Below are 144179 nucleotides of genomic sequence, written 5' to 3'. Positions count from 1 at the left end.
GGCACTAAAGTAAATGATACACATGACTAGTCAGTAAATCTATAAGGTGGGAAACTATACATGACAAATGACCTTGTTTGTTCAATAAATAGAAACAAAAAGGTGGAGAACCTATAAATTAAATGAGACAAGAGCTATATTGACCTCTGCCACATGTGTCTCGTTGCATCTTCATTTGAATAAGCAAGAAAATATATCATATAAATATTATAAGAAAACTGGAGAAATTTAAACCATGACCACATATTTAATGATATAGAAGAATAATTGTTATTTTTATTTTAGGCATTGTAATGGTTTTGTGCCTGCATTAAAATAAAAATTTCTCTTTAAAAGATACATTTTGAAGTCTCTATAGGTGAAATAAAAGGATGCTGAAGATTTGCTTTAAGATAATCCAGATTGGGGATGAAGGGTAAGAGTAGGTGGGATTATAAATGAAGGAAGTTACACAATGTGATGATAATTGTCGAAAATGAGTGATGCATTCAGGGGTTTATTATACTAGTCTCTCTACTTTGGTATATGGTTGAAATGATCCATAATAAAAAGGTGCCACTTAATTCCTAGTGTAGTTTTTGGATTCTTTGTTCTTTTTGAACTGTTACTGTTTCACGGTGGATGTCTGTAATTAAATTATGGGCTAGGGCTTCTTACAATTGAATCAAAACAAGATGCGGGAGTGGGTGGTAGGTAGGGAGCCACCGGCACATTAAACCTAGAAAGCTCCTGGTTTTTAGGTGATGATCTATTACTGTATAACTGCATGTGTCCTCACTTTCGTTTGACTTCCAGTGAAGTGGCATTTCTTCATTTTGCTGCCGCTGGGTAACAGTGTGGGATGAACGTCAAGCATAATTAAAACATAGCGGAGCACAAGGAAAGACACGGTCAGCAGCTGGTGAATACAGTGCTGTTTTTCATCTCGTCAAAAACGGGGCCACAGGCAGCTGAGCAGATGCCGCATTTAACTCTGAGGAGTTTGCAGAGAAGGGAGGCAGTTTCACAGTGCAATGTAGCCCTGTTCATCCCCTCTCCCAGCCCTTCATTACCTGCACCATTCATGGAGTCTCTTATTCACAGAGTCTCTTACCTGTTTTCCATGCCTCGAGGCTATTCCTCTCTAATTCTTAGTTTCCTAAAACTCGCCGGCTCAGATCCTGCTGGGGCTACTCAGGACCCCACAGTTGTTCCTGACCGTATTGCCTCTGATCCAGGCATTCAAAGCCTCCTGCCACTGGGCTCCAACCTGAGTTTCTGGCCCTGGATCCACTCAGTCACTCTGTCCTGCATCCCGTGCCCCAGATGAGGTGATTCCTTATTCATTTTTTGGATACTTGTTAGTGAGTTCACGCAAACCTCCAGCAGAACATTCCTGTTATTATTGCTGTTTCTCTCGTAACAGACAATTTTCCTTCAGGCTTCTTTCTTGACCTCGTGACCTTATACCTTCTTATCTGGAGGGTCCCTAGACATCGACACAAGTTCATTGTGCAGCTCAAACTGCATTACCTAGAGAGGTCTTTCCTCTTTTAAACACAACCAAATTCTTCATTTAAAATTGCTAGCTCATTACAGCTACCTTCCACCCTTTGCTGTTCTCCACCCTCCGTCCATCCATTCCCCACCTCACCGTCTTAGTTAATCTGACAGGTCATTAAAATTTTTAAAATATTCTTAAAAACCTCCCAATCTTTCGACTGTCATTCCCTATCTCAAGATCTGCCACTGGCCTTTCAAAGTTACGTACATTTGTTTTCAGCGGTCTTCTCCAGACTCCAAAGCCATCTGTCGGTTTCCTCCCACTGCCATCACTTTCCACTCCATGTCAGGAATCATTTTTTTCTTCCTTTCCTTCTTAAAAAATATTTCCTAAATCCAAAGTTCCCTTACCCCATTTCTTTTCTGCATATGCCTAAACTCCAACAGTCATAAAATATTCCAGTAGAGTATCTACTTGTCCTTATATATCCATATTAAGGCTCCAAAACAGGAAAATTGAAGAATAGATCAATGTTTGGGGAAAAGTTCAATCTAATCATAGAAAATGATGAATGTATAAGGTCAGTCTTGGTACACTGCAGCCCATGAACCAAATCCTGCCTACAGACTATCTTTGAAAATGATGTCTTATTGGAACCCAGCCACACTTATTCATTTAAGACTGTTTATGGCCAGGACAGAGTTGAATAGCTGGGATAGAGATTGTGTGGCCCACACAGCCTGAACTATTTACTATCTGCCCTTCACAGAAAAAAGTTTGAGGACATCTGGTATAAAAGATTTTTTTTTAAGGGAATAATATAAGGGAGGATAATAATAATAATAATATAAGGGGGGATTTGAGTTCTGGTTGATTGAGAGGAAAGACAATGACTTCCCCACAAGACAAAGGAATTGTGCTTACATGGCACTTTTCTTTGTCCTTCTAGAGGGTCTCCCAGATGCCAGATGTTCTATTCGGACCTCAATGTATAATAGTGAAACTTAGTATTTCTTAAGGGAATACTTGCTGCTGTAATGAATAAACTCCAAACCTCAATGGGTTAAGCCAACAAACATGTATTTCTGGTTTCTGTAAAGTCCATGATGCAGGAAAAGGGAGGGGGTTCTCTGCTCCACAGAGTGATTCGGAGACTAGAATGATGGAGGATCTGCTGTCTTCTGGCCATGGTTTCCAAAAGGTCCTAAGTTAGCAGATGAGGGGTCAGAGAGCATGGAGGATGAGCCAAGTCTGGAAGGGATACACCTGTCTTCCATGCACCTTCCATTGGTCAGAAGTCAGTGGTGTGGCCCTGTCTAGATGCAGGGTGCACTGAGCAATGATATCAATGGCTAGAAATCCCTTCTTTGCAATAATTCTATGCTGTTAAAGAGATGCATGAACTTTTACCAGCTGACCATGCTGCCTCCCTTTCCTATAAAGATGAGACACCATTAACAGTGACATGCATAAATATTTGAGTGGGAGCCCAGTTCTGAAAAAGCACCTTGCTAAGAGGGCAATAGAAGCTCACATCTTCTGCCAGAAAAGGGAAATTTTAGTAAGCTGTATCAGACCCTCTGGATGCAAGTTAGGGTGGTTTCACACCAAAAGTAGAAAAAAACAGATACATACAAAACAAAAATTAATGCAGAGGTTTTGTATTTTTCAGTGTAACTTTATCACTTTAATTAGATTATTCCACTGTTTTCTCAAAAGGTTTTCTTCTTGAATTTGCTACTGTAATCTCAGAGGATGCATCAATCAATCAGTCAATCTTTGTTGGAAATTTACTTGATGAGTATCAGTCATAGTACTTAATTATATGTTAACAGCAACCATAAAAATGCATTAATAACATTTGCAATCCTGAACTGATTATCATGAAATTGTGTGGCTCATGTCGTATTATGGTTTTTGCCAGAGAAAAAATTCAGAAGTTTTCGACTATCACAGAACTCTAGGTTTTAATTAGGCAATCAGATTCCACAAAGTGTGTATTAATGTATGATCACATGCCTGGGGGGCATTAAAAAGCTGAAATCTGTTATCTGAAAGTCAATTACAATTTGTAGTGTCACAGTATCACTGTAAAATGTCCTAAATTGTAACAGAAAGCACCTCCAGAGTTGGGAAGAGAAAGCTCCGATCCTTCTGTGGATCACTCAGTCTGAAAGGCATTTACTTCTAGGTCTGTGCATAACTCTACTGTGCAAGGGTTTTTACCTGACTAACATAAGGCTATGGTTTTTCCAGTGGTCATGTATGGATGTGAGAATTGGACTGTGAAGAAAGCTGAGCGCTGAAAAATTGATGCTTTTGAACTGTGGTGTTGGAGAAGACTCTTGAGAGTCCTGTGGACTGCAAGGAGATCCAACCAGTCCATCCTAAAGGAGATCAGTCCTGGGTGTTCATTGGAAGGACTGATGCTGAAGCTGAAACTCCAATACTTTGACCATCTCATGTGAAGAGTTGACTCATTGGAAAAGACCCTGATGCTGGGAGGGACTGGGGGCAGGAGGAGAAGGGGACGACAGAGGATGAGATGGCTGGATGGCATCACCGACTCGATGGACATGGGTTTGAGTAAACTCCGGGAGTTGGTGATGGACAGCGAGGCCTGGTGTGCTGCGATTCATGGGGATGCAAAGAGTCGGACACGCTTGAGCGATTGAACTGAACTGAACTGAACATACGGGTAAAATGGAGCAGGACCGTATGATCCTTGCCTGCCATGTTCTCAGCTTGCCCTTGTCTGTGGAAAAACTTTAGCCAAACAGTATGTTTAATTAGCGAAACAAAGGAGATTGGTCAAACTAGACCAAACAGTAATAGTTTTGTCATTAAACAAAATCAAGGATCTTTAGTTTCTTCTCAAGGGCTATCGATAATCCTCTGAGCTATATGCTGGGAGCTGTCTTCTAGATACAGAAACTTCCATCAGGTGGAAGAAGTTAACTACATGATGACCAGTCATGACACAAGCCACCACATTCCAAGAACTGGCCTCAAAAAAATGGAACAAACGGAGCCGGGAACTGGTGATTAACTATTCTTGAAACAATCAAGATAACGCTGATCAGACCTCTGCACGACCACGTTCAACACGACCATCAGAGCTGACTGTGCTCTTTCTGCATGGACCCCTTCCTCGCCTCCATCTAAAAAATCTCTTGCCCACTGAATGTCAGTGGGAAGGGGTGTCAGCCTTTGGACAGGAGTCCATCCTACCCATTCCACTCCCGCCCTCCAGTTGCCAGTCTCCAGAATAAAGCAGACTTGCCTTTCCACCAACCTCCCCTCTTTACTGACTTTTAGGGACTCACTTTTGTTAACAGATTTTGGCGCCAACGTGAGGCTGCACTCTCGCGATATCTGGCTTACGGAGTTTTCTGAGCGGAGCTGCCGCCATGGCATTGCGTCCAGATGGTTGCAATCGGCTGCTGCTTGTGGCTTGCTGGCCCTGGAGGGGGTTTGGGAGGGTGTTCCTAGAAGCTTCTAAAAACCATTCGTTTGGGGATCCTCCCTGTTTCTCGCCTGCTTGGCACTGGTGGCCAAGATACACTTTTCCTTGGTGGACGGAAAGATGCCTTTGGACGAGCTGGTGAGCGCCAAGATCCAGGAAGTCCACCAGTGTGCACCCAGCTACCTTCTCTTTTGATCTCGAAGTGCTATTTGGGCATTTTTGCCAGTTGGTTCTGACGTGTGTCTGAGGTTGAGGCCCATTTGTATTGGGAGGTGTTTGCTTGGGTCCTATATTATTCACCTTTTGGAGAGTTTGTAACAGTTCTGCCCTCTAGTACGTGAGTGTCCATTTGTGTGATTGGTATTCTTATTGCCTTTTGTAAAATGAAAAATTAAGGTTCAATTCATTAGAAAAATCTCAGCCTTCCAAATAATTAAAAAAGGGAAATTCTGTTGTTCATTTCTCCTAGGGAAAATTGTTATCTCCAAAATTCACATCAGAATTCAATAACTGATCACCAGTACATGTCCCCAAATATGGATTATTTCATATTTTTATTAATAACAGCTTTCCTTAAGATACAGTTGAATGTAATTCACATACTTTAACATTCAGTGTTTTAGCATATATAATTTAGTGCTTTTTAGTATATTCGCCTCTGGCTTCCATCTGGTGTTAATGGTAAAGAACTGGCCTGCCAATGCAGGTTAGATGTAAGACACACCGGTTCGATCCCTGGGTTGGGAAGATCCCCTGGAGAAGGGAATGGCAACCCACTCCAGTATTCTTGCCTGGAGAATCCCCAGGACAGAGGAGCCTGGTGGGTTACAGTCATAGGGTTGCACAGAGTCAGACACAACTGAAGCGACTTAACACATACACATACAGTATATTCACAGAGTTGTGCAACCATTGGTACTATCTAATTTTAGAACATTGTTACTGTCCTCCAATGGAATCATGTTCCCATTAGCAGTTATTCCCTTCTTCTGCCCTCTGCTCTTAGCTTCTGGTAATAACTAATCTACTTTCTGCCTCTATGGAGTGTCTATTTTCGACATTTCATATGAATGAGACTCCAACATATGGGGCCTCTTGTGACTGACCTCTTTAACATAATGTCTTTGGGTTCATCCATGTAGTAGCAGGTATCAGTACTTCCTTTCTTTTTGTGGATGAATAGTATTCTATTGTATAGATGTACCACACTTTATTCATTAAACAAAATGGATAATAGACATTTAGGCTGTTACCACTCTTCAGTTATCAAGAATGATGCTGCTGTGAACATCTGTGCACCAGTTTTTGTATAGACATATGTTTTCTATCTTGGATCATTCAATCTTAGAATTATTAATACATGTGGACATGTATTAAACAGTCTTGTCCCTTTTTAAAATCTTTATCCTAGTTTGAGATGGTGAAGCTACATGTCCGTAGTAATTCCCTGTAACTGGTATAATAAATTGCCACACTTTGGTTTAAAACAATACAAATTTATAGAAAGTTCTAGAGTTCAGAAGTTTAAAATGGATCCTGAGGCCAAACTTAAGGTGCTGGCAGGTTTCTTTTCTGACTTCTACAAGTTGTTTGCAGGTCTTCCCTGGTGGATCAGATGGTAAAGAATCTGCCTGCAATGCAGGAGACCTAGGTTCAATCCCTGGGTTGGGAAGATCCCCTGGAGGAGGGCATGGCAACCCACTCCAGTATTCTTGCCTGGAGAATCCCATGGACGGAGGAGCCTGGCAGGCTGCAGTCCACGGGGTCACAGAGGGTCAGACAGAACTGAGCAACTAAGCGCAGCACAGCACGAGGTGTTTGCATTCCTTGTCTCCTCTCGTTACATCTCAGTGATTCTTCTGCCTCTTTCCTCGTTTAAAGGACTCCTGTGGTTATGCTGGGCCCGCCTGGAGAGTTTTGGATGGTCTTCTTATTTTAAGGTTGGCTGATTAGCAACTTTAATTCCTCACCACGTAATACAGCATATTCATAGATATTTGCAGAGAAATCATTGTGTGTGTGGGGGGGGGGGCGTTATTCTGCCTGCCACAATACCTCTTCAGCTGGCTTAGTTTCTGCTCCTAATCCTTTGAAACAACTGTTTGAAAACACACACATACAAATGAAAAGCAATGAACTATAGATATAAGATGGTCTAAATTGATATCTAAGAAAATCTATCTTGTGGGAATGCAAAATATACAGCCACCTTGGAAGATAGTGTAACAATTTCTTCCAAAGCTAAGCATATGCTTACCATATGCTTCAGAAATCATGCTCCTTGATAGTTAATCAAATGAATTGAAAATTTGTGACCACACACAAACTTGCAACTTTATTCTGAACTGCCAAAACTTGGAAGCAACTGAGATATCTTTCAGTAGGTGAATACACCAACTGTGGAACATGCAGAAGATAGAATATGATTCAATGATACAAAATGGGCTGTGAAGAAAATGAAAGATATAGAGGAAATATAAATGGATATTTCCGAGTAAAAGAAGCCAATCTGAAAAAGCTGCATAGTGTATGATACCAACTATAAGACAGTGTGGAAAAGGCAAAAATATGGAGATGGTAAAAAGATCAGTGGTTCCTGAAAGGTTGAAGGGAAGGACTGAGGGATGAAGAGGACTCGGGATATTTAGGGCAGTGAAACTTCTATCTTTGACACTGTGACAATAGAAACATGTCATCATACATTTGTCAAAACCCTTACCATGTAAAATGGGAAGAGTGAACCTAATGTAAATTGTGAACTTCAATTAATAATCTACCAACGTTTGCTCATCATTTGTAACAAATGTGCACACTGAAGTGAGATGTTAATAATAGGGGAAACTGTGTACTGGGGGAGTGAGTGGGTATAAGGGAACTTTGTACCTCCTCTCAATTTTCTATGAACTTAAAACTGCCCTAAAAATAAATTTCATTAATTATTTAAAAATTTAAACTATAGAGATGTACTCTTTCCACTATAAAGGTCAGGTTTCACATTATTTCTCAGAACAGTGTAGGTTCTTGGATCTACCCTTCTCAAATATCTAGGTTTCAGAACGCTTTTTCTCACGTGTACAGTCAAAAGCCCACTGGTATGGATTACCCCAAACAAGAGGTCTGCTGGCTTCAAAAATAAATTGGACCCCTTAGCTCATAAAACACAAAACTTCTAAATATCTGGCTTGTTACAGTCCATACAGTCACAAACAGTTGGATACAACTGAGCGTCTAAATAATATTTAAAAAGAAAACAAACTCAGCTCATTAATGTTTCAGACCCTCATAGGGCCCACTCAGTCCCCATCATCTTGTTATACCTATAACATGATTCAGAAACCCAAGAGTGGTTTTCAGTGCTTAATAGCTATTTGTATTAGCTGCAATTCAGAGGAATTTCATCTCAGACAACAGCCGCTGTACATTTAATCTCAAAGTAAGCTATTTTTGCACCTTTTAAGTCATTGTCAGACCCTCTGGGATTTGCTTCGTTACAAAAGGAAAAAGTCTCTCCCAGTTGAGTCCTAAAATAGACATCTGAGCACTGCCACCATCTCCTGTTTTCTGTGAGGATTTCTAGCAGGTCAAGTTCACTCATCATTAACACTTCTCTTCAAAAATTATGAAAATGCAAGTCAGTCACTAAGAGAGTGAGTTCATTTAAATCTTAGGCAGGATTCTGGGCTAAGAATGGGGATACAATCTTTGAGGAGATTAAAAAAAATTACAATTAGTTTAATTCAAAACTGTTCAATTTAGTTGTTGTTTTGTATTAAGCACATCACAGTTAGAAATCTCTGTGATTTTTATTAAGCACTGTGAAGTGGGACTTCCCTGGAGGTCCAGTGGTTAGAACTTTGCTTTTCAATGCAGGTGTGCAGATTTGATTCCTGGACAGGGAGCTAAGATTCCACATGCCTTTGGGGCCAAAAAATCAAAGCATAAAAAAACAGACAATATTATAACAAATTCAGTAAGGACTTAAAAATTGTCCATATCAAAAAATATCTTTTAGAATGGATAAAGAAGCTGTGGTACAGATATACAATGGAATACTACTCAGCCATAAAAAGGAGTGCATTTGAGTCAGTTTGGCCACCTGATGTGAAGAAGTGACTCATTGGAAAAGACCCTGATGCTGGGAAAGATTGAGGGCAGGAGGAGAAGGGGACAGCAGAGGATGAGATGGTTGGATGGCATCACTGACTCAATGGACATGAGTTTGAGTAAACTCTGGGGGTTGGCAATGGACAGGAAGGCCTGGTGTGCTGCAGTCCATGGGGTCACAAAGAGTCGGACATGACTGAGCAACTGAACTGAACTGAATGAGGTGGACGAACCTAGATTATTATACAGAGTGAAGTAAGTCAGAAAGAGAAAGATAAACATTGTGTACTAATGCATATAAATGGAATCTAGAAAGGTGGTACTGATGAATTTATTTTCAGGGCAGCAATGGAGATACAGACATAGAGAACAGACTTATGGACCCAGGGGGAGGGGAGGAGAGAGAGGGTGAGATGTATGGAGGGAGTAACAAGGAAACTTACACTACCGTATGTAAAAAAGACAGTCAATGGGAATTTGCTCCATGACCCAGGGAACTCAAACAGGGGCTCTGTGTCAACCTAGAGGGATGGGGTGGGGCAGGAGATGGGAGGGAGGCTTAAGAGGGAGGGGACATGTGTATCCCTATGGGTGATTCTTGCTGATGTTTGACAGAAAACAACAAAATTCTGTAAAGCAATTATCCTTCGATTAAAAAATAAAGTTTTAAAATGTCTTTAAAATTAAAAGAAGCCGTGAGGTGTCTGGGATTTTATTCTGCTTATATGCTAAGGAAACCGTCACAAGTTGATGGGTACAGGTGGAAAGCTGGAGACTCCAGGATCAGAGGAAGAGGCTTTGTTACTCAGCTCAGCAAGCACAGGGCGTGAACATGTCTCCTTGTGAACATGTATGCGTCAGTCTCCTTGTGCCTGAGCCCCACAGGAAAACACAGGACGAAAGCACAGTGGAGGAGACCTGTCGCAGGAGATAGACCTTAATTCAGCTTAGGAACAGATCAGCACTGTCCTCTGAGGAAGACGAGCTTCAAGGCTGCAAGCACATCTCTTTCTCTGGAGGGAGGCATTGCTTCTGTCTTCCAAGGATTTTCACTGTAGACACTTCTTTAAAAGAATATTCTGGGCAAAGGGCTTGTAAGACATGCAGCAGCGTATGACCCAAGGAGAACCATCTCCCCACCTTTCCTTGAAGTTCCTGATCTATGTGTGCTCCCCTAATAAGGTAATCTTACTGACCTGGCAAATCCACACCCACCTGTTTATTTTTAATTTTTTTTTATTGCATATTGAAGTATAGTAGATTTACAGTGCTGTGTTAATTTCAGGTGCAATCCACTTGTAATTAAGTGTTTTGAGTGTTCCTTCCTATCAGAAGCAGTTATTTGCCCAGCAAGGTCTAAATTTTCACCTACTGCCCCTTGTGATTGAAGTCTGGTTCATGACGGTGTTGGTGGTCAGACATGAATCCAAGCTCATGGATGGATGGGCACTAAACCAACAGTTTGAATCTGAGCTAGAAAGCTTCTATTAGATTCAGCCAGACACAGGGAGCAATTGTGACCTGCCACCTAACCCTAAGCCTGCCATCTAACCCTAAACCTGCCACCTAACCCAAACCCAAACTCGAACCTGTATCCAGTCAATCACCAATCCCATTGACATGCTTGGATGTGTGTCCAGCCCCCTCCTGCAGGGGTTCATGTCCTCACCCGGCCTTGTTAGACCTGTCGTATTTTCTCCTCCCTGGCTCCTTTCTCTGCCAGCTGCTTCCTCTCTTCCCAGTCTTATCCAGCTCCCCTTCACCACTCACACGGCTGCCAGAATAAACTTCTAGAATGCAACCCTCAACATGACACTTCTGAAAAATCTTTAATACCTCACAGACTGCAGGGTAAATTTCAACTTCTTATCATAAAACATGGATCTTCCTTTAGTTTGGCTTCTGATTAAAACTTTACGTACAATGCTCATTTTATCCTGCCTTCTGCTTCTAGCACTTTTACCTGCAAAATAGATGATAATAGTATCTGTCACCTAGGTTGCTATGAGAATTATAGGTGTTAATACATGTTAATTGATTAGGACAATGCCTCATAATAATTGCTTGAGAAAAGTCAGGAGAAAAGTAATTCATTAGTCACATTAAACTGCTATGAATGTGTCCAATAAGCTAGATGACCCGTTACCAACACCCTGTGGACTTTTGGGATACTGTATCATTTTGGACACTACTTTTTCTCATTACAGAACCTCTAATAAAATATTGCCTTAAAAATGCCCCTAGTCTACTCTCCACATTGTAGAGTAAAATCCAGGAGACAGGTTTATATTCTACTGGTATTTGGATCCCTAAGGCCATTCCATTGTCTGACACATAAAAGGCACTTAATTTGTTGAACAGTGGTATGCTGTTTCTGTTTTTACGGATACAAATGGAATACTACCAGGAGATCTTTCCATGTACTTTTCAACTCTAGATTTTGTAACTGTAGCCTTTACTTACAGGTCTTCTGGGTGTCTTTGTTCTACTTTTTTTTAGTTTTAATAGTTTTTATTGAAGTATAGTTGACTTACAATGTTGTGTTAATGTGTGTTTAATGTACAGCAAAGTGATTCAGTTACATATGTGTGTGTGTGTATATATATATATATACACATTTTAAATATTCTTTTCCATTATGGTTTATCATAGGATATTAAATATAGTTCTCTGTGCTATACAGTAGGACCTTGTTTATCCATTCCACATATAGAAGTTTGTACCTGCTAACCCCATCCTCCTACTCCATCCTTCTCCCATCTCTCTCCCCCCTGGCAACCACAAGTCTCTTCTCTGTCTGCAATTCTGTTTCTGTTGCATTGATATGTTCATTTGTGTCATATTTTAGATTCCACATACAAGTGATATATGGTATTTGTCTTTCTTTTTCTGACATCATTTAGTGTGATCATCTCTAGTTGTATCCATGTTGCTGCAACGGCATTTTTTCATGTTTTAATGGCTGAGTAGTATTCCATTGTCACCCTGCATATTTAACTTCTATGCAGAGTACAACATGTGAAATGCCCTATAGATGAATCACAAGCTGGAATCAAGATTGCCAGGAGAAATATCAACAGCCTCAGATACGCAGATGATACCACTCTAATGGCAGAAAGTGAAGAGGAACTAAAGAGCCTCTTGATGAGGGTGAAAGAGGAAGAGTGAAAAAGCTGGCTTAAAACTCAACATTCAAAAAACTAAGATCATGGCATCCAATCTCATCACTTCATGGCAAATAGAAGTGGAAAAATTAGAAGCAGTGACAGATTTTATTTTCTTGGGCTCCAAAATCACTGCAGATGGTAACTGCAGCCATGAAATTAAAAGATGCTTGCTTCTTGGAAGAAAAGCTATGACTAACCTAGACAGCATATTAAAAAGCAGAGACTTTACTTTGCCCACGAAGGTCTGTCTCGTCAAGGCTGTGGTTTTTCCAGTAGTCATGTATGGATGTGAGGGTTGGACCGTAAAGAAGGCTGAATGCTAAAGAATTGATGCTTTTGAACTGTCGTGCTGGAGAAGACTCTTGAGAGACCCTTGGACTGCAAGAAGATCAAATCAGTCAGTACTAAAGGAAATCAATCCTGAATATTCACTGGAAGGACTGATGCTGAAGCTGAAGCTCCAGTACTTTGGCCACCTGATGAAAAGAGCCGACTCATTGGAAAAGACCTTGATGCTGAGAAAGATTGAAGGCAAAAGAGAGGGAGTGGCAGAGACTGAGATGGTTAGATACCATCACTGACTCAATGGATATGAATTTGAGCAAGCTCTGGGAGAGTGAAGGACAGAGGAACCTAGCATCCTGCAGTGCATGGGCTCACAGAGAGCTGGACATGACTTAGCGACTGAGCGGCAACAAGTATCCCATTGAATATGTGTACCACACCTTTTTAATCTATTCATGTGTAGAAGGACATTTAGGTTGTTTCTATTACTTGGCTACTATGAATAGTGCTGCTCTGAACACAGGGGTGTGTGTATTTTTGAATTGCAGTTTTGTCTGAATATACGCCTAGGAGTGGGATTGCTGGATCATAGAATAATTCAATTTTCAGTTCTCTTTAAATCTTTTTCTCAGAAACCTAATAGTTTCTGATTGTTACATCTTATCTGCAACCCCCCCTCCCCATACCTTCTCTGTGTCTAGAATTATTATTATATGTGAATAATTCAGGGGTCATATTCACATTCTTTCTTGTTGATAAATCTGTCAGGCAGGATTTTGGGTACTGATTTTTTTAGTTAGTCCAGAAACTCAATGTAGAAATATCTCACCTTATAAGATCCATTTACTTAGGATTTAAGTGAAAGGAAAGTGTTATTTCTTTGCTGCTATATTTTGTCTCACTACATCTTGTTAGTTTTCATTTTTGTATGTAGTTTTGTATGTAGGTGATAGAAAATAAAACAAGAAACATTTCAAGGAATCTCCTGTGTACTATGTATCTTTAAGAATATATGATTTTGATCACTTTGTTAAGACGGTATCCATCAGCTTTCTCATTGCAAAGCTGCAATTTATCCTTTTGTAATTAATCAGTATTCTTACGGAGATGCTTGGAGACTATATAAATATTCTGTTTCTCATCAGGCTTTTTAAAAAAACCTTTTTTATTTTGTGCTAGGCTATATAGCCAATTAACAAAAGGTTGTGATAGGTTCAGGTGAAAAGCAAAGGGATTCAGCCATACATATACATGTATCCATTCTTCCCCTAAGTTCCCTCCCATCCAAGTTGCCACATAACATTGAGCAGAGTTCCATGTGCTATACAATAGGTCCTTGTTGGTTATCCTTTTTGAATAAAGCAGTGTGTACAGGCAATCATAAATTCATCCTCTAAGTCTGTGAGTCTCTTTCTGTTTTGTAAACAAGTTCATTTGTATCATTTCTTTTTAGATTCCATATATAAGGGATGTCATACAATATTTTTCCTTCTCTGTCTGACTTATTTCACTCAGTATGACACTCTCTAGGTCCATCCACGTTGCTGCAAATGGCATTATTTCATTTTTTAAATGACTGAATAATATTCCATTGTATAAATGTTCCACATCTTCTTTATCCACTCCTCTGTCAATGGACATTTAGGTTGCTTACATATCTTGGCTATTGTAAATAGTGCTGCAGTGAACACTGGGATGTATGTATCCTTTTGAATCATGTTTAGCTCCAGATACATGACCAGAAGTGGGATTGCAGGGTCATATGGTAGCTATAGTTTTAGTTTTTTAGGGAACTTCCATACTGTTCTCCACAGTGGCTGTACCAATTTACATTTCCACCAACAGTGTAGGAGGGTTCCTTTCTCTCCACACCCTCTCCAACATTTATTGTTTGTGGATTTCTTTTGATGATAGCCATTCTAGCTGGTTTGAGGTGACATCTCATTGTAATTTTGATTTGCAGTTCTCTAATAATTAGTGATGTTGTACATCTTGTCATGTGCCTCTTGGCAATCTGCATGTCTTTGGAGAAATGTCTATGTAAGTCTTCTGCCCATTTGTTGCTTGAGTGGTTTGTTTTGATGTTGTTAAGCATCCTGAGCTGTTTGTAAATTTGGGGAACTAATCCCTTTTCAGCCATATCAATTGCAAATATTTTCTCCCAATCTCTGGGTTGTCTTTTCGTTTTGTTTATTGTTTCCTTTGCTTGAAAAAGCTTTTGAGTTTAAGTAGGTCCCATTTGTTTATTTTTGTCTTTATTTCCATTATTCTGGGAGATGGGTCAAAAAAGATGTTGTGATTTATGTCAGAGAGTGTTCTGCCTATGTTTTACTCTAGGATTTTTAGAGTGTCCAGCCTCACAGTTAGATCTATAATCAAGTTTGAGGTTATTTTTGTGTGTGGTGTTAAAGAAGGACCTAATTTCATTTTTTTTCCTGTAACTGTCCAGTTTTCCCAGCACCATTTTTTGAAGAAACTGTCTCTCTAACATTGTGTAGTCTTGCCTCCTTTGTTATAGATTAATTGACCATATTAGTTTCAGTTGATAATTGTTGCCTGGATCACTTATTACTATGAAGAGTTCCAAAAGTTCAGGTGTCCCTTCTGTAGTGCATTAATAATGACAATACATCACATAAGTGGTTGTTCCTACCCGAAATGTGTAACTTCAATCTGATTTGAAAAAATATCAGACAAGTCCAAATTGAGTATATTCTCCAAAAGAAATGGCATGTAATCTTAAAAATGTCCGTGTTGTGGAAGAAAAAGAAAGGCCAAAGAAATATTACAGATTAAAGGAGCACTAAGAAACAACATTTAAATGCAGTCCGTAATTTTGGATAAGGTACAAAACCAGAAAAATTCACTATAAAGGGCATTAGTTGGGACAACTGGTGAAACTGGGATGTTGACTGTGGATACAGTCATACTGTATCACTTTTAAATTTTACAAATATGATAACTTGCATTGTGGTCATGCGAGGAGGATATCATTATTTAATAAACATATACCTGGTACTAAGGAGCAATGCAGGATGATGTAGGCAACCTACTCTCATGGTTCAGAACAAACAGTTTACATATGTATCCAGTAATGAGAATGATAAGAGCGTAAGAGCAGTGTGGCGAAATGTTCAGAATGGGTGAGTCCAGATAAGAGGCTCGTGTACTGCTCTTGCAATTTTTCTTTTAAGTTTGAAATTATTTTTAAAACAATTCAACTCTCGTTCTGCATAAAAAAGAATATATGATTTTATGACCTTGGACATTTATTACTATTTTTGAATGTGACAAAGCTTTTAAAAATACTCAATAAGAAGTCTGTCCTTCCTTTGGTTTATACTTCTTAACTGCGAGAAACTTGTATATGTACTCCTCAGTTGCAGAGAAACCCCTATTTAACAAGACAAAATAGGTGACACTGTATAAAGTCAGTAGAGGATACTAGAAATATTGACACAATTAGGCCTTTGAAAGCCTGGAACATCAATCATTGTAATGAATGATTCAAAAGCATCTATGGAAAGCCAGCTCTCTTTACTTCCCCTTAGCAGCTGGTAGCCCCTGGTCTCTTACCTAAAGTATATGTTATTGCTATTCTCAGGAGTTGACTTTCTTTTTTTTTCATATCACTGATCTCTTCTACTGTATCTGTTTGTCCTTGTGTGTCTTGCCTTCAAAATTTTTCAGAGGGAGGTTTGGTTGGTCATTTAGTCACCCTCTAATGTTGAGCCTTGCCATTGGGCCGGGGTCTTTCTCTAGAGCATCTCAAAGGCTCAAAGGACTCCCCTTGTCACGCTCAGGATCCCAGTTCAATGTGCATCCGTATCAACCATATACAAATTCATATGTAAATTCATAGCAGAGAGAGTATTTTATGTTGTAGCATGAGTTCAGGTTGTGGTCAGTGGATCATAGAACACAAAGAAAAGAAGCATATGAGAATAGGACCGCTCATGTCACTTGCTTCAAAGGGGACATTCCCTGCCCTCTCACTCAGACCTGTCAGGGGAAATGAAGACTGGCTCGTGCCTATCTGAATAAATCTACTTGTCCCTCATGGAAAAACCAGATGTACTTTATCTGTGCTGTAGGGCAGGTGTAAGAAAGCATGGTCATTTGTGCCATGAATCACATAAGAGTTTGAAGTCAAAGAAACTGGCTCCAGGTCCCATCCCCATCACTTGTTGGCTACATGACTTTGGAGCATTAACTTGTCTAGATTTTGAATTCCTCATTGACAGAACAAAGATGACAACTATAGTCCCTTGGAGGACTAACTGGCCCTGTGAGAGGAGTGCTGTGGAGATTAAATATGGTGATATATACAATTGTGGAGATTAAATAAGATGACATATACAATGCATTTATATAGTGTTTGGCACATAATAGGAGGTCAGTAACTTATAATAGTTGTTATTATTACTATAAAAATCTGCTTTAGGGTTTGTGTGCAGCTAAGGGCGGTAGAGAAAGCTTTTTTCAGTATCTAAACCTGTGTTAATTAATCTACGATGAGGATCTGCCCTGTATTTTCCATTCCTTTTCTTTCTGATTCCTTTTTAAAAAAGATTTATTTATTAAATTTATTTAATTTTTATACATAATTAAATAATTGCTTTAATTATGATAATTGCTTTACAGAATTTTGCTGTTTGCTGTCAAACCTCAACATGAATCAGCCATAGGTATACATATATCCCCTCCCTTTTGAAGCTTCCTTACATCTTCCTCCCCATCCTACCCCTCTAGGTTGATGCAGAGTCCCTATTTGAGTTTCCTGAGCCATACAGCAAATTCCCTTTGGCTATCTATTTTACATATGGTAATGTAAGTTTCCATATTAATCTTTACATACATCTCTCCCTCTCCTCCCCTCTCCCCATGTCCATATGTATATTCCCTATCTCTGTTTCTCCATTGTTGTCTTGTAAACAAATTCTTCAGTACCATTTTTCTAGATTTTGTATATATGCATTACAATACAGTATCTTTCTCTTTCTGACTCACTTCACTCTGTATAAAAGATTCTAGGTCCATCCACCTCATTAGAACATACTCAAATGTGTTCCTTTTTTAGCTGAGTAATATTCCATTGTGTACACGTACCACAACTTCTTTATCTGTTCATCTGTTGATGAACATCTACGTTGCTTCCATGTTCTAGCTATTGTAAATAATGCTGCAGTGAACAATGGGATACATGTATCTCTTTCAATTTTGGTTTCCTCAGGGTATATGCCTAGGAGTGGGATTGATAGGTCATATGGTGATTTAATTCCTAGTTTTTCTCCATTCTGTCTTCCATAGTGGCTGTATCAATTTACATTCCCACCGACAGTGCAAGAGCATTCCCTTTTCTCCACACCCTCTCCAGCATTTATAGTTTGTAGACTTTTTAATGAGGGCCATTCTGACCAGTGTGAGGTGATATCTCATTGCAGTTTTGATTTGCATTTCTCTAATAATGAGCCATGTGGAGCATCTTTTCATGTGTTTGTTAGCCATCTGTATGTCTTCTTTAGAGAAATGTCTCTTTAGGTTTTTCCCACTTTTTGATTTGGGTTGTTTGTTTTTCTGGTATTGAGTTGTATGAGCTGCTTGTATATTTTGGAAATTAATCCCTTGTCAGTTTCATTTGCTATTATTTTCTCCCATTCTGAAGGTTGTCTTTTCACCTTGCTTACAGTTTCCCTTGCTGTGCAAAAAGTTTAACCAGGTCCCACTTGTTTATTTTTGTTTTTATTTCCATTGCTCTAGGAGGTGGGTCATAGAGGATCTTGCTTTGATTGATGTCATCAAGTGTTCTGCCTATGTTTTCCTCTAAGAGGTTTATAGTTTCTGGTCTTACATTTAGGTCTTTAATCTATTTTGAGTTTATCTTTGTGTATGGTGTTAGGAATGTTCTAATGTCATTCTTTTACATGTAGCTGTCCAGTTTTGCCAGCACTATTTATTGAAGAGGCTGTCTTTGCCCCATTGTATCTTCTTGTCTCCTTTGTCAAAAATAAGGTGCATGGGTTTATTTCTGGGCTTTCTATCTTATTCCATTGGTGTATATTTCTGGTTTTGTGCCAGTATCATACTGTCTTGATGACTGTAGCTTTGTAGTATAATCTGAAGTCAGGAAGGTGATTCCCCCAGCTCCATTCTTCTTTCTCAAGACTGCTTTGGCTATTCGGGTCTTTTGTGTTTCCATATGAATTGTGAAGTTTTTTGTTCTAGTTCTGTGAAAAAAGTCATTGGTAATTTGATAGGGATCACATTAAATCTGTATATTGAGTTTGATGGTATAGTTATTTTCACAATATTGATTCTTCCTACCCAGGAACATAGACTATCTCTCCATCTGTTTATGTTGTCTTTGATTTCTTTCAATAGTGTAATTTTCTGTGTACAGTTCTTTTGTCTCCTTAGGTAGGTTTATTCATAGATATTTAATTCTTTTTGCTACAATGATGAATGGGATTGATTCCTTAATTTTCCTTTGTGATTTTTCATTGTTAGTATATAGAAATGCAGGTTATTTCTGTGTGTTGATTTTGTATCCTGCAACTTTGTTAAATTCACTGATTAGCTCTAGTAATTTTCTGATACTATCTTTAGGGTTTTCTATGTACAGTATCATGTCATCTGCAAACAGTGAGAGCTTTACTTCTTTTCCGATCTGGATTCCTTTTATTTCTTTTTCTTCTCTGATTGCTGTAGCTAGGACTTCCAGAACTATATTGAATAATAGTGGTGAAAGTGGACACCCTAGTCTTGTTCCTGGTCTTAGGGGGAATGCTTTCAGTTTTTCACCATTGAGAATAATATTTCCTGTCAGCTTATCATATATGGCCTTTACTATGTTGAGGTAGGTTCCTTCTATGCCCATTTTTGAAGAATTTTAATCATAAATGGGTACTGAATTTTGCCAAAGACTTTTTCTGCATCTATTGAGATTATCATATGGTTTTTATCTTTCAGTTTGTTAATATGGTGTATTACATTGATTGGTTTACGTATAGTGAAGAATCCTTGCATCCCTGGAATAAACCAAACTTGATCCTGGTGTATGAACTTTTGGATGTGTTGCTGAATTCTGTTAGCTAAAATTTTGTTGAGGATTATGTTCATCAGTGATATTGGCCTGTAGTTTTCTTTTTTTGTGTTGTCTTTGTCTGATTTTGGTATCAGGGTGATTGTGACCTCAGAATAAGTTTGGAAGTGTTCCTTCCTCTGCAATTCTTTGAAAGAGTTTTAGAAGGATAGGCATTAGGTCTTCTCTAAATGTTTGATAGAATTCTTCTATGAAGCTATCTGGTCCTGGGCTTTTGTTTTTTGGGATATTTTAATTATAGCTTCAATTTCAGTGTCTGTAATTGGCTGTTCACAATTTCTATTTCTTCCTGGTTCAGTCTTGGAAGATTGAACTTTTCTAGGAATCTATTTCTTCCAGGTTATCTATTTTACTGCCATAAGGTTGTTCTTAGTAGTCTCCTATAATCCTTTGTATTTCTGCATTGTCTGTTATAACCTCTCCTTTTTCATTTCTAATTTTGTTGATTTGATTCTTTTCTTTTTTTCTTGATGACTCTGGCTAAAGGTTTGTCAATTTTGTTTATCTCCTCAAAGAACCAGCTTTCAGTTTTATTAATCTTTACTATTGTTTCTTTCATTTATTTCTGCGCAGATCTTCATGATTTCTTTCCTTCTACTAATTTTGGGGTTTTTTGTTCTTCTTTTTCCAGTTGTTTTAGGTGTAAAGTTAGGTTGTCTACTTGATGTTTTTCTTGTTTCTTGAAGTAGGATTGTATTGCTATAAACTTCCCTCTTAGAACTCCTTTTGCTGCATCCCGTAAGTTTTGAGTTGTCATGTTTTCATTGTCATTTGATTCTAGAAATTTTTTGATTTCTTCAGTAACCTGCTGGTTATTTAGAAATGTGTTGGTTAATCTCTATGTGTTTGTGTTTCTTACACGCTTTTTCTTGTATTTGATATCTAGTCTCATAGCACTGTGGTCAGAGAAGACACTTGATATGATTGCAATTTTCTTAAATTTACTGAGGTTTGATTTGTGACCCAAGATATGGTCTATCCTGGAGAATATTTCATATGCACTTGAGAAGAAGGTGTATTCTTCTGCATTTGGATGGAATGTCCTGAAGATATCAATGAGATCCATTTCAACTAATGTATCATTTAAGACTTGTGTTTCCTTATTAATTTTTTGTTTTGATGATCTGTTCATTGGTGTGAGTGGGGTGTTAAAGTCTCCTACTATTATTGTGCTATTGTCAATTTCTCCTTTTATGTCTGTTAGTGTTTTTCTTATGCATTGAGGTGCTCCTGTGTCGGGTACATAGATATTTACAATTTTTATTTCTTCCTCTTGGATTGATCCCTTGATCATTATGTAGTGTCCTTCTTTATCTCTTATAATCTTTATTTTAAGGTCTATTTTGTCTGATATGAGGAGTGCTACTCTAGCTTTCTTTCACTTCCCATTTGCGTGGAATATATTTTTCCATCCTCTCACTTTCAGTCTATATGTGTCTTTATGTCTGAAGTGGGTTTCTTGTAGACAGCATATATATGGGTCTTATTTTTTTATCCATTCAGCCAGTCTGTGCCTTTTGGTTAGAGCATTTAATCCTTTTACATTTAAAGTAAGTATTGATATATATGTTCTTACTGCCATTTTCTTAATTGTTTGGCATTGATTTTGTAGATCTTTTTTCTTCTCTTGTATTTCTTGACTATATAAGTCCCGTTAACATTTGTTGTAAAGCTGGTTTGGTGGTACTGAATTCTCTTAACTTTTGCTTGTCTGAAAAGCTTTTTATTTCTCCATCAATTTTGAATGAGATCCTTGCTGGGTACAGTTATCTTGATTGTAGATTTTCCTCTTTCAGTACTTTAAATATATCCTGCCATTCCCTTCTGGCCTGCAGAATTTCTGCTGAAAGATCAGCTGTTAAGCGTATGGGGTTTCCCTTGCATGTTACTTGTTGCTTCTCCCTTGCTGCTTTTAATATTCTTTATTTGTGTTTAGTCTTTATTTGTTTGATTAGTATGTGTCTTGGCATATTTCTCCTTGTGTTTATCCTGTATGAGACTCTTTGTGTCTCTTGTCTATTTCCTTTTCCATGTTGGGGAAATTTTCAACTATAATCTCTTAAAAATTTTTCTCATACCCTTTCTTATTCTGTTCTTCTTCTGGGACCCCTTTAATTCAAATGTTGGTGCTTTTGATATGGTCCCAGAGGCCTCTGAGACTGTCCTCAGCTCTTTCCATTCTTTCTTACTTTATTCTGCTCTTCAGAAGTTATTTCCACCATTTTGTCTTCCAGCTCACTGATTCATTCTTCTGCTTCAGATATTGTGCTATTGATTCCTTCTAGAGTATTTTCAATATCAGTAATTGTGTTGTTTGTTTCTATATGTTTATTCTTTAATTCTTCAAGGTTTTTGTTAATTGATTCTTGCATTTTCTCCATTTTGTTTTCAATGTTTTTGATCATCTTTACTATCATTATTCTGAATTCTTTTTCACATAGTTTGCTTATTTCTTCTTCATTTATTTGGACTTCTGTATTTCTAGTTTGTTCTGTCATTGGTGCAGTATTTCTCTGTCTTTTCATTATTATTTTTAAAGTTATTGTGTTTGAGGTCTCCTTTCCCAGGCTTCAAGGAAAGTTGAATTCTTTCCCTGAAGCAGGTTGAATTCATTCTTCCTTTGGTTTCTGCCCTCCTAAGGTTGGTCCAGTGGTTTGTGTGAGCTTCGTGTAGGGTGAGATCTGTGCTGAATTTTTGTTTGTTTGTTTTTCCTCTGATGGGCATGGCTGAGTGAGGTGGTGACCCTGTCTGCTGATGACTGGGTCTGTACTTTTGTTGTTGCTGTGTCTAGACGAGGCATCCTGCACAGGGTGCTCCTGGTGGTTGAGTGATGCTGGGTCTTGTATTCCAGTGGTTTCTTTTGTGTGAGTCCTCACTATTTGTTACACCCTAGGGTTAGTTCTCTGGTGGTCTAGGGTCTTTGAGTCAGTGCTGCTCAGGAACGAAGATTCCACAAGTGGTTTGTTATCACACTAAGTGAGATTAAAACAACTATCTAAAAATGAGAACCCAAATATGAACCCCAGACAAATGGGAATTACAAAGTCAGGCAAGTAATAATTAAAATAATAGAATATACACATATACCCATTAGCAAAATCAAAACAGTCCAACAGAAATAAAGTACAATAGACTGACGCAGTGAACAAAGGAAACCAAAAATTATATCTACCAGTTAAGAACAAAACTAATTAAAGCACAAATCTGGAAAACAAAACTAAAGCAAGGTACCAGTTGAGGAATAAGGCAATGAAAATAAAACTTAACAAATACATTGAGAGGAAAGAAAAAGAATAGATATGCTAAGTTAAATAGAGGTAGATAAAGAAGATTTGTATACATTAAAGATTAACTGCAAGGGGAAAAGGACTGTAGCAAAGGCAAACAAAGGAATAAATGTAGAAAAAATAATTATAGGTTTAAAAAATTAAAATTAAAAAAAGAGAAAAGAGAAAAAAAGAGGAAAGCTCCACAGAACTGCAAAAGCCCAATGTAGAGGCAGAGGTTTATGACAACAATAAAAAATGTGACTGAGGGGGAAAAAAAGCTCAAAAGCTTAATTGGATTTCTTAGTATCAGTAGAATAAATGTTTTTCTTAAGTCACCGCTGTCAGAGTCCTTTCCCTCGCTCACCTCCTTAGGATGCCCTCCAACTCTGTGCTGATCTCTGGACCTGCTGTGGGGACAGCTCAGATTCGAATCTGGTCCTTCACCTGTGTGTTCTTGCCTCCAATGCCCACAGCTATCAGAGCTAGTGTGTTTTCTTTTGTGGGAGCTCTCGATGGCCTTTTATATATTCCATAGGCACAGGGTCTGCTTAGTTGATTGTGTGGATTTAATCTGCAGTTTGTACAGCTGGTGGGAAGGTTTTGGGTCTTCTTCCTTAGCCACACTGCCCCTGGGTTTCAACTGTGGTTTTATTTCCACCTCTGCATGTGGGTCGTCCACTGGGGTTTGCTCCTGAGGCTGCCCTGGAGGACTCGGGTTTGCCCCTGTGAGGGCCAGGTGTGGAGGTGGGGCAGCTGCTTGGGTCGCAGGGGTTCTGGCAGCGCCAGGGACTCAGGGGGGTTGGCGGCTAGGGCGGCAGGAAATAGAGTGCTCTAGAAGGGTATGGCAACCAGTATTGGCCAATACCCTCCAGTATTCTTGCCTGGAGAACCCCCCTGACAGAGAAGCCTGGCAGGCCACAGTCTACAGGGTCGCAGAGTCGGGCACAAGTGAAGTGACCCTGCGTGCATAGACATGAGACTTTTTTTTGCCTGTGGCAGCTCTGCCCCCGTGAGAGTTGAGTGTGGAGGTGGCGTAGCTGCTTGGCTTGCAGGGACCCTGGCATCGCCAAGTGTGCAGGGACATGGACTGCCTCCGCTGCAGGAGTCATGGCCCTGGCTGTCTTTTTTTGAGCCTCTTGAAGCTGGCGATCAGAAGGCCTCCTTGGCCAGTCTTTCTCCATAGCCCTGCCTGTTCAGGCACTTAGAGGACTCCCTTGCCTGGGGTCCTTCTCTGTTGCCTGGCGTGTTGGCCACATAGAGGGCCCCCTGCTGGCTGGGGTCCTACTCTGTAGATTGGCACGTCAGGCACTTAAAGGGGCACCCTGGCTGGGGTCCTACTCTGTAGATTGGCACGCAGGCACTTAAAGGGGCACCCTGGCTGGGGTCCTACTGTGTAGACTGGCACAGCAGACACTTAAAGGGGCACCCTGGCTGGGGTCCTACTGTGTAGACTGGCACAGCAGACACTTAAAGGGGCACCCTGGCTGGGGTCCTACTGTGTAGACTGGCACAGCAGACACTTAAAGGGGCACCCTGGCTGGGGTCCTACTCTGTAGACTGGCACGTCAGGCACTTAAAGGGGCACCCTGGCTGGGGTCCTACTCTGTAGATGGCACGCCAGGCACTTAAAGGGGCACCCTGGCTGGGGTCCTACTCTGTAGATTGGCACGTCAGGCACTTAAAGGGGCACCCTGGCTGGGGTCCTACTCTGTAGATTGGCACGCCAGGCACTTAAAGGGGCACCCTGGCTGGGGTCCTACTCTGTAGACTGGTACGTCAGGCACTTAAAGGGGCACCCTGGCTGGGGTCCTACTCTGTAGTTCAGTGCGTCAGGCATTTGATGGCCCAGCCTCTCTACTGTTCAGCTGTCCGATGCTGCCCTGTGGGGAGAGAGGCTATGACTCCACCCGCTACATGTGACTCAGCAGTATTGCCTTGCTTCTGTGGCTGCCTGGCTTTCCTCCACCAGCATTTCCCACCACGATCTCCTTCCTCACACCCCCTTGATCCGTCTCTCCACACTCAACAGCAGCCCTCGCCGTGGGATTGCTCCACAATCCCTAAACTCCAGCTCCCAGCTGCTGCCCCTTCCAGGTGACCAGCATACCTGTCTGGGCTATGAATGGCTGCAGCAAGGACTGTCTGATTCTCATTCCATTTAGGCTGCCACAGATCAGCTGTTTCCCTCTCAGCCTTAAATGTTTCTTTTCTGACTCAGACAGTTGCCCTGCTGTGGGGATCGGACCCCTGCTTCAGTTCCCCCACCTGCTGAGGGCAGGTCCAGTCCTACTAACACTTCTGTTTCCCCCCCTAGTTCCTTCGTCCTACAGAGTTTTGCATGGTTCTATATATTCTTTTCCACTGGTCAGGTCCTCCTGTCCACTCTCCGCTGGTGTTCTGCATGCACTTCTGTGTCTGAAGGTGTGTTCCTGATGTATCCATGGAGAGAGATGTACTCCACGTCCACCTGCTCCTCCTCCATCTTGTTCTCCAACCTCTGATTCTTTTTGAAAAGAATATTGCTTTTTTCTTTTTGAAAGTCTTTGGACTCACAAGAATTTGCACAATTAGTTTCAAGGTATCCTTTAGGTTGCTTCACCCAAAGATAACATCTTATATCAACACTGTATTTCCTAAACCAGGAAGTTGACATTGGAACAATGAACTGAACTATAGAACTCATTTGAGTTCACTGGTTGATTTCTTTTCTTTCTTTCAGTTCTCTTCTACCCCAGTCCATTTCTTTCTCTTATTCCTGATGCATTTCTAGAGTACAGATGACACATTTCAAACTTAGAATTAACAAAAACGAAGCATCCTGCACAGTTTCACAGGGTGCTTGTGAGTCCTCCATCGTCATAGTCATCGTGCGCCCAGAAAGGTGAACTGTGACCTCTCTGTAAAACGCTGGTCTTTCTCTTTCTGAGCATGACCTGAAGACTAACAGAATGGCTCTACCAGTGGCTCTTCTTAATAAGAACCACACAGTGTCTGGTTGGAGGGGAGGAGAAGCCATCTAGTGGATTCAAGCCCCATATTTGACACCCCAGCCCTGGGGTGAACATTGTAACCCAAAGTTCACAGCACCATTAGCCATAGCACCATTAGCACCATGCACAATAGCCAAGATAAGAAAACAGCATAAATATCCATCAACAGATAAATGGATAAAGAAGATGTGGTACATATATAAAATGGAGTACCATTCTGCCATAAAATGGAACAAAATTCTGCTATTTGCAGCAACATGAATAGAGTTGGAGGGTATTATGCTTAGTAAAATAAGTCATACAGAGAAACACAGATACCTATGTTTTCACTTCTATGTGAAATATACAAAATAAAACAGAAACATATTCACAGATATAGAGAATAAACTAGTGGTTACCAGTAAGGAGAGGGGTCAGAGGGAGGGGCAAAACAGGTGAAGGGGATTAAGATGCAAACTGCTAGTATTTAATAAATATAGGACAGGGAATATAGGCAATATGTTATAATAACTTTGGAGTGTAATCTCTAAACATATCAAATATCATATACATTAAAATAATATTACAAGTCAACTACTCAGTAAAACTAAAGGAAGCTCCTACTTGTTGGGATTAGGGTAGTCCTGGACTTACATCTATTAACGAAATAGATGTATTCTATAGTTTTCTTAAATTTAAGAAAACTTAAGATTTTGATTTTATACCACTTTTACTTAATGACCTAAAGAAGTGGGGAAATTTTTACCTTTGAAGAGTAGATAAGTGCGTGTGTGGTCAGTCACTTCAGTCATGTTTAACTCTGCAACCCCATGGGCCGTAGCCCACCAGGTTTCTCTGTACATGGGGATTCTCCAGGCAAGAATGCTGGAGTGGGTTGCCACATCCTCCTCCAGGGGATCTTCCCAACCCAGGGATCAAACCCACACCTCTTACATCTAACTGCATTGGCAGATGGATTCTTTACCACTTTTCTCTAAAGTAAAGAGCTGTCTTTGGAAAAACATATTGGGAAGTGCTGGGGCAGAATGTGAATCCTCAAAAAATGAGTATAAGTTGATGCCAGGAGTCCTGAAGAAGGGAAAACTCCTCTTCCTAAAACAAGAGCAGGAGTTGGTTCTTTTCATTTCAAAGAGGAATCTCTTGAGAAGGTGGATGCTTGTGGTTCCTCTTAAGATAATTTATATTGCTGTAGTTTGAGCCCCTCTTTATATTAGCCCAAAACTCTTCAGTGAAAAAAAACATGTTCATTCATGGTTTTCATATGTTCATTCAACAGACTTTGACTGATCAACTTTTATGTCCTCAGTATATTCTGAACATTGAGTCCAGTGATCTCCCGGAGCTTATATGCTATTTGGGTGACAAACAGATGAATAAATATATGTCAACAACTCTCAGACATGGTGAAAAATATTAAAGCAGGGTATTGAGGTAGAGACTTGAGATGGGGGGTGTTATTTTAGGTAGGGCCTGGGGGAGGTGACATCCCAGCAGTGCCTTGCATGATGCGAGGGTGCAATCTGGAAGAACAGCATTCTGGACGGGGGACCAGCAGGTGTAAAGGTCTTTGAGGAAGAAGAAGTCAGATCAGTGTGTTTAGTAGAAAGTAGCCTCCTTTTTTAATCATAAATGGATGTTGAATTTTGTCAAAGGCTTTCTCTGCATCTATTGAGATAATCATATGGTTTTTATCTTTCAATTTGTTAATGTGGTGTATTACATTGATTGACTTGCGGATATTAAAGAATCCTTGCATTCCTGGGATAAAGCCCACTTGGTCATGATGTATGATTTTTTTAATATGTTGTTGGATTCTGTTTGCTAGAATTTTGTTAAGGATTTTTGCATCTATGTTCATCAGTGATATTGGCCTGTAGTTTTCTTTTTTTGTGGCATCTTTGTCTGGTTTTGGAATTAGGGTGATGGTGGCCTCATAGAATGAGTTTGGAAGTTTAAATTCTTCTGCCATTTTCTGGAAGAGTTTGAGTAAGATAGGTGTTAGCTCTTCTCTAAATTTTTGGTAGAATTCAGCTGTGAAGCCATCTGGTCCTGGGCTTTTGTTTGCTGGAAGATTTCTGATTACAGTTTCGATTTCCTTGCTTGTGATGGTTTTGTTAAGATCTTCTATTTCTTCCTGGTTCAGTTTTGGAAAGTTATACTTCTCTAAGAACTTGTCCATTTCTTCCAAGTTGTCCATTTTATTGGCATAGAGCTGCTGGTAGTAGTCTCTTATGATCCTTTGTATTTCAGTGTTGTCTGTTGTGATCTCTCCATTTTCATTTCTAATTTTGTTAATTTGGTTCTTCTCCCTTTGTTTCTTAATGAGTCTTGCTAATGGTTTGTCAATTTTGTTTATTTTTTCAAAAAACCAGCTTTTAGCTTTGTTAATTTTTGCTATGATCTCTTTAGTTTCTTTTGCATTTATTTCTGCCCTAATTTTTAAGATTTCTTTCCTTCTACTAACCCTGGGGTTCTTCATTTCTTCCTCCTCTAGTTGCTTTAGGTGTAGAGTTAGGTTATTTATTTGACTTTTTTCTTGTTTCTTGAGGTAGGCCTGTAATGCTGTGAATCTTCCCCTTAGCACTGCTTTTACAGTGTCCCATAGGTTTTGGGAAAGCCTTTGACAAAATTCAACATCCATTTATGATTAAAACTCTCCAGAAAGCAGGAATAGAAGGAACATACCTCAACATAATAAAAGCTATATGTGACAAACCCACAGCAAGCATCACCCTCAATGGTGAAAAATTGAAAGCATTTCCCTTGAAATCAGGAACAAGACAAGGGTGCCCACTCTCACCACTACTGTTCAACATAGTTTTGGAAGTTTTGGCCACAGCAATCAGGGCAGAAAAAGAAGTAAAAGGAATCCAGATAGGAAAAGAAGAAGTGAAACTCTCTCTGTTTGCAGATGACATGATCCTCTACATAGAAAACCCTAAAGACTCTACCAGAAAATTACTAGAGCTAATCAATGAATACAGTAAAGTTGCAGGATATAAAATTAACACACAGAAATCTCTTGCCTTCCTATACACTAACAATGAGAAAACAGAAAGAGAAATTAAGGAAACAATACCATTCACCACTGCAACAAAAAGAATAAAATACTTAGGAGTATATCTACCTAAAGAAACAAAAGACCTATACATAGAAAACTATAAAACACTGATGAAAGAAATCAAAGAGGACACAAACAGATGGAGAAATATACCGTGTTCATGGATTGGAAGAATCAATATTGTCAAAATGGCTATACTACCTAAAGCAATCTATAGATTCAATGCAATCCCTATCAAACTACCAACGGTATTTTTCACAGAACTAGAACAAATAATTTCACAATTTGTATGGAAATACAAAAAACCTCGAATAGCCAAAAGTAATCCTGAAAAAAGAAGAATGGAACTGGAGGAATCAATCTGCCTGACTTCAGACTCTACTACAAAGCCACAGTCATCAAGACAGTATGGTACTGGCACAAAGACAGAAATATAGATCAATGGAACAGAATAGAAAGCCCAGACATAAATCCACGAACCTATGGTCACCTTATCTTCGACAAAGGAGGCAAGGATATACAATGGAAAAAAGACAACCTCTTTAACAAGTGGTGCTGGGAAAACTGGTCAACCACCTGTAAAAGAATGAAACTAGAACACTTTCTAACACCATACACAAAAATAAACTCAAAATGGATTAAAGATCTAAATGTAAGACCAGAAACTATAAAACTCTTAGAAGAGAACATAGGCAAAACACTCTCCGACATAAATCACAGCAGGATCCTCTATGACCCACATCCCAGAATTTTAGAAATAAAAGCAAAAATAAACAAATGGGACCTAATGAAACTTAAAAGCTTTTGCACAACAAAGGAAACTATAAGCAAGGTGAAAAGACAGCCCTCAGATTGGGAGAAAATAATAGCAAACGAAGCAACAGACAAAGGATTAATCTCAAAAATATACAAGCAACTCCTCCAGCTCAACTCCAGAAAAATAAATGATCCAATCAAAAAATGGGCCAAAGAACTCAACAGACATTTCTCCAAGGAAGACATACAGATGGCTAACAAACACATGAAAAGATGCTCAACATCACTCATCATCAGAGAAATGCAAATCAAAACCACAATGAGTTACCATTACACGCCAGTCAGGATGGCTGCTATCCGAAAGTCTATGAGCAATAAATGCTGGAGAGGGTGTGGAGAAAAGGGAGCCCTCTTACACTGTTGGTGGGAATGCAAATTAGTACAGCCATTATGGAAAACAGTGTGGAGATTTCTTAAAAAGCTGGAAATAGATCTGCCATATGACCCAGCAATCCCACTTCTGGGCATACACACCAAGGAAACCAGATCTGAAAGAGACACGTGCACCCCAATGTTCATCGCAGCACTGTTTATAATAGCCAGGACATGGAAGCAACCCAGACGCCCATCAGCAGACGAATGGATGAGGAAGCTGTGGTACATATACACCATGGAATATTACTCAGCCATTAAAAAGAATTCATTTGAATCAGTTCTAATGAGATGGATGAAACTGGAGCCGATTATACAGAGCGAAGTAAGCCAGAAAGATAAAGACCATTACAGTATACTAACACATATATATATGGACTTTAGAAAGATGGTAACGATAACCCTATATGCAAAACAGAAAAAGAGACTCAGATGTATAGAACAGACTTGTGGACTCTGGGAGAAGGCGAGGGTGGGATGTTTCAAGAGAACAGCATGGAAACATGTATATTATCTAGGGTGAAACAGATCACCAGCCCAGGTTGGGTGCATGAGACAAGTGCTTGGGCCTGGTGCACTGGGAAGACCCAGAGGGATCGGGTGGAGAGGGAGGTGGGAGGGGGGACCGGGATGGGGAATACATGTAAATCCATGGCTAATTCATTTCAATGTATGACAAAAACTACTGTAATGATGTAAAGTAATTAGCCTCCAACTAATAAAAATAAATGGAAAAAAAAAAAGTAGCCTCGTGTGTCTTGAGAGCTGTGAAAAATGGGACGAGTTTTAGGACGTGATGTGCGTGATTGCCATGGACAATAGGAAACATCTGCGTTCTGTGCAGTGAAATGAGTGGGACAGAAGGAACTTCCAGGACTGAGGGGCCTGAAAGTTGTACCAGCTTTGAGAGTATAAGCCATCATCTTCTTACACCATCCCAGAAAACTGAGGGGCTAGTTGGGACTTCTGAAGAAAAAGAACTATTGAGCTCTGAAGCCACTGTGGTCTCATTATGCAGGGGCAAGGAGACACTAAAAAACATATGTTTTCCTCTGATGTAGCCCTTTAGAAACACTTGAACCTTATCAAAATTTTAATTTTAGGTCATCACAGTTTTCAGGAAGCTATTGTGTCACTACCATTTAATAAGACACATTAAATTCTGGTAATAAAATCATGCAACAGCATCTTCTATACTTCTCAGCTCCTACAGAAATACCTGGCACATATCAGGAGCTCAATATATTTGCTAAAGGAGTGAAAGTAGCAAAATGGTTATTCAAGTTTGAAGTCCAAACAGTATGCATACTCCTGTTTAAAACAGTAAATTTGTTTATTTATTTAAAGCTTTGCTATTATGAATAATTATGTGTTGGTGATTTTTCTCTAGCCCAAGGGTAAATTGCACACAGCCCATGACTTCATCTTGACTTCTAAGAAAAATATTTTTATGAAAAAATATAATTTGATCATAGAACATCTGTAATAAAGCTGCCAATATTTTCAAATAATAAATGCTCTTAATTTAGATAGCCAGTGTTCTCATCCAGATTTTATGACATATCAGTTTGAATAGTGTCAATCTAAATTGAAAATATGCCAGGTTTGTTAACACCATCATTAACAGACTTTTTAATTAAGTTGCTGATTCTGTCAATAATACTGTTTACTGTTGTTTCTGAAAAGAGTTGTATAAGCATTTTTAAAATGACTCTTGTTCATTAACTTTCATTTCATACAGGTGTGGAATGGGGTGAAGTTTCAACAAGAGTGCAAGAATGCAAACAAAATTTCATGTTTTTTTTAATTGTTGTAAAAATAAAGGTGTTTTAATTTGCTCCTCCAAACAGAAGTCTTGCTTATCAGAAATTTAAATGTACTAATGAATTAATTGGAGTTTGTTTCTTTACACTTACAGATTGCATCTATGGAATTCTGGTTCTTGGATCCATGGTTGATGGAATCATCAACGTTTGTTTATTTTATAGCTTTCAGTGAGCTAGAAGTGAAAAGCACATTTCTCATACATTTTCATCCTTATAAAGATTTCTACCTCTACTGTCTCATGCCGTAGTAAATGTTCTTTGTCTCTGTGTCAAACATATGGTACAAAAAAGATCAACATTCTTAAAACCTGGATAAGATATAATATTCAATTCATGTGTGTGTGCTTAGCCATTCAGTCGCATTTGACTCTCTATGACCCGGGACTGCAGCACACCAGGCTCCTCTGTCCATGGGGATTCTCCAGGCAAGAATACTAGAGTGGGTTGTCATGCCCTCCTCCAGGGGATTTTCCCAACCCAGGGATCGAACCGAGGTCTCCTGTATAGCAGGCGGATTCTTTACCAGCTAAGCTACCAGGGAAGCCTTGTATAATTCATATACCCTATCAAAAAAGCAGAAACTTCATTTTCTTCACTGGAAGGAACAGTATTTGAAAGATTCCTACTCTTTGAATGTTGGAGCCATGTAGTCCAAATGAAAATATTTTCCCTAGATATACTGCCATTAACAGTCATTAATTTTCCTGCCAATATTTTTGGACTTCCCTGGTGGTCTAGTGACTAAAGCTTTGTGCTCCCAATGAAGGGGGCCATGATTTGATCCCTAGTCAGGGAACTAGATCCCACATGTTGCAACTAAAGATCCTGTATGCTATAACTGACACCCAACACAGCTCAGTAAATAAATAAATAAAAATAAATACAAAAAATACTCCACCAAACCAAGTAGAGTATTAGAAAAGTTATCTTTCTGTGTGAACTAATTTGGTTCAGATATTTTAGTGTGAAGTTAGATTTGTTTCAGCTCGTGGAACCTTGGCAGTTTTTGTTATATTTCTTTCATCAATTATCATTCCATGTGTCAACTTGGTCTTTTGTGTGCAACTCTCATTTGAAGGTATGTGTCCAGGTTGGAAAAGAATTTCCACACAGAGAGCATTTCAGAAGCAAGTGCGTTTATTAAGAACAAAGAGCAGAGATAATGTGGGCCCTCCAAGCGGAGCAGGCTGACCTCCTAACAGGCCAGGCAGAGTTGACACATTTCGTGGGTTAGTAGCCAATTTTTACAGCCTCAAGACAAAGAAAATTCCTGCCGATTCATTAGGGCACCATCAGGTGCCTACCGGGTGGGGATTTCCCCCTAATTTGGGGTCAGGAAGCTTCCTGGTGATGATCAGGAGGCTTTTGAAAATGGTTGCAAAGGGACTCAGTCACCTTAGGGGGTGACTTGGTTCTAGGCTCCACTTCTGTGGCCCTGGGACAGGACTCCATAGTATGGATTCCTGTAAAGAGAAAAACACATGTGGCTTTTAAAGGGGATACTGTTTCTCCTAAGAAAGTACAGTTCAGTTCAATTGCTCATTCGTGTCCGACTCTTTGCGACCCCATGGACTGCAGCATGCCAGGCCTCCCTGTCTATCACCTACTGCTGGGGTTTACTCAAACTCATGTCCATATCATTTGTGCTGCCATCCAAGCATCTCATCCTCTGTCATCCCCTTCTCTTCACACCTTCAACCTTTCCCAGCATCAGGGCCTTTTCCAATGAGTCAGTTCTTTGCATTGGGTGTCCGTAGTATTGGAGTTTCAGCTTCAGCACCAGTCCTTCCAAGAAAATTTAGGACTGATCTCCTTTAAGATGGACTGGTTGGATCTCCTTGCTGTCCAAGGGACTCTCAAGAGTCTTCTCTAACACCACAGTCATTTCATCCATTTAAATTTCTAATCCAACCCTGCCAAGCCTCTGCCAAGGGGTCTATTTAGCTCTTGTGGTGGATTGATTGAAAAAATATCTCAAAATTCTCCACTTCTCGCTCTGTAGCTGCTCCTCTCTTCAAGAGGTGGATTCTGTTTCCCTTTGAGATCAGGTGAACCCAAGCAGAACACCAGAACCTGCCCGAGATTAGTGATCAAAACAAACGTTTTCCCTGATAGGCCTCTGAGGTTTGCTGGCTGCTTGTTTCACAACATTATTGCAGCAACAGATAACTAACACAGCTCTTAATATTGTTTCCGTCTGATTGGCTGCAAAGAATCTTGCAGGGTAGTGTTACTCAAGCCTCTAGTATTGATTTCTGTGTGCCTAATATGTAAAGTGGCTCAGACAGTTAAGCGTCTCTCTACAATGTGGGAGACCTGGGTTCGATCCCTGGGTTGGGAAGATTCCCTGGAGAAGGAAATGGCAACCTACTCCAGTACTCTTGCCTAGAAAATCACATGGAATGAGGAGCCTGGTGTTCATGGGGTCACAGAGAGTCGGACACAACTGAGTGACTTCACTCACTTCACAAAGCAACATAAACATGATTTCTAACCCATGGTAAGGGCTCATAAATAATTGTTTACTGAATTTACAAATGTCAATTAATATACTGAGCATACTCTTAACTGGCATTATGTGAGAGACGTTTCTTTGGCTTAAGAAGGTTATATTTCCACACATATTAGAAAGTAGGAGAAATTCTCCCTGCGAATGACCCTGGAAGGCATCCTGTCAGTTTCCAGAAAGGAGATGGAGTTATGCCCCCCTCTCCGTTTCCTCGGAGCCTGAGTGGGGTTGGCGTGGGTGCCGCTGGAACTGGGACTGCTCTGATCCATCCTGCTCCTTGTCTCTGTGGTTCCCAGGAGTATCAGGCCCCCCACCTCCTTCCTGGTTTCTGCTCACTGCCTCCTCTGCATCCTCACACCTCTCATTGGGCCTGAGCTGTTCCAGCCTTCCTGGGGTTTGGTAACGCAGGTCTATTTCCTGATGCCCCTCCCACCCCCGCCTCATGCTTGTATGCTCAGTGTCTCACGTTATCCTCAGAGCAACTCTCCAAGGAGATATTTTCTTACCTGGAAACACAGGTTCAGAGAGGTCCTGTCACTTGTCCTGCGTCACACAGGGAGTAAATAATGGAGAGTCACAGCTAGTCTGGGGCTTCCCTCATAGCTCAGCTGGTAAAGAATCAGCCTGCAATGCAGGAGACCCCGGTTCGATTCCTGGGTCAGGAAGATCTGATGGAGAAGGGATAGGCTCCCTACTCTAGTATTCTTGGGTTTTCCTTTTGGCTCAGGTGGTAAAGAATCTGCCTGCAATGCGGGAGACCTGGGTTTGATCCCTGGGGTGGGAAGATCCCCTGGAGAAGGGAAAGGCTACCCACTCCAGTATTCTGGCCTGGAGAATTCCATGGACTGTATAGTCCAAGGGGTCACAAAGAGTTGGACACGACTGAGGGAATTTCACTCCGCTTCACAGCTAGTCTGACCCCATAGCTTGTACCGAAGATCCCCACGCACTCAGCTACATGCTGCTACTCCCTTATTTGTGCCAACAGGCAGTGCTCACCAGTGGTGAGCAAGTTTAACTATCCTGGGTCTCCCTTTCTTCATGAAAAAAAAAATTATTTGGCTGCACTGGGTTTTGGTGTCTGCACACAGGATATTTTTTTTAGTTGTGGCATGTGGAATCTAGTTCCCTGACCAGGGATTGAACCTGGGGTCCCTGCACTGAGAGCTCAGAGTCTTAGCCACTGGAAGACAAGGGAGGTCCCCCTTTCCACACTTAATATGAAGGCATCGGTTTACAATGGTCTGTGATGATCCATCTCATTTCCATGATGATTCTTCTTTGCAGATATTAATGTATTTCCTTTTTAGATTCAAAAATGAACTTTCAATTTTTACCTCTTTTGCCTTGTGGTTAGAGAACGTGATGTGTGTCAGACTTGGTATCCAAAAAGGTTGAGATTTGCTTTTTTGAGCAGCCCGTGATAATCTTTTATGAACATTTTAATCCTCGGGTTTAGGAGTCTGTATATGCTTATTAGCTCAGTCAAGCACCAGTTGTAAGTACAGCCATTGTGTTGGATGGGGTATCTTTACTATAGCAGATTTAATAGGATCTGAGAAACATGATTATTGGTCATTGATCTGGGCCATCTTGTCTACCCCAATAAAGACAGGAGACCAGAAACAGTTATGCTCAGACAGCACACTCAAGTAGTGTCTAACAGACAGGTTTGCCTCTAGCTGGCAGCTGCTGGAGGGGGGGCTTCAGCTGCAGAGAGCTGCCCTGACTGACGTCACACCCTCTGGGGTCACTTGTACCCAGGGATTGAGCCAGGCAAGGCTGTATGGGCCCAGCATCCCACCTGACCCTGGGCAGTACAGTACAGTCCCTGCTTTCCAGGTTTGCCATCTCTCTGCCCAACCCTGCTGCTCCCCCTTCCTTTGGTACATGTTGATGGTGACTCTCATAAATACCTTGTACCCCACAATCTGCCTTAGCATCTGCTGTTCTAGAAAATCCCAACTGTGACCCCTTCCCCCCACAAATTCAGATGTGACGCAAGCCCATGAACTTTCAAAGGTTCAGCTGTGCAGACTCACTCTCACCACGTTATTAACATTCCTGTGATTCAGCCGTATGTTTGAGCCCATTGAATGTTTAGGGCTCTATTTATAGCATCGTGGTAGATTTTTTTGTTTTGTTGTGTTGTATTTTATTGTAGAGTATTAATCCATACTTAAATCTTCCTCTGAACTGTCATCAAAACAAGAGTTCTCCCTGTTCCTTCACCCTCTCCAGGGCAATGGCAGATAGGCCGGCTCTCTCTAAGGAGGGTCTGTTTCTCTGCTTCCTTCTCACCTGGCTCGTGGAGCATCAGCCCCCTCCAGGGCCGAGGCCCGGAAAGGGCTGTCCCAGGGCACACACTGCCTTTTGCTCCAGTAGTTGGAACAATGCAGGCACCTCCTGGATGCTCGCAGGGTATTGGATATTTACCATATCTGAGCACTCCAGCTGAATCTTTAATTTGGAATCCTGTGTGCTAGAGCTGTTTTCACTTTCTTCTGCTTAGTATTTGTGTGGTCTATCTTTTATATTCTTTCATTTTCAGTTTTTCTGCATGTTTATCCCCTAGAGATATCTCTTGTGAAAAGCATGTAGGTGGATATTTTTGCATTCAGTCTGTCAGTGTAGGTAGCAGAATTGGCCAGCTTTCCAGACAATTCTGTGGCTGGCATATGTGAGTAGTAGGGGCTCACTGCCTTTCCAGGAGCAGTCATGGGGCTTTCAGAGGTTGCTTGTGGCAGCCTTAGCCTCATCTGTCTCTGTTATCTTCAAAGATCTCAGCTTGTCCAGCTAATCAGCCCATGGCCTCAGCCTCTTTATTGCCTTTCCCCAAGCATCAAGGGATGATCTGATGGTTCATCTACAGGCAGACACCAAACAAATGTTCACTTTCTCACAGGAAAACTGCATTCTAGTGGACAAGATAACTCCTGTTTGATTTAAAGCTAGAGGAGAAAACACTTAAATATTGACTGGAGAAAGTTTTGTAGAGGTCTCACAGAGGCCAGAAGAGAGATATTATCCCAAGTATCTGACTAGGCAAGAAAAGCTAACCTTTGATATGTTTCCCTATGAAGGACTTCTACACGGGATAGACAGAGTTTTGATGTACACCAAACACAAAGATGTAACATGAGTAAAATGTTAAAGTGGAAGGAATGAAATTGTGATGTTTTATTCTTTATGTTGGGAAAACAAGACTAATATATGAATTAGAAAGTTTGTAGCTGCAAGTAAAAGATTCCCCAGCTAACAGTGACTTAAGTACTATGATAGTTATTTCACATAGCAAGGAATCTAGAGGTTCCAGTTTTAGGGCAGCAGTTCAAATAATATCTTTACAGCTCCAAATTCTTTTCCATCCTTCTGTTTTTATTATTCTCAGAATTATTACTATTGGGTCTTGGTTCTTGTGCCTCATGGTCACAAGATAGCTGCTATGGCTCCAGTCATCACGGCTACATTTAAAGGAAAGAAATAATAAGTAAGGTGGCCAGAGAACCAAAACAAACAAAAAACTCATTACAGGGTTTATTTCTCCTTTTATTAGAGAAGAGAAAATATTTTAAGAACCTCCTTAGCAGACTTGCCCTTAGATCTTATTATAGAAAACAGAATTAACTTTTTAAAGCAATAAAATTCTGTTTTTATAAATAACTTTTTATAGGGAGTCATTAATGCTCACAGTTAGGATGTACATGGCACTTGAGGTTCACTGCCTCCAGAAACTTGCCTCTGAGCAGAGCATGTGGGCAGACCCTGCCTAGGACATGGGTACAAATTATAGGACCAAAAGCTGGGTCAGAATCAGCTGCTAGGTTTAGGAGGCCACTCGGGGATCTATAATATAAAAATTTTGCCAGCTTTTAAGGACAGTTTGAAACTCAGTAAAGTTAGTTACTTTTCCTCTTCAAAGTTCATTCTTTCCTTGTAAATCATCCCGAGACATTATCAGTTTATGGTGAAGCAACCACAGAATTCTGACATAGTCTTGATATTACTCCCCGAACATTTGTTGTTGTTGAGCTGCTCAATCGTGTACAACTCTTTGAGACCCCATGGACTGTAGCACGCCAGGCTTCTCTGTTCTTTGCTATCTCCCAGAGTTTGTTCAAACTCAGATCCATTGAGTTGGTGATGCCATTCAACCATCTCATTATCTGTCACCCCCTCTTCTCCTGTCCTCAATTTTTCCCAGCATCATGGTCTTTTCCAATGAGTTGGCTCTTTGCATTGAATGGCCAAAGTATTGGCACTTCAGTTTCGGCATCAGTCTTTCCAGTGAATATTCAGAGTTGAGTTCCTTTAGGATTGACTGGTTTGATCTCCTTGCAGTCCAAGGGACTCTCAAGAGCCTTCTCCAACATCACAATTTGGAAGCATCAGTTCTTTCTCAGCCTTCTTTATGGTCCAGCTCTCATATCCATACATGAATACTTAGAACAAGGATATTGTTCAAAGTCTGACTAAGATCACCTCTCTGCTTGATTACCTGGATGCTGCCTTGGAATGTTTCTAAACATGGTGATTTAGGCAGCAATTTCCAAGAGATAAGAGTTGGTCCTCAGGATAAAATGACACCCGACTTTTTGTCCTAATGGTAGCTTTATAGCTTTAAACAGGGATAACTGTGATAAACAATGCACACCTATTGAAAGCAAACCCATCTCTTACCAAGTTCCAGGTACTTTATTAAGGCCCAGGTATATTCTGTAAACTAATCATAGAAGAAAGGAACGAAGATGAAAATTAAATCTTCAGCTCCACACCACTCCCATATTCAGTAAGCATCAAATAACAAGTCCTAGATGTGAAGTTTGATTTGCTAGTCTCTTGGCTCAGCTTAGGAAGGTAATGCTGGGCTGCCATTTTTCAGTGAAGCCCTTTTATAAAGAACCTGGAGACAAACAAGGCATCCTGGAGCATTCAAGTGTCTCCTCTGTCCCTTTTAAAACAGAGCAAACCAAACACAACGCGACACACCAGGAGTTCAGCCTGCAGAAGAACATGGGCACCCAGGAGCCTCCCCAAATGACAAGCCCAGGTTCTTGGGGGGGAACCAGCTGTGTCTAACGGTGAAGCGGTTGGGATGTCAGTTTCCCATCCGTGGTTGAGGCGATAGCAGAGGTGTGGGGACAGTGTGCTCTGAAGAAGTGGGTCTGCTTTTTCCACTCTGTCCGAGCTCCTGCAGTTTGACAGTCCCAGGAAAACGCTCGCAGACCTGACCCCTCGGCAGCGGCTCTGTAACCGTGGGGCTCACGCAGGCAGATTGGCATCTGCAGGCACATCTTTAGCGAGTTGGCAGCCTTCGTGCCCTTCGCAGGTTGCAATCAAACCTGCCTTCTACAGCGGCCTCTTTCTGGTTGATTAACTTTAATGTAATTTTAATTAAAAACCACAGTGTCAAAGGGTTTAGCTACTCGAGAAATGAGCACAGACTGTGGCCCAGTGGCAGCAGTCACTTGGAAAATGGAAATGTGTCTTGACAACGTTGTGCGGGGGCCAGATAAACAGGGTCGCTGCGGTGCTTTGCAGGCAAGGCAGCATCAAAACTAGAGGCGGCGTGGACATCAAGGGCTCTAACTATGAATTTCAGGGGCCGTCGACAGATTTCAGAGCACGTCCAGTCCTGGCACAACATGCACTGCACAGTGGCTGGCTGAGTCCATTCTGTTCTCCTCTAAAACCAACACATGAATCTGAGTTGAATATGAACCAAATTTCAGACTAGAAAAAACAGCCAAGCAGCACTATAGTCTTCAAGTACAGAGCCTCTCTCCTTTTTATTATATATCTTTTCTAGGAGATCGGGGCTTTTAAATATTAAAGATAGACTTTCCTTTCAAGGAAATGGTTCCTTTGGGTTATGATTCCCTGCCTTCTTTACAAACAGTGCCAAGGAACGGAATCAGAATGGTGTCTTCCACAAAGGCTTGCGGCGCTGCTTGAATTGGACAAATGGGAGGGGATAACCTTGCAAATATGTCTGCTCACACCATGTTTAGGAAAACAGATTTTATGCACTGGATCTTCTTATGCATTAAAATATAAACCCTGTGCCCTTTCTAGTTAGCCTGAAGATCTTTTTCTGTTCCTATTTTTCTGGCAGTGCTTCTAATGGTGAAAGGCGTGCTGAGTGGCAGAAGCATTTTCTCCATGCCAGCGTGGTGAGCCCCTGTATTCCACGCTGCAGTGCCCTTTATTCTTCCTCAATGTAGCTACATTTTCAGGACACAACTCTCAGGAGAACACCTAGTGACGTCAATTCTTCGGAGGAGAATTTCCTCCACCAGGTTCACGAGATGCTGGGGCTGCTCTGCTGACAGATGGGGCTGGTACAGGTGGGCCCCGAGCCAGCCCAACAGAAGGGGCCCCGGCTCCTGACAGAGAGGATAGACAGAGCGGTGGGGGAGAGTTTAGGGCAGTGGGCAGGGAGGGGCGAGAGGAGGCCTGGAGGATTTCACCCCCACGTCCAGCAGAGAGGAAGAAAAGCAAAAACAAGCAGATGGGTGGACAGGGAGAGGTGATTTGAATTGTATAACTTGCTTAAGAGACTAATAAAAAAAAACCATCTCAGGGGATAGAACTTCACTGCAGGCAATCTTGGAAAATTAGAAATTTATCTGAGATTGCCAAAGCAGAGACAAACGCCAGGAAAATCAACATGGAACAAAGGTAGCACGATGGATTGTGTGTCAGCTTGTGGGGTGAGTCCTTCACAGGCCCCAGGCGGTCACTCTGTGGCTCTTTGGAGGGTAAAGAGCCACTGTTGCCTCTCATCTGGGTTGCTTTCTCTATTAAAGGACAAAACAGAATTTTGGTTGTCAGTTCAGCACATGATGTAATTGATCAGAATGGACTTAGGAAAATGCTATACCTTTACAAAGTTCCTATGATGACAATCAACAAAACCAAACAGCTACCTGAGTAGGATCTGAATTAGTTAAATCAGAGCATTCCAAAGATATCTTCCCTGGAATATTGTTTTTTTCAGTATACTTATACATATTTTGGAGAAATGGTCCTATGGTGAATGAATGAGGGAAGACCTGAGTTAAACGCCAAATAGATTTTTTATTTTAACTGCAGGACTTCTCAGGACCATTGTGTGCTCACTAGTGTATGAAGCTTTTTGTTCTTTCTTTTTTTTTTTCAGGGGGTCTCTCTTTTTTTAATGTATTTCTTGGGGGTACTTTGCAAAGTACATACATCAGGAAACAGAGTGAGACTCTTAGATCAGGCAGCAGAGTCTGGGGCTTTGTCCCTGACAAGGAGGTTTTCTGTGTGGGTGCATCTAAAGTGGACATGGGTCTGCATCTAGGCTGCGGCTTGTGGTCAGCAACGGCTGACACTGACTAATCAGTTTACGTCTAATAATCAAAATCAAAATACTAAAAAACTCTCTTTTCAGGTGACTACAGGAGTGGTATTGTTTTTTTTTTTAGCTCCTTTCCAGTAAATATTAATATTTTGAATTAAAGAGTCTGTATTTGAGGACTTACCTATTGGTCCAGTGATCCTTGTAATGCAGTGGACGTGAGTTTGATCCCTGGTCGGGGAACTAAGATCCCACATGCTGAGGGGCAACCAAGCCCGAGCAATGCAATTACTGGACCTGAGCACCGCAACAGAAATCCCTCATGATGCACCTGAGAACTGATGCAGCCAAATAAATGAGTACATAAATACTAAAAAAGAGAAAGTGTCTGCATTTGGTTAGAAGTGATAATAAAAACTCATTTCTAAAAGTTTTGGCTGAAAAACTGACCAGAATGGATTCTGGCTATATACACTGTTGGACCTGAGCGTGCCCACAGGATGCCAAAACCTGTGTTTTTTTTGGTGTTCATTTATAATTTACAATGTCCTCGTTTACGATTAATAGCAACCAGCCCTTAAGCACTATGAGAACAGAACATGGGTATCTTTGCTTACTCTCGTGTCTCCAACACTGATGCCATCTCAACTCAAAAATGTGATCAGAACCAATGAATTATCCTTCTGGATAATGTTGGCTAGTAGTCAGGAAAGACTGGAAAGCACAGGAAGCTTTGGTTTTTAACCAAACAATGTTGGAAATAAACAGCTAAAATGAAGTTTTCTTTCTCTTTGTTAAGAGTAATATTGAGTATAAGTTCAGTGTAAGTCACTTGGCGATGTACCCTGGGAGATGAAAAGGTGAAGGCCACAGGAGAGGGGCTCTTTAGGGGGCAGATAATTTGGTGGGGTGAAACTTTAACATGGGAAGGATTACACCCAATTTTGGGGGGAGGCTGGAGGGGCTTGGGGCTGGGGAGTGTGGGGTGAATGTGGGACTAGCCATGCCCAAGCTTCCCAGTGGGGAAAATGCACGACATGTAGCCTCCATTCATCTAATAATCAATGTTGGGTTACCTCGGTTGTGAGAACAACCAGGGCTCTTGGCCTCTTTAATCAATAGAAATTGATCAGAGGCCAGACAAGGAATTCAGGCAAAGCTTTACTGGGGCCCCTGCTGCGGCAGGGGGAGTGAGAACAAACGACAGGTTCCCTGGCTTGGCCATGTACTGAGAGGCTGTGAGCCGGATCCTTATATGGGGCGAGGTTAGGGGTTTGTCCAGGATCAGGCTAGAGGGGGGGCTTAGGTGGTCTGCCCACCCCTTAGATGGTGCTGAGTGCACGTGGCATGTGCAGTACCCTGGTTTTGCTTCAGAAATGGCAGTAGGAGGTTTTATTTTATTTTTTTCAGGGGCTGGTCATTTTGTATCTTGTGGTCCCTTAATTTGCCCCAACTTGCTCATGCACGCAGTTATTTTTAGTCCCTTTTAGTTTCTTTGTATTTTGTTGCTTGGAGGAGGCATTTGTCCAGATTCAAGCTCTGTAGCAGAGGTCCCCTATCCCAGCCTGTCTCAGCTGGGAAGAGCAGGACAAGCCAGAGGTCAGAAGGGACAGCACCTTTGATGAGGCCACACCTTTCCTCCCCATGAGCAGGCAGAGTCCAGGTCTTAGGAGATGGCCCAGGGGGTGTGAAATGGTCTCAGCATTTCTCCTTCCAGAAGACAACAATAATCCTCATATTTGCATAACATATGTTTCACTACTTTAAAATCCATTATTGCACTTAATCCTGAGGACAGCTCTGAGTGGAAAGTAATTTTTATTCTAATTTTACAGATAAAAGGAAACAGGCTCTGACCAGTGGAAGTCTTAAAGGTGTTACAACCAGTAAGCTTACTGTTGACGGGAGTAGCATTTAAATCCCATTGGCTTGTGTCTAAGTCCTTCATCCTGAGGACTGCACTTTCATCAGCACAACCACCTTAAAGGCAGGCAGTTTTATCTTTGCCCTGAGGCCCCCCCACTGAATGCAGATCTAGAGGAATCTTGCTTCTCTTGAGCCTGGGGCCATGTTTGGTGGTATTCCACCTGGCCTGAGCACCCAGCTGGGCTGACACTGGGTTCCTCCACACTTGCTTTGTGCATTATTTGCCTGGCTATCCACTGAGGACAGATCTCCTGGAGAGACAGTGTGTGTTACTCACCTGTGAATCTTAAAACCTTTTGAGACCTCAATGAAAGTAAAAGTCATACTCTAACTTTCAAATGCTTATAGCTTACAAGCATTATTTAGGACTGGAAAGACAGTACCATGCAAACATAATTTGATCTCTATCCTTAAGAAAAATTTCAGTTTTGTAATTCCAGAATAAACTGATCCCCAGTCACTGTTGTAATATAAGCTTCATAAGCTAGAGCAAGATTTGTCTTTTCTATTCCTTGTCTCGAGCATCTTTCCTGCCCTGGAACACAGTGCTGTTTGTTGTTTCGTTGCTGAATGGTGTCCAACTCTTTGCAACCCATGGACTGTAGCCCGCCAGGCTTCTCTGTCCATAGGACTTCCCAGGCAAGAATACTGGAGTGGGTTGCCTTTCTCTTCTCCAGGGTATCTTCCCAACCCAGGGATTGAACCTGCAACTCTTAATGTCTCCTGCATTGGCAGGCAAGTTTTTTACTACTGAGTCAGCTGGGAAGCCCTGGAACACAGTATTGATACTCAAAAATTGTTCACTACATGATTAACATTGTATTTTTTCCTTTCAGGGGAGATAAGATTTTGATAGGTGCTGGAGATAGAATACGGTAGTGACTGCTCATGGTAAGGCTGTTTTCCCTGGTACATTTGGCTGCCAACCTGATATGTGCAAACGCTGAACAAAATCCATCCTGGAACTTCCTTGGTAGCCAATGAGTCTGGAAAGCAGAAATGAGGCATTAGATTATAATTGATATTCATTATCAGCCAGTAAAGCAGATTTGGGAAGAAAGTGGTTATTGCTGTGAAGCTTGGGATTCCACATTCTGATGTCTTATTACATATTCCTTTAACCTTCTGTGTCCTGAGGAGGTTTAGATAAGGGGAACTAAGGAGAAACTACTGCTGCTTGAGCCACGGAGTCTATGCTGGATACTTTCAGTTTCCATGATCTTATTTAATTGGTGTGACTCATAAGGGAAGATCCCCTGGAGGAGGAAATGGCAACTCACTCCAGTGTTCTTGCCTGGAGAATCCCATGGACAGAGAATCCTGGCCTGCTACAGTCACAGGGTCACTTAGGACAAGTATAACTCATCAGAATGGGTGTCATTAGTTCCAACCTAGAAATGGGGAAGTTAAGGCTCAGAGAGACAACTGACTAAAATAAGTCATAAGTACCACCTAGTCAGTGGGAAAATACACTCAGCAATGCCCTCACTGACAGAGTTAGCTTTCTTTTCTCTCTGCAATTCTGTGCCATGTGTGAATAATGATTCTAACATGCCATATGTTCCACCTTATTTGAGTCATTTGTGTACATGCTTACAGACCATTACTGTTTCCTGAGGACTCAAGTCAGGCTCAGGGTGCGTTCCTGAGCTTCTATCACGATTCCTCTTCATGGAGTAAATCAGTGACTCTCAGACTTGAGCAGTCATTAGAATCAGTGGCAGGGCATATTAAAATTCAGATCACCAGCCCAGGTTGGATGCGTGAGACAAGTGCTCGGGCCTGGTGCACTGGGAAGACCCAGAGGGATTGGGTGGAGAGGGAGGTGGGAGGGGGGACCGGGATGGGGAATACATGTAAATCCATGGCTAATTCATTTCAATGTATGACAAAAACCACTGCAATGTTGTAAAGTAATTAGCCTCCAACTAATAAAAATAAATGGAAAAAAAAATTTCAGAATCAGTAATGAAAATTTGGGCTTCATTAGGTCTGGGATGAAGCCCATGATTCTGAATTTCTAACCATTTCCAGGTACTGTTTCTGCTATGGTCTAGGGATGGCACTTTGGTTGAAAGCACTTGATAAATACTTATTTGTTTAAATGTATGCTGACTGGGGAAAAGGTAAGCCTCAAACATTTACCAGTTCCTTCTAGGTGTTAACAATCTCCTTGGTTATGATAGCTTATCAACCATAGCTAGTGAAAATGGCATTTATGAAATTGAAAGACCTCAAAGTAAAAGTGAAACTATTAGTTGCTCAGTTGTGTCTGACTCTTTGCGACCACATGGACTGTATCCCGCTAGGCTCCTCTGTCCATGGAATTCTCCAGGCAAGAATACTGGAGTGGGTTGCCATTCCCTTCTCCAGGGGATCTTCCTGACGCAGGGATTGAACCCCACGTCTCCTGCATTGCCACCAGATTCTTTACCGTCTGAGCCAAAACATTACATTGCCTTTTGCCTCTTCCCATTCTCAAGGCCTCCAAGGAGATGCATCCCAAACAGAGTCTTTATTTTGCTGCCTGCGACCTTGGATGTGTCGCGAAAGGGTGAGGCTACGAAAGCTGCACCCACTTACATCAGATGAGGACAGTGATTGGAGTGGTGGGTGGGGGAAGCAGAGATGGTGAGGGCCAGGGAGGCTGCGGGGAGACAGTAAGAGGAGGAAGAAGAAAGGGAAGCACCACAGCTGGCAATGGGGAAGGAGGATTGTCAAGAACAGGAAAGATTTTCAAGAGGCTTTTAAGAAAGATGTGTCGTGTTATATGTGATACAGCTCCTTCCTCTTTCTTTCCACCAAACTAGGTAAAAATGCCCACTGTCATTCCACTTCTGGAACTGCAGTGTGGGGACCTCTGCGGGCTCCTTCCTCAGAGAAACAAATGTGGCAAGCGTGTTTTTAAAAGGAGCAACAATTTGCTGCTGAACTTGTACTGAGGTCACTCAGCAAATGAGGCAACATTTACTCAAGGAAATCCACTAAGTCAGGAAGGCACACGTCCGTGGCGCTTGAGCAAAGGGTGGTGAGGAGATTGGTTTTGATAATGAACGTGACAGAGCCTGGCCTTCTGCTTATGCCCTCAATCCGGTCATTTTCATGCATAACTCTTCCCAGTGGAAGAATGATTTTTTTATTTTTTTGAAAATTAGACTGGGAAAAGGACAGTGAATGGAAGCATAGTCGTCTCAGTAGTGATGTATTTGTATTCTGTTTTAGATGTGAAAGGGGAAAATAAATGAATATTCCCTCTCATATCTGAGATATAGATAGATGATAGATTGGTAGATAGGTATAAATAGATGATATATCTATACCTATATAGATATATTTGATATATATACAGGGCTTCTCTGCTGGCTCAGACAGTAAAGAATCTGACTGCAGTGCAAGAGACCCAGGTTTAAGCAGATCCCCTAGACAAGGGAATGGCTACCCACTCCAGTATTCCTGCCATGGACAGAGGAGCCATATAGAGAGAGATGATAAATGATAGAAAAGAGATGGAGATATAGCTATATATGATAAATATATACACAGGGAAAGAGATGCTATATATTAATATATACATAGGGCTTCCTTGGTGACTCAGCAGTAAAGAATCTGCCTGCAATGCAGAAGTCACAGGAGATGCAGTTTCGATTCCTGGGTCAGGAAGATCCCCTGGAGGAGGGCATGGTAACCCACTCCAGTATTCTTGCCAGAGAATCCCATGGACAGAGGAGCCTGGTGGGCTACAGTCCATAGTGTCACAAAGAGTTGGACGCGACTGATGTCTTAGCATACTGCTACTGCTGCTGCTAAGTCACTTCAGTCATGTCCGACTCTGTGTGACCCCACAGGCGGCAGCCCACCAGGCTCTGCTGTCCCTGGGATTCTCCAGGCAAGAACACTGGAGTGGGTTGCCATTTCCTTCTCCAATGCATGAAAGTGAAAAGTGAAAGTGAAGTCGCTCAGTCGTGTCCAACTCTTAGCGACCCCATGGACTGCAGCCTACCAGGCTCCTCTATCCATGGGATTTCCCAGGCAAGAGTACTGGAGTGGGGTGCCATTGCCTTCTCTGGCGACTTAGCATAAATGCACACATAGATAAATAAATGGATAGATACTCTATATGAGTGATAACAGAAGAAATCTGGGCCCAAGCAAGAGTGATCAGATGTCCCACAGTCCAGACAGGCAAAAGAAGTGATGAAGTTAAGCATCCCACCTGGCCTGATTCCAGGTTTGCTTCTCACTGTGCTAAGATGGGTCAGACCCCTGGTGCAAGCTCCTCTACGTTGATTGAAGTCTGCTGACCCTAAGGACATCACAGCAGTGATAGCAGCCAGCCAGCTCCAACCATTCCAGAGCTGGAGCCCTTGGGGCCCAAGCCTGGAGGGGAATTCCTCTATGGAATACCAGCAGGCATCTTACTGCTGTATGCGAAGTTGCTTCAGTCGTGTCCGAATATTTGCGACCCTATGGGCTGTAGCCCACCAGGCTCCTCTGTCCATGGGATTCTCCGGCAAGAATACTGGAGTGGGTTGCCGTTTTCTTCTCTAGGAGATCTTCCAGACCAAGAGATCAAACTCACATCTTTTACGTCTCCTGCATACCAGGCGGGTTCTTTACCACTACTGCCACTTGAGAAGCCTCTCTTATTGCTAGATAAGAACTCGAAGGTCAATCTTGACCCTTCAGCCTCACCTTGAGTCTTTTGACTAGGTCTTGTTCAATATTGTTTCACCTCGATGAGTTTTTACTTGTCAAGGAATACTGTGCAATAGTTCTGTAGGCAGAAGTGATGCAGACAAATAAGTCGCTTAACAAGGATTTACTGAGCATCAGTGATCAAAACAAACATGGTGTCCTCTTAACCTTCGAATCACCAGATCTCTTGATCATTCCTTCCTGCTTGCCCCTCCTTTGCCTTCTCTTTTAACCAAACTCTGGTTGATTTACAATGTTATGTTAGTTCCACATGTATAGCATAGTGATTCAGTATTTTTGAGGATTTTATTCTAAGTTATTACAAGAGAATGGCTACAATTCTTTGTGCTAAAAAGCAAATCCTGGTGGCTTATCTATTTTGCATACAGAGGTTTATATCTGTTAATACCACATCCCTAATTTGTCTTTCCCTGCTTCCTCTTTCCTTTGGTAACCATAAGTTTATTTTCTCTATGTCTGTGAGTCTGTTTCTGTTTTGCTTATACATTGACTTGTATTATTTTTAGATTTCACATATAAGTGGCAGCATACAGTGCTTGACTTTATCTGACTTATTTCACTAAACATAAAATTCTCTAGGTCCCTCTGTGTTGGTGCATACGGCAGTATTTCCTTCTTTTTTACGGCTGAGTAATATTTCATCAAGTGCACCACATCTTTCTCCGTTCATCCATGGATGGACACTTACGTTGCTTCCATGTCTTGGCTCTTGTAAATAGGGCTGCGGTGAACCTTCGTTGCCTCCTCACCTTTGACACTTTAGCGGACTATTCATGGCAAGCTTTCTCATTCCCCTTCACCATTATTTAGCAAGCATAAGGGATTGAATCTGTCCCCAGTAGGGCATGACTAGCGTAAGTTAGAACTATGGCTGGAGCCCAGGTCTGTATGAAATCAAAGATCAAGAGGCAAGCACATCTTGGTGATTTTATTCATGGGGAGGCGGCCCAGATGGCCCAGCACACAATACAAGCTTCTAAATCAGAGAACATTTCCCCCAAGGACATTGTTAGGATACTGTCCAGCTAGAAGATATTCAGAGAAAATTCACTCCTTTACCTGCCCTAGGGAAATGGGAAAATTCAATGCCTGAACAATTTACCCTAGAGAATAATCCATGCTGGAAATTTTGCTTAAAGTATTCTTTTAAAAGGCCCTTCTGTCTTTATTATGACTATACGGCTGCTGAGTCTGCCTGAGCATATGAGATTGCAAAGAGTATTTCTTTTGATTCAGACCTTGCATTCTCTATAAAATGAAAAGATTCTTGGCACATAGTTGGCAATTACTATCTAGGTTTTCTGCATAACATAGGTTTTTTTTCACTGAGCTTTTAACTCAATAGACATCAGGCTCCAGTGAAAATACATGTGGACTAACACGAGCAGAAATAAACACGATTCTAATCAATTTAGTTGTTGACAAAAGCATGTGGTTTCATTGCTTGGGGCCAACGTCTTATGAGTGGACTCTGATTTCTTGCAGGCACACCCCTTATTTATGTGTGCAAATAGGGTAATTAAGTGTCCAATTACCAGAGTTGCATTGGCAAATGGGCGCTTTGTGTGAGCAAAATTCTCCGTGGTTTGGGACCAGCTGAAACTTAGGTCTTTTATTTTTGAATCCATCCCCCACAGTCACGCAGGCACGATGAAGTTCCCATCTTGTCTCCATCTGAAGCCATGATTCAGGACTTCCCTATATAGTGTGGTGATTCGGTGAAGCCAACAGCCAACGTCGGGAACTGGAGATTTTTCTTTCATGCTCTCTATGCTGAAAAATAACAAGGTATTTCAAGTGCTTTCAGATTTTCCTTTTATTCCTGCCGGCTTTGTAGAATTGATGACCAAAGGTGAAAAACCTATAAATATTCTTCGTGAAGATTTAAGTGTAGGTAACTGCAAGATTGAAAGACCACTGATTAAAAAAAAAAAAAAAGAGCTTTCTTTTCTTCCTTAACCTTTGGGTGAAATCTAATAAGTCCTAGGACTTTTTTTCAAACTTCAGGTAAGACATTTTCAGGACGCTTTTCAGTCATTAAGCTGGTCTCTTCATGGTGATTAAAACATTCTTCCTTAATCTCTTTCCAGTCCAGAGAGAGTCCATACACTCCATCCTGTCTCAGTGAATGCAGTGGGACATCCTGGATGTTAAGCTCCCTGAGGAGCCTAAACAGTAAACAGTGGCCGGCAGATAGGGGAGGAAGCCAGGATGCAAGCATCGCTGAGCCCGAGCTGGCTGCAGCCGTGGTTCCCACCAGCCAGCTCCTGCTTGAGACCCAGAGGCGGCAGGAAACCCAGAACCATGCACCGGGGCTTACAGAAAGAGCTCCAGGAAAAGCTCTTCAATTTTGGTCTGCAGAAGGAGAAAGGGGGCCCTGGTGTCTGAGAGGGAGGAAAGCCCTGCCTCTGTTTTTATTCTTCTTTTCTGTTCCTTCTGCCCCAGCTCCCAGGAAGTCCTCTGGCAGTGGTGGCTCATCAGGGACCCCGAGCTCCAAAGAAGAGACCTTCTCTTACCTGACAAGGTGAGAGAAGAATTCACATGCTTCCCCTTCTCCATCTTCTCGCTGCTTGACCTTGGAAGTAAAAGAACTGGCCCTTTATTCTTTGTCTCATAGCCTTTAGTTTGCAGACAGCCTGTATGCCTCTGGAATATTCCTTTGTTACACTGATCTCCAAATGTGTGCCTGTATTCCATGTCCACAATAAAGCTCCCTCAACTGAAAGAGTTTCCTTTTCAGAGGAAGCTTCACCTAGCCCTGTCATAAGACGTTGTTACGATGCTCTTATAGTTGTGTGTGGCTCACAGGGTGCCATCTTTCTCTGTGGCTTCATCCCCACCTTCCAGTGCTGGGTGTAGTGCTTTCGATAAGTGTTTAAATAAATCATCACATTGGTTGCACTCTGAATGAAATATCCCCAGAAATATGAAAAGATATGCATTAGGATATCAATTAAACATTGAAAGTCCTTAAACAGAAATTAATGTGTATGAATATTTTATTATAGATAAGACTGCGATACAATTTGTTGCCCAAACTGGGAAATCTTTGAGATTGAAAGGGGGAAGAGGCACAGAAATAAAGGACAGTATTTCATCTACAACAGGTGAAAACTGGAACGTACTAGAACTCTCGTCATAGACTGTGTAGCAAATGCCACTCCATCTCTTGTTAGAATTTTTCTCCATCCACAGTTCTGGACACGTATATATACAGGTTAAAACCTCCACAGAGGGGACTTCCCTGGTGGTCCAGTGGTTAAGACTTCACCTTCCACTGCAGGGGCTGTGGGTTCGATCCCTGGTCCCGAAGCTAGAATCCCACATGTCTTGAGGCCAAAAAACCAGACCATAAACAGCAGAAGCAATACTGTAACAAATCCAATAAAGACATTAAAATGGTCCACATCAAGAAAAAATATTTTTTAAAAAACCATAGAAATGTAAATTCTAACCTCATAGATTAGACTAAGCCAGCTAAGGAAGAAAAAGATGTGGAAACTTTGATACTGCTTGTAAAGTAACCATGCAGCTTCTATCTTTCTTTCTATCTTTTTCTCTTACTTTTTCCAAAACATGATTTTTCCCAACCAGAAGAAGACAGATCCCTGACATCTAGCTCTGTTGTGGTGTTTGTGGTCAAGCATCCTGACTTTTAGGATCATTCTCATGGGTGAATATCTATGTTTTGCTATGTACCATCTATGTAGCCTCAGTTTGCTCATCTGTAAAGTGAATATAATTCTGGTAGACTCTCTTGAGGGATGCTATGCAGATTTAAAGAAATAATTTGCATTGAAGTTCTGAGCAGAGTGCTTAGCTGATGTCAGTGGTCAATTAGGGTCACCTTTTGTTCAAGTGACCATATAATTCATAAAATTTGTTTGCAACCTGACACTGCACACATGATTCTGTTGGGATAGAAGGCGTATCCTGGGGGCACAGGCTTGAAAGAGGTTGTCCCAGTTAAATCGGAACAAGTGTTTGCCTCACCCTGCTTTGTAAATGACCTTCTAGGGAAGCCTCTGATCACCAGTTTAATAGAATGCCATGGAAGGGGAGTTGTTGTATGCTCTACACAAGCCCAGCATCCTAACAGAGGTTTAAACTTAAGAGATTTTCTTAGAGATATTTCATATATTCTAAAACAAGATCCAAGTCTCAGGCTGAAATGTGCAAATCCAGTTTGCCCAGTATTGAACTGGGAGATGCACCTTTCTACTTCATTCAGTTCAGTTCAGTCGCTTAGTTGTGTTTGACTCTTTGTGACCCCACTGGCTGCAGCACGCCAGGCTTCCCTGTCCATCACCAATTCCCAGAGCTTGCTCAAACTCATGACCTTAGAATCAGTGATGCCACCCAACCATCTCATCCTCTGTCGTCCCTTTCTCCTCCTGCCTTCAATCTTTCTCAGCATCAGGGTCTTTTCCAGTGAGTCAGTTCTTTGCATCACGTGGCCAAAGTATTGGAGCTTCAGCTTCAGCATCAGCCCTTCCAATGAATAGTCAGGACTGATATCCTTTAGGATGGACTGGTTTGATCTCCTTGCAGTCCAAGGGACTCTCAAGAGTCTTCTCCAATGCCACAGTTCAAAAGCATCAATTCCTCGGTGCTCAGCTTTCTTTATAGTCTAACTCTCACATCCATACATGACTACTGGATAAACCATAGTTTTGACTAGATGGACCTTTGTTGACAAAGTAATGTCTCTGCTTTTTAATATGCTGTCTAGGTTGGTCATAGCTTTTCTTTCAAGGAGCAAGCTGCTTTTAATTTCATGGCTGCACTCACCATCTGCAGTGATTTTAGAGCCCAAGAAAATAGTCTCTGTTTCCATTGTTTCCCCATCTACTTGCCATGAAGTGATGGGACCAGATGCCATGATCTCAGTTTTTTGAATGCTGAGTTTTAAGTCAATTTTTTCACTCTCCTCTTTCACTTTCATCAAGAGGCTCTTTAGTTCTTCTTCCCTTTCTGCCATAAGAGTGGTGTCATCTGCATATCTGAGGTTATTGATATTTCTCCCCACAATCTTGATTCCAGCTTGTGCTTCATCCAGCCTGGCATTTAGCATGATGTACTCTGCATAGAAGTTAAATAAGCAGGGTGACAGTATATAGCCTCAACATACTTCTTTCCCAATTTGGAACCAGTCTGTTGTTCCATGTCCTTTTCTACCTGTTGCATCTTGATCTGCATACAGATTTCTCAGGAGGCAGGTCAGGTGGTCTGGTATTCCCATCTCTTGAAGAATTTTTCAGTTTGTTGTGATCCATACAGTCAAAGGCTTTGGAGTAGTCAATAAAGCAGAAGTAGATGTTTTTCTGGAACTCTCTTGCTTTTTCGATAATCCAATGGATGTTGGCAATTTATCTCTGGTTCCTCTGCCTTTTCTAAATCCAGTTTAAACATCTGGAAGTTTACAGTTCACGTACTGTTGAAACCTGGCTTGGAGAATTTTGAGCATTACTTTGCTAGTGTGTGAGATGAGTGCAATTGTGTGGTACTGTGAGCATTCTTTGGCATTGCCTTTCTTTGGGATTAGCAGTATCATTTAAACAGCTATTGCATTGGAGGAAGGATCTTTTTAAGATGGAGGAGGAGGAAGGAGCTGGCAAAGAACTTAATAACCAAATCTTAAGCCAAACCCCAAAGAAAGTCAACATCACCGTCATGACCACAGCAGCAAAACAGCAACCAGATTGCTGAATTCCTGAGTGAAACAAAATTTCTTTTTCAAATTCAGAATATTTCCCCAGAGTACACTCTAATAGTCATTGCTCGCCAAGCCTAAACCTATGTGTTCTAAAATTATCAAACCAGATCAAAGTTAGAGGACTATCTGCCTTAGACCAAGCTAGTATTTAAATGTACTTGATTGGCTACAGAAGTGTATTTTTTTTAAGTTAAATTTTTTTTAAATTGGAAGATGAGTGCTTTACAAAGTTGTGTCACTTTCTGGCATACAATAACAGGAAACGGCCATGTATGTCCGTATATCTCCTCCCTCTTGAGCCTCCCTCCCCACCCCATCCCACAGCGAGGTTGGCACAGAGCCCCAGGCTGGGCTGTCTGTGAGCAGCTTCCCACTAGTTATCTAGTTTACAGACTGTACATATGTCAGCGCAGCTCTCTCAACTCATCCCTTTCGCTCCTTCTCCCACTGTGTCCCCAAGACCATCATCTATGTCTGTGTCTATGTTCCTGCCGTGCAAGTAGGTTCATCAGTATCATTTTTCTTGATTCCATATATATGTGTTAATGTATGTACTTGTTTTTCCTCTGACTCACTCCATTCTGTATAACAGGCTCTGGATTGATCCTGCCTCATTTCAGCTGATTCACATTTATTCCTTTTTATTGCGCATATGTACCACAACTTCTTTGCCTGTTCACCTGTAGATGAACATGTAGGTTCCTCCCATGTCCAGTCTGCTCTAAATAGTGCTGCAATGAACATTGGGGTACCTGTTTCTTTTTGAATTATGGTTTTCTCAGGGCATATGCCAATAGCAGAATTGCTGGGTCATATAGTAGTTTATTCCTGTTTTTTTGAGAAATTTTAAGAAACATATTTTTATGTGAGTACATTCTTATTTGGAAACAGGTGCTGAAGGCAAGTGGTTTAGAACTTGTTAAGGGACCTACCACAGCATCCCAGGCTGGGCTGAGTTTCCTCTGGGGCTAATTGCTATAGCTTCTGTTTATCTGAGGGAAGGATGCCTGAAATGACCAGGGAAGCTGATGCTCTTTGCCTATTCACTGAGGACTCAGCAATCACAATCCTGAAATGCTCTTACATTACTTCATAGATCAAAAGGCTAAGAGCCTTTTTAGTAAAATGCTATGGATATTATTTTGGTTATCTGTGTTTCCATTGTCTCCTGACTGGCTTTACCATTTTCTGAATTCCTCCAGAAATTAGAGAGGATTCTGGTTTTAGTTCAGCTGCTCAAAGCATCACATGTTCTTTCTTTAATGAAAAAAAAATATCATCTTAGACATAACAAGTATTAAAAAGTGATTGTGGGTAACCTGATTTATTTGAGGAATATCACACTCTGGTTGATTACATATTCTATTAACTTGCAGGTTAACAGAGCATCTTTCTGCTGCTTCCTCTTAATAACACTGCCTTTAAAATTTCTGGCCAGGACTTCACTTTTCTATCTGAAAATATTACCTAAGTATGTGTGTATCACTTTTGTGCACTTGTTTTTATTCCATTTTTTCCCCCAAAACTCTTTTGCCTTTGTAAGTAAGCTTATCCCATTTTACTCTTAAATAGTAAATTTCTTACAGTCTTGTAATGTAGGGGTTGGAAAATACAGCCCCTGGGCCAAATCCACCTATTTTTACAAACAAAGTTTTAATAGAACACAAGTACAACCATTTGCTTACTCATGGTGTATGACTATTTCTTACACTGTAACATAAGGGTTAAACAGTTCCTGCGGAGACTTCATAGCATGTGAAGCCCAAAGTATTTATTATCTGGTCCTTTACAGAGAACATCTGCTGACCCCTTCTCTAGTATGATCATTCTAAACACTGATGGTCACTGGACAGATTTATAGAAGTAAAGTGCGCTGTATTCTGCTGAGATGTTCTAAACCTAGAACATACCTTAGGATCGAGAGAATTTATTCCTAACATCAACTTTTATTTTTCCTTGCTTGCTGAGTTCCCATTAATCAAGATTTCTTCCTTCCTTCCTTTCTTTAACTGACATATACTTGGTTACAATGTTGTATTATTTTTAGGTTTACAACATAGTGATTCAATATTGTTATAGATTATACTCCATTTAAAATTATTACAAAATATAGGATATATTCCCTATGTTATACAATATATTTTTGTTGTTCATTTATTTTATAAACAGTTGTTTGTACCTTGTAATCTTCTGTTTTTATCTTTTCTCTCTCTCCATTAGTAACTACTAGTTCTGTCTGTGAGCTTTTTTCTGTTTTGTTATATACATTTGTTTTATTTGTTAGATTCCATATATAATGTAGAATATTTGTCTTTGTTTGATTTATATCACTAAGCATAATACCCTCTGGGTTTATCCATATTGTTGCAAATGGCAGAATTTTATCCTTATCATGACTGAGTAATACTCCATTGTATCTGTGTCTATATCTGTCTCACCTTCTTTCTCAGTTCACTTATGTTTGGATTTGGACACTTAATGTTGCTTCCATATCTTAACTATTGTAAGTAGTGCTGCTATGAACATTGGGGTGCATGTATCTTTTAAAATTAGTGTTTTTGTTTTCTTTGACTATTTACCCAGGTGTAGAGTTTCTGGATCATGTGGTAGGTCTATTTTTAGAGTTTTGGAGAGCCTGCATCCTGCTTTCCACAGTACCTGGAACAGTTTACTTTCCCACCAATGGTGTGCAGGACTCCCTTCTCTCCACATTCTCCCCAGCATTCATTATTTGTAGACTCTTTGTTGATGGCCATTCTGACTAGTGTGAGGTGATAACTGATTGTGGTTTTGATTTCTAGTTCCTTGATTATTAGCAATGTTGAGCATCATTTCATGTACCTGTTGGTCATTTGCATGTCTTTTTTGGAAAAATATCTATTCAGATCTTCTCCCTTTTTTAAAATTGGGTTGTTTTTTGATGTTGTTGATATTGAGTTGTATGAGCTGTTTATGTATTTTGGATATTGACCCTTCATAGTCATATCATTTGCAAATATTTTCTCCCATTCTCTCATTTTGTTGATGATTTTCTTTGCTGTGCGAAAGCTTTTGAGTCTAGTTAGATCCCATTTATTTATTCTTGCTGTTTATTCTTTGTCTTAGGAGACAGATCTAAAAAAAATATTCTGATGATTTATGTGAAAGTCTTCTGTATATGTTCTCTTCTAGGAGTTTTATGGTTTTGGGTCTTATATTTAGATCTCTAATCCATTTTGAGTTTATTTTTGTATTTTATTTTTGTATTTTGTATTTTATTTTTTATTTTAGAAAACATTTTAACTTCATTGTTTTACACGTAGCTGTCCAGGTTTCCCAGCACCATTTATTGAAGAGACTGTCTTTTCTCCATTGTATGTTCTTTCCTCCTTTGTCAAAGATTAATTGACCATAGGTGTGAGGATGAGTTTATTACTGGGCTTTCTATTTGGTTCCATTGATCTATGTTCCTGTTTTTGCGCCAGAATCATATTGTTTTGACTACTGTACCTTTGTAGTCAAAGTCTGATACCCTCAGCTTTGTTCTTTTTTTCCTCAAGATTATTTTGTCCCATTAATCAAGATCTCTCATATAAGATACATCAAATTCCCAGCAAAGCATAGTTCATGATTACACAGATTCAGTTGTTCCTCATGGAAAGTCTTATCTCTAAGTTACATAAAAACTTGAGGCTATTCAATGAAATTTACCTGTACTGAATATACCCTCTGTGTTCTTTAATATGCTACATATTTGGATGGGAAGGGGAATAGAAAGCTTTAAATATGTTCTGTTTATAGTCTTAATGTGGAAACATAATCTTAATAATGCCATCAATAATTGAAATGTACAAAGGAAAAAATGTACACAGAGAAACCAGAACTTGACCTCTCTTTTATTATCAATAATTTATACACATTTGTGCCACACCTACTCCAGCCTAAGCCCTTTGGTTGGTTGGCCTGAGGTCTAATACAAAATAGAATAAGTTTGGCTCCTGATCTCAGGAAGCACATAGCTAGAGAGAGAATTCTTTACCAGAACAGAATAAAGTTAGTCTTTAAGAGAGTTATAAGCCAGGTCTTCCAACGGCTGCTTTAAAGTGTTTGTCTTATGCATCAATGTCTTATTTTCCAATTAGTCAAAGAACTGAATCTGAGGGGAAAAGAGAGGTCATATTTTTATATTTCATTTTAGATCTATGGTTCCTAAAAATAGCTGCTAACTGAAATCTTCAAGTGACACCAGTGTGCAGCTAGAATTGTGATTCTTTGGTTTAGAGCAGTTCTTCTCAAACTTTAATGTGCCTATAAATGACCTGGAGTTCTTGTTAAAATATAGCACAGGGAACTGCATTCAATATCCTACAGGAAACCATAATGGAAAAGAATTTTAAAAAAGAATGTATATAAATGTATAAATGAATCACTCTGTAATTTCTGTACAGCGGAAATTAACAAAAAATTATAAATCAACTAAAGGAATGAAATTGGATCATTTGCAGAGATGTGAATAGATCTAGAGACTGTCATACTGAGTGAAACAGGTCAGAGAGAGAAAAAGAAATATCATATATTAATGCATATATGTGGAACCTGAAGAAATTGATATAGGTGATCTTATTTACAAAGCAGAAATAGAGACAGAAGTAGAGAACAAACGTGTGGATGTCAAGGAGGAAAGGGAGGGGCATGGGGTGAATTGGAAGATTGGGATTGATATATATACACTATTGATACTGTGCATAACGTAGATAACTAATGAGAACCTACTGTAGCATAGGGGACTGCTCAATGCTCTGTGGTGGCCTAAATGGGAAGGGAATTAAAAAATACACACACACATACACACACACACACATGGCTGATCCACTTTACTATATAGTAGAAACTCACACAACAGTGTAAAGCAACTATGCCCCAATAAAATTTTTTTACAAAGCTAAATTCAATTTTAAAAGGGGAGGGGCGTGGTGCAGACTCTTAAACAGTAGGTATGGAACTGGGGCCAGACAATGCTGCTGTTTCTGGTCCATGGAACTCATTTTGAGTAGGAAGAGATGTGGTCTGGAGTGGGTGTGTTCATGTGTTAGTCGTTCCGACTCTTTGTGACCCCATGGACTGTAGCCTGTCAGGCTCCTCTGTCCATGGAGTTCTCCAGGCAAGAATTCTGGAGTGGATTGCCATTCCTTCCTCCAGGGGATCTTCCTAACCCAGGCATCGAGCTTGGGTCTCCTACAGTGCAGGAAGGTTCTTTACCATCTAAGCCACCAGGGAAGCCCTGTTCGTGTACCTGAGTGCATTTGTGTATGTGCATATTCCTAACAGAGATGTTACCGTTCCCTCTGAAAACCAGACTTGTCCTCTTCTTGGGTTTCGACACGGCATGGCTGGGGGAGATTTTCCTCTTGTTTGTGGAGGATTCCTGATGAACCACCTACACGAGGATGCTGCCCCCCGTCTCATGCACTCCTCGGGCCATCAGGACGTTTCTTTTTGCAGCTAGCTCAGGCTTCTGCTCAGATGTGCTGGTGCTGCTTGCTCTGGAGGGGCTCTGCTGATAATGGATGAGGGCATTCAATTAGCACGTCCAGGTCTCTCTGCTTGTAGGTACCTCCTAATTTCTTCACTAATGCAGTTGGATCTTTTCTTTTTCCAAATCATTAGGCATCTCTTCCATTTTACTTTTCACTTTTCAGCCTGTAGTGGATAAAGATTCTATTTTAATACCATTTCAACACATTTGCGTGTTAGGGTAATTTGGGAAGAAGCCAGGTGCTAACATTTTTTTTAAAAGAAAGTTTTCTGTTTCTGAATCCCACTGGGACATTGATCCGGCTTCCTGTCTTCATTGAAAGCCAAGTAGGAAGCCTTGGCCTTGATCGTCAGAGCAGGAAGTTTGCGTCTGTAGATGAGACTGAATCTGGGGAGACAGGTGGTGGGAGAGCACAGACTCCTCAGGGTCAGGTCTACAGAGTGGGAGGTAAGGACCGCCCCCCTCTTTGGGGAAAGGACAGAGGTGGTACATTCCTCAGTTTGTCCTGAATTTTAGCATCTTAGGAAGGAGGCTCTCGAGTGGGGCCAAGGTGAGACCTGGGGGTGCTCCCTCCAATGTGAATCATGTGGGAGGCACCATGTTTTAGGGTTTCTCATGCTTTAATATGCACAGAGATCTTCTGCAGATGGTATTACAGACATAGGTGCTTCTTGGTTGGGGCAGGGTGGGGCCTGAGTGTGAGTTTCTGACAAGAAACTGATGCTGACGCTAAAGACCACGCTTCCAGAGGCAAAGGCTCGGGGGCAAAATCTTCAGCCTTGGCTTCTCAGAATCATCTGGAAAGCTTTAAAAAACCCCAAAGCCAGGCCTTACCCTAGTTGTTCAATCATTCAGTCGTGTCTGACTCTTTGTGACCCCATGGACTGTAGCACACCAGGCTTCCCTGTCCTTCACCATCTCCCGGAGTTTGCTGAAATTCATGTCCATTAAATCGATGATGCCATCCAACCATCTCACCCTCTGTCATCCCCTTCTCCTCCTGCCCTCAATCTTTCCCAACATCAGGGTCTTTTCCAATGAGTCAGCTCTTTGCATCAAGCGGCCAAGGTATTGGAGACTCAGCATCAGTCCTTCCAAGGAATATTCAGGGTTGATTTCCTTTAAGATTGCCTGATTTGATCTCCTTGCCATCCAAGGGACTCTCAAGAATCTTCTCCAGCTCCACATTTCTAGACATATTTGTAAATCAGAAGCCATAGTGGTGAGCCCAGGAGTCAGGAGTTTTGGAAACTGCTTGTATGATCCAAGCGTGCAGTGGCCTGGGCTGGGGAGGAATGAAAGTGAAGAGGGAGTCAGTTCTCCCAGTGCGGTCCCAGAACCAGCCTCACCCAGGAAGTTGTTAGAGACGCACGTTCTTGGACTCTACCCTGGAACAGCTGAATGGGATACTAGTTCGGCACAGCAATCTATGTGGCAGAGAGCCATCCACATGGTCACCCTGTGCGCCAATACGTGTGAGCCTCTGCTTTCTATACTTAGCATCTCAGAGCGGTACGGTGGTGAGTGTAGATACTCTGCAGATAGTAACATGTTTCCCAGCAGAACCCACCTACCAGTTATTGAGTGCTTACTGTTTCCTAGGTAAAAATGTCAAACAATCAACTCACAAAATTTCACTTATTGGCATAACATCCTTGACGGGTAAATATTAACGTTTCCATAGTGCAAATGAGGAAATGGAAGATTTCAGAGATTAGGCAATTTTCAAAAAGTCACAGAGCTGGTAAATCAAGATTCCATCTTTCTGATCCACGTGTCATCTCCTAATCTAGGCTAGGCTTCACAGGGAATAAACAGACGTGCCATCCACTCGTTCCACAGCCATTGTGAGCATGTAAGGTAGGCTCGGTGTCCAGCTACCACCATCCAGAAGTGGTGTTTGTTGGGAGAGTAGCCCTGAGGCACACACACCACCATGTGTAAAGCAGAGAGCTCGTGGGAAGCTGCCATGCAGCCAGGGGCTCAGCTCAGAGCCCTGTGATGGCCTCGACGGGTGGGACCAGGGGCGGGAGGGAGGCTCAAGAGGGAGCGGACGTGTGTATACATACAGCTGATTCACGCTGTTGTATAGCAGAAAATAACACAGCATTGTAAAGCAGTTTTACTCCAGTTAAATAAAAAAAGAAGTCAACAAGTCCTTGTCTTCATGAGCTAGTGGGATTGAGAGAAGAAGCTGGCATCTATTACACAGATGGATGCCTTCTGTGGTAGGATGCCTCCTTTGAGCTGTGAGCTTGAATACCTTCTTGGGAGCTGGCATGTGGGGTACCAGAACGGGAAAAACAATCCCTGGAAGAAAGTACACATAAACTGACCCCTGAAAGATGACTCTGAAGAGTAGGATGCTGGGGGGTGGGGTGGGCTGGCAGAATGTTTCAGAGAGAGAGGGGGGCTTGTGTATTCAAGAGCCCAGAGACAAAATGGAATGTGACCCCGAGGTGGCTAGAATGTTACTTTGATTTATAACCAACAGAATCACTTTTAAATTCCTTTTGCAACTGCTTCAGTTTAATCAAACGTATTAATTGGATTTTTGTTTAAAAGCTATTCCTGTTCTTCCAAAATAATGAATTCCCTGTGATATTAACACCCCACCAGATGACTCCCTGTTTGCACGCGTGGCTTTCACTGAACGAGCGTGATCACTGAAATGGCATCTGTATGTTTGTTTGTTTTTCAGTCAGGGGGTGGAAGGTAGAAGGTCATGAAGTCCATGGAATAATTTTTAGGAAGATTACAAGTCTCCAAAATGTCAGGATTTAACTGTTAATGTCATTTAGAATTTGATCAACCCCTGCTAAGATCCAGTGGCTTTGCTTGAAGCAGCAGCAAGTAAGTGATGTTCCATCATACTTCAGTTGGGAAAACAAATGCTTTTCTTTGGAATGACTGCAGAACAAATGTCCTAATTATTCAGCATCTGGGCAGGATCAGTGGAAGGAGAAATTTAATATCTGTGCTCTCATCAGTCTTTGAAGTAAACCTAACCACTCCTTCCCTAGAAGTTGATGAAAACTTAGCTTACAAACTTGCCGGTTCATTCTTGCTATGTGCGACATATACAGTGAAGCTGGTAGCTTGATGGCAGTCCCTGGTCCTTATCTCCTCCTCCTTCCTCCTTCATGTGCCCCCCTCCCCATTCACCTTGGAGGATGCTTTCCAGACACAGTACTACTCGGTGATCAACGGCTGGTCTTGAACATTTGTGTTAGTGCGTTGTGGTCAGAACCTCAACTTTGGGACCAAATAGAAAGTGAGAGTGTTATCCACTCAGTTGTGTCTGACTCTTTACAACTCCGTGGCCTGTAGACCACGAGGAGCACATAGACCGGGATTCAACTCACAGATTCAGCAGCTACCAACAGACGGGAGCCATTCAACCACTGTTCCATGGGCTCCTTGTCAATCAAATGAGGACAGCAAGTGTCTACATGGCCGGGTTTGTGAATGCAGCAGAGACAGTGATTGTCTCCCCTTTCAATCATGCTCTTTTGTGATCTTTTGGTTTTCAAGGTTGTTTTGGGAGACTGATCTCATCAGAGGGAGGGTAAGTCCTGCCTGGATCTGACAACTTACTGTTCACCTTCTAATCTCAAAGCTAACTTCCTTCCCCCCTTCTGTCTTTCCTTCCTCAATCCCTCCCTCCTTCCCTTCTTACTTCTTTCCCATTTATATATAAAACTCACATATAGTAATTTTTAATGTGTATACAGTTCTATGAAAAAATTTAAGTAGATTTTATTTTTTTAAAGCAGTTTTAGGTTCACAGGAAAATTAAAGGGAAAATATAGGAATTTACCATATACCCCTGTCCTCACACAAGCACAGCCTCCCCTACTATTAACATTCTCTACCAGTGTGATACCTTGCTATAGTTGAGGAACATATATTGACACATCATTATCATTCAAAGTTCATAGCTTACATGAGAGGTCACTGTTAGCATTAAATCCTATGGGGTTTGACATTATATGTTATATAATGACATGTATGCATCTCACCAGATTGGACTGGCCATTGTTGTCATAAGAACGTGTAGTAGCTGGATTAGTAATAGGGGGAGCAGAAAAAAATCACAAGTCTTAGTTCTATTGTCGTTCTTTCAAAAATACTGAGTTTTTTAGTTAGATGGAGACAAGATTGGGTCCAGAGCAGTGACTGATTGAAGGCATGAGGCAACTTGATTCTGAGTCCTAGAGCTGGATTTGATTCACTTGTGTTGAATAGATTGTGTTAGAACTCACTTACATTGGAAAGATGATATTCAAATTAACTCAGAGACCATTTATTTGCCTCTTAATTCTCCCACTGGTTTTAAATTCAGCATCATGAGAGGCATCAAAAAACAGTAAAGACCACAATATGCAGCTGAAAGATTTCTCCAGTTTCTTGCCTTCTGCTTCCCACTAAAGGCAGATTAAAAAGGCATCATTTTCTTTGACACATGCAGCGTGCAGTCATTTTGCCTGTTAGACTGAGGGAAGGGTGAGCTTCAGGGGGAATTTGCATATGCATTTCCATCAGGATTCAAGACACTGAAATCCGCTTCACCCTTGATGGCAGAATCGTGAATGCACCACTACGGAGCCAGGCTGAGCCCGTGTCACTGCCGCCTTTGGCAGGTTCAAGTCTTGCTCTGGTTGTAATATTTTGTGACTCATTTTTCCTCAAGCATAGAGTAATAGGCTTTAACTTCGCTAAGCTTTTTTGCCAGCCCTTCGCCCCCTGCTGTTCCATTATATTGAACTTGTAAGCGGGATGCTCGCCGGCCTCACCCAGATTACTGCAGCAAGGCGCCCCCCGCCGAGGGGCTGGTGTCAGGATAAGTGATGGGGAGGGAGGTCTCCATCTTGGCATGCTGTTCTCAGCTTATTAAATTCAGATTTGTGGAAGCGGGGAGTCTGCCTCTCAGTCACACTGGCTCCAGCCTGATCCAACTGCTACTGTCAGACAATATGAAAAGAGGAACCACCACACCTCATGACAGGTGCTGCTTCACGGCTGAAAAAATTAAAAAAGGGAAGAAGAAGAAGGAGTCCAGGGTTAGGGGTAAGGTGATTGCCATTAGGATTTCATGAGCCTGTGTGAGTATGCTTTGTTTTCCTCCTCCAGACGCTTCACTGGATTGAAGGCCTGATTCAGAGAGCCTCAGGTTTTTGAGAAATGCACAGGTTTCTGAGCTCTGGGGCATGGAGACAGATATGTGGGATTGGAAGGCTGCTTTTATCTCCATTCTTTGCTGTAGGTTCCAAGGAAGCTTCCATTTAGATGAAAAACAACAACAGACAAACACTCTTTACATCCCCAGGTGTCACGAAGGACTAAAATCCTTCCCCGTGAAATCCTTTAAGTATCTTAGTATAACAAGATGACGGAGGCTCTGCTCAGAGACATCCACTGAACAAAACAGAGAACCCAGCCCTGAAAAGAAGTCTCTGGGTGAGTCCTCATCTTCACCCCCATGTCTGCCACACCCTGTGTTCTGGTTACACGTAAACCACTCCAGCGTTTAGTGGCTTACACTGACAGGCATCTTCTTATTCTTTGTGCTCTAGGAGCTGGCACCCCGAAGACGGGGCCCTTAAATGACCGGAGCCATCTGTGGCCTGTCCAGCCCTGACCTGACACGTGGGGCTGTTTCTCGTGTTAAAGGGGCCTTGTGAGATGCCCTTCTGCTGGCCTCACTGGGCTCTGCTTGACGCTGCACCCGGCCTGGATGGGGCAGGGCGTCCAGGGTCTTTCCCTCCAGGTCAAAGCTGGGCTCAGCGGTCAGGGGCTGAGGGGAGGGCTCACTTTCCCTCGGCCTTTGCACGGGGTGTGTGCAGAGCAGCCTCTGACTCAGGCTGCCGTGCCTTGGTGCTGTCCTGCGTTACTCCCCGCATCCCACCAGCTGAAGGGGGTCACGGGCCCAGCCCAGTCCAGCCTCTAAGCAGACTACGCAGCAGCAGGGAGACTGGTGCGTGGGGCTCACTGGGAATGGGCTTGGACAGGAGAGCAAGTGTGTTCTGGACTTTGGTCTTCAGCCTCCAGCCGGAATCTAGTGATGCCACTGGGCCTGTAGGACAGACCTTCCTGCGCTGTTTATTTACTTTAATTTTTATTTTCTATTGCAGTGTATGGGTTGGGAAGATCCCCTGGAGAAGGGAATGGGTACCCCCTCCAGGATTCTTAGGGCTTCCCTGTGGCTCAGACAGATGAGAATCTGCCTGCAGTGCAGGAGACCCAGGTTCGCAGGAAGATCCTCTGGAGGAGGGAATGGCAACCCACTCCAGTAGTTTTGTCTAGAGAGTTCCACAGACCATGGGGTCTTAAAGAGTTGGACACGTCTGAGCAACTAACACTTTTTTCACTTTCATAGTTGATTTATCATGTTGTGTTAGTTTCAGGTGTATAGAAAAGTGATTCAGTTATACATGTATGAATTATATATCCATTCTTTTTCAGATTCTTTTCCATATTGGTTATTATAGAATATTGAGTAAGTACTTGTTGATTATCTATTTTATATACAGTAGTATATATATGTTAATCCCAAACTCCTAATTTAATCCTCCTCATTACCTTTCCCCTTGGTTAACCATAAATTTCTCTTTGAAGTCTGTGAGTCTCTTTTATGAATAAGTTCTTTTGTATCGTCTTTTTAGATTTCCCATATAAGTTATATGCTATTTGTCTTTCTCTGACTTACTTCACTCAGTATGGTGATCTCTAGGTCTGTCATGTTGCTGCAAATGGCATTACTTCATTCTTCTTTATGGTTGAGCGGTATTCCATTCTATGTATGTACCACATTTTCTTTATCTAATCATCTGTTGATGGACATTTTGGTTGCTTACGTGTCATGGCTATCGTAAGTAGTTCTTCTATGAACATTGGGATGCATATATCTTTTCTTCTTTTTTTTTTTTTTTCCTGTGTGTTTCCATGTGAAGGTGCAGAATGAACCATCACCAGGGTTTTTTTTTTTTTTTTTTTGGGGGGGGGGAGCCTCATTTTCATTTTTCTTTTTTTTTTTCTCCATTTACTTTTATTAGTTGGAGGCTAATTACTTTACATCATTGCAGTGGTTTTTGTCATACATTGAAATGAATTAGCCATGGATTTACATGTATTCCCCATCAAATTCTAATTTTCTCCATATATATGCCCAAGAATAGTATTGCTGGATCATATGGTAACTCTATTTTTAGTTGTTTTTTTAAATTTTTTATTTATTTGGCTCCATCGGGTCTTAGTTTTGTCATGCAGGATCTTTCATTTAGGCATAGTCAGTTCAGTTCAGTTATTCAGTCATGTCCAACTCTTTGTGACCCCATGAACCGCAGCACGCCAGGCCTCCCTGTCCATCACCAACTCCCGGAGTTCACCCAAACCCTTGTCCATTGAGTTGGTGATGCCATCCAACCATCTCACCCTCTGTCATCCCCTTCTCCTCCTGCCCTCAATCTTTCCCAGCATCAGGGTCTTTTCAAATGAATCGGCTCTTCACATCAGGTGGCCAAAGTATTGGAGTTTCAGCTTCAACATCAGTCCTTCCAATGAATACCCAGGACTGATCTCCTTTAGGATGGACTGGTTAGATCTCCTTGCAGTCCAAGGGACTCTCAAGAGTCTTCTCCAATACCACAGTTCAAAAGCATCAATTCTTCAGCATTCAGCTTTCTTCACCGTCCAACTCTCACATCCATACATACACTGGAAAAACCATAGCCTTGACTAGACGGGACCTTTGTTGGCAGAGTAGTGTCTCTGCTTTTTAATATGCTATCTAGGTTGGTCATAACTTTCCTTCCAAGGAGTAAGCATCTTTTAATTTCATGGCTGCAATCACCATCTGCAGTGATTTTGGAGCCCAGAAAAATAAAGTCTGACACTGTTTCCACTGTCTCCCCATCTATTGGCCATGAAGTGATGGGACCAGATGCCATGATCTTAGTTTTCTGAATGTTGAGCTTTAAGCCAACTTTTTCACTCTCCTCTTTCACTTTCATCAAGAGGCTCTTTAGTTCTTCTTCACTTTCTGCCATAAGGGTTGTGTCATCTGCATATCTGAGGTTATTGATATTTCTCCTGGCAATCTTGATTCCAGCTTGTGCTTCTTCCAGCCCAGCGTTTCTCATGATGTACTCTGCATATAAGTTAAATAAGCAGGGTGACAACATACAGCCTTGACGTACTCCTTTTCCTATTTGGAACCAGTCTGTTGTTCCATGTCCAGTTCTGACTGTTGCTTCCTGACCTGTATACAGGTCTAAGGACTCTTTTATTGTGGTCAGGGATTGTGGGACCCTAGTTCCCTGACCAGAGATTGAACCTTGTCCCCTGCATTGCATGGCAGTTTCTTAACCACCGGACCACCAGGGAAGTCCTTACTTTCAGTTTTTTAAGGAACCTCCATGCTGTTTTCCATAGTGGCTATACCAGTTTACATTTACACCAACAGTATAAGAAGATTCCCTTTTCTCCACACCCTCTCCAGCACTTATTGTTTGTTCAATTTTGATGAAGGCCATTCTGACTGGTTTGAGGCGATAAGCTTATTGTAATTTGGACTTGCATTTCTCTAGTAATTCGCAATATTGAAATCTTTTCATGCTACATGGATAATTTAGTCAATTATTCTATAACTATTTCGACTGAATGCAAGTTTAAGCCTCTGCTTAGCTGTCTATAAAATGGAACACTCATTGTGATATGAAGTTCCTTTTGAAGTAATTGAGACTCCATATAATCAAAGAGTGTGGATAGACAGAGAATGAGACTGGAGGAGGGGGGATGCAGAAGGCAGGTTGCTGAGTTCTTGAGTTGGGATGAAGCCACAGGTACACAGTCCCTCAGCATCCAGGGCTGAGGTTGGTTGATTCCAGGACCCCTGTGGACACCACAATTCATGGATGCTCAAGTCCCTTATATAAAAAGCGACATATTTGCATGTAACTTGTGTACATCCTTCTGTATGCTTTAAATCGTCTCTGGATTACTTATAGTACCTAATATAGTGTAAGTGACTCCCCTGGTGGCTCAGATGGTAAAGCGTCTGCTTACAGTGCGGGAGACCGGGTTCGATCCCTGGGTCGGGAAGATCCTCTGGAGAAGGAAATGGCAACCCACTCCAGTACTCTTGCCTGGAAAATCCCATGGACAGAGGAGCGTGGTGGGCTACAGTCCATGGGGTTGCAAAGAGTCAGACACAACTGAGCAACTTCACTATGCACTATGCACTGTGCCATGTAAATAGATGTAAATGCAATGTAAATGCTATTGAAATAGTTGCTGGTCTGTGGCAAACTCAAGTTTTGCTTTTTAGAACTTTCTGAAATTATTTTTTCAAAATTTTAAAGTCACAACTGGTTGAATTTGAAGTTACGTTTTTAAAATCATCTTTTTAATTTTAGTCATTCCAGTGGCTCTAAAATGAAAACCCATGGTGGTGTAATGTGAAGGATGACATCTTAGAAAGCCTTATCTCTGGGTTAAACCCAGTATTTGTTTTTTAAAAGGCAAATGCCAGAGAGAAAGTGTCATAGAACCATCAATCCTGGTTTTTGTCTTTGCTCGGAATTACTTATCAGGTTATCATCATTAAGACAAATAATGAGGATAAAGGAAATTAAGTGATTGCCAAGGTGTGAGATGTTGACCACTGATAATATATGTACTAGAAAATATGGTATCTGCATCTTGTTATTGTTCAGTTGCTAAGTTATGTCTGACTCTTTGCAACCTCATGGACTATAGCACACCAGGCTCCTCTATCCTTCACTATTTACCAGAGTTTGCTCAAATTCATGTCCATTGAGTCAGTAATGTTATCTAACCATCTTATCCATTGCCATCCCCTTCTCCTTTTGCCCTGAGTTTTTCCTAGCATCAAGGTCTTTTCCAATGAATTCACTGCATCAGGTGCCTAAAGTATTGGAGCTTCAGCTTTAGCAACAGTCTTTCCAGTGAAAATTCAGGGTTGATTTCCTTTAGGATCAACTGGTTTGATCTCCTTGCAGTCCAAGGGACTCTCAAGAGTCTTCTCTATCACCACAGTTCAAAAGCATCAATTCTTTGGTGCTCAGCCTTCTTTATGGTCCAACACTCATATCCATACATGACTATTGGAAGAATCATAGCTTTGACTATATGAGTCTTTGTTGGCAAAGTGATGTCTCTGCTTTTTAACACACTATCTAGGTTTGTCATAGCTTTCCCTTCCAAGGAGTAAGCATCTTTTAATTTTGTGGCTGCAGTCACCATCTGCAGTGCTTTTGGAGCCCAAGAAAATATAATCTGTCACTGTTTCCACTTTCCCCCCTTCTATGTATGTGAGAGTTGGACTATGAAGAAATCTGAGCACTGAAGAATTGATGCTTTTGAACTATGGTGTTGGAGAAGACTCTTGAGAGTCCCTTGTACAGCAAAGAGATCCAACCAGTCCATCCTAAAGGAGATCAGTCCTAGGTGTTCATTGGAAGGACTGATGCTGAAGCTGAAACTCCAATACTTTGGTCACCTGATGCGAAGAACTGACTCATTTGAAAAGACCCTGATGCCGGGAAAGATTGAAGGCAGGAGGAGAAGGGGATGACAGAGGGTGAGATGGTTGGATGGCATCACCAACTCAGTGGACATGAGTTTGAGCAAGCTACGGGAGTTGGTGATGGACAAGGAAGCCTGGCGTGCTGCAGTCCATGGGGTCACAAAGGGTCAGACGTGACTGAGCTGAACTGAACTGAATTTGCCATGAAGTGATGGATGCCATGATCTTAGTTTTTTGAATATTGAGTTTCAAGCCAGAGTTTTCACTCTCCTCTTTCATCCTCATCAAGAGACCCTTCAGTTCCTCTTCACTTTCTGCTATTAGAGTGGTATCATCTGCATATTGTTGATATTTCTGCCAGAAATCTTGATTTCAGCTTGTGATTCATCCAGCTTGTCATTTCTCATGGTGTACTCTGCATATAAATTAAATGAGCTGGATGACTATATACAACCTTGACATACTCCTTTCCCAATTTTGAACAAGTCAATTGTTTCATATCCAGTTCTAGCTGTTGCTTTTTGACCTGCATACAGGTTTCTCAGGAGGCAGGAAAGATGGCCTTGTACCCCCAACTCTTTAAGAATTTTCCAGTTTGTTGTGATCCAAACAGTCAAAGGCTTTAATATAGTCAATGAAACAGAAGTTTTTCTGTAAGTCCCTTGCTTTCTCCATGATCCAACTAGTGTTGACAATTTCATCTCTGGTTCCTCTGTCTCTTCCATACCCAGCTTGTACATCTGAAAGTTCTCAGTTCAGATACTGCTGAAGCCTAGCTTGAAAGATTTTGAGCATAACCTTGCTAGCATGTGAAATGAGCACAATTGTGCAGAGTTTGGACATTCTGCGGCATTGCCTTTCTTTGGGATTGGAATGAAAACTGACCTTTCCCACAAGGTCCGTGAATCCATGTAATTTGGACATGGTCAGGCAGGAGATGGCAAGATTGAACACCTCACAACAAACAAAAGATTTCAAAATGCAGTACTTGGTTGCAATCTCAAAAACAGCAGAATGATTTTGGTTTGCTTCCAAGGCAAGCAATTCAACATTATGGTAGTCCAAGTCTATGCCACATCCTGCATCTTAGTTCACAGAGAATATTGCTTTGGCTGAGCCTATGATTTTTTTTGTTGTTGTTTTAAAGTAAAGTTGGTTTCCAATGTTGCATTAATTACTGCTGTATAGCAAAGTGATCCAGTTACACATTTATATATATAATATATATATATATATATATATATATAATATATATATGTATATATATATACATTCTTTTATAAAAATATTCTTTCCATTATGGTTTATCATAGGATATTGGAGCCTAAGTTTTAATGAGTGGATGTTTTGGACAATAACTAGCATGCCAGTATGGGAAGAGGCATGAGAGAGGGGCCCATAAGACTCAAGTTTGGGGACCAGTGGTACAGTGCAGCGGTACTAGACTGGGGTTTCAGTGTTGTGAGATGGAATCCCTGTCACTCTAGAAGGATTTTAACCTCTCTGAATCTGTTTGTCATCATAAATATGTTGATGATAAGACCTCATTTCAAAGTGGTTGAGAAGATTCCACAAGATTAAAGTATTTTACTTATTTTAATAAGAATAAAATGGTGGCAAGTTAACATAAATCAAGTTAACATTTCCTTTCCCTGCCCACAGGGGTCTGGAGATTGAACGATTTTAGGCCCTGGGGTGTCAGTCCATGGTGGCACTGGTGGTTTCAGGCTAGTGTTAGGGGAGAGTTAAGCTTTCTGAAGGCAGGAGCAGCCAAGCCTTGCTAGCTCTTGCCCAGACCCCTTCATACATCCCCCAGGAAGAGATTTAGGCCACATTTCTCGCATTTCTCATTACTGTTGCCTGTGACCGAACGACTGGGCTGTGACTGTAGAACAGAGCCCAGTGACATGTGTTCCTTAAATGCTTGGCTCCTGGAGCCCTGCTCACAGGGTCCTTGGCTCCTTTCCCTCCAACTGCTGGTCTGATGTACAACGGAGGCCCTGAAACCCTGAGTATGATGGAGCAATAAGAAGGAAGAGCCTGTGAACCGAAAATGTACACGGGTGAGAAACTGATCTTGATCGTGTTCATTCAGTGAGACACTGGCCTTGTTTGTTGCAGCGTCTCTCCCACCCTGACTGATACAGAGGGCGCTGCTCGCAGCTTTCCTGCCCAACTGCCAGAAATGCAGAACATGTGCTTCTCAGGTGTCCAGAAAGTGCTTACTGAATTAATGATCAAGGAGCAAACCGATAATTGACATGGAAAAATAAAAGATATGAGTTGAGGAGTGGAGGTAGGAAAAAATATTTTGCTTTCCCTATCAGATTGCTCAGGGTTGACCCATGGTAGAGGAAATGATTTTAATTTCCTTGCTCCCTGGGTTTTAAATTTTTCTGTTCTCTTGTGGGCCTATTAAGAGTTGGGAAAGCTTGAGAAGGTGACATCCAAGGCTGTTTATTAACAGCTGTTTTTTTTTCTCTACTAGAGTCCAGTGCCTCTCTTTTAAAATATTTTACTGCCGTAGGAGTGGCACCTGGTGTAGAAAAATCAAAACCAAACCAAACAAGATAATAATCACATTTAAAAAAATGATTTCCTGAGCTTATTTGAATCAGGAAGGAATGTCTCCAGCAGTCAAAGCATCAGCAACAGAATGAGATTTGAAAAGTGCTGTGCCGCCTAACCCCACTTGTTTACTGCTTCTCACCTCCTTAATAATCCGCAAACTCAATACTTCTCACAGAAAACCCAGCAGTCTCACCCGACTTTTCCACCAAGATTTCATAGCCAAGAGCTGTAATGAGGTCTCCGACTCGTGTAACTCACATCCTGTTTACCAAACATGTTATGGTATCTTTACTGAAAGAGTCTTGTCAACAGTGTGTGTCTCTCTGGGCACAGTTTACAGGGTGATTCCGTAAACGTGCATCTTTTTTTTTTTCCAATTAATCCTCCCTCCCAAGAAATGTGCTAATCTGTACTGGGTCTCCTTGTCATTGGTGTGAATTATCTGATTTTTACTGTTTTCAAAGGCATTTTGCATATTCATAAATGTTATCATTCAAACATACCATATTAACCCAGAGTACATTTTAAGCCAGAGATAATTAATTCTGTTTTGGATAAATCAATTAGAATTTGAGTAGAGACTACTATCCTGGTTTTGTTTTATTGATTCTTGAGAAGTATGTTCAGTACAGTGAACTGAGAACCCTGTCACAGCCTTTGTGAAATCAAACATTTTCTGAATCGACTGGCAGTAAGTTAATCATGGTACATAGGGTAAGGGTATGTCTAACTGTAAGAAAATTCAACATAAAAAGTCAAGCTTATGATGGATTTAAATTATGGGGCAATTATTTGCATTACAAGTTAATTATTTGCCTCACAGGAGTTTTGTAATTTATTAGTAATTTGACCAAAGAGGCTATGAGGTTAACTAAAGGCATGAGTTTTCTTTTAAAAAAAATGGAAATATTTTAGGTTTCTGTGTTACTTATGTTCTCTATCACAACTATTCAGCTCTGCCTGGGTGAAGTATGTGTAAAATAGAATCAGCAGTGAATAATAAATGAATATACACACATGTGTTTCAATAAAACTTCATTTGTGGCTGCTAAATTTGAATTTCATATGATTTTATTATGTTTCACAATAGTCTTATGGTTTTTTAGCTTTGGGGCTATATGAAACCCAAGGGATGGCTAGATTTGGCACAGGAATTCTAATTTGCCAACCTTTGATTTAAAGTGTGATGAGCAATCAGAGAGGGATGAAGCTAAGAGGCCTGCTAGCGCAGTGAGCCTGGAGAGGGGTTTCCACACAGAAGTGCGGCTTGGAATTGAACATTCGTCACTGGAAGTGCTCTGGACTCTGATCCTTCCTCAGTGATCAGTGCAAAGAAATAGAAGAAAACAACAGAATGGGAAAGACTAGAGATCTCTTCAAGAAAATTAGAGATACCAAGGGAACATTTCATGTAAAGATGGGCACAATAAAGGACAGAAATGGTATGGACCTAACAGAAGCAGAAGATATTAAGAAAAGGTGACAAGAACACACAGAAGAACTATAATCACTCACCTAGAGCCAAACATCATGGAATGTGAAGTCAGGTGGGCCTCAGGAAGCATCACTACGAACACAGCTAGTGGAGGTGATGGAATTTCAGTTGAGCTATTTCAAATCCTAAAAGATGATGCTATGAAAGTGCTGCACTCAATATGCCAGCAAACTTGGAAAACTCAGCAGTGGCCACAGGACTGAAAAAGGTCAGTTTTCATTCCAATTCCAAAGAAAGGCAATGCCAAAGATTGCTCAAACTACCGCACAATTGCCCTCATCTCACACGCTAGCAAATTAAGGCTCAAAATTCCCCAAGCCAAGCTTCAACAGTACATGAGCCATGAAATTTCAGATGTTCAAGCTGGATTTAGAAAAGATGCTCAAGTTGGATTTAGAAAAGGCTGAGGAATCAGAGATAAAAATTGTCAACATCCGTTGGATTATCGAAAAAGCAAGAGAGTTCCAGAAAAACATCTATTTCTGCCTTATTGACTACTCCAAAGCCTTTGACTCTGTGGATCACAACAAACTGTGAAATATTCTTCAAGAGATGAGAATACCAGACCACCTTCCTGCCTCCTGAGAAATCTGTAAGCAGGTCAAGAAGCAACAGTTAGAACTGGACATGGAACAACAGACTGGTTCCAAATAGGAAAAGGAGTACGTCAAGGCTGTATATTGTCACCCTGCTTATTTAACTTATATGCAGAGTACATCATGAGAAACGCTGGGCTGGAAGAAGCACAAGCTGGAATCAAGACTGCTGGGAGAAATATCAATAACCTCAGATATGCAGATGACACCACCCTTATGGCAGAGTGAAGAAGAACTAAAGAGCGTCTTGATGAAATTGAAAGAGGAGAGTGAAAAAGTTGGCTTAAAACTCAGCATTCAAAAAACTGAGATCATGGCATCTGGTCCCATTACGTCATGGCAAATAGATGGGGAAACAATGGAAACAGAGAGTATTTTCTTGGGCTCCAAAATCACTGCAGATGGTGACTGTAGTCATGAAATTAAAAGATGCTTGCTCCTTGGAAGAAAAGCTATGACCAACCAAGAGAGAAGTTAAAAAGCAGAGACATTAGTTTGCTGACAAAGGTCCGTCTAGTCAAGGCTATGGTTTTTCCAGTAGTCATGTATGGATGTGAGAGTAGGACTATAAAGAAAGCTGAGTGCTGAAGAACTGATGCTTTTGAACTGTGGTGTTGGAGAAGACTCTTGAGAGTCCCTTGGATTGCAAGGAGATCAAACCAGTCAGTCCTAAAGAAAATCAGTCCTGAATATTCATTGGAAGGACTGATGCTGAAGCTGAAGCTTCAATACGTTGGCCACCTGATGGGAAGGACTGATTCATTAGAAAAATCTCTGATTCTGGGAAAGACTGAAGGCAGGTGGAGAAGGGGATGACAAAGGATGAGATGGTTGGATGACATCACCAACTTGATAGACATGGGTTTGAGCAAGCTCTGGGAGATGGTGATGGACAGGGAAGCCTGGCATACTGCAGTCCATGGGGTCGCAAAGAGTCAGACATGACTGAGCAACTGAACTGAACTGAGGGTTCTGGCAGCCAGGTACAGAATAACTTTGGGCCTAGGGACACAGCCTAGCTCAGCCTGAATAGTTTCAGCCTCATTTTCCAACTTACTTCTCTGCTACATAACTTTTTTGTCTTGGGTGACTCAGAAGAGTAAGGCAGATTCCTCAGATGCTGACTTAGAAGTTGTAGGAGAGGGTCTTGAAATCTACATGTTCAACAAGCCAGCCAGGGTGGACTGATGGGGTTTCTACGGCTGGTGGGCAGAATACTGAGTACTCTCCTCTCTACCCTGGCTTCTGTCTTCTTCGACCATCTTCTGCCTGTTGCTCCTTCTCATGCCTTGGCCTAAAGACTCAACTGCAGCTTGGGGGTGGCTTCTTTTGGGGGTACAGCTTATAGAACAGAAGGTCAGTGCATGTTGACGTCCACTGCAGCTAAAGTGATCTTTTCAAAATGTCAGACTGCAATCTAAAATACAATACAAAGCAGTAAGTCCATGAAGCAGAAACAGACTCGTAGACAGGCTTGAGGTAGCCAAGAGGAGGTGAGTGGGAAGGACTGGGAGTTTGGGGTTAGCAGATGCTGTCATATATAGGGTGGATGGACAGCAAGCTCCTGCTATGGAGCACAGGGACCTGTATTCAGTAGCCTGTGACAAACCATCATGAATGAGAATGTGAAAAAGAACATATTCATGTGTAATCGAGTCAGTTTGCTGTAGAAAAGAAATTCACACAGTGTTGTAAACCAACTGGACTTCAATAGAAAAAAAAAGCACAGTAAAACAACAAACGCCACCCTGTCCAAGTCAATACTTGCTAAGTCCTTCGTTGATTTCCTCTGCACTTGGCATAGAGGTGAACTCACCAAGGCTTGCCCAGTGTGGTTCCTCAGCCCAGCCATGTTTGAGCCTGACTTCACCCTGGCTGCCCTTCTTCCCGCTTCCTCTCTCTGCCTCTCCCTGCCACGGGGCTTTTGGCTTGCAGGCCCCTCTGCCTGCTGCCCTTTGCCTCCTCTGCCTTCTCCCAGCTGATGTTTCTGTAGGTTTCACATTTCACTCAAGTGACCTTTCCTTGCGAAAGCTCTTTCTGACCTCAGCTTTATAAAGTATCCACGTGCCAGGTGGTCTATGTCGCAGGGGCGGTCTTGACACTTGTTACTGGGTAAGACCTGTCTCTCGCACTAGATTCTGGGCTCCACAAGGACGGGGGTAAAGCTGATGTTCGGCTCACAGCTGTATTTTCCATGCCCAGCATGGTGCCCGGACCACAGCTATCTGTAGAGTGAAGGAACAAGGGAAAGAATGAGTGAAGTAGTGAGAAAAGTCTGCGTTCTGTGTTGCTGCGGGCAATTAGAAAGGCCGAGAAGGTGTCGTGTGACCACAAGGAACACCACGCTAACCACATGGAACTGAACAAGCACCGGGCCACTTGCCGCTAGAGCGGCAGCCTCGCTGAGAGTGGAGAAGAGAGGGCAGTGGGCCCGCCGGAGCTGACAGGGGCAGGAGGAGGAGGGTAGAGGACTGCTTGAGATGAGGGTTGTAATAAAATTACCGATGTGGGTACCGCATGCCGAAGAGAAGAGAGAGAAGGAGGTTGCTCAGAATTCATGAGACAGGGAGTATTCATTGCTACATACACTTTTTGGCAAAAGTTGAGTATAAGGGCATGGTACAAGGGTAGATCTGATCTACCAAGTTTCACTGGGGAAAATCAAATGATGGCCTGACATCTGCTTAAATGCCTGATTCTAGGTTTTCAGCTGTTTACAAGCAGGTATTATTGAGAGAGTTACACTTAATCAGGTTGATAGGGAGTCCAGGGACCCCCAAGAAGAAGGAGGAGGTAAACACTTCTCTCCATACATTCTTTCACCTTATTCAAGTAGGACATGTTTCTTTCTTGGACCCTGTGTTGCTATGGCAACAATCTAGTTCACCTGGAGCTAGCCTTCTTTAATCCTGGAGCTGATAATTACATAGCAAGACAATATGTATTACTCATAAAAATGATTTTCTTAGGCTCTATGTTAATGATTACCATTGAAACAATATATTTTGTTTGGGAATCTGTTTTTTCCAAAACTTACACCCTGATGAAAGGGGCAGGAATATTTCTCACCCAGAGAAGTCCTGACCAGATCCCGTGCTCTCTGACCAATCTTGTGTCAATGTTATCTCAGGATATATGTTGTGGGAGAAAGGCCTGGTAAAACTTCATAGCACTGAGGTATTCTTTTCTCTGTTCTCAGCAGCTAACAGAGTATATGGTGCCTTGCCTGAACTGGGGGGAGGGTACTCTCCTACCCGTTTCCAGGGCCTTTCTCTGGAAGCTTCTTCTCTCCCTTTCACTTTAATAAAACTTCACTGCATGAGGCTCTCAGTGACTTAGACTGCATCTTTGGTCCTGGAGTGAAACTTTCTCCTTTGGAGGCCATGAATCCAGCACCATTCACCATAAGCTATCATTATTACACTTAATAATACATAAATGACTTGTATATGCTATTAAAACATGTTTATAATATTTTTTTTTAGTAATGTTATCATCAAGCTGACCTGATTACTATGGAAATGTAATCTATTAACTTCAAAAAAACTTGATTTTGAATATTATCTAGTAAACAAAAGGTGGGCAAATTTCCACTTGTCACAATTTTTGGTTTTGCTGGGAAAGAAATAATTTCATTCTCTTAGCATCAAGCACATAGTAGGTGCACAGTAAGGTTTCTTGAATGATGAAAAGATTGTGCTGTTTACTTATGAACAGAAAATGATCCTTTAACTGGAGCTTAAAGCTCCATCTAACATTCAGAGAAAAATGTGTGTGGAACAAAATCTCTAAAGACTCCCATTTCATTCTTTTATCCCATATAGGATTTTTTCTAAGTAGTTCCCAATGGGAAGTATCTATCCTGTCTTCTGGGATTTTTAAAGGCAGAGGTGCTATGGTCTCTCAGGGCCAATAAGCTTCATGTGCAGCAAACCACTGCCAAGCCCAGCAGTTGGAAATGACAATATTGATTTTAGAAAATGTTTCTATGTGTATGCAATTTGGCCTGGGTTCAACTGGGTTATTTTTCAGGACTCAGGTGCTAGTGAGAGAACTGGCTGCCCTGGGGTGATGGGGACACCCTCTCCCCCACCCTCCAGTGGGCTAGCTTTGCCCAGCTGGGCAGCTCTCCAAGAGCAAGGGTGGAAGTTGTAGTGTCCCATGGCTTGGACTCAGAACTGCTACACTCTCACTTCCATCAGAGTTACCCCTTTATAAGCAGGTTCACTTTCTGAAGTTTCTGTTACCCACTTTGGTCCAAAAGTATTTCATGAAAAATTCCAGAAATAGAGAAAAACAATAGAATGGGAAAGACTAGAGATCTATTCAAGAAAATTAGAGATACCAAGGGAACATTTCATGCAAAGGTGGGCACAATAAAGGACAGAAATGGTATGGATCTAACAGAAGCAGAAGATATGAAGAAGAGTTGGCAAGAATACACAGAAGAACTATACAAAAAAGATCTTAATGACCCAGATAATCACAATTGTGTGATCACTCACCTATAGCCAGACATCCTGGAATGTGAAGTCAAGTGGGCCATAGAAAGTATCACTATGAACAAAGCTAGTGGAGGCGATAGAATTCCAGTTGAGCTAAAAGATGATGCTGTGAAAGTGCTGCACTCAATATGCCAGCAAATTTGGAAAACTCAGCAGTGGTCACAGGACTGGAAAAGGTCAGTTTTCATTCCAATCCCAAATAAAGGCAATGCCAAAGAATGCTCAAACTACCACACAGTTGCACTCATCTCACATGCTAGTAAAGTAATGCTCAAAATTTTCCAAGCCAGGCTTCAATAATATGTGAACTATGGACTTCCAGATGTTCAAGCTGGTTTTAGAAAAGGCAGAGGAACCAGAGATCAAATTGCCAACATCTGTTGGATTATCGAAAAAGCAAAAGAATTCCAGAAAAACATCTATTTCTACTTCATTGGCTATTCCAAAGCCTTAGACTGTGTGGATCACAACAAACTGTGGAAAATTCTTCAAGAGATGGGAATACCAGACCACCTGACTTGCCTCTTGAGAAATCTGTATACAGGTCAGAAAGCAACAGTTAGAATTGGACATGGAACAACAGACTGTTCCAAATAGGGAAAGGAGTACGTCAAGGCTGTATATTGTCACCCTGCTTATTTAACTTACATGCAGAGTACATCATGAGAAGTGCCAGGCTGGATGAAACACAAGCTGGAATCAAGATTGCATAGAGAAATATCAATAACCTCAGATATGCAGATGACACAACCCTTATGGCAGAAAGTGAAGAAGAACTAAAGAGCCTCTTGATGAAAGTGAGAGGAGAGTGAAAAATTTGGCTTAAAACTCAACATTCAGAAAATGAAGATCATGGCATCTTGTCCCATTACTGCATGGCAAATAGATGGGGAAACAGTGAGAGACTTTATATTTTGGGGCTCCAAAATCACTGCAGATGGTGATTGCAGCCATGAAATTAAAAGACACTAGCTCTTGGAAGAAAAGTTAAGACCAACCTAGACAGCATATTAAAAAGCAGAGACATTACTTTGCCAACAAAGGTCCATCTAGTCAGGGCTGTGGTTTTTCCAGTAGTCATGTATGGATGTGAGAGTTGGACTATAAAGAAAGCTGAGCACTGAAGAACTGATGCTTTTGAACTGTGGTGTTGGAGGAGACTCTTGAGGAGTCCCTTGGACTGCAAGGAGATCCAACCAGTCCATCCTAAAGGAAATCAATCCTGAATATTCATTGGAAGGAGTGATGCTGAAACTGAAACTCCAATATTTTGGCCACCTGATGCAAAGAACTAACTCATTTGAAAAGACCCTGATGCTGGGAAAGATTGAGGGTGGGAGGAGAAGGGGACAACAGAGGATGAGATGGTTGGATGTCATCACTGACTCAATGGAGATGAACTTGAGTAAACTCAAGAGAGTTGTTGATGGACAGGGAGGCCTGGTGTGCTGCAGTCCATGGGGTCACAAAGAGTCAGACACAGCTGAGCAACTGATCTGAACTGAAAGTTTATTTCTTTGTTTTTTGCAGATATAACACACCATTTTATATATATATATACACACACATATATATATATATACATATATATACACACACACACACACACACACACACACACACACATACATATATATACATATATATCAGAGAAGGCAATGGCACCCCACTCTTGCCTGGAAAATCCCATGGACAGAGGAGCCTGGTAGGCTGCAGTCCATGGGGTCGCAAGGAGTCAGACGTGACTGAGTGACTTTACTTTCACTTTCCACTTTTATGCATTGGAGAAGGAAATGGCAACCCACTCCAGTGTTCTTGCCTGGAGAATCCCAGGAATGGGGTCGCACAGAGTCGGACATGACTGAAGTGACTTAGCAGCAGCATACATACATATATATACATACATATATATATATATATATATATATATATATATATAATTTTTAAACTTTGGCTTAATGGTAAAGAATCCACCTGCCCAGGTAGGAGACGTGAGTTTGATCCCTGGGTCAGGAAGATACCCTTGCAAAGGAAATAGCAACCTACTCCTATATTCTTGCCTTGAAAATCCCATGGACAGAGGAACCTGCTGGGCTATAATCCATGGGATAGCAGAGAGTCAGACACAACATAGTGACTAAACAATAACAATTGTTGATTAACTATTTGATTATTCAAATAGTTGATTAACAATGTTGTGATAGTTTCAGTTGGACAGTAAAGGGACTCAACCATACATATACATGTAGCTATTCTCCCCCAAACTCCCTTCCCATCCTAGCTGCCACATAGCATTGAGCAGAGTTCCCTGTGTTATATGTAGATCCTTGTTGGTTATCCATTTAAAATATAGTAGCAATTCATAAGTTTAAATCACACACCATTATGAGTAACATGATGAAATCTTGCACTGTCCCACTCCATTCTGCCAGGGACCCCCAATGGCCCTGTGATCCAGGATCAGCCCAAGCAGATGGTCCTCCTTCTGATGTACCATCAGAAGGTCCACAGTAGCCCAGTGCTAGATCACAATGCCTACCTCATCCACCTCCTCCATCTCATCACAAGGGCGTTTTATCATCTCACGTCATCAGGAGAAGGATGGGTGCAGTGCAGTGAGATATCTTGAGAGAGAAGCCACACTCAGAAAACTTTTATTACACAATGTTGTTATAATTGTTCTCTTATTATTAGCTACTGTTGCTAGTCTCTTCTAGTACCTAGATTGTAAGATAAACTTTGCCATAGGTGTGTACGTACAGGAAAAACACAGTGTCTGTAGGGCTCAGTAGTACCTGTGGTTTCAGCTCCATGTGGGTCTAGGAGTGTATTCCCAGAGAATAAACGCAGGGGGGGCATGAATGTACATTCTGTTGTAACACAGCAAACCCCAAGGCCATCCTAGAGTCACTAGATGGGAAGTAGGCTCCACTTCTCAATAGCAGGAGTTGCAAAGTTACTGCACAAGGGCCATGGATATCAGGAAATGTGCTGGCTTGTGTTGAGTTCTGCGATCTGCCTTAAGAACCCCTTCTCTCTACTCTGAAGACTGTTTCTCTTAAGTCAAATCAAAATCACACTTCAGCTTACTACCAGCTTGCTATATTCTTCTTTGATGATGGCAAATATTCACTGTCTCCTTACCATAGCTTCTCCTCAAGTTAATAGCTTTAATTTTCCCTTCAGCTCTCTTTTATCCTCAAAAATAGTTGATATATTGTATATACAAAGCAACCTGAGAAATTGGCCCTTGAGAAAGAAAGATAGTTACGTTAACTAGATACTTTTGAATCTTTTGAAATTTTATTATCTGAGAATAAATGCTAGCTTGATCATTCATTTATGCTAAATAATAATAACAACCACTAATTCTTCCATAGCACCATTTGTAATCAGGCACTTTTCTAAATGCTTTACTTTAATCCTCATAAACCTCTCTGTGACAGGTACACCATAATCACCATCCCCTTCAGTACATGGGGAGCTGGAACACGGAACTAGTGGTGATGGCGTGTCTTCCCACATACAGATGTGGAGACGCAAGCAGTCCGTGTACCTGCAAATCACAGTAAAAATGTGAGACGTGATTTTACTTGTATCATGAACCTGACCTGGTCATGTTCTTCACTAAGCCTGTGAGAAGTCTGAAGAACACACAAATTGTTACATGGTTCTCCTGTGCTACTTAAACAAAGGAACTGATGGTGTCTGTTTAAATGCAAATAAGTCTACAGTGTTAATGAAGTTGCTATCAGTGTGATTTCAGGTTAACTATTTTCGTGTGAGATCTTATTTTCCCACCAAATGTCCTTCCTCTAGTCTTTCTCTGCAGATGAAGTCAACACTGGTAGTGAAAATTGAGGGAGGAATAAGAATGCAAGCTACCCTTCAAGTCTGTTGCACCCATTTCCTGTTTTTTTCTGGACATCGTACTCACGTGTATTTGTCCCCAACAAATATTTTCTAATTGATATGTCTTCATCATCATGAACCCAATTTACAGCAGCAGGCATGCAGTGTGTTATTTTTGGAGCGGTGCTATATACACTGCAAAGAATTTGCACATGAGGGCAAAATGGAACAGACAACTGCTTTTGGGGACTGCACAGATTAGTACATCATTGCATACTAACAAAGTGCTAATTGCTCCTTTGACCACGGGCCCAGTTTACAGAGCTTTTGCACAAATGTGCTCTGTGCACTAAATTACAAAACTAACACTGCATTATTTCTCAGTACAGCTTGCAAATTCTTGTAGGGCAGTATGAATTAGCATTAATTAAACCAGAGAAAGAGGCAGAGAAAGAGAGGAAGAGACAGGACTAGCTAGAGAGAGCGAGATACATTTTAGAAAGAACAGAGCAGATGCTAATTACTTAGGTTACAAATGTTGCACTTGTTATGAAATGATACTAGTATAAGCAAACAGCATCTCTTCTCAAGGCTTGCATTTTGAGAAACAACAGTTTCAAGCCTGAAGTGAATATGAACATTGGTGATTAATAGCTGGAATAAGACTGATTGGCCTTAGCTGTTATGTGTTTTGTCAGATACACATGACTAATTCTTGAGGGGATTCTTTGCGTTCAAGATTCCAAATACATTTTTTCAGAACAGCTAAGAGAATTGGCCACGTGGTGGATGAATAAGGTTTCATCTTTGGAAAGTATGCAAGGTTCACGTATAATTTCTCTCACCCTTCTCTCCTTTCATTAAGTGTAGTGTTTGCATCCTTCCATTTATTCAACATAAATGTAGATTTACTGAACTCTGCATACGCTAAGTATTTGAAAGTACCTCAGAGTGGACAGTTTTCTTATTTAATAAATATTTGTTGAGTATTTAATATGTGCTAAGCACAGGAAGCACAAACAGTAATTATCATCAAGTGGCTCAGAGTCTTACTGGATACATAGGTCCGTAAGTGACTCATAGTACCATAAGAAGGCAAATGCCTCCCTCAGAGACTGAAGAGAAGTCTGCTATCGGGAATGGAAGGCAGACAGCCATTTCACCTAGAAGGATGGAGGAGCAGAGACTTTTTCCTGTGGCACCTGGAATGATACATTCAGATGGGAGACACTGCTAGTGTTTCCAGCAGTGGGGTGGGGGTGGAGATCCAGGAGTGTCCAGGGGTGGAGATGGTAAGACTCTGAACTTGGTCCCTGGCAGGGCAATGGAGAACGAAGAACAGATCTGACAACCTTTGCAGAGGGGGACCTGAGAGCAAGGGATACACACTTGGTCTCGACACGTGAGGGAAGTTGACGTCAGAGCTCTGCGCCCGGTGGACGGTGAACGCGCTGGGACCAAAGGAAGGGCGGGGTGAGGAAGCAGGACGAGGCTGCTGGCTGTCTGGAGGCTGAGGCTGGCATGGCTAGGTCCTGCATGACCCCCCGGGACTTCTTTACCAGGCCTGGTGGATTTTCACACTCAGCCAACACTTGGGAGCACTCGGGAGCAGCTGGAACATGTGTGTCTTTGCCAACAGCCAATCTCGGCTACTGAAACGCCTTCACCTGCATTCACAGAGAAAGAAAACTGCTGGGAATTTATTAAGAGGATTGAGGAGACCAAGACCAGCCCTTACTCGGGTTAGTGCCTCAGGGAACACAGGTATTTCTCCATCCTCGCAGCTAACTGGGACAACTTTGATGTGTGACCTACACCTGTGTTTCTCAAAGTTTAGTTTGCTTATGAGTCACTTGAGAGATCACGTGACATTCAGACATTCAGTAGGGCTGGTGTGCGCGCGTGCTAAGTCACTTCAGTTGTGCCCAACTCTTTGCCACCCTATGGACTGTAGCTCACCAGAATCCTCTTGTCCATGGGAGTCTCCATGCATGAATACTGGAGTGGATTGTCATGCCTTCCTCCAGGGGATCTTCCCAACCCGGGGATCGAACCCCCATCTCTTGTGGCTCCTGCACTGCAGGTGAATTCTTTACCGCTGAGCCACCAGGGAAACCCAGTAGGGCTGCTGTGAGGGTCTGAATTTCCGCAGCTCTAACAGCTCATGGTGATGGGCGCTACTGGCCCATGAGCCACGCTCTGCATCACAAGGAGTTACCATAGTCTACAGACTGCCCCAAGGGACTGAACCAAATGATCCATTCTCTTGACATAGCTTCCTTGCTTAACTTCCTTCTCTTCCTGGTCCAAATTCTCCTCTCTCCCACTAGGTTTTTCTGGGAGCCCTTCTCAGTAAGTCATGCCCACAGGAATGCTCATCTCAGGGTCTACAACTGGAGACTGCAACTTAAGACAGAGCCCTTAAGTTTGGTTTTGAACATGACATATGAGGTGTGGATGAAACATACAGGATGTAATAGCCAATGGGTAGTAGGTGGTATTCATCCCTTCTCTGAGTTCTCCCTTCTTAGCGTCCTGCGAAAGCAGAACAGGAGGCAGAACTTGGTTGTCTCCAGTTTGTCCCTAATAGTTTAAAAGAGCAAGTTTATCTTGTTAGATTCTAGGTTGAAATCTTTGAAAAGATGTGGTATGTATGACAAGTCCCACTGACCAAAATTTTCTGTTAGTTGAGTGCTTCTCAAACAAAAATTCATGTAAGAATCAACCATTGATCTTGCTGAAATACAGGTTGCGATTGTGTAAATCTGGGGAGAGGCCTGAGAACCTGTATTTTTAACAGGCTCCCTGCTGATACTTCTGTGGTCTCAGACCAGAGGGACCACATTTTGAGAAGCAAGGATCTAAAACACTTGACTTATTCTGAAATGTAATTTTCAAGGAAATGCTCTGAGTTTGAATGAAACGCTGACAGCAGCAGCAGTAATAGAAATACTAGAAGTAGTAATAGTGGTAGTAGTAAGCACAAAACTAACGTTTTGACATTTGACATGAAGCCATCCTGACAACCAGGAGTGAACACACCCGTCGTGACCTGATGTTCCCTCCTGCCCCTGTTGTCCCCCCTCCCCCACCAGGCCACCACAGGACTGCTTCCTGTTACTATAGGTGAGATTGTGTTCTCTAGAATTTTATATACATGGAACCAAGCCTTGCGTCCTCTTTACTGTCTGATTTCTTTCATTCAACATCAGGAAGTCGAGATCCATCCCCACTGTTGTGTGTGTCAATACTGCGTTCGTTTACGTTGCTGACAGGTGTCCCACTGTATGGATATGCCCCAGTTTGTCCATTCTCCTGTTGATGGACATTTGGATTTCTTCCAGTTCTGAATGTTACAAATAAAGCTATTATGAACAATCATGGAAAAAAATAGTAGCAGCCCTGACAGCTGACATTTATTACTTACACTGACTGAGTAGGAGCACTTCCTCTGTGCTTGGCCCTTTTCAAACGGTGATGTGTATACTAACCCACTTACTCCTCACAATGACTCCAAGATATCTAAGAATAAAGAGTGATCAGTCTTTTGATTGGGGAAGGAAATGGCAACCCACTCCAGTATTCTTGCCTGGAGAATCCCATGGACAGAGAAGCCTGGCAGGCCTCAGTCCATAAGGTCACAAAGAGTTGGACACGACTGAGTGACTAACAACAGCAATCTTTTAATAGGCTGATTACTGTTCTATACAAATCTTCCTCAACTTATGGTGGGTTATTCTAAGTAGAAAATGCATTTAATGCTCACAACCATCATGGTTTAGCCCTGCCTGCCTTTAATGTGCTCAGAACACACATTAGCCTACAGTTGGGCAAGATCATTTATCACAAAGCCTATTTATAATAAAGTGTTGATTGTCTCATATAATTTATTGATTCCTGCACTGAGAGTGAAAAACAGAGTAGGTGTCTGGTACAGAATAGTCATAAATGTGTTGACTGTTTGCCCTTACAGTCACTTGGCTGCCTGGAGGCTGAGGCCACCCAGCATCATAGGAGTATGTATCTCATCTCTCTAGCCTGGGAAAAGATCACGATTCAAATTCAAAGTACAGTTTCTGCTGGATGAGTAGCACTCTCGTATCTTTGTAGAGTTGAAAAATCTTAAACCAAACCATCGTGAGTCAGGGATCGCTGGTAGAGGACTTCAGAATATTTGGGTCTTAAGCTAGACAAGTCCAAATATTTGGATTTGTTTTGCTCGTCACCACACGATCTCTAAGTGCTGTGCTTAGTCACTCAGTCATGTCCAACTCTTTGCAACCCCATGGATTGTAGCCTACCAGGCTCCTCTGTGCATACCCTCCTCCAGGGGATCTTCCTTACCCAGGGGTCAAACCCAGGTTTTCCTCATTGCAGATAGATTGTTTAACAATCTGCGCAACCAGGGAAGCCCAAGAATACTGGAGTGCATAGCCTATCCCTTCTCTAGGGGATCTTCCAGACTCAGGAATTGAACCAGGGTCTCCTGCGTTGCAGGCAGATTCTTTACCAGCTGAGCCACCAGGGAAACCCCATAATCTCTAAGAGGAGAGGACATTTGTGGGAAATGAACAGAGCCTAACTTACTTTTATCTGGGGAGCCCTGGGAAGGCACCAGAACAGATGTATGAGGTGACAATGAATGAAGGAGCTTCTGTGGTGATGTCACAGGTTGCTGGATTGATTTTAAAACTCAACTTAACCCCCAGTTTACCCCACCCTTTTGAGTCAGCTTTGGACAGTTGGGTCTGAAAATGACAAGGATGACTCAAGCTTTGAAATCTCTGTGAAAATAAGAGACACCTCTTCCCACCCTTTGGCAATCTTTGTTTTCTTCCAAATGCCAAGTACCCACACTTTAAGGGAAAAAAAAAAAAGACAAACTATGTACAAAATCTTCTGACTTAATCAAAACAAATATTTCTCCAAATCTTCTTTATATGTACTTATGAAACCTGAAATAAAGTTTAGCAATTGAAAGAAATTGAATATCACTGTATTTCCTTGTTTTCAGAAATCAAATGTTTAGGATATAATCAGGCAGGTTTATAATTGTGAAAAGAACCTGTTTTCCTTTTTCATCAGGTTTTAATTGTGAACAAGAAGACCTACATGGCTTGAAAGAAACATATCTATTTCTCTCTTATTAAATATTGGGAATCAGTCATAAAGTATGTGTTATAGCTTCTCTCTAACACACAGGTTTAAGAATTGTAGCTGATTAAAGTGGAGCAGAAGGAAGCGAGCTGACTCTGGCTGGGGGTGAGGGGCGGGGAGGGGGGCAGCGATAGCATCACAACCTGGGCTATGACTGAACATGGAGGAATGTGAGAGGGCGCTCTTCCTGGTGTTATATGTGTGAAATCATCATAAGTGTAATGAATCCAATTCTGAAAGTCCTCTCTTAGGTAAAGAGAGGAATCATTTTTAGCACTTGAGGAGTTACAGATGATGGTAAACTCAGGCAAGAGGAACTGGACTCAGGCTGTGTGAATGATGCCTGTTTAGCAAATGAGCTCAGAGAGGAGGTAGGATTCTGAACTAGAGAACGGGAAACACAGTGTTGAATTTTGCAAACAAGAAGTAGTCTCTCTGGTTACTGGGAAGGGAAATTAATTTATGATGTTGACAGAAATTCCCCAACAGTATTGTATGGAACAACATTGCATTAAAAGGGTTCTTTTGTCAAGTAAGTTTAGGAAACCATGCATGCCATTTTTGCTTGTGAAGAGTCTCAAAATGCACAAATATACAAGTGGTTCTGAGGGACCTGCTTCTGCTCTAAGTTTGCTAAAAAAAAGGCTTCTCAGAAAAGAGTGTTATGTGAAACTCAGTTCAGGAAATGGAGGAGAATTTTTGGAAGAGTACTTGATTGCACAGAGGTGTGTCATGACTTAACCAGTAGGTTGAGTTGCTTACTATAAAGAAGTAAAGAAGCTTTATTGAAAGTATAGCAGTAATACTCGGCCAGATAGAGTACTTCAAGCAGAATAGAAGAGACAAAAAGAAAAACTTTGGGCAAGTTAATGGAAGTTGATTAGCCTAGGAAGCAGGCTAATCAATTCCTTGACTTCAGGTCCTTAAGAAATCAGTCATCTGTGCTCAGTGAGGTCATGTCTTTTATGCCTTTGGATGACTGCATGGGAGGTGCTGCTGTGGGGTGGGGGCAGTTTCCTTGTAAATTGTGTTCATTCTTGTTTTGCCAGAATCCTAAGAGTCCGTCTTTACCTAATCCTTGTAGGTAAAGGATTATTATTATTATTATTATTATTTTGAGCAGAAAATGACCAAATCTGACTATTTGAATTCAAAAGTGCCCAGGTTGAATTTTTGATCCGCGTGATGAAGGAGGCCACGGTGCCCTGAAGCCCAGGCATAGTAGTGCCACACACAGGACCACAGCCCAGGTCAGAGGGAGGCTGGATAAGACCTGCAGAAAGAGGAAATCCAGGCTAGGTGAGCAGGAAGCGGGGATGGTTGCCCTCCCACCTGGCATCCCATAATGATCTCCTTTGGCTTAAATTGTCTGTCCTGACACTTTGGAGATTCTCAGCTGCCCTGGAAGGGAGCAGGGGGTTTCTGCCTCTCCACTCCCCCTGTTTCTTCTTGTCTTTGTTCAGTTTGTGGCCTCAGTACTATCCTGAGGTTGAGCTGTCACTTCGGGCTTGTTAGTCAAATTACGGTGATTAATGCAAACAGCCGACATGAACTTTGGGCTGCTCAGATGTTAGATAACCCATGAGCTGCAGGGAGCCATCCTTCTGCGTCTCCTAAGTGACTCAGACATCTTTCAACACCAAAGAGAGTCTTCCTCAAGCACAAAATTCTGTGATTCTTAAGTGACTCAGACACCCTTCAAAACCCAAAGACAGCCTCTTGGTATTTGATATAAATGTGATGGCCACATTCTTTTCAGAAGATAAAAATAATGAGACTGTTCATAAACAAATGGCTTCTGGTGAGAAAGGGTTGACTCCTAGAGTGATACTTATCTTTACAAGAGGGTTTTCAATAAAATCCAAGCCTCTGTCATCTCTTCTTCTAAATGGGGTTGTTTTCTCTAATTAGGTTTGAGAAACAATTGAGAACGCACCTTGTTACTGGTTTAACTTTTACATGTGATAAATGGTGATGTATTCCTTCCCCCCCTAATTTGAAGCAGGTAGTTTAGAGATTAATGAGAAAAATAAATATATGTAGAGCTTTGAAAGAAGCTTACTTATAGACATTAGAGAGGTTATTGTTTATTACCTAATAAAGGAAGCCTCAGTTATGAAATTCTCCAGAGAATAAGTCACCAAACTTTCTGACTTAATGTGAATTTAGAACTCTTGCCACAGGGACTTCCTGCCTAGACTGGTGTGAAGAAACCAACTATGAGAAAAATGTTCCAAAAACATAAATTGAAGTTTTACTGCCAGGGGATACCCTATGAAGCCAGGCATTTCCATTAATGCATCACTGTATGACTTTATAAAGAGTGCTCAGCAGGAGAAGCAAAGTTTTGATGAAGTTGGTTTTGTCCATCTTTTCTCTCATGGGGCCCATCATCTAAGACCAGATATTAAGACCCAGTGTCTCATTCACTCCCCACTATTCACAACTTCTTGATACTATGTGTATATTTATTCTATCATGAAGACCGATCTGTCTCCACTTTCATCATAGGGAAGTGAGATCATTAAGTCTGGTATTGTCTTGGGTCAATTTTTACATCTAACCCATTGGGTAACATAGGAGTATGGGATTCAGTTTGAAGATTAATTATTTAGAGATGATGGACTGACCTAGCACCATCGGTTTTCTTTTTAAAGTCAGGAATTATTTATATAGGGCTTCCCTGGTGGCTCCGCTGGTAAAGAATCTGCCTGCAATGCAGGAGACTGCCTGAAATCAGGAGGCCCCAGTTCAATCCCTGGGTCAGGAAGATCACCTGGAGGAGGAAATGGCAACCCAGAACCTCTTAATGAGGTTGAAAGAGGAGAGTGAAAAAGTTGGCTTAAAACTCAACATTGAAAAAACTAAGATGATGGCATCTTGTCCCATCACTTCATGGCATATAGAAGGGGAAAAATTGAAAGTAATGACAGATTTTCTTTCCTTAGACTCCAAAATCACTGCAGATGCTGACTGCATCCATGAAATTAAAAGACCCTTGCTCCTTGGTTCTTGAGCTTCTCTTATGTGTCAGCTGGTAAAGAATCTGCCTGCAATGCAAGAGACCTGGGTTCGATCCCTGGGTTAGGAAGATCCCCTGGAGAAGGGAAAGGCTATCCACTTCAGTGTTCTGGCCTGGAGAATTCCATGGCTGTATAGTCCATGGGGTCGCAAAGAGTCCTACACGACTGAGCAACTTTCACTTTCACTTGCTCCTTGGAAGAAAAGCTATGACCAACCTAGAGAGCATATTAAAAAGTAGAGACATTACTTTGCCCACAAAGGTCCATCTTGTCAAGGCTATGGTTTTTCCAGTAGTCATGTATGGATGTGAGAGTTGGACCAGAAGGAAGGCTGAGTGCCCAAGAATTGATGCTTTTGAACTGTGGTGTTGGAGTAGACTCTTGAGAGTCCCTTGGACAGCAAGAAGATCAAATCAATCGATACTAAGGGAAATCAGTCCTGAATATTCACTGGAAGGACTGATGCTGAAGCTGAAGCTGTCATACTTTGGCCAACTGATGCAAAGAGGTGACTCATTGGAGAAGACCCTGATGCTGGGAAAGTTGGAAGGCAAAAGGAGAAGGGGATGACAGAGGATGAGATGGTTGGATGGCATCACTGACTCAATGGACATGAATCTGAGCAAACTCTGGGAGACAGTGGACAGGGCAGCCTGGCATGCTGCAGTCCATGGGGTCACAGAGAGTTAGACATGACTTAGTGACTGAACAACAACAATTATTTTTATAAAGTAAAATTTATCCTTTTAAATATAGATTTCTAGCAGTTTCAACAAACAGAGTCATGCAACTGGATCATTGTCAAATTATAGAACATGTCCACCACCCCCAAATTCATCTCATGCCATATGTAGGCACTTTATTATAAAGTAAAATGCACACATCGTAACTCAGTAACTCCCACAAACAGAAAAACATGTAAGCATATGTCTATAAGTGAGTTTTTCATTATTCCCCCAACCTGTAACCAAGTCAAATACCACTCCCCACACTCCCAGCCCTCAATTTTCTATCTCTGTAATTTTCTATCTCTGTATCTTATCTTTTCTCTTTCAGTATCATATAAATGGAGTCATACAGACTATAGTCTGGGTTTATGAGTGAGGGTAGTGAACTGCCTTGGGGTTCTCTGATATCCTTCAACCTGTGGTTTACGCCTTTCATTATTTAAAAAAAAATTGTGTCTACTGTCTTTTCAACTTTTTCTTTTGTTGTTACTTGTATGTTAGAATATTTGACAGTGTCTCAGAGTTCTTAAATGCATTGTTCTTTTTTCCTTGCTTTTTTCCTCTTTGTGTCTCAGTTTTGATAATTTCTATTGCTCTCTTTTCATGTTCATTATTTATTTTCTTGGCTCTATCATATTTGCTATTGAGTCTGTCAAAGGCATTCTTCATCTCTCTTTTTATGATTGTGTTTCTAGCATTTCCATTTGATGTACCCTCACAGTGTCTATTCCCCACTTATTCGTGAATGTTGTGCCTCTTTCCCGCTGGAAATTTGAACATGTATACGATATGTGCTGTGTACCGAGTCGTTTCAGTTGTGTCTGACTCTTTGCAACCCTATGGACGATAGCCCGCCAGGCTCCTGCGTCCATGGGATTCTCCCTGCAAGAATACTGGAGTGGGTTGCCATCTCCCAATACTGGAAGGTCCCAGGGGATCTTCCCGACCCAGGGATCGAACTGTGTCTCTTACGTCTCCTGCACTGGTAGGCAGGTTCTTTACCACTAGCTCCACCTGGGAAGCCCCATGTATATGATAGTTATTTTAAATTCCCAGCCTGATAGTTCCAATACCTGGGTCATGTCTAGGTCCATTTCTGCTAATTGCTTTGTGTTTATTTCTTCTTGTTTTTGTGTATACTTCATCACTTTTAATTGTGTTACAGACATTGTGAGTAGGACAAAATATCCTGAGGTAATATTATGGATTCCTGCAAATACGCCATTTTGGGGTTCTCAGCCATTTACATGGGAGCTGATCTGAGTCTAGGTTTTGTCATTGCAATGAACATCTTCCTAAATACTGGCTTCAAATTGCTCAAGCACTCTCCTATGCTTGGGGTGGTGGCTATGGGATTGGAAGGTTTTTCTTGATGTTTTGCTTCTCCCCCTCAACTTTAAGCCTTCTTTGGGATCCTGCCCCACAGCACGATCTGTCTGGGACAGTCCCTCAGTGCCTGCCGGCTTGGGATGGGGGGTGGCGTGGTCCCCTACTCTTCTGCTCTAGCCTCGGTCCCAGTGATCCCGGGTGCCCAAGCCTTCTATGGGAGGCATCCTCCGAGACCCTGCACCTTCTGTTCATGCCAGTTGCACTGAATGGTGTCTTTGCCAGTCTTGTGCTGAAGAGTTTTGTACCCCTTCCAAAAAACAGAAGACCTTTGATGTTATTTGTACAGGAACTTAGACCCCCAAATGGTTTCCTGCCCTTCGCCAGGGATGAAGTGTTTTCTTCTTCTTCACTTTCTTCCCGAGATGCAGTGGGTTGTCTCCTGTGCCATCAAGGTGACAGGCTTGCTGCTTCTCCCCTAACATCTCAAGGCTTACATTTTGTGGGATAGAAGGATACGGATAGGTCCCTTTTCTTCAGCAGCCACTGCCGCCCCTCTTCTCCAGACTTTCACATGAGCACCTGGACAGCGTGCTCATGGAGAAACTCTTTGAGCGAGGGGAAATCCTCAAATGTCTGAGGATCCTACATGGTTGCCCTTAACCTTTAGCAATTTGTTAAGAACTGTAGCTGAATTCTTTACACCTGCATATGTGGTATCTGGTGTCTTCATTCATCCAGTGTCTGCAAGTGAGCCAATGCTCTTCCCCAACATTTCCTTGGAGATGCCTCTCTTTCCTTGGATTTCAGGCTGCTTCTTTGCCCTGTGACCTCAGTAACCTGAAGAGTACAAGAAAAGCTATGATTTTGTAATGCATTCAGCTTTTGTTGTTGTTGGGTTGGAAGGGACGTTCTCTCCAGTTTCTAAAGCCCAGGTCACAGTGGAATTCTGAATCAAGAAAAAAAGAAGAAGTGACCAGGTCAGGAGGAGATGGGAAAAGTAGTAAGGGCTTCCTGGTGGCTCAGGCAGTAAAGAATCTACCTGCAATGCTGGAGACCTAGGTTCGATCCCTGGGTTAGGAAGATCCCATGGAGAAGGGAATGTAGGGAACGGGTCAGGAAGGGATGGGAAGGTTTTAGTCATAGACATGTTTCTTGGAGAACTTTGGGGTCATGGACCTGAACTTGAACTGACTTGTCAGAAAGGGAGGGTTTGTTCTCTTACTTCTAGATTAGTTTGAAGAAGCATGGGAACTGAGCGTCAGTCCAGTTTGGATCTAATTCCCAGTTATGCCCCCTCAGTTGATCCAACATCTAGTGACAGGGAGTAAGCTTGTCCTCTTGTTCCTGACTTAGTGCATTTTCAAGCTGTTTTCCCCCGGTTGGAGCGGGACTGTTACTAGTCCGGTTCTTCCTGGTGCGTGTCTGTAAATGCAACCTCGGCCATCTGGTCTCTCCCTCCTGGGTGGCCAAATGTTATCCTGCCCAGCGCTGTCATTTGCTAACCGGTGTGCTCATGAAATGGTGACTCTGCCTGAATGGAAGGGAAAGGATAACAGAGTATGAATGAGACAATAAGGCAAACCAATGCTTCTCTTTATCAAGCACTCGCCACTCACCAGGACTGCGTGCAGTGCTTCCCTGCACTGGCTCATTTGATTCTCATAACAAGCCTATGGGAAGGTGCTATTATTATCCCACTGTTAATTCGAGGAAGTAATAAGTGAGTTTATTTAATGGTGTTGGAAAAACTGACAGCCACATGCCAAAGAATGGAACTAGACTTCTATCTTATACCATACACAAAAATTCACTCAAAATGGGTTAGAGACCTGAATGTAAGACCTGGAACCACAAAACAGAAAAAAATAGAGGCAATAAGCTCCTTGACGTTGGTTTGGTGATGACGCTTGTGTCTGACTCACCAAGCAAAGGCAACAAAAGCAAAAATAAGTCAGTCTACAGGAAAATAAAAAGCTTCTGCAGGGCAAAGGACATCATCAACAAAATGAAAAGACAGTCTACTGAGTGGGAGAATATGTTTACAAATTATATACCTGTTCAGGGGTTAATATTCAAAATATGCGAAGAATTCATACAACTCAATATCAAAACCCCAAACAATCCTACGAAAAGAATGAGCAGAGGGCCTGAATTGACAATTTCCAGAGGAGACATACAGATGGTCAACAGGTACATGAAAAGATGTTCAACATCACTTATCATCAGGAAAGTGCAAATCAAAACCACACCTGTTAGAATGGCTAACAGCAAAAGGACAGGAAATAACAAAGGTCAACAATGTGAAGAAATTGAAACTGTTGTGTACCATTGATGGGAATTCAAATTGGTGTAACCACTAACAAAAAGAGTATGGTGGTTCCTAAAAAAAAAAATTAAAAACAGAACTACTGAATGATCTAGCAATTCCATTTCTGTGTACTGACTCACAGTAACTGAAAATACTAATTTGAAAATATATATATGCACCCCACGTTCACTGCAGCGTTATTCACTATAGCCTAGATATAGAAACAACTGATAAATGGATGGATAAAGAAGATGTGATTTATCTATCTATCTATACACACACACACACACACACACACACGCACACACACATATACACACACTCAGGCATAAAAAAGAATATAATCTTGCCATTTGAAACAACACAAATGGACCTTGAGGGCATTATACTTAGTGAAATAAGTCAGGCAGATAGCATATGATCTTACTCATATATGGAACATAAGAAAAGGAGAACAAACAAAAAGTCAAATAAACACAAAGACAGAACAGATTAGTGGTTGCCAGAGGTAAGTGGTGGGTAAAATGGGTCATGGGGTCAAAAAGTAGAGGTTTTCAGTTTTATAACTGAAATAAGCCCTGGGACATAATACACAGCATGGGGACTATAATTAATAACACTTTATTGCATATTTGAAAGTTGCTAAGAGGAAAAAAAGAATCTGAGGCACAAAGAATTGAAGTAACTTATACAAGTTTGCAGACCTGGTAAGACATAGACCCAGATCCAACCTATTATCTTAACTACTCCTAAAGTACACTGACATCTGCCTGATAACATTTTTTAGAGGAAACTGTTTGGCTTCTAGAGTGATGGCACTCGTATAGAATGTCTCGGGTCAGTGGAAATTTTCTGTGGAAGTGCTGACTTTTGGGGACGCCATCAAGGGTCTTAGAGCAAACGTTCCCTCAGAGAAACCCTGTCATTCCTGGATGGTAGAAGTCCCTCTGTCCCCAGTGTCAGAAGCCTGCCCAGACGTCACCCTTAACAAGAGCAGCAGCTGTGACAGTAAAAGGCAGACCGTGGAGGGTATAACCAAAACCCCAAGTCCCTGCCTCCCACTTCGGGCTTGACAAGCCCCACTGAGCCCCGTCCCTGGGTTTGGGACCCAGCTGCTAAAAGCACTTCCCTTGGTTTCTCCTAAGTGGGCTCAGAAGCCCAGTGATTGTGAAAGCTTTAGACAGGCACAGCTGTGGGGGAGCTGGGGAGCTTCTTGCTGCCTTCCTATAAAGAAAACAAGCCTAAGCCCCGACCGTGTAATCTGGATCCACCCAAGGATGGGGAAGGTACTTCTTTTCAAGTTTCCTGTAACTTTTGAGGCAGAATAAAAACACTCAGGTGCAGGGAGCCACATTTTGTCTAGTGTTTTTTTTTTTGGCTGTGTGGCAGGCGGGGATCTTACTTCTCTGACTAGGGATTGAACCCATGCCCCCTGCAGTGGGAGCACGGACTTTTAACCACTGGACCACCAGGCAAGTCCAGATTTTGTTTAATCCTATACCCGTTTTATTTTTCCTATGCTTCTTGTGATTGCATGTCAATGCATTTAATTCTTATCAAAATGATTGTGTCACACATTGTGAGGCTTTTTTATATTCTGCAAAACATTTTACACATACTAGTTCATTTCATCTTATGAGAACAGTAAGGTAGATGTAGACATCTAGCAAAGAAACGTGCACAAGAGAATAAAACAAGGAAGGCTCAGAGATGGGTCTATATTGGCACCCTTTGCGATGACATGACTGGTTGACCAAACTTGTCACCTGCGCACCTGTGGTTCAGGCTTTATCCTGGAGGTGAGTCAGTGGGACCGTATATTCCTGTTCTGTCTCCATGTAACCCCCTCCATTTCTAGGAAAAATAGTTCCATCTGCAGTGCTTGTTTGCCTGCATCCTCACCAGCACTAGCATTTCTCAATTGCTAAAATTTTTGCCCATCTTACTACAGGTGGAAAATGGTATCTCATGGGCATTTAAATTCATTTTATACTTATTAGAGGTTGAGTATCTTCTTGTATAGACTGTAGTTCTTCCTTATGAATTGCCTCCCCATCTCCTGCTTGATATATGTTCGTAAATATTTTCAATCTTCAAATCAGCTTTAAAGTATTTCCCTTAGAAACCACATGAATGCAGCTTTTTTCTTTTAAAACCTAACCTGAAAGCTTTCCTCTTTCTATGGGGAAGTTCGAATCCTTTGCTTTTCCTGTGAAGATGTATGTTTAATCTGATTCTCATCTCTGCTGTGATCTTCTCACTCCTGTCACTAGACTGGCTGGACTTTCTTTGATCCTTTCCTGGTTTTGTGTTGTGCGTTGCCTCCAGTATTTTGGGAGCTGTACATCTTATTTCTGGTTATCTCATGTGTAGCCACATATTTTTAATGTATTGACATTTATTTTCCTACTGCTCAGAATAAATCAATATTTATAACCTACACCCTTCAAGCACGTGTTTGACACCCTTTTATTTCCTCCTTCCTCCTTAGAATTATTTTGGTTCCAGAGGTGAAATTTTTTATTTATGATTTCTTTCTCTCAAAACTTTAGCGATTCCTGTTTGTCCGTTTAATTGGATGGATGGAAGGCTGGACTCATTAGCATAAGCAGCTAGTATGAGTTTTTCTCAACATTTATGAGGTTTTTAGGTCTGCGTGAGGCTCTGCTTTCTCTGGGAAGCTTCTCCTCAATAAACAGTGAATGACAGGATCCCAGCTTCTCCTGGAATGTGCAGGGAGAGCGTGGTCCTTTTGCTCATGGTGGCCAGATACAGGAGTGTAATATTTCACACTTCAGAGGAAGAGATGCCTTTCTATTTTATATCAAAATTCATAGTTGCAGTGCCCATTGCCTTCCTGTCCCAGTGCTTACTTTTCATGCTCAAAGCAGACCCCTGATTCATTTAGAGACTACGTTTGTAGTTTTAACCTGACCCCAAATCATGACCATGTGTTGACTATAGGGGGACCGATGGGGGAAGATCAACTGGCGTAACAACCGGCTGTCCTTTGATTAATTACCTCTGAGTGCAGCACTGATGCAGCCCTTGTGGACTTTCCACTGAGAAGGCTTGACTGCCTTAGACACCTGCTCATTCACCACAAGACTTGACATTGTCAGTGAATGCCTTGATGTTTCTAACAATAAATCATTTGTGTTCCTGTCTTCCCAAACACCCACAAACTTGTGATCCAGAAATGACACCTTCCCTCACTTAACATGTTTAACCAGAACTACTGATATTGCAGAGACCAGGGGCCTGAGAATTCAAGAGGGCAACCCTGAGAAGGAGGAGGTATAATCCAGGGGTACTGTGGGGCTCCCACGTTGACAAAGTGGGGGAGGGGAGGGCCATTCCGGGAGTCAGGGCGTGTTTTCCCATGAGTGGGCAGGGAGCTCCTTCACACTTTTAAAGCACCAATGGTGCTCTCTTAAATGGTACTCTCTTCAAAAGAAAAAAGGGTACTCTGTTGGAGAATGGCCCCAGGGCCTTGCCTGGTGATCCAGTGGTTAAGACTTCACTTTGCATGGGTGCGGGTTTGGTCTCTGGTGGGGAACTAACATCCCACTTGCCTCGTGGCCCAAAAAACAAAAACAGAAAATGGGTGCAATATTGTAACAAGTTCAATAAAGACTTTTAAAAAATGGCCTGCATTAAAAAAAAAAATCTTAAAAACAAGGGAAAGGTCCCATTCTTTAAGAAGATGCTGTTTGTGGTCTGATCTGGGTGAGTGAGACCTGCCGTGGACCAGCAGAGCACGCTGGCCTTGAGTGCCTGGGGAAACACGGTGGCTGGAGCAGACGGAAATGCATGAGGATCCCCTCTTCCATCACCCTTTTGTTAGTTTATTTAACCAAAATGTGCTGAGTGCCCGCCTTTGACCGTGTATTCTGCTAATGCTGGGTTCACCGTGTACGTAGAATAGGCAAGCTTGCTGCCCTGCGGAGCCTCTGGTCACATCTGCTATCAGCCCTTGGCTTCTCCGTGTGTTTCTTTGATCTCAGTTGTCCTCATTTGGAGACCCTACTAGTCAATGCGGTTGAACAACTGCCTTAATAGAACTCTGAAGCTATCTTTATGTCCTATGAGAACAGCATAGGATTTTACCAGCATTGAATATTGGCCAAGAGAGTCACACATTTTTTCAAATGGCTTTTGGTTTAGGTCTCTTTAGAAAGACACTGCAGTGAAGAATGCTTATCCAGAGTTAATACGTTGATTCACGGGAAGCTTCTTTTTTAATTTTTAGTTTATCCTGGAATATAGTTGATTAGCAATGGTGTGTTAGTTTCCAGTATCTAGCAAAGTGATTCAGTGATACATACACAGGTATCTATTCCTTTTCAAATTCTTCTCCCATTGAGGTCATTACAAAGTATTGAGCAGAGTTCCCTGTGCTATACGGCAGGTCCTTGTTGGTCATCTATCTCATATATATTAGTGTGTATATGTTAATCCCCGCCTCCTAATTTATCCTTTACCCCCTTTCCTTTTTGGTAACCATAAGTTTGTTTTCTAAGCCTGTGAGTCTGTTTCTGTTTTGTAAAGAAGTTCATTTGTATCATTCGTCTTTTTAGATTCTACTTTTAAGCGATAGCATATGATTTTTGTCTTTATGAACCACCTCTGCCCTGTTGGATGATGTATTGCTGTCTACATCAATGGGCATCTATATACCATGTGGTCAAGGTGAGAATTAAATCAGATTCACAGTGGGATCAGGGCTTCAGGTCACATGTGGCGTTGGACGTATTCAAGGCTCATACCTGTGTCTTGAGAGAAGGGAGAACGGCACTGGATGATGTCCGAGGTAGTCTAACAGGAATGTTTCCTGAGGTTATGTTAGTAAAAATAAAATACAGCAAGCTCTGTTTTCAGCTTTTTACTTCTACCCACAGCAGACTTCGCTTGGGATTAGTGGATGTTCCGTGCAGGCGGAACAAAGGCAAGAGACGGCCCTGGACCTATAAAGTGATGGTCTCACATGGGATGTGCTGTTCTTGCGTGGCGCGCTTCAGATCCCCTAACAAGGTGCCAGGACGTGCCACCTTCTGAAACAGGGTTTGTGTCTGAACGACCAGACAGATGCCTTTGTTTCCTGTGTCTGCAGCCTCGGCGATGGGAGGTATCCATGTGGGGAGAAACATCAAAGTGGGATGGCTCTGTTCATTTTTATAAGACAGTGTGAGATGGGGAGATTTTCCCGGGTTTGGGATTATTGTCACCCTTCCGTCCTCCCCCCTTCTCATCCCCCTCACCTGCCACTCGCGCCCCTGCTCAGAGTGGATCTGCAGAAAGTGAGCCTGGGGAGCTGAGAAGGTTAGGACTTCCTTTTTACTGCAATTCACACCTTTCCCAAGCAAATTCCTTAGAAACTCCAGTAATTGGTGAATGATGTTTATTGAGTGGGTCTCCTCAAATTGTCACTGGGAAGGCGTGAGAAACTGTTATACATCCTGCCAGGGCTTCAAGGCCCCTCAAGACCGCCTGGAAGCTGGCCCACCGAGCCTCATGGCACGTCTCCTAAGATGCCTTTCTTCCCCTGCTCCTTCTTGCCCTCATGGCATCTCCAGCTCCTCCCCACCAAAACCCAGTTCTCTGCATGCTGGACACAGACACACGCACCCTGACACAAGCGTTTATAAGGGGCCTGTGGGGTGTGTTTGAGAACAGAAACTCCGGAGTCAGGCGGCCCGGCTTCTCCATTTAGCAGCGGTGTGATCTCGGTCACTTCACCTTTGCTTGCCTCTGTTTCCTGTGCATCGTACGGCTGTGATGAGGATGACATGGCCTCATCCGTGTCCAGGGCTTACTGCCGGGCATATTGCCAGTGCCCTGTAAACACCAGGTCCTGTCCCCGAGAGGGACTGCTACCGCGCTTTCATTCTCTGGGCAGCGGATACCTTGGACCTTGAGATTTAAGTACGGGGCTGTCAAAAGAGCAGCCCAACTGAGCTGCCTTTCCACGTGTGGGCGGCGGGGAGGGAGAAGGCCGTGTGGCTCACTCTTTGTTCTCAGATGAGTTCAAGTCCAGAGAAAGCTAAGGACTGCGTGGTAATGACCTCTCAGTGCCCTTTCAAAGGAGGCAGAGTTAAATGTCACTTGCCAGGTGCTGAAACTTACTTCTAAGGAGAGTGAGTGGAGGGGACCAGTCGTGCGCAGCAGATCTGGGAGCCGGCCGCGGCGGCCAGCCCACCCGGCGGAGCCCCCACGGTCTCCGGCCCTGTCTGCATCCCTGCCCTTCTGTCGCTGTCCCGGCAGCATCACTTTGGGAAGAAGGGAGGGAGGCAGGGAGGCAGGGAGGGACGGAGGGTGGGCGGGGACTTCTGATGTGATTCTGACAAATTACGAGCAGTGGGAAACTTGAGAGTTTCTGTCCGCGTGCGCTCCCTCTGTTTTCTCTTTTCTTCTTTTCTCAGTTGTGATGGGCCCCGGTTTCCTTCGAGTTTAGTTTTGAGTTTTAACCTTAAGTAAACCCTGGCTGCAAGGCCAGTGTGATTGCTTTGTTACACAACCTGAGGTCGCACACACAGTCTGCACAGGATGCCCGATTGGGAAGGGTTGGCCCTCCGTTCCCAAACTTGGCTTCCATCAGGCGAAACTAGAAACTAGTGCTTTGAAACCTCCTCTTCCAGTTCAAAAGTTGCACAGAGGGACAGCAAATGGCAGAGTCTTAGCCGCCAGGCATCTTGCTTTTGTGGGAGGTGGGCCAGACTTTCCATGGTGCCAAGAAAGGGAGAGAAATACTCATGTTAGTTGAAAACCCATGTGTCTTATACAGTTTAGGGAAGAGTAGAAACAAAAACACCTTCCCACCTTTTCCCTTAATATGATCGATGGTTCTGGCTAGCATGCATTGATCTTACCACACAACTTCCTGTGGCATAAACACACAGGCCCCTAAAACAGACAGATTTCATAAAAAATCAGAAAAACAGAAAATAGGAGAAAACGCTCCATCACATGGAGTACACCAAGCTTTGTGGAACTGACTAAGGAGCCATCAAAAACTGGTAGCCGGAGGCTAGGATAATGAATTTATTAGGGACCTCGACACTGTTTGAGGAGGCGGTGCTAACTTTTCAGGAACAGGAGGTTATTTTTCATTTTTGTGAGGTTTGATGGCTAAAAGGAGACAAAGACTGTGGCAGGGAACTTGCTAGGATGATGTCTTGTGGGGCTGTTGAACGAAGGTGGAGGACAGTGCTCTGAGCCTGTATCCTGGACGCCTGCCAGCCAGCATGTGTGTGAGTGTGTGCACATTCAATCATTCATTCACTCACTGACTCACCTATCTGTACTGATAGTACCAGCTCAAAGTTAAGGCTGGGGCTGTCTGCTGGGGGGGAAAAAGGGAGTTATGATGATGGATAACACATCCATGGTGACTTCCTTGGGGAGAAAAAAGTCATGGACCTAGAGACTCAGGGATCCCTAAATGCTCTTCTTTTGAGGGAAAAAAAATTAAACTTAGGGGAAAGCTGTGTTCTCGAAAGTTATGAAGCTTTGCTTATGAGACTTACAAGTTCCTGTGAGCTGTGGAGGTGATCAGGACTGTGACTGATGTTGAGAGGAGGGAAAGGCAAAGAGACTATGAGAGCTGCATGGGGAATCAGCTGCCTCTGTCTAAAGTCTCCCGGAAGGCGGGGGCCCCTTTCAAGGGAGCCTTCCCAGGACTTCCCCGGGGAGGCGGGCAGCCCTTCTCCCCACTTGCCCCGCACCAGCAGGAAATCTTACACCCAGAAACATGCTCCCTTGCTGATCTGTGCCTTTGAAGTATGGGCTCACCCACAACCTGTGAGTCAAAGACACATCAAACAAGTGGCAACCCCCGCAGACCAGGTCAGGCCACCACTTAGAGAGAGAAGCAGGCTTGGGAATCAGTCACAGTTCACGCGGTAACCTTTGCCTGCCTTTCTTACAGCTCATTTCAAAAGAAATCCCTTTCTTTTTCAAGACATTCTGAAAATTAAACTAACAAACAAACAAACAAACTCTGGCCAATCTACATATGTGATTATATCAGCCTTCACCAGAGTTCTGCAGTGTGTCTCAGATTATGGTTGGAAATTTGTCTTATTCAGTCTATTCTGTAATCTCTGCTTACTCCTGACAACATCTCTAAATACATGGCAGAAAGCCGAGAGCCTTCCATTTTTAACTGATCAGGTTTTAGCTTCCACAAATGAAACTATCATGGATTTGCGTATCTCCTTTAAAGGTGTTAATATCTGAACCAGAATAATAAAAACTAAAAAGTCAATCCTGTTTCTAAAATGTGTGAGCGATTTCCACGGAGGCCAACTAGACAATTTTTTGTTATTTTTAAATTTAAAAATTTTTGTTATTTTTAACAAAAGTGAAAAACTTATCTATCCCTAGGATGGTAGGTCCAAGTAGAACCACACGAAGGCTGCCTGACAGGTTTTTGTTTTTGTTTTTTAATTGAAGTATAGTTGATTTACAAAGAAGTGCTGATTTCTGCTGTTCAGCAAAGTGACTCAATTCCACACATATAGACATCCTTTTTTAAGTATTATTCTCCATTATGGGCTATCCCAGGAGAATACAGACAGTTGCCTATGCTATACAGGAGGACTTTGTTGTTTATCCATCCTAAATGTGCTACTTTGCATTCAAAGCTACGTCTGTGAGACGTCAGACATCACCAGTTCAGTGTGAGAGGAGCAGGAATAAATTAGAACTAACACGTCAGTGTGTGCCTTTTAAAAAAAACACACATTTGCTACTTTTGTAAAACGATTCTATTAAACTTATGATCATTGTGAAGTTCAGATTGGTTCTCTTTCCTCCCCTCTGAGCAATTCCCCTTCAGATACTTGCTCTTTTTTCACAGAATATTCCTTTTGGAATGGTGTTTTTCTCACTCAGTCAATGAACAAGCTATTACAAATATTCAGTAGGAACCAAAGCTAAACAAAGCACAGTTCATCCTTCTAAACCCTGTTTCATCCTCCTAGCCCAGCAGATGGGATGAGAGTGTCTGAGTACCACTCAGATACTTTGTCTTTCCTTTTCTGTGCGTTTCCACAGCACTTCGTGCCAGGCTTAGCGCACTGATGTTTTAAGTGCTGCTCACTTGTGATTTTCTCCATCATCCATGGGTTTTTACATCATCTTTCCTTGCATCCTGGTTCCCCTGGCTGGCATACAAGTGTTTCAGTTGGCATGTATATGAGTATTTCAAACTTCATCCAAGAATCTTACCACTCCAATTTCAATTTTTTAGAAGCTAGATTTTTCATTGGTATTATCCAGTGTATTGTTTGGCTAGCACAGCCATAATAAAATCGCACAGGCTGGGGGCCTTCAGTAACAGAAATTTCTTTCTGGGGGCTGGAAGTCTGAGATCAAGGTGCTGGCAGGGTGGGTTTCTCCCGAGGCCACTGTCTTTGACTGCAGACGTGTCCTCACGTAGCTTTTTCTCTGCGAATGTGCCATCCTGGTGTCTCTTCCTCTTCTTATAAGAATCCCAGTTTTCTTTTAACTTGGATCACCTCCTTAAAAGGTGCATCCCTGAATACGGTCACATTGAGGGTTCAACATATGAACTGTGGAAGGACGCTTACTGTCTGTAACACCTGGTGTGGTGGCTGAAGGCCAAGATGTCCCCTCCCCCTGGTGTGAAGATGAAGGATTTTACTCCTGGGACTGTGTGTGTGTGCTAAGCCGCTTCAGTTATGCCTGACCCTTTGAGACCACATGGACTGTAGCTGCCAGGCTCCTCTGTCCATGGGATTCTCCAGGCCAGAAAGCTAGAGTGGGTTGCCGCGCCCTCCTCCAGGAGACCTTCCTGAGCCAGGAATCTGAACCTGTGTCTCTTCTGTCTCCACTGGCAGGTGGGTTCTTTACCACTAGTGCCACCTGGGCAGCCCTCTGAGGGTCACACCTAGAGTACAAGTTACATACTTCAGAAATTGGTTTTATCCTTGGGGCTGTGGGAAGGCTGAGTCTATCTTCTCTTTCCTTTTTAGTAGTTTTGATTGGTCAAACTTCTCCATGGAGTTGGTACAGAATCTCTGAGGTTACTAATGTCAGAAATTTGAGATTTGTAGTAATGATAGTTAACATTCATTGAAGATCTGCTATGTGCCATGCACTCTGTTTACAGTTTATTTAAATCTGATAACCTCCATGTAGGATAGATAGCATTGTCATCTCCAGGTTGGAAACCAAACCTCGAAGAAGGTAAATAAGTTGCCCAAGATTACATGGCTTCTGGATTGGAATCACGGTTCAGATCTAGAACTTCTTGATCCTTCTAGTCATTAATCTCCACAGCCTTCCATGCCTAACAGATCTGAAAATAGAAAACAAAAGAAACCCACATGCCCACTCCTTGCTCAATCAGGGGAAAATGCATTTTTCTTTTGTCCTCTTTTCTGATTCCAAAGACTTGCTTGAGAGGGACCCATGCCTATGATTTTGATCTGCAATATGTTTGAGAAACTATTGCTATTGACAAATTTCTGTGAGATTTTTCGGTCATGCTGAGCTTGGAGGCTCTTTGGTTGAGCACAGGCCTTTCTGAGGTTTCTGAAATGCAGAAACACACCCAAGCCTTAGTGTGTGTGTGTGTGTGTTGGGTGGCGGGGTGATCAGAGAGATAGAGAACAAAGCGTAATAGAAGAACATTCGGTGTCAGGGGTGGGACTGGCTGCAGGTTGTGGATGGTGTGCGGGGAAGCACCCCGTGGATGTCAGGGCCTTAGCAGATAAGACAAACCATGAGAAGGTCCTCGCAGGGAAACGTCTCTGAAGAACAACTGGAGAACATTTGGATGGCAGCATACTGTTTCCTCCACTGAACTCTGGGTTCCTTTGCCTCCGTAACCCCCAAACTTCCGGTCTAAACCTGGAGAGGGCTCGTGCGGGATGGAAGGGATGGGCTGCCCGGTGAAGACGATGTGCTGGCTTCCTCTCCAGCTCTGCTGATGCCAGCCTGGCGGCAGCAGCACCCCACAAAGAGAGGCCAGCACCCCAGAGCTGCAGACAGTGAAACCCGCAGAGGCCCAGCCCCCCTTCCCCCAGGACTGCAAACTGGACCCTGCCTTCACACCTCTATGTGAGTGACTCAGCAGAAAGTCATCTCTACCGTAGGGCTTCCCAGCCTTGTTCTGTGGGAGTCTGGGCCTTGATCGTCCTGGCTGGTGGCGGAGGGGTAGGGGGCTGTCCTTTGCTTTATGGGAAGTTTAGCAGCATCTCTGGCCTCTACTCACTGAATGCCTGTATCACCCTTCACCCCCCCAGCTGGGACACCAAAATGTGTCTCAGTTCAGTTCAGTCGCTCAGTCGTGTCCGACTCTTTGTGACCCCATGAATCGCAGCACGCCAGGCCTCCCTGTCCATCACCAACTCCAAGAGTTTACTCAAACTCACATCCATCGAGTTAGTGATACTATCCAGCCATCTCATCCTCTGTCGTCCCCTTCTCCTCCTGCCCCCAATCCCTCCCAGCATCAGCATTTCCAAATATCCTCCATGGGCAAAATCTCCCTGTTTAAGAACTGCTATGTGTGGTGTGTGTGAGTTGTTCAGTCGTGTCTGACTCTTTGCGACCCCACAGTCTGTAGCCTGCCAGGCTCCTCTGTCCAAGGAATTCTCTGGGCAGGAATACTGGAGTGGGTTGCCATTCCTTTCTCCAGAGGATCCTCCCGACCCAGGGATTGAACCTGGGTCTCCTGCATTGAAGGCAGATTCTTCGCTGTCTGAGCCAGCAGGGGAGCACTGCTACCCTCCAACAAACCCTCCGGAGAGCCCAGGAAGGGTTCAGACACTCACAGAAGCGTGGGGTGTTGCTTTACACAGTAGGACTAGGGAAATCCAGGCTGGAGAGCTCGGTTACAGTAACATAAGCAGACATGTAGGTTCATAAACTGTTTGGGAGCTAGGGGTGGTTGTGTCTCTGTGTCTAGGTGTTTATGTTTAACTGGAATTGGTCTCTAAAGCACTTCCCCTCCCCCCAGGAAATAAAAGTTCTGAGGGTCTCTCACCATTAGCAGGCTATGCTGTTTGCCCATTTCAAGTATAACTTCCTTTTAAAAAAAAATTCTAAGTGTTTACCTGTGGCTGATTCATGTTGAGGTATGGCAAAAACCATCACAATATTGTAAAGTAATTATTCTCCAATTAAAATAAATTAATTAATTTTTTAAAAAATAAGAAAAAAATTCTAAGTATGTAATTGGAAGGGCCAAAAGGAAGGCCCCAAATGAGACTCTTCCATTTTGGTTACCAACAGGCAAAGACTACGACTTGGTTCAAGCTGCTCAGGAGCCGTCTGCCTGCCACAGGCTCTGCATTTATAGCACCCTTGATTCGATGTGACATTTCTCACTCTGACTCTTTTGCCCATATTTGAAGAGACCCACACAGGGGACCTTATTAAAATCTGCAGAAGCCTGTGACGACGTGAAGATGCACTTATGTGAACAGGAGGGAGAGAATGGATTTTTTATCTTCTGGGAATCTGGCAGCTTTATTTTATAGGAACTTAACAAAGGGACAAGATGCTGGTCTCATCTCAAAGAGACTGCCACGTGTCCTATGCCGGAAAATCCAAGAGGCCAGGATCAAGCTTAAGTCGTTTCCCTGGCCGACCAAAGCAAGAATTGCTTCTTCTGTTAAACTCCAGATTCCTTGGTTAATTACAGTGCAGAGATGCCGCAACGATGATAGAGCAACAGGGCACACGTGGATGACCCCCCGTATGCTAGGTCCCAACTGCTCAAGGCTGTGCTTATGCTCAAAAAAAGACATGAATTCCACTCCCTCCCAGCCATGTTCCCAGCCACCCCACCCCAGCTTGCTCTTACAGTTAAGGACCTGGGCCCCAGTAGTGGATTGAGTGAAAGCTGTTCAGTTGTGTCTGATTCTTTGTAACCCCATGGACTGTAGCCTGCCAGGCTCCTCTGTCCGTGGGATTCTCCAGGCTAGAATACTGGAGTGGGTTGCCAGCCCTCCTCCAGGGGATCTCCCCGACCCAGGAACTGAACAAGGGTTTCCTGCAGAGCAGGCAGATTCTTTACTAGCTGAGCTACCAGGGAAGCCTAGTGGTGGAGACCAGGCTCCAAATGAAGATTGTGGACCAGGCCAAGCTTGCCCCCATGTCCCTTTTTCTGTCCCTTTTCTGTCTTGGGAGAGCTTTCCTGTCCTTCAGTATTCTCATGCTTTTCTGGATGTAAACAACGGTGACAGAGTGAGCACTGAGGCGTGGGGTGTGCGGGAGGCTACTTTGGGTTGCTGTGGTCAGGGAGCGTCCCTCTCAGGCAGTGAGATTTGAGCTGAGTCCTCAGCTACACAGAGCGATAAGCCTGGGAGTTTCTGGAGAAAGAACATTTCAGGAAGAGGCCTGACAAAGAAAGAAAGGAGGGCTGTGTGGGTGGGCACAGGGGTAAGAAAGAGCGTCAGGGGGTGAATAGGACAGGGAAGAAGGGGCAGGGCACCCAGACCTCAGCCGATCACGACGAGGAACCCAGGGTTTTATCCTGAGTATGATAGGAAAACATCGAAACATATTTTAAAAAACCCCTAAGAGTGAGTGGGGAAAAACCAGCAATGGAAAGTTCATGAGTAGATTGCTTATAGAAAAAAAAAAAAAAAAAAGGAAAGAAATACAAATAGATTATACTTATAAAAAATGCCAAATTTTTTTGGCAATTGAAAATGCCAATTTCAATTTCTGATGACAAAGCAGTAGAGAAACAGACTGGTGGGAGTGCAGGCTGGTCCAGCCGTTGCAGAGGCCAGAACTTGCTGATGGGGTAGATATGGGAAGAGGACTAAGGTAAGAATCGGGGACAATGCCCAGGCATTGAGCTTGGACAGTAGAGTCGGTTATGTGTGTTTACTGAGTTGGGGGAAGTGGAAGAGAACAGGGGGTGAAGGAGACCGCTCACAGTGCAGTCCTTCCAAGCTCAAGTTCGGGTATGTTACACTGGAGGTCCCGACCACTCGATCAAGGGGTGATGAGCATGGGATGGGCATGCTGGGAGCTCAAGGCAAGACGTGCATTCAGAACTTGGCCGCTTATCTTTGCTGTCAAAACCAGTCTCAATGGGTCCCTACATGCTTACCACCTACCTTCACACCGTCCCCACCTGGAGTAGACTGTAGTAGTGCTCAACTTTCAAAGTTCATGAGAATCACCTGGAGAGTTAAAAACTCCCTCTTTCTAGATGTCATCCCTAGATATTCTGATTGTGCAGGTGAGCATTGGGTTGGGCCCAGGAAACTTCCCTGTTAATACATACGCTAGATCATTTGATGCTGGTTCTGTGAAGGTCACGCAATGAGAAACAGCCTTAGAAATCTGCAGAGCCTCATTCAGAAGCCACAAGAAGACCTTTTAAATGATATAAACCACTAACATTTATATGTGGATGGATCTGGGATATAGGCTAAGTGTTTTATGTTCATCAAATCAATTCTTTTCTTTTTCTAATTCTTTATGTTTGAAAAGGTAACAAGTTTACATGGTGAAAGGTCAAAATAATATAAAAAGGGAAATGTCAGAAAGCATTGCTTCTGCCCTTGCTACCACCCGTTATATTTCTAGCTTACTTACCCATAAGGACTCCTGATTCTTTTTGTTCATTAGTTTGTTAAAGATCTTTTTGATGTGGACCATTTTTAAAGTCTTTATTGAATTTGCTATAATATTTCTTCAGTTTTTTCTTTATGTTTTGTTTTTTTTGGCTGCAAAGCACGTGAGATCTCAGCTCCCTGACCAGAGATCAAACCTGCACCCCCTGCATTGGAAGGCGGAGTCTTAACCACCGGACTCCCAGGGAAGTCCCAGAACTCTAGTTTCTACTAGTTTCTTCTGGACGCTACAAATATTTATTTTTGAAAACTAAGCAAATATTAGTTCAAACGAATTAAGGAGGTCAAACAAAGAAAAGAAAATAAACAATGCAGATGATATTAAAACTGACAGAAATTTTGAAAAGGAAAAGCAAACATAAAGATATTTTCTTCCCCTTCCTTACCCATTTGTGTGCTGTATCTGACTTTTTCACGGAGACTTTTCCACATCACTACACAGAGAGCACCCTCCTCTGTTTGTTGTTGTTGTTGTTGTTGTTGTTGTTTCACATTGAACACTATCTTTTTTTAAATGATTTTTTTTTCATTTATTTTTATTAGTTGGAGGCTAATTACTTTACAATATCTTAGTGGGTTTTGTCATACATTGACATGAATCAGCCATGGATTTACATGTATTCCCCATCCCGATCCCCCCTCCCACCTCCCTCTCCACCCGATTCCTTTGGGTCTTCCCAGTGCACCAGGCCCGAGCACTTGTCTCGTGCATCCAGCCTGGGCTGGTGATCTGTTTCACCCTAGATAACATACATGTTTTGATGCTGTTCTCTTGAAACATCCCACCCTCTCCTTCTCCGACAGAGTCCAAAATTCTGTTCTGTTTTATAGCCACATAATATTCCATGGTACACATCCCCCCTGGGTTAATATCATCAATTTTCTGTAGATGAACTGACGGATCATTTGTAATCTTTTGCTACTAATGAATGCTGCATATCAATGTATATTAATTGCATAGTATATTTGAGGTATATCTGTAGGATAAATTCCCAGAAGTGGGATTTCCGGGTCAAAGGGTAAACGAATTTGTAATTTTGATGACAGCTGCCAAATTGTCCTCTGCAGGGGTGCACCATTTTGCACTCCCACCAGCAGTGTACGAGAGTGCTCATTTCTCCACCACCTTGCCAGCAGATCAGCATTAAACTTCTGGATTTTTGCCAGTCTGACAGGTGAAGAAAGTTATTTCACTATATTTTCACTTTGTCTCTTATATGAGTGAAATTGAGCCTCTTTCCATGCATATGTGTCTATATAGATTTACATATATCTCTACCTATATGTATATGCATATATATGTGACAGCTGTTTGTAGTCCTCTTTTTTTCTATAAACAGTCTATTCTATAAACCTTTTGACCATTTTCTTCTCACTTTCTAGGAGCTCTTTGTATGTTAAAGAGATGAGTTTTTGTGATATTAGACACATATCATTTCCAGTTTTTCTTAGGATTTGATTTGCTTATTTTTAAATGTATTTAAGTGTATTCATTTTTTTATGGTCCCTGGATTTTGAGTGCTTAGAGAAGGCCTTCCTCCACTCCAAGCTCATGAAAGAATTCACTTACTACAGTCACTGTTTCATCACTCCTCTGAGTCCCTGTCATTAGTCTTGTCTTATGGGTGAGGATACTGAAATCCAAATCTGGACCTCCGGTACTGCTAAGCTTTCTCAAAACACTATTCAAGGACTGAAAAAAAAGAAAAGATTCCTCTTCTCTGTGTCACTTTGAATCCTTTTTGTGAAAGTTATTCTTTGTTCTTAGTTCTGAGTCTCCGATTTTAATGCTAACACACCTGTGACCATTGCACTCAAACTTTTGCAAAATGTTACCTAGATTGTTAAAGAAAATGATCCTATCATTTCTGAGGCTTTAAATAAACACAAAATCGCCCAGGTCCTGTAAGCATTCATGTTTGCCTTTAAACAAAAACAAAATATCTCCCAAATCTTATAAACATCGATGCTGGTTGCCAGAACGTTGAAGCAGCCAGGACCACGCGCACCACCTCGGACGTCAGCAAATGTCCCTTTTAATTGAACGCTCAAAAGGATATCTGCGGGCAAGCAGAGCCACCCTGCGGGGGCCAGGCTGGACCGCATTAAGGGCACCTGGACTCCGTGGCAGCCCTGCATCCCTGTCTCTCCCTTTCTCTCTGCCAGAGCCAGCAGGTAGGAAGGTGCTGACGTGTCTATTGAGGACTAGGAAAAATACTCTGTGTGAGAGCCAGTCCTCAGAAGGCAGATGACCCAGTTGTAGACTTACATCTGAAGCCTTCTTTTTCACACTGAACGCCAGAGCCCTGAGAAGCAGTCGCCTGAGCTCTTCACCCACACGCTTGGTAGGATCACCCTCAGACCCTGAATCCTGATGTCTTTTCCCCCCTAAGATTGACTCTGATAAACTGTTAAGCATTGCCTCCGGCACTGGGTTAAGATGCATTTCAAGGCCATTTCTAGGCACTGAGTGGTATGGTACTGAGATCGATTAGTGATGTCTGTCTCCTACATGGTAGGGGTAGAAGTTACAGGCATGAGGAGCACCTGCCAATCCTGACTTACAGGTTTATACTTGGTTAATAGAATCAGTGGAGGAAATGGAAACTTACTCCAGTGTTCTCGCCTGGAAAATCCCATGGACAGAGGAGCCTGCTGGGCTATAATCCATGGCATTGCAAAAAGTAAGATGCAAATTAGCAAGTGAGCAGGCACACAGGCATAGAACCAAAACCTAGTGGAGATGACGGAAATACACTTACCCACCCCAAAATGCTGACGTTTTAGAATGCTTGAGTCTAGAAAACTTGCTCTGGTTTATTTCTCAGAGGGCAATCTTTATTCTCTAAGAGGTGGGTGGTTTTCCCAACCTGTACTCTGCTCAGTCCCCCATGTTCTTCTCTGAGATCCAGTGCTTCAGGACCTAGCACAGGGCTTCCCAGTAGATGTTCAATGAATACTGAATTGAATCACATCACATCCAACAGGTGGTTTAAAAAAGTACTTTGCATAAATATATGGACACCAAGGAAGAAAGAGAGTATTGTGAGGTTTGGGGATACTGGGATTGACACATACCACTAACGCCTCCTGGGAAGCCCCATACACGATTGATACTATGCATAAAGTAGAAAACTAATAAGAATATGCTGGTTAGCACAAGGAATTTACCTATTTGCATAGTACTAGTTAAATGTTGGGATTATAAGATTAAATGATTAGATAAGTGAAGTCGCTCAGTCGTGTCCAACTCTTTGCGACCCCACGGACTGCAGCCTATCGGGCTCCTCCATCCATGGGATTTTCCAGGCAAGAGTACTGGAGTGGGCTCCCATTTCCTTCTCCAAAATGATTAGATATGACCTCTAAAATGTAGGTTTTCCCCAAATGTATGCTTTACATTTTGGTGAAGTACAATGTATTTTTTCATTCATGACTCACACTTTTTTGGTGTCATCTAAATATTCTTCTGGTAGCTCAGTGGTAAAGAATCTGCCTAGCAACATAGAAGATGTGGGAGATGGGAGTTCAGTCCCAGGGTCTGGAAGATCCCCTGGAGGAGGAAATAGAAATGGCAACCCACTCCAGTATTCTTGCTTGGAAAACCCCATGGGCAGAGGAGCCTGGTGGGCTGCAGTCCTTGGGGTTGCAAAGAGTTAGATATGACTGAGCGACTGAGCACTCATGCAAACATTCTTTGCCTAGCCCTAAATCTTGAAGATTTTCTCATATTTCTTTTTTATAATTGTATACTTACATCAACTATCCACCTTGAATTAATTTTTAAGGTGTGAGGTTTAGGATGAAGTTCTTTTTATTTTTTTATTTTTAAAAATGTATTTGCTTATTTATCCAGTATCTACCTACCTATCTGTCTTTCTATCTATGGCTATGGATGTCCAATTGTTCTGACACTGTTTGTCAGAAGGCCATCCTTCCTCCAAATAGTTGTGTTTACACTTTGTTCAGAAGTCATTAGGAAATATTTGTTTGAGTTTATTTCTGGGTTCCTTGCCCAGTTCCACTGATCTATGTATCTATTTCTCTACCAGGGCCACACAGCCTTGATTGTAGACTTGAATAGAATAACTCTTAAAATTCCTTCCTCCCACTTTATTCTTCATTTTCAAAGTTGTATTTAGCTATCCTAGTTTGCTTCCTTTTTCATAGAAACTTTAGAATAATCATGTATATATCTACAAAAGAAATCTTTCCAAGATACTGATAGAAATTTTATTTTGAGAACTGATATCTTTAGCTTATTGACACTTCTAATCATGAATATAGAATATCTCTCTATTCATTCAAATTTTGAAAAATTCCTTTCATTAGTGTTGAACAGTTTTCAACATAGAAGTTCTGTACATATTCTGTTAGACTTGCACCTAAGTATTTCATTTTTTGGACAATTTTAAGTAGTTACTTTTAGTTTCGATGTCCATGTATTTATTTCTAATAATTAGAAATACAGTTGATTTTTTGTATGTTTGTATTGTATCCTGTGACATTGATAAACTCGCTTAATAGTTCTAGGGTTTATTGGTAGAGTCTTTGAAACTTCCTATATAGACAATCATGTCACCCACAAATAGGGACACTTATGTTTCTTCCTATCAGATCTGTCTCTGTTTTGTATGTATTGGGTTGTCTAAAAAATTCACTTGGGATTTTTCAATACCATCTTATGGAAAAACCCAAACAAGCTTATGTTTTAATTTTTCTTTATTGTCTTATTGCATCAGTTAGAAATTCCAGCACTTTGCTGAATATGAATGATGAGAGCAGATATTCTTGCCTTGTTCCTGATTTAAGGAGAAAAACATTTTATCACTAAGTTTAATGTTAGCTGTAGGATTTCTGTAGATATTCTTTGTTGAGAAAGTTCCTCTCTATTACTTTTCTTTCTTTCTTTTTTTTTTTGCTTTTCTTAAAATAATCATGAATGGATATTTGCTGTTGTCAAATGCTTTTTTTCTGCATTGATCAATACAGTTACGTGATTTGTTTCTTTGATCCTGCTAATATAGTCAGTTACAATGATCAATTGTTAAATATTCAATCAGTTTTTGCTCCCTGCAATCAATTACTCTTGTTGATGATGTATAATTCTTTTTATTTATTGCTGACTTTCACATACCAACACTTAAGAGTACCGTTTCCTTCTTTGTTCTGTCTTTTTCTGCTTTTTTTTTCCTGCTTTTAATATATGAATAGAACTAGCTTCATAAAGTAAATTGGGAAGGGTTCCCTTCTCTTCAACTTTCTGGAAAAGATTATATGGAATCACTGTTTATTTTTTAAATGTGTAATAGAATGTCCAATGAAGCCACTTGGGCTGGAAGATTTCTTTTGGGGGTGTTTTAAAATTATCAATTCAAATTCCTTAATGGGATTATTTGAATAATCTATTTCATACTGGGTGAATTGTGGTATTGAATTGTTTGTATATTTTTTTGGAACTGGTCCATTTTATCTAACTTGTCAAATATACGTGTGTGCACGTTTTCTTTTCAGGATTCCCTTTTGATATCTGAAGATTAGTTCATTATTGATGTTGGTTATTTGTGTTTGTCTCTTTAAAAAAATTTATTTATTCATTTGGCCACACTGGGTCTTAGTTGCAGCATGCAGGACCATTAGTTGTGGCCTGTGAACTCTTAGTTGTGCAGGTGGGGTCTAGTTCCCTGACCAGAGGTGGAAGCTGGGCCCCTATATTGGGAGCTTGGAGTCCTAGCCACTGGACCACCAGGGAAGTCCCCGTGTTTCCCCTTTTTCTGTTGTCAGTCTTGCTGAAGGCTTGGCAACTTTAGAATTTCAAAGAACCAGCTCTTTGTTGTGTTGATTTTTCCCTATTGTGTTTCTGTTGTCAATTTCATTGAGCTCTGCTCTTAACATTTTTTCTTCATCCTGCTTGCCTTGGGTTTATTTTACTCTTCTTTTCATAGTTCTTGAGATGGAAGTTGAACTTACTAATGTAAGACTTTCAGTATTTTCCAATGCATGTATTTGGTGACATAAATTTGCTTCTCACTTTGCAAACTTGCTTTAACTTTGTTACACAGACATGTTATATTTTAATTTTCATTCAGTTCAATGCATTTTTTAAAATTACTCTTGAGAATTTGACCCATAGATTATTTAGAAGTATGCTGTTTAACTTCTAAATGTTGGAGATTTTCTTTTTTTTTTTTTTTTTTTAGTTTTTTTTTTTTCCATTTATTTTTATTAGTTGGAGGCTAATTACTTTACATCATTACAGTAGTTTTTGTCATACATTGAAATGAATTAGCCATGGATTTACATGTATTCCCCATCCCAGTCCCCCCTCCCACCTCCCTCTCCACCCGATCCCTCTGGGTCTTCCCAGTCCACCAGGCCCGAGCACTTGTCTCATGCACCCAACCTGGGCTGGTGATCTGTTTCACCCTAGATAATATACATGTTTCAATGCTGTTCTCTTGAAACATCCCACCCTCGCCTTCTCCCAGAGTCCACAAGTCTGTTCTATACATCTGAGTCTCTTTTTCTGTTTTGCATATAGGGTTATCGTTACCATCTTTCTTGTTATCTTTCAGTTATTGATTTCTAGTTTGATTTCATTGGGATTAGAGGACATAGTCTGTATTCTTTTAAACTTGTTAAAATTTATTTTATGGCCCAGAATATGGTCTATCTTGGTGTCTGTTTAATGGGCACTGAAAAAAATGTGTACTTAGCTGTTTTGGGGTGAAGCAATCTATAAATGTTGATTAGATTCTGTTAATTGAAGGTATTGTTGAGCCCTTTCTTGCTCATTTTCTGTTTAGAACTTTTTATCCATTAATGAAAGAAGAGTGTTGAAATTTCCTATTGTAATTGTGGACTTGTCTTTTTCTCTTTCAGTTTTGCAAGTTTTGACTCATAAATTTTGGACTTTTGTTGTTTGGAACCTTTAGGTCTATGTGTCTTTTTGGTGTATTAATTATTTTTCATTATATGATGTCCCTCTCTGCTTCTACTAATTTTCTTTGTTCTGAGGTCTACATTTTTCACTTAATATAACAATTCCTCCTTTCTTTTTATTAACATTTGCATTAAATCTCTTTTTCTTTTACTTTCAACCTGCCTGTATCATTATATTTGAAGTGAGCTTCTTATACACAGCATATAATTAAAGTGTATTTTATTTTTATTCATTTAAATTTTTATTCTTTTTTAAATTGAAATATGATTGACACACAGTATTATGTTAATTGCCACATAATGATTTTCATACATTATGAAATGATCACCATGACAAGCCCAGGAGCCATTTATTCTCATACAGTTTTTACAATACTATTGACAACACTCCTAATGCTGAACTTTACATGACAGTGACTTATTCATTACAGAACTGAAGATTTGTACTCTTAACCCCCTTCACCTACTCTCCTGCTTCCCAACCCCTCCTTTTTGGCAACCATCTGTCTATTTTCTGTATCTATGTCTGTTTTGTTGTGTTATGTTGGTTTTTTTGTTTTTTTGTTTTTAGATTCCACATATAAGTGAAATAACACAGTATTTGTGTTTCTCTGTGTGACTTATTTCACTTAGCAGTCATTCTTGTAGCAAACGGTAAAATTCCTTTTTAAAAATAGCTGAGTAATATTACATGATATGTGTGTATATATATATATATATGTATGTATGTATATATGTACACATCTTCTTTATCCATTTGTCTACCATTGGACACTTGGGTTGCTTCTGTTTTGTTTATCTCAAGTGAACACCCAGAAATGCGATGACTGGATCACATGGTGGTTCTATATTTAATTATTTGAAGACCCTCCATACTGTTTTCCACTGTAGCTGCATCAATTTGCAATCTCATCAACAGAACATAAGGGTTCCTTTTTTCCACATTCTCACCAAAATTTGTTACTTGTGTTCTTTTTAACAATAGACATTTTGATAGATGGTTTTGATTTGAATTTCTCTGGTACCTTTTCATGTGTCTGTTGGCTGTCTGTATGTCTTCTCTGGAAAATGTATTTTCATGTCCTCTGCACATTTTTAAATCAAGGTGTTTGTTGGGAGTTTCTAAAATTACTGATTCAGTTTCACTACTGACAATGAGTCTGTTCATTTTTTTTTTCTATTTCTTCTGCTTTAGTCTAAGAAAAGTGTATGTCTCCAGGTACATTCTTCTAGCTTATCCACTTTATTTGATGTATAATTAATTGTTCTTATTAGTCTCTCATGATCTTTTGTATTTTTGTAGCATTTGTTGTAAATTCTTCTCTTTCATTTCTGGTTTTATTTATTTGAGCCCTCTTTTTTATCGTTGTGAACCTGGCTAAGGTTTATCAGTTGTGTTTATTTCTTCAAAGAACTAGCTCTTACTTCATGGTTCTCTTCTGTCTCTATTTCATTTATTTCTCCTCTTATCTTCATTATTTCTTTCTTTCTACTAACTTGGGGGGTTTTTCATTCTTTTTTCTTCCATTTACTTTAGGCATGCTTAGGCTTCCCTGATGGCTGAGACAGCAAAGTATCCACTTGCAATGAAAGAGACCCGGCTTCAATCCCTGGGTTGGGACGATCCCCTGGAGAAGGGAATGGCAACCCACTCCAGTATACTTGCCTGGAGAATTCCATGGGCAGAGGAGCCTGGCAGGCTATATATAGTCCAGGGAATTGCAAAGATTTGGACATGATTGAGAAACGACACTTGCTTATTTAAGATTTCTCTTGTTTCCTGAAGTAGGCATGTATCTCTATATGCTTCTCTCTTAGAACTGCTTTTGCTGAGTCCCATAGATTTTGAATTGTGTTTTCACTGTCATTTGTTTCCAGGTATTTTTAATTTACTCTTTGATACCTTCAGTGACTCATGGATTGCTTGGTAGCATATTGCTTAGCCTCCATATGTTTGTGTGAAGCATCACTTGGGTGCATATAACACCTGCTAAGGAAGGATTTGATTCAGCTTGAATTACAGGAAGTAATAGTGAATGTGGCAGCCAGGAAGCCCGTGCTCTCATCTCTATCCACTACTGATTGCACGCTCTGGGTCCCGGTCTCAGACCTGGGTCTCGGTCTCCAGGCCTGTGAGGTGTGGGAGGCTGAACTCAAGAACCTCAGAGGTACTTTCCACCAAAGTTGCTGTGGTCTCCTGACAGTTGGTGTTCTGCGTGCATCAGGACAGCTATCTCTGGATGGAAGGGCTGTGGGGAGGATTCGTGGGCCACCTTGGTGACAACAGATAGCTCGCTTTGAGGAGAGATTACTACGTGTCAGATATGGTGCTAAACACTCTATGTGTGATGTTTCCTTTCCACTTAGAGATGGAAACACAGAGGCTTAAACAGTTAGTTTACTCAAGCTCACAGGTCTAGCCAAGGCTAATCCTAATGTTTCCGGCCTTGGTCCCTTTGTGATTCTGCTGTTCACTAGATACATTTATATAAAAATAAGAGTCTATCTTGTGCAAAAGAACATTTGCCAAGCATCTTATTGACATTAATGTTGATTCTAAATCTACATCTGTATTTAAATTAAAGAGACCTCTCTGATCTCTGTCACGATTATACTCAACAAATATTTTTTGATGTGGATTTTTAAAGTCTGGTCAACTTGTTGTATATCCTGCCGAGGAAATATTTTTGTAACATAGCACATGGACTTTACTGGTACAGGTTGGAACTGTCAAAAGATGAGCAAATTCCAACATACAAAATACATTTAGAGACAAGGCGCAAGACAGGTGCTGGGTTGAAGTGAAAAGCAGAACAAAGTTGAAGTTTTTAGTGTTTATCAAATAGAAATAAGCTAATTATGATGTACTGAGCCTCTAAGTAAACATAAACATTTTTCAGGAAATTTGGGAGGAACAGTTTTTTCTTTTTTATCTTTCTCCCTTTCCTTCTCCCTCTCTTCCTCCCCCTCCCTCTCCCTCTTCTCATCCCACCTCATCAGTTGTTCGTCTCTTTGAAAATTTATATAGAGTAATATTCATGAAAAATGTTCTTCAGCTAATGACTGAACATGAGTATGTATTTTCAAGGCTGATAAACTTCTACAGGCTTAAAACTAAGGAAGCAAAGATCCTGGCCCAACAATTGCATTTTTCATGACTTATCCTCTTTATTCAAGATATAAAAATGTACAAGCAGATTGATACGGATTTCCAAGGTGACTACATAGTTAATGAGATCAACTGAAGACTCTTTTGAGCATATCTCATGTGATTTGGTCACACAATGAGAAATAAGTATTGTCTCATCTATTCAGAAATAGAAATAATGGAGTGAGTATAAGTATCTTTTAAGGACGTAAAGACAAAATCAAGACCATTCCACAAAGTCCTAGAAGTATGCTCCATACAGAGATAAACTACAGCTTTATTGTGCTCTTTGAGTCTTGTTTCTACAGCATCACTGCCATTTCATCTTTAAAGTAGAGTGGATTTCAAGCTCTCCTGAGAAAAGTCACTATGATGAAATATCACTAGAATGGGTTAAATGAGACAGGACTTAGCTTGGTGGAAGAGAGAAACCTTGAGGAAGAAACAGTTTTGCAGACAGAGAAATAGATCATCTGACCCTCAACTCCAGCAAATTTGCCTGATCTGCTTGCAGAGCCTCAATTTCATTGAAGCGAGGGGTGGCGGGGCAGGGCGGGGGGGAGAGGGGGGGGCGGTCTCTATATGCAGCTTGCCATGTCTTTAAAAATAAAATGTAGACACAAGTTCTTTAAATAAAAGGCAGTATAGCCATAGCATTAAGTGCACCAAACATTCAGTGATGTAAAGACACAACAGAAGCAACACCGTGTAATGGAAGTGATCATGTCTTGTGCATGCTCAGAATCCTCTCTAAGCTCCCCATGATGCTCAGGACTTGGCCCTCGGTCCTACACGATGTGGCCCCCAGGTCCATCTCCATCTTCATTTCTTGTCATGTTTCCCCTTCAATTTCTACTTTCCTTCATTTTCTTTTCTCTCGCTAAATGTTTTGGCCCTTGGTTGGTTTTCTGTCTTTCCCACCAGATGATTAACTTCTTGATGCAGAGATTTTTGTTTTTGTTGCTATATTCCAGTGTCAGGCCTATGATAGGTGTTTAAAAAGTATTTCTGAATGAAACAACGAACAATGAAAGCAACCAAATACTATGTATGTGCTGACTTGAAACTCAGTGTCTTTTAGTAGGTGACCTCAGGGATCTCTTGGTGCCTTAGTTCTCTCATCTCAAGACTAAAGGAGTTTAAAGAAGATTTTAAGTCTTTTTATTTGCAAAACGTTAATTTTCAAAAATAATGAAACTTAGTTTTCTAGTGTGTGTCTAGTATCAGTGAACAGTATTTTTAAAGGTCCTGGTGTGTGTGTGTCTTATGGCCAAATTTCCTCTGTTTTCATTTTGAAATTTGTCTTGAAACAGTTGACATGTGTATATATCCATTTGTCTATGTCTTTGTATTGTTGAAGTATGTTTCATTTTATGCCACTGGAAATTAAGAAGATAGAAGCCCAGTTTTATAATTTTTGCCACCTATATTTTATGATATTTATGTAGTGACAGGAACTAGTTGGAGTAATGTGGGCTTCAAAGCGAGATTGAAATGAACTGAAAAAATTGAAACTAGATTAAACAGCCCCTATTGAAGTTGTTGGGAAAATCCATGCCCTTTAAGCGTTTTATGATTTTCAGTTTGACTGGTACTTTGTTTCTTATGATTAACTCGGTGCTGCTTTAAAGAATACAAAACCTACACTGGCATGTAAAACCCAGTGATTTAAAAAAACATGCTAATATTAGATGAATAGATAAAATATAATGAAGGGTTTTGCTTTTCATAAGCTTATAGCTCTATATATTATATTCTAAGTTTGATCCAAAAGCTGGAACTTTTTTTTGAGGGCTAAAGGTCAAAATGATTTTATTATATGTTTGGTCCTCTCCCAGGGCATGTTTAGAAGTTTCGGAACAGTTTGAACTATCCAAATATTCCCTTTCTTTTTTGTCTTATACATTCTTGCAGTTGTCTTATATTTATGCTTTCTAATACTGTTTCAAATTAACCAACTCTTTTCCTATAATTTAACCAATCAAATAAAGTGATAATGAGAATGTACAAATCAAAATTTTAATTTATAGATAGAGTGGTATTTAGAAAGAATTGACATGAACTTGGCCTCTAACACTTCTGGAATCTACAGAGTCCCAATAAAACTGTACATTCTGCATCGATGTTTATGATAACATTGTATATTAGCTTTAGTGGTAAGCACCTTGAATAAATGTCACTTTGGCATAAACCAAGAATTGGTTAATATCTTTATTCTTCAGGCCGAGGTGTTCAGAGAGACAAACGAGATTACATGAGAAGACCAAACATGTCATGTGCTTTCTCCTTCCTTATGTCAGCGTGCCCACTGTACCATCGGCTGCACCCAGTGGTTAGTCTCTGACTGTGTGAATATTGTCTTCTTCCTGCCACCCCCCAGAGGAGCACAGTGGCTCTGGCACCTGTGATTGGAACTTCATGTGTGTAGCGGTGAAAAGAACAGAGTTTGAGTTTGTATTTGACATTTAAACTCCGCATCTCTAAGTATCACCCTTGTATCTGTGCATCCTGATGTTTTAACTGTAAGCATTCTCTACTGACTTTTTCTATAGAAGAAAAAGATTGAGTTTTCTTTCACCTCAACCCATTCATGAGCCCATCTTATCTCCTTATACTATTGGTTACATCAGAGTGAGTGTTGACTTGACTGGCAATTCTCTGCACAGCTGAGCATGGAGTATCTATACTTTTATTTCCTTGTACAACTTTTTATTTTTTTCCTGCGGCTAGTAATAGTGTTAATTTCAATTTCCTGCTGCTTGATTAAACATGAAAAACACCAATCAGATTCCATTCTACTGTATTAATCTTTTAAATCTCCACTTTAGATAATAAATACTTCTACACTGCTATATTTAAAATGGATAACCAACAAGGACCTACTGTACAGCGCATGGAACTCTGCTCAATGTTGTGTGGCAGCCTGGAGGGGAAGGGGATTGGGGGAGAATGGATCCATGTACATGTATGGCTGAGTCCCTTCACTGTTCATCTGAGATTATCACAACGTTGTGAATCGACTAGACCCCAGTACAAAACAAAAAGTTTTAAAGAAAGATGTGAGGTAAGTCTCACATGCTCAATTCCTATAGAAATGTGGGACTAGAAGATCCTCCCGATGTGCTTCAGGGTGGATGCGCTGGCCTCGGGGCCAGTCTGGCTAACAACTAGCATCTCCCTTCTCTTCTGAGCTGAAACCTCAATTTCCTGGGTCCTGTGCCTTTTTCTTTGTTAGTTTACTGTCTTCTTTCGGTGGGGCACATATTCCAGTTGCTTCATAAGAAAAGAGAAGTAGCAGATAAAAATTTTGAGAACTTACATTTGAAAAAGCCTATTTTTGCGTCATAGTTGATTGATGATTTGGCTAAATATTAAGCTCTGGGTTAGAAATCATTTTCCTTAAGAATTTTTAAGGCAGTGCTCCAATTCCATTCAGCTTCTAGTGTTGCTCTTAAATATCCCAAACCCTCTCTGTCTTTTAATTTTTGTATGTACTATTTTTTTTTTCTTTTTTTCATATTGGAAGCCTATAGGGTTTGCTTTGGGGTCTTATGTCTAGCATTGTGAAATGCTGTGATTATATGTCTTGGTGTGGGCCTATTTTCTTTTTTCTTGTTGGGCACTTAATGTACTCTTTAGTCTAAAAACTGAGTTATTTCTGCCTTTCTTTCTTCCTAGGAGTTCTTCCTGTCTTCTTGGGAAGTGCAATTCTGGGAAACTATGCTGAATGATCTTCTCTAAACTGCCCGCCTTCACTTGTCTCTGGATGAGACAGTCTTTAAGATGATGCTATAGATTTTAGAAGCAGAGGGATCACAAGAGAACATCAACACCAAGTCTCTAAGAGTTGAAGAGCTGCTAAGGATTATTGTTACCAAGTAACGGATAAGGACAACTGGTATCTAGAGCTTTTAAGAGACTTGTTCATAGTCACTCTGCTAGTTAGTCTTAAAAGTATAACTAGCTTTCGGTGCTGCCCTGAGAGGGGTCCATACGGCGTTGTTCTGGATTCCCATCGTAACTTAAAGGGATGCTTCCACAATGTCCGGAGCCCTTGATGTCCTGCAAATGAAGGAGGAGGATGTCCTCAAATTCCTTGCCGCAGGAACCCACTTAGGTGGCACCAACCTTGACTTCCAAATGGAACAGTACATCTACAAAAGGAAAAGTGATGGCATCTACATCATAACTCTGAAGAGAACCTGGGAGAAGCTTCTGTTGGCAGCACGGGCGATTGTTGCCCTTGAAAACCCAGCTGATGTCAGTGTCGTATCCTCCAGGAACACTGGCCAGCGAGCTGTGCTGAAGTTTGCGGCTGCCGCTGGAGCCACTCCTATCGCTGGCCGCTTCACTCCGGGAACCTTCACTAACCAGATCCAGGCCGCCTTCAGGGAGCCAAGGCTTCTGGTGGTTACCGATCCCAGGGCTGGCCACCAGCCCCTCACAGAAGCCTCTTACGTTAACCTGAACCATTTCTCAGTGTAACACAGACTCTCCTCTGAGCTACGTGGGCATCGCCATCCCATGCAACAACAAGGGAGCGCACTCAGTGGGTCTGATGTGGTGGATGCTCGCCCGGGAAGTTCTGCGCGTGCCTGGCGCCATCTCTCGAGAACCGCCGTGGGAGGTCATGCCGGATCTCTACTTCCACAGAGATCCTGAAGAGATTGAGAAAGAAGAGCAGGCAGCAGCTGAGAAGGCTGTGACCAAGGAGGAGTTTCAGGGAGAATGGACTGCTCCAGCCCCAGAGCTCACTGCCACTCAGCCCGAGGTGGCAGACTGGTCCGAGGGCGTGCAGGTCCCTTCCGTGCCGATTCAGCAGCTCCCCACGAAGACTGGGGTGCTCAGCCTGTCCGCTGAAGGCTGGTCTGCAGCGCCCGCCGCTCAGGCCACTGAATGGTGGGGACCACCACTGGGTGGTCGTAAGCTGTTCTTCAACAGACTGCCACCAAAGTGGAAAATAAACCGTTTCTAAAAAAAACCAAGAAGTATAACTAAATCCCAGTTCTCTGACCTATAGGCGTTCTACTACATAAGATTGCCTCCAAAGTAAAGAGTGAAATGACTCTCTTAAAGAGTTTATTAATTATTCAACCATAAAAGGAACAAAATTGGGTCATTTGTATGGACATGGATGGATGGAGAGACCGTCACACAGAGTGAAGTAAGTCAGAAAGAGAAAAACAAATATCGTATATTAATGCATATATATGGAATCTGGAAAAATTGGTATAAATGATCTTATATAAAAAGCAGAAATAGAGACACAGACGTAGAAAACAAACATATAGACACCAAGGGGGAGGGAGTGGATAGGATGAACTGGGAGACTGGAATAGACATATATACACTAAACTCTGCATAAAATAGATAAGTAATTAGGACCTAGTGCACAGGGGACTCTACTCAGGGCTCTGTGGGACCTAAATGGGGAGGAAATCCAGAAACAAGGGATGTGTGTGTACAGGTAGCTGCTTCACTTTGTTCTCCGGTAGAAATTAAGACAACACTATAAAGCAACTACACTCTGATAAAAAGTTTTTAAAAAGAAGAAGACAATATCTCCATGTTTAAGAATATAAAATCTGTATACTTGAGCAAACTCTCCAAATGTTGGTTTGAGTCAGAATTATTGCTTCTGATAAAGCTCTCATTAATAGAAAAAAGGGGGAGGGAGTTGTTAAGTTCATTCTTGGCATTAATTGAAAGATGCTAAATATTTTTTGGCAAAAAAAATGATTACCTTTTAGTCCCATTGGCATCCAACCATCCAGCTGTTTCTATTGTAATGCTCCCAACCCATGTGACCTCATATTTATGAAATAAGAAGCCATTTGTTTACTTCATGTTCATCGTTCAGTTTAATTTAAAGGCTTACTTTGTGTAACTTTGGCATTCTTCAGAATTTCTAGCACATGTCATACACATACTATTTAAGTTCTTATTTTAGTTAATTACTTTCTTCCTGTTGCTTCTTAAATATTTATTCATTGAAAAACTGAGGGCTTATTCCCTATACTCCAGGACTCCAATATATAACAAAATGGTTTTTAGGGAAGAAAGGAATAAGTGAATTTTACCCCAATCATCCCTATGTAGCATTTAAAAAAACAATTTGAATCCCCTCGCGTGTGAATTGTGAGGTCCCTTCTAATTATTTTTCTCTTGGAAGCTAAGTTAATTTTAAAGATTTGTATGAATTGCACACCTTGGGAGGATTGGCTTTTTACTCTGAAATATTTGTCATATACATTTTGAGCTTTTTCTTTGTTTGAATTTTGATATTTACCTTTCAATTCACTTAACCCAAAAAAGTTTAATCCTTTGCTATTTTCCACTTGGAAACTTTTTCTTCAACCAGCGATTTTAAAAATAGTTTCCCCACCCAATGATTTTCAACATAATCATTTGGTATTTTTTTATTCTTTTATTTGTGTGTGTGGTGTGAGCAAAACATCTCATCAAGTGATTTTTTTTCCCCTAGTAATATCCCAGAATTGTTGTATAATATTTTCATTGCCTGTTGGTTTGCCTTTGTTATAGATTATATTTTCATTTATTCTCAGATTTAGTTCTGGATAATTTGTTTTATTTTATTGATCAAGATATTTTAAAATTAGTATCACACTGATTGAATTGTTGCAATTTCATATAGTTTTTAAATAAAATAATATGGCTATCTTTATTACTGCAAAAATTTTTGTAAGGTAAATTGGCACACATTTATTATAGCAACTGAATTGGAGAACAGTGACTCCCAATCCCAGAGTCAAATCCCCTGAGGAGGGCATATCAGACTTGAACTACACCCATCTGCCTTTGCAGACATTAAACTGTGCCCATTTGGGAATCACCCTACATAAGAAAAAACATTGCTGTGGGTTTTCTCTAAATTTCTGTGAGTAGTATGGAGGCAAGAAAGAGAGGCTGCAAAGATTTTATTTTTTAAGTTGAATTCTAAGTTAAATTCTATTCATATTTTGTTTAAAATGGAATTATTTTTATCTATTATTTTGAGGGAAAAATGTGAATTTTTTTCAATATTCAGCCAACTTACATAGAAACACAGTTTTCTTTCTAGTTATGTATTTTCTTTTTTTTCCTCTCATTTTGTAGCTTTAATTCATTGGGACCCCACACATTGGGGTCCCACACATTTCTTGCTGAGAGATGATACTTAATTTAGGTATTTTATAATTTATGTATGTGGACTGTTTTTTAATATCATGTCTATCTGAATCTTTTAATGTTAATGATTTTATATATTTATTTAAATTTTTATTTTATATATTTAGTTTATTATTTAATTTATTTTGAATTTATTTGTTTATATTTATTTGTCATGGTACCAAACTGCTTATTCTAGATCCTTAATCCATAACAAAACCTGGGGACAGATGTATTTTTTAAAAATACTTTATGGTGGCATTCTTTGTTTGTTGTTTTATTTCTATTTATTTATGTATTAGGCTGTGCCATGTGGCTTGTGTGATCTTAGTTCCCCGACCAGGGACTGAACTCATGTCCCCTGCATTTGGAGCATGGCTTAACCCACTGGACCACCAAGAAAGTCCCCAAACAGATGTGTTTTGAAACTCTAAAGTTTAGATTTTTGGAAGGGTAATCATGTACCTACAGCACATGTTGTTTAATATCCACAGCAGGGTTGAAGGCAACAGCCCATAATCAGTGTGCTGATAAACTGATATTCTTACTTAGAAAGGATAAACAAAGACTATAAACATCCTGACATTCACTGAATTCAGAAAAAGAGTGAGGGCATCAAACTTATGCAAAGAAGTCTGACTTCAGAGCTGCCTGGATTTCTGAAATATACATGTTAGTGACCAGTAATTGTAATATTTCCTGGTTCACCCTCATATTATTCAGGAAAAGAGTCACATTTCTCCTTTTCAATTAATATTAAAATATGCCTCTTTCATTTCTTACTGTATTTTATGAAACTTCCAAAACAATGTTTAAAGCAACAGTGGTGACACTGTGCTATGCTGATCTTTAAAGTTGACTTTGTCATGCTAAAACCGTGTCCTCTCCAAGTCCTTAAAAAATTAACATTGAAGGTGAAACTTTGTTGTTTTTTCTGGCTTCCCTGGTAGCTCAGCTGGTAAAGAATCCACCTGCAAAGCCAGAGACCCCAGTTCAATTCCTGGGTTGTCTTTTCCCCTTTATATTAGTTGCTGGTTGCTGCTGTGCTAAGTTACTACAAATTTGGTGGCTTGAGACAATTTATCTTCTAATTGTCTAGAGGTCTGAGTCTCAAATCAGTCTCAGTAAGCCAGAGTCAAGGGGTTGTCAGGGCTTGCTTCTTCTAGAGGCTTCAGGGAGCATCCTTCTCTTTGTCTTTCCAGCTTCTGGAGGCTGCATTCCTCATTTTGTGGCCCTTTCTTCCTCTTCAAAAGACCTCACTCCAGTATCTGCCTCCACTGTTAAATGACCTGTGTCTGTGTCCACCACCTCCTCCTCATAAGGGCCTTGGATTTACATTGGGCCCACCTGAATTATTCAGGGTAATCTTCTCATCTCAAGATTCTGAACTTAACCACACCTGCAAAGTTGCTTTTACCATATAAAGTACATGCTCATAGTGTTTGAGGGGTTATTATTCAGCCTACCATTCCCTTCTATTAACATTAACCATATATACTTTCTTATTTGAGTATTGATGTCATCTGGCAGGTTATGTTGACCATTTCTTTCTAATATTGACCCATCTTTGCATTCTTAAGATGTACCCTGTTTGGTTATAGTAGGTTAATCTTTTTATATACAATTTTAATGCTTTTTTTCATGCTATTGCTTCAGTTCAGTTCAGTCACTCATTCGTGTCTGACTGTTACCCCATGGACTGCAGCATGCCAGGCTTCCCCGTCCATCACCAGCTCCCTGAACTTGCTCAAACTCTTGTCCATCGAATCAGTGATGCCATCCAATCATCTCATCCTCTGTCGTCCCTTCTCCTCCTGCCTTCAATCTTTCCCAGCATCAGCGTCTTTTCAAATGAGTCAGTTCTTCACATTAGGTGGCCAAAGTATTGGAACTTCAGCTTCACCATCAGTCCTTCCAATGAATGTTCAGGAGTGATTTCCTTTAGGATTGACTGGTTTGATCTCCTTGCAGTCAAAGGGACTCTCAAGAGTGATGTTCAAAAGCATGAATTCTTTGGCACTCAGCTTTCTTTATAGTCCAACTCTCACCTCCATACATGACCACTGGAAAAACCATAGCTTTGACTAGATGGACTTTTGTTGGCAAAGTAATGTCTCTGCTTTTTAATATTCTCTCTAAGTTTATCATTACTTTTCTTCCAAGGAGTAAGCCTCTTTTAATTTCATGGCTTTAGTCACCATCTGCAGTGATTTTGGAGCCCAAGAATATAAAGTCTGTCACGGTTTCCATTGTTTCGCCATCTACTTGCCATGAAGTGATGGTACTGGATGTCATGATATGCGTTTGAATGTTGTTGTTGTTGGTTTTTTTTGAATGTTGAGTTTTAAGCCAGCTTTTTCAATCTCATCTTTCATTTTCATCAAGAGGCTGTTTAGTTTTTCTTTGTTTTCTGCCATAAGGGTGGTATCATCTGCATATCTGAGGTTATTGATATTTCTCCCAGCAATCTTGATTCCAGCTTGTGCTTCCTCCAGCCCAGCGTTTCTCATGATGTACTCTGCATGTAAGTTAAATAAGCCAGGCGACAATATACAGTCTTGATGTACTCCTTTCCCAGTTTGGAACCAGTCTGTGGTTCCATGTCCAGTTCTAACTGTTGCTTCTTGACCTGCATACAGGTTTCTCAGCAGGAAGGTAAGGTGGTCTGGTATTCCCATGTCTTTAAGAATTTTCTTAGAAAATTTTCATTGTCTTAGTGATATTTCTTAGTATGGTTGATTCTATATTCATACTTACTATTGGCCTACAGTTGTGTGTGTGTGTTTTATTAAGTTTGGTAACTGAGTTAACCTGACATAATGTCCAAATCTGATTGAGTGGGAGTTAAAAAACCTGGACAATTTCATGCAAACTTAGGTCTCTCTGTGGGCTCTGCTTAGGATGTGTCATTAGTCAGCTTCTCCCTCTGCCCACTCCTGGTTCTTTTCTCTTCCTTCCACAGATGCTGATTCCTAAGACACTCCTTAGTACACATCCTGTGTGTTGAACACGGAATTTCAGTCTGCTTCCTAGGGAGCACAACCTTGGATTTCCGTTTAGTTCAGTCGCTCAGTCATGTCCGACTCTTTGCAACCCCATGAACTGCAGCACGCCAGGCCTCCCTGTCCATCACCAACTCCCCAAATTTACCCAAACTCATGTCCATTGAGTCGGTGATGCCATCCAACCATCTCATCCTCTGTTGTCCCCTTCTTGTTCTGCCCTCAATCTTTCCCAGCATCAGGGTCTTTTCGAATGAGTTAGCTCTTTACATCAGGTAGCCAAAGTATTGGAATTTCAGCTTCAGCATCAGTCCTTCCAATGAACACCCAGGACTGATCTTGTTTATACTTGGGGTGAGATAGTTTGCTGGAGAGGTTGAAAACTAAAAGCACTCTCATCGTTTCAGTGTCATTTGACACTGTTATGTTTAGGGTTTTTCCTACTTATTTATACATGAGGTTTATCTACAGTATTCTTGGCAATAGTGGGAGCTGGGCGTGGTTCATATCCAGTTTTGTACTAGCGCTGGTGTCCTTAGGAGAAAAAATGGGATGAGAGTTTCTTCCTTTTTTAACCATGATATGCCATGAATTACTAAAAATAGAATATTTCCATATTTTAAACTTTAAGGACAAAGTGTTCCTGTAAAACTAACTGGGCCCAGAATCTTTTTTAAAGACCATTTTTTGATAAAGAAAGAAAACAATTGCCATGTCATTGCCTAAGTTCAGTTCAGTGCTCCATTTACCGTCTTGAGCTAAATAAAGGCAGGCAGACTTCCTTCACTGCCCCCACCCCTTCTGTTTTAACAGTTTCAGCCCACAGTTGCTGTTTTGCTTTAAAAGGTAAAACGTGGGTATCTCAGGATTTTTTTCTCTAATCAGCTCCATCAAAACTATAGTTAATTGAAATTCTCCCTTCATAGTAACATATAGCATTATCTCTTTTCACTTTAAAAGCTGTTTTAGTCTCTTTCTCTCCTTGAATTTTTATGTACACATTCAATGAAAATTGAGAGAGAGTTTATCAGGAAATTCTAACATCCCACCAAATTGGCACAGAAATCCTAACGTCTTTCTTTCCAAGGAGAAGAGCTCACACTAGCCTAAGCTGTCATCTCTCCTCTCTTCACTCAAAGAACAGCCCTTGCACTGTTCTGGGCAAACACACACACACACTGGAGTACTGAAGGTGTTCCCTTGATTGCATTAACTGTGGGTAACAATGCATAATATTAGCACTTCTACAGTGTTTGATAAATGTGATCAGTTTCAACTGGGGGCAACATGATACTGGGGAATTCTTAAGGCAGAATTTCCCTCTTGGATTCCACAGTTGCCTTAAAGAGTGGTGAAATGACAAGGTGCTTCTCCAAGGAAACTCCCTGATAAATCTTGTTTTCTGAAGAAAAGTAGAAGAGACGTGAGGAGAAGGGAGTTGAGGGGAGAACACATTTAAATCTGGAGTCTATACTTCCCTTCAGTTGGAACACTGAACATTGAGAGTTCAATGATTGGGCTCTGAGAGTCCGCATGCATTTCGTTTTTTTCAACAACTAGTGTAAACAGTGCTTTATAAATCTGGCAGTATGATTATAGGCCAAAGCAAATCATGATTTTCCTAAAGACAATTCATAGTCTTCATACTTAATGAAGAACTAGATTTGAAATATAGGGTATTTGATTTCAGTAATTGAAGTGGTAGGGTAGCCCAAAGGTCTGTAATGGGTTTCCCTGGTGGCTTACTGGTAAAATTCCTCCTGCAATGCAGGAGACTCATGTTCAATCCCTGGGCCAGGAAGATCACCTGGAGGGGAAAATGGCCACCCACTCCAGTATTCTTGCCTGGAGAATCCCATGGACAGAGGAGCCTGGCGGGCTACAGTCCATGGGGTCACAAAAAGAGTCAAGAGTCAAGAATTGGACACAACAAAACAAAGGTTTGTAGTATAGACTTGTAGTACAGACTTGAAGTTTGCTGGGCTGAACTATTAATATTACTAGAATAATAGCTGTTTAGACAGAGGAGGGAGGCAGGTAATTGTAATCATTCCTTAGACTTAACAGAACCAGCGTGTTTCCTATGACTTCTCACGTGAGCGTGTAGGAGGTTTTGTTTTGACCAGAAATGATAATTACCGGTCCTGAACAAATAAAAATGAATGCCTACAATGTCATTCACTTTTGTTTGTCTGCTTGTATGTTCTGATTTACCTCTACAACTGCCACAGGTGGATGAAAATGTATTTATCTGTAAGATTTTTATTAAAACAAACATTTTGATCCCTGAAAGTGTCAAAGGCATTGCCTCTTTTCTAACAGTATGATCTGTAAGCAAATCTTCTCAAACATTAGCATGGACCCAGTTCACCAGGAGATCTTCTTAAGATGCAGATTCTGACTCTGTAAGTCTGGGATGGACCCTGAGGTTCATCATGAAGTGTAGTCCATGAACCACACTTTCACCCGATCAGGATAACCCAGCCCTTCTCATCCTGGGTTTGTCAACAAGTTGTTGTGGGTGATCTTGGGTATGTTGCCAATCAGGTTGAGAACCTTGTTTTTCTTTTTTTCAATGTAAGATTGTTTGCTGACCCACATATAAGGACTCTCTTAAAAAAAAATCTAGCATGGGAATTCCAAGGTATCAAAGGATGAATCACAGGTCATCATCCTCATTTAAAAAAAAATTCTTTTTAAAGCTTAGAACTCACAAGGGAGCTTTTTTATTACTATTTTTACTCATGCATATTACATTTTGGCAAATAGTTTCATTTAATTCAAAAAATATTTTTCCCCTTTTAAAAGAGAAAGGTTTGTTGCAAGTCTTTCTCTCTTTGGGCAAACCAAAATTAATGATGACCCTGTTCCTACCCTAATGCAGTTTTTAAACTGGGAGATTATTAGGAGCACTTAGTAAAATTTATTATCTAATATCTTAGGAAAGATCTTAAAGGATGAAAAGGGTGGCAGTCTAGTGGGATGTCTATGACAAGTCTCAGGAGCTTCTCATTTTGTTTGCCAGTCCATGGACCAAAGAGGGGTTTACTGCAGAAGCTGTGTGACCTGTGCTGAAAGCTTCGGGGCTCACCCGAGGATTGCTTGTGACTTTTTCACACGGCCTTGTCCACTTGTGTCTACAACTGCAGACAGAAAAACAAGCAGCCTTGTGAATGCTCTGGGAGCTGACTACCAGTCATGCCCCAGGGGTCCTGCCTTGCTTCTGAAGGGTCTCGGGGTGGGGGCTGTGACTACAATTCTGCTCCTTGTTGATCTAAGGCCAATAAATCTGACCTAATAAATAAGGTAGAGAAAAGGTAAACATCACAAAAGAAAGGTTGTTGTAGTGGTCAATGGAGATAACATTTTGGTGCAAAACCATCTATGACTCCATGAAGAAGGTGGTGTTTGAAATGGATCTGAAAGAAGAAAGATTTAAACTGGGGCAAAATAGGCATTTGGAATCGAGGTGGGGTTGGGGGGTGACCACAGAGAAGCAAAGGCAAGTTCATCAGCTCCTCCAGTTTGGCCAGTAGAAGGCTTGCATTTAAGACTTTTGTAAGAGAGACTAAGGGTAGAGCCACCAGCAAGAACCAGACTATGAGAAGCTCTGGATGGGCAGCAAAGAGTCTAATTAATCTGCCACACAGTGGTGATTTGTTACAGGTTGCAAGCAGGTGAGTTTGAACAAGGGCATTAAGGAAAATGAATCTGACTGCTGTGTAGAAGATATACTGGGAAGGAGGCCAGTGGCAAAAGGAAATCAAAGCAAGAGGCGATTTCAGATTCCTTCCAGTTGTAGATCGAAGAGACCTGAGAAGCGCTTCCAAAATGAGCGATGAGCCGATCACAGCTCACAGACACGCTGGAGATGGGCGAGGACAGTTTCCACGGTCCGTGTTGGTGCCTCTGTGGATGGAAGACCATCAGAAAGTCTCTAAAGTAATAATAAATAAACATTTAAAGTCCAATTTTTCTGAGTACCTTTAAGGGTTATTGGATACCTTTAAGGCAAAGTCCATTCCCCTAGGAACTGATCATTGAATATGTGAAATATGAGTCAATTATCAAACTCTGTTTATTTTCTCTCCACTAACTTAGGCCAGCTATGTTGATCTTTTTTTTTTTTTTTTAAGAAAAAAATCTTACCAATTACTTTCTTTGGGGCTGTCCTTCTATTTCAATATTTTAATGATGGAATTTGGGAACTTGAAAGGAGCTTAGACTTCTTCTGTGGTGACCCATGCATATTATACAGGACATTTAGGTCCTGACAATCATAATTTGCCTATGGCCACATGGCTGGTCTAATTGAGAGAAAATAATCCAACATAGCATTTTACTTAGTTCTTTTAGATTTTTATTGGAGAATAGTTGATTTACAGAGTTGTGTTAGTTTCAGATGTACAGCAAAGTGAATCAATTACACACATACATACATCCACTCTTTTTAAGATTCTTTTCCCATATAGGTCATCACAGAGTACTGAGTAGAGTTCCTTGTGCTACATGGTAGATCCTTATTAGTTATCTATTTTATATACAGCAGTATATATAAGTCATTCCAGCTTCCCAACTTATCCCTCCCCCGCTTACCTCCTGGTAACCATAAGTTTGTTTTCTGCATCTGTAATTCTATTTCAGTTTTGCAACATAGCACTTTAAATGTAGCTCATATTAGCAGAATTTTGGATATTTTGGATTGCTGGCCCAAATCACATTTATTATGACCAAGTAACTCTGAAGTCCCACACTTCCTCAATATGAAGGACCCTCAGGTCAATGACACTGGGTTTTCTTGGAAATCTGGCTGTTTTTATCCTTTTCACACAAGGCAGTTGGGCAGGGGGCAGCGCAACAACCCTGCACCATGGCTCTGGGGTCCTAGGAAAAGTGTCACGAATCATTATCCTTCATCTGCTTTTATTACTTATTCTTATTTTACTTGGGCAAGAGGATGTAAACTCATGCCTAAAATGTCAATATCATTTTACCCAATACATTCAGAATCCACGCAGTCATAAGAGCCATAATGTGCTGTTCGCCACCATGGAGCATGGCTTCGTCTTCCTCCCAAGCCTCATAGGGGGCCAACGGGTCAGGTCATTCGACCAAGATGCTTGTCTTTGTGCCACACTTTTCTAAAAAATTCATTTTATGTTTAGCTGGTTAATGATGTTGTTAGCTATAGGTGTACAGCAGTGATTCAGTTATATGTATTCATGTGTCTGTTCTTTTTCAAATTCTCTTCCCATTTGGGTTTTTACAGAGCTCCCTGTGCTATATAGTAGGTCCTTATAGGTTGTCTAATTTATATATAGCAATGTGTACATGTCAAACCCAAACTCTTAGTCTATCCCTCCCCACTACCCTTCCCCCTGGGAACCATAAAGTCATTTTCTAAGTCTATGAAGTCTGTTTTGCATATAAGCTCATTTGTATCATTTGTTCAATGCATTCCCCTATAAGCAATATCTATTATTTGCCTTCCTCTGTCTGACTTTTTTCACTTAGTACGATCATCTCCAGGTCTATCCATGTTTGCTGCAAGTAGCACCACTTCATTCTGTTTAATGACTTTTTGGTCCTTTCTGATGCTGTCTCCATCTATAAATGCCTACCCCCCACCCAAATTCTCTTTCCAGTTTCTCATATGACATTCAAACCAGTGGTGGGAAGTTGCAGCTGAAAGCACTTGTACCCGCACCCTCCTTTCTACAGTTGCCTTTGCCCCACTTTTCCTGCGTGCACAGAGGCACCTCAGCTTCAGGAGTCTGTATCTGCGGCCACACGCTTTCCGATGTGGTCCTGCTGGCTCTTTTTCTAGGAGAGCTGGCAACCTGACATTCTTCCCTCCTACCTATTTCAGCCATTGCCAGGAACTTATTTTGTTTTTTTATCCCCCTATAAAAACAACAATGTGCCATCTCAGGTGCTTCTAAAAATGGGCCCTTGGTTCTGGGACTCATTAACATAATTTCTCAGTTCGGCTTCATCCACTCATCTCTGCCATGTTCTGACATTAGTCTCCTTTCAGTTTTAAGTCTGACCCAGTAAGACATCTCTTCCCAGCTTATCTTCTTTTTCTCTCAAGTGTGAATATAAGATTTCTCAGTTATTAAGCTGTTTATTTTTTTAAGGCATCTAGCTTTGTGTCGCTGTTGATGTCACTATTTGCAAACTGGCTTTGTCATTTCATGGATAGCGCTTGAGTGAAGAGCTCCCTGTTAATATATGCAAACTCACAGCTCCCAACAAGCTCCCCAGCCCTGTTAATGAGAGGATTAGCAAGAGCACTGCACTGTATTTAACCTGCGGCACTAGCTCTGTTTCAATAAGACTTCAACAGCCTATTAAATGGAGTGGGGTCTCAATTAACCCACACAAAGGCCACTCTCCTGAACGTGGCGGGGAGGACCACATTTAGCATCTGCCTGAGCAGCTTGTTGGAAGCTGGAAATAAAGAGGGTGACATGTTCTTGCCTCGAGCTATGACATCACTGAAATGGTGATTCTAGTTCATCTGGGCCTAACTGAATAGGTGACAGCATTGAAACCTACTACTATCTCGCCATATGACAGTTTTAAAAAAAATCAGAATATACTCAGTGGCCATTCCACCCAGTCATGCCTTCTTCCAAGGGAGAGACGCATTGTTTCTGGGTTGGTAGGAGTCATGGATTAAGGTTGTGAGGGTGGAGGGTGTCAGGGTGTGAAAGTTTGTGGCTGGGGAGGAGGGAGGCTGGTGTCCACAGAGATACCCAGGAAATGCACGTGTTCACGCCAGCGTCTCGTCACCTAATTAGAGGACAGAATTGAGTCCTCATCTCAGAAACATGCTTCACTGAACTGCCAGCCATTTCCTTCTGGGAACCAAGGGATGAGTCATGGCAAGTCGCTGAGCTGGACTCTTAGAAACCTTCACTTGAATATTGTTAGAATTATTGGTTTATATGGCTTGTAGAGTCAACTCTCCATTGGGACATTCATAGTGCTTTGACTATTCCAACATTCAAGCCAAAAATGAAAGCTGATTAATTCAATAGAGCAATATTTTTTCAGGATGACTTGAATCCAACCATGGTGACAAGCCAAAATCTCCTTTAATTTCCCACATGTGAATTTCTTCATGTCATAAAATCAAAGACTTATTTGGAAAAAAATAAAAGGTTGCTTCTTACCAATTTTTTCCAATGGAAGTTTATTTTTTAAACTACATTTTCTCTTGAAACTCAACCATACATACACAAATATTGTTATGTATTGACCATGTAACTCTATGTGTTTTGATTTTTTTCTCATTGTATTCCCAAGGACAAAAGTGTGAAGTATGTGCCTATCTAAATGTTAATTAACCCCCTAGCCTGTTTTACTCACCTCTCACTCTTGTCACCTTCTAACTTACTATATCATATACTTAGTAATTGGTTCATTGTTAGAAAGTAAGAATAACAAAGGTGAGGACTTTGTTTTGTTTACAGGTGTGGCTCAGGTATCTAGAATGATGTCCAGCATATGATAGACTTTCAGTAAATATCTGCGCAAGGAATGAATCTAAAGAAGAAACGCAAGTTATACTCTCATTATGGAGACATAAGCAGATGGTTCATTAGATGAGATTCCTGGATAAGAAAATAGTCACTGCCACCCTCAAAAAATAAAGACGTCTCTACATTCTAGGTTGACAGGTGAGACAGTCACCAGAACGGCTGGATGGGGTACCATCCTTTTATACCCTAGTGGTGGAGGGCTGGTAGAGTGTAATTTCCAAAACCAGGCCAATGAGAAAGTAGGTTGAATGCTCACTAGATCTGCACCCTTTAAAGTTCTCATTCTAGGCTATGATCAAGGTTTAATTAGGGAGAATTAAGAAACACACTTTCCTTTTTTGTTAATTTATTTATTTTAATTGGAGGCTAATTACAATATTGTGGTGGTTTTTGCCATACACTGACATGAATCAGCCATGGGTGTACCTGTGTTCCCCATCCTGAACCCCCCTCCCACCCTCCTCCCCATCCCATCCCTCTGGGTCATCCCAGTGCACCAGCCGTGAGCACTCTGTCTCATGCATCCAACCTGGACTGGCGATCTGTTTCACATATGATAATATACATGTTTCAATGCTATTCTCTCAAATCATCCCACCCTCGCCTTCTCCCACAGAGTCCAAAAGACTGTTCCGTACATCTGTGTCTCTTTTGCTGTCTCGCATATAGGGCCATCATTACCATCTTTCTAAATTCCATGTATGTGTGTTAATATACTGTATTAGTGTTTTTCTTTCTGACTTACTTCACTCTGCATAATAGGCTCTAGTTTCAGCCACCTCATTAGAACCAATTCAAATGCATTCTTTATAATAGCTGAGTAATATTCCATTGTGTATATGCACCACAGCTTTCTTATCCATTTGTCTGCCAATGGACATCTAGGTTGCTTCCATGTCCTGACTATTGTAAACAGTGCTGCGATGAACACTGGGGTACACATGTCTCTTTCAATTCTGGAAAAAACACACTTCCTGAGGCATTGCATCCCAGATTCACATGTAAAGGATTGGTAGAAATGTTACATTCAATGGGCCATGTCCATTGCAATTTTGCAACAAACAGTGAGCTATGATTGCTGAAAATGGACCACATGTTGAAAGTATCATGTAATGATATAGACTGTATAGTTTATTATAATGTGATACTAATAAGCCAATTATTAGGTAAATTTTTTATTCACTTGATGAAAACTGGGCTTGAATTATGGTTTGATCCCCTGTTAGCTTAGTGGAGTCTCAGCTGTCTCATCTGTGAAGTGGAGATGTAAATACTTACCTCACTGGCTCCTTGGTGATCAAACACTAAACACTAAGAACTGAAACAGAATGCTTCTCCCCATGCCTGGCTTATCGTGAGCTCTTCATAAACAACTGCTACTGTTGCTGCTGTTGTTGTCACTATGTTCTGATAAACTCCAGATATTTCCCTAATGGTATGATAATAGTTTCCCCCTATGGTTGTGTCCGATTGTGGGAAACCTGTGACTCACTGTGGTTCACCACTTACTCTTATCAATTCCTCTCTTCTTCTTCTCTTTCATCGCCGCCACGGCTCTTCACTACACCTGGGCTCACGAGCATTTACCCTCACAGCCTGCCCGCCTTCATAAATCACTCTGCTTTCTGGGTAAAGGAGTGAAATTGATGGAAAGCCAGGGGGTTTGAGCATCTCTATGGAAAAAGATGAAATGATGTAGACAAGAGCTTTCAATTGATTCAGATACTTGAGGACATCACTAGTGAACTTTAGGGATGTCTAGGACACGACTGAGCGACTTTGCTTTCACTTTTCACTTTCATGAATTAGAGAAGGAAATGCAACCCACTCCAGTGTTCTTGCCTGGAGAATCCCAGGGACCAGGGAGCCTGGTGGGCTGCCGTCTATGGGGTCACACAGAGTCGGACACGACTGAAGCGACTTAGCAGCAGCAGAGATGAATAGGAAAATTAACTGTACTCTTTGGAGAGTGAGGTGAGAAAATTTTCAGTGCTTATTAGGATGCTTAAAAGAAGGTTCTCACCTCACATTCTGTCCTCAAATATCTGTCTTTTCCACTTGACTGTGAATTCCTTGACATCAGGGGACATTTCTTTCCTCATTTCCTCTAATCCTATGTATCAAGAATGTTGATCAACTGAAATAGAGTTGCTGAATGATCCAGCAATCCCAGTCCTGGGGATATACCCAGATAAAACTGTAATTCAAAAAGATATACATTGAAAAAGACATATGTGCTCCAGTGTTCATAGCAGCACTCTTTACAATAGCTAGGACATGGAAGCAACCTAGATGTCCACCAACAGATGAATGCATAAAGAAGTTGCGGTACATATATACAGTAGAATATAAGTTGGCCATAAAAAAGAACACATTGGAGTCAGTTCTAATGTGGTGGTTGAATGTAGAACCTATTACACAGAGTGAAGTAAGTCAGAAAGAGGAAAATAAACATTATATCTTAACAACTATATATGGAATATAGAAAGATGGTACTGATGAACCGTTTTCCAAAGCAGCAGTGGAGATGCAGGCATAGAGAACAGACTTTTGGATACAATGGGGGAAGGAGTTGCTGCTGATGCTAAGTCACTTTAGTCGTGTCCGACTCTTTGTGACCCCATGGACAGCAGCCCACCAGGCTCCCCTGTCCCTGGGATTCTCCAGGCAAGAACACTGGAGTGGGTTGCCATTTCCTTCTCCAATGCATGCATGTATGCTAAGTCGCTTCAGTCATGTCCGACTCTGTGTGACCCCATGGACAGCAGCCCACCAGGCTCCTCTGTCCACGGGATTCTCCCGGCAAGAACACTGGAGTGTGTTGTCATTTCCTTCTCCGGGGGAAGGAGAGGGTGGGACAAATTGAGAATATAGTATGGAAACATGTATACATTACCATCTGTAAAATAGATAGCCCGTGGGAATTTGCTATATGATTCAGGGAGCTCAAACTGGGGTTGTGTGACAACCTGGAGGGGTGGGATTGTTGGGGATATGGGAGGGAGGTTCAAAAGGCAGGGCACATATGAATACCTATGGCTGATTCATGTTTATGTACAGCAGAAACCAACACAATAGTGTCAAGTAATTAGCCTCCTATTTAAAATAATTTTTTTAAAAAGGATACATGTACTGCAGTGTTCATTGCAGCACTATTCACAATAGCCAAGACATGGAAGCAACCTAAATGTCCATCAACGGATGAATGGATAAAGAAGATCTGGTACATACATGGAATATCACTCAGCCATGAAAAGAATGAAACAATGCCATTTGCAGCAACATGGGTGGAGAATACTAAGTGAAGTAAGTCAGAAAGAGAAAGGCAAATACCATTTGATATCTCTTATATGTGGAATCTAAAATATGATACAAATCAACATATCTACATAACAAAAACAGACTAACAGATACAGAGGATAAATATGTGATTGCCAAGGGGGAGTAGTGGGGAAGGTAAGGAAGGGACGGGAGTTTGCGATTAGCAGGGATAAACTATTATATGTAGGATGGATAAACAATGAAGTCCTACTGTATAGCACAGGAAACTATATTTAAGCCTCAATGGAAAAAATATGAAACTATATATATACATATGTTTATACACGTATGTTGTTGTTTAGTTGTAAGTTATGACTGTTTGTGACCCCATGGACTGTAGCCCTCCAGACTGCTCTGTCCATGAGCTTTCCCAGGCAAGAATACTAGAGTCAGTTACCATTTCCTTCTCCCGGGATCTTCCCAACCCAAGGACTGAACCTGCATCTACTGCGTTGGCAGGCAGATTCTTTACTGAGTCACCAAGGAAGCCATATATATGTATATAAATGTATAACTGAGTCACTTTGCTGTCCATAAGAAGTTAACTGAATATTGTGATAAAGTAGCTAATACTTCAGCAAAATTTAAATGAATGAATAAACAAAAAGAAGGTACTGACATCAATAGTCTGGAAGCAGAAAGCCAGTATAAAGAGAGAGATGAGAAAAATCACGAGAGGAGAAGAATGAAGGAAGAAAACTTTGAAAACCAGAGATCATTCCAGAGTCAACCCAGCTTGAAGGTGTAAAAGATGAGTTTGGAACCAAACCTATCAATGGGCAGCATTCTTAAAGCTGGTTTTAGTTCTGAAAATAACTAGTCTCAATAAGAAATTCTGTGGCTTTAGGGATTGTGGAAAGTTAGAGAGATTAAAGCTATTATGCAACTTGATCAAACTCTTGAATACATAATAAATTTGTGATTCTTTAAGAAAAATCTTTTTCTGGAAGTATAATGTACCTATTGAAAAATGCAAATATCATAAATGTTCAGCTTGGGGAATGTTCACAAAGAGAACCTAGCCTCCCACTAGTATCCATCACAAGCTCCATGCCTTGCCTGGGGTAATGGGAAGTGTCCCAACACGTAGAAGCTTAAAATAGCATCCCTGTCTTTGTATTAATACTTTATTTCAACAAAATCATATGGCAGTTATTCTTAGTGTTTGATTTCTTTTGCTAAGACTTTAAATATTAAAAATTTATGCAATTTTCTAAACAAATAGCCAGGGTATGCATGTATATATAAGAAAAATTATATATATATATATATATATATAAGTTTAGTCCTTCATTTATTCCATTGGCATTTATGCCAAGAGGGATATAAAGAAGGGGGAATAGACAGATGCCTGCCCTTGAAAATTATCATGTCTCTAGTGAAGGTTAAGTGCTCTGTGGCTCAGCAGAAGCAGAGGATGGAGTAGAGGATGGCGTGTGAGTGGACAGAGTGAGCTCCTGGACCACCTTTGTGGGGAGGAGAGTTTAACGGGGTGGGTAGCTGTGGCAGGGCTTCTCACCACATTCAGGCAAGAGAGGAGTGCTTGATATGTAGAGAATTTGAAAATCATAAAGCCTAAAAGAAAATACTTTTTAACTATCACCATGTAACAACAATTCTAAACCCTAACTAGTATCAGTGACGTAATAGCTCCCTTCCCACAAAATTTTTGGGAGTCTGTGTTCTAGATGATCACTGTACATGAAATCTTCAAATTAGCACTAAAAAAAAAATCTTTGAAGAATAGCTTTATTCCAAATTTGTATTAGAAACATGTTTCTCGAAGAAAGCACATTGCTTCTTTGAAAACAGATGAGGTCCCATGCCAGGAGGATTTTCATGTAGCAGGTGAATAGGCACCAGCTAGAGAGTAGAGACATGAGAAGAACAGCCTGCCTTGCCCTGTACTCTGAGTGGGAGGGCAAGCATGTCTGTGGTCACGTATGGCATATTGGAGTTCTGTTGTGTGAGTTTCTTTGAAATTTTACATTTCCATTCATGATAAAAATGGTGCCATAGAACACCCAGCAGCCTCACAACATGTATACTTCAAGGCAAAACTAGAGCATTGCAATAAAGTGGGCTTTTGATGACTAAAATGTGACACAAGAATGTGGGAAATTATTATTTGTTTTTATTTAAACAGAAGCTTAAAAATAAACCTATACGATTCAAAATGAGAATCCTAAGTGTGTATTTAATATCATTTTAGAAGACTAGTTTTTTCTCTCATTTGTAGAATACTTTAGTACATTTTTATTAGTAAACAGGTCATACTACTAAATAGGTAAACTGCATGGGAGTTAGCTTAAAAAATGCCGTTTTATGGTTGACCGCTGACCCCTGTGGACTCAGCTATATGTGTTTGTTTCAAGGGCGAGTTCCTAGGGATCCTGAGTCATTCAAGCTCGTATCATAGGGCACAGTTTAGTCTTTAGTCCCTATGGTGAATCTGATATAAACAACAATTGAGAGAAAGAAACAGAATTTGAGTTACTTCATTTTATCTTTCTTTGCGATCACTTGGAATTTTTCTGAGATTTAAAAATGTAAAGCAGTGAATCAGGGTATGGACCTCCAGCAGCAGTGTCTGTTTGGGTGTGTGTTCGGTGGCTAACTCATGTCTGACTCTTTGTGACCCCATGGACTGTAGTCAGCCAGG

General features: G+C 41.4%; 1 pseudogene; it reads left to right on the top strand.

Moving 5' to 3' along the window:
- The first annotated feature begins 124455 nt into the window (after positions 1 to 124455).
- On the top strand, positions 124456 to 125403 carry LOC110140059 (small ribosomal subunit protein uS2-like; annotated as a pseudogene).
- Positions 125404 to 144179: the final 18776 nt, after the last annotated feature.

This window comes from Odocoileus virginianus, chromosome 26 (genome assembly GCF_023699985.2).
Source record: "Odocoileus virginianus isolate 20LAN1187 ecotype Illinois chromosome 26, Ovbor_1.2, whole genome shotgun sequence".
NCBI lineage: Eukaryota > Metazoa > Chordata > Mammalia > Artiodactyla > Cervidae > Odocoileus > Odocoileus virginianus.
The sequence above is the reverse complement of the archived record's forward strand: the minus strand, read 5'-3'. Positions and strand labels throughout refer to the sequence as shown.